Here is a 131883-nt window from a genome sequence, read left to right as displayed (position 1 = left end):
AGTGGAGGGACTGGTTTGAGTCGAGATAAAGATCTCCGACAACATTACAGAATTTTTTACTGTTAAGGATTTGACTATCTGGAGATCGTCTTCGTTTGTTCATTTTCCAAGAACTTGCTTAAAACCACAAATGTGACACAGCGCTTGCATTAGACACAGGCTTCCATTGTGTGAGCTGGTTATCAGCATGTGAATTAACATCCTAATGGAAATTTATATACTCTCGCAATTGCAACTTTACATAAGGCTCACTGCGCTTAATCGAAAGAAGGCTGATCCCAAAAGGATCAGCCATACCATTCATACAAAATAATGAACAAACTCAAAACATATCACAACTAACGGTTTATGACAAACAAGACAGTGCAGAGATCTAAATAATCTGCAGATGAAACATGCGCGGCAGATCGCAGAAAAAGGAAGGTGATAGGGAAGAGAGAAACGTGAGTTTGAGATGCGAGAGGAACCCGCAGAAACATGGGATGTCAGTCAGAGTGTCGGACGAATCAATGATCAGTGGTGTATGTCATCAATTATCATACACTCATTGATTCGATCATCGTTTGCTGGTCTATATATGGTCTCACGAGGGAGTAAGGGATGGGGTTATAAGTGAAGGTGAGGGGAATGTGGGATAGAAGCAGTGCAGAGGATAGTCATCACGACTGTCTTGACCGGCGTGAGCAAGTTGCATGGTAAATCCAGTGCGCTGAAGTTCGTCCAATCAGTTATGCATCGATCATTCTCCAAAGTGCCCAAAACTGGCTTTACAGATCGTGGTGGTCAGGCAGACAGTATTAATGTGCCAGAAGTAGTTTATGGTCCCTCTGACGTGCATGTAAGATAAGTGATTCTCAAAAAGAGAGAAAATATTTTCTCTGTGTTTATCCCTGCCTCTCTGAGTTTTGATATCCGGACGTGAGCAAAGATTTATCCCATACAAAATTTTTCATATACTTGGTAGTCCTATAAGACACATAACCTAAATACTTGATAGTAAACAATACACAATCAAAACAGGTAGAAGCATACACAATAGACTAATACTTATGGTAATTCCAGTTGTGACACATTATGTGGAATTTAATTTCTTACAAGAATGATGTTTGGAGTCACAAGGATTACGTTAGCAGCCTTTTGTGTTGAGTTCCGAATATTTTTTGTTCATATTTTAAGCGTTCGGTGGGGAATATTAACGCCTTTTGTCTATAGAGTTTTGATATCTGGGAGCTTTTGGGCGCGGAGCGCAGAGGGACACCTCTGTCTCCCAAAGAGGAACTCGAAATTAGCTGCATTATTGCGTGTATGAGATGTCTGCAAAGCGAAATAATAACAAATACCTAGGAAGCTTGTCAACACCTGGTATATTTTGCGGTGGGTCTCATGCCTGCAGACAACTTAGCAGCAGTCCTAAGACATGCAGGGAGTAACTGGGATTCTCAAAGTGAATACCTTCTTCGCAAACTCCAGAATGTAATAAAACTCTGCTGGATTCGTCTGGTGTTTTAGAGCTAGGAAACGGACCATGTCACTCCTCTCCTTCATTGTTGTACTGACTACCCATCGGTTCTCGCATCCAGTACAAACTGTCGTGCTGTGTTTTTAATTTCTTTGCTGGCCCATGCCCTGATTCTCTGAACTTTTCGTCCCTACATCCCAGCCAGACAACTACATCGTCGTCTGGTGACCGTATCCTAATATTTCCTGTCACTAGAACAACAACATACAGTCACAGAATTTTTAGCTACTGTGCAGCAAAAAGTGGAGCTCTCTTCCCTTCCATAATCCGCCATTGAATCATTAATGTACACTGAAGACACACCTCTACGCTTTTGTTTATTGCTACTTCCTGCTGTGCTGGAATGACAGCACTCTTATAGGTCCTTGTTCCTCATTCCTCTTTGCGTTTCCTTTTATTGGTCCATTAGTAGTTTTCATCCTTCCCTTCCTTCGTATATTGCTCATGTCTCGTTCTTGTCTCAAGCGTGCTCCTTACAAGTGTAAGTATGGTTATACAATTATTTTATTATTTTGGCTCTGACCTATGGAAATAGATAAATTGTCGTTGTCATCTTCTCCCTCTCAATCCCTCTATATCTTTTTTTATACCTCTCAAGGGAGACAAACACGAGGTGGGGAGTGAACTCGACAGTTCAACAGAAGGTGTCACATGTCTGTTGGCAGACACTTGTGAGTTTATTATATGGGGTCATGGTTTTTCGAGCTGACACCGCTTTTTACATAAGATACATTCACATTCCCCGTGTAATTTGTAGCACATCGGAGAATAAACTGGGTCAGCAACGTTTATGAAACATCATCCAGTCTCCTTATTTTCCCTGAGCAGCCTGTACTCTCTTGTCCCTTATCGTCAGAGAAGGAAAGAGGGACGCTTGCGTTTAAAACGAAATTGAACGTTGAAACGACGGAAGCCTTTAGGAGGAGGGAGCGATCCCATCATGCCCCACGGTTCAGCGGCTAAGGAGTCGGGTCAAGAGAAGGGGGCGGGAGAACGGGGTAGGCTGATAAATTTAAAATGTCGAAGGGATTTACTCTTTCATCCTGCGCCGGTGGACTGACGGTGCTGTTTACTGTTTCGGCTACCAGACTTTTAGGACTTTTGTGTGTATTACAGGTGTGTGAATGTGTGGCTGACATTAAGGCTCGGGGGAGACTTTACCTGCAGCCTTCTCCCCATTCCCACCCCACCAACTGGTCCCAACTACATAATGCGTACCCGACACATACCTGCTACACTCTTGAAGGTGGGTGGGGATTAGGTATTAGGGAAAACAAGTTGCAGAGAGGGTAGGTGAAACTGATTGTGGGTGAATGTGGGTGTGTGTTACCTCAGATAAAGTGCAGAATCACACTTTGACAGACCCACTTAGTCGCAGCAGGAATCAAGGTTTGGAACAGCACGTGTGAGATGGCAATGTTATGTCACGTAGTGCATATATCCGTCACACACGTCACAATCAGATGTAAGTTATTACTGGCAGCCTGGTGTCCTTACCACAACAGAGTTTAATCATAACTGCATTGCAGATTGTTTTTTGGTCTCTCTGTCCTCTTAAAAGAAAGGAAGAAAGAGACAGATGCAAGATTTATGAATACTTCTGAAGGACGAATTTAACATACTTAACACTCTAGGAAACAAGACCACGAAAATAAAGAAGAAAATAATAAATCTTTTCGCCCAAGGAATTCGTCACTCTAAGAAACATGTGTTATCTACATTCACGAAGACCTGAGCAGTTTCCTTGACTCCGTCTGGGGCGTAGAAGTGCCCTGGTCTACCGCTCAGTGTGCACAAAACACTAGAATGAAGCAGTTGGCATCGCGGGTATAGGCGGGTCTGCCGCGCAGCATGCGTGAAGCACGAAAATGAAACGGGTGGCCTGACAGATATAGGCGGGTGGCCTACTGCTGAGACAGGAAAGAGGCAGCGACGACCCATGAAACCAACAGCCGAGGACGAAGACAAGTGTAATGAAACCGAGTCGGGGTAGAACATAAATCACAGGCTTTACGGAAACACATGGCGGTGTCACGTGACTGCAACATTCAGAAAAACACTTCAAAAGGCCTTTTCTTCTCGGAAGCCAAATGAAGACCCACGCTGTGTCACTCGCTTTATCTTGCGTGAAAGGGACGCTGTTAGCAATCATTGCTGCGAGGTAAGGGGAGCGTGCTTCAGTACAGTTTTCCTCCCACAGTTTTGTAAGACGAATGAATGTTACAGGCCGTTCTTAACCAGGCAAAGAAGCATCGAAGCTCCGAAGTGTCCTGAAGTCAAACTCTACTGGTAAATTACTGGAAATGTTTGGCAAACAAGTTTGGACTTAGCATATTGACCAAAGCTTCAATATCCTGGGTACTTGTTCCAAATCCATTTGTTTCCCATGGCCTTCTCATAACACTTTGTCAAACTTGGTCAAACGTACGACATTTGCCCTGTGAAGACAGGTTTTATGCGTTCTTTTTCTGTTTGCAGTTCATTTCTTTATTTCTTCTTCGTTTCTGTATTTTTTCTTTTTCATTTCTTTCTTTTTTCTTTCTCTGTCCTTTTGTGTCGTGTGTGCGGTGTGGTATGATTAGTGGTGTTAATATGTGTACGCGTGTTTTGCGTTTGTATTGTGTGTGTGTGCGCGCGCGTGCGCGTCTAATGCTGACAGACGAAGTCCTTCTCGAAGTATCTGCAACACGGTGTTTTGTCCTCTCCTCCAGCTAGAAATCTGGTAGGAGGATGTTCGATTCACTCAGGGGGCAATTCCCTGTCCTCCCTCACCTGATTTCTTACCCGGCAGTAAGCTACAAAGGTTGGTCGAGTTCCGTGAGTTTAACCTCGCCCTCCCCCAAATCTTAAAAGAAAAAAAAAATCCACGGACGAAGGGCAGAAAATGAACGCAGCAGGGGAGGAATTGGTGGGGAACCCATCTCCGAATGAACTGCTCTTGCTCAATCAACAGACAACTGTGCGGGAGGCGTACAGGGTTAGTTTGAATGTCGGGTGTCTACGTGAGATAGAAGGACCTTATTTAATAAGCGCAGTGATGTGCAGTGCAATGCTGTGGTAGTTGCTCATAGCCCTGTAATAATACGCATTTATCATCTAACTTTTCTGGACGATCAGATGCCACTTCCGGAAAAATGGCTGCTGCCTTCTACTCCACGAATCGAAGCCATCAGCTAAAAATCCATTCGCGCAGACTCACTCTTCTAGCACGATATCGTCGTTTTTAGCCCGCACACAAACTCATCTCTCTTACGGTCCAGTTCTATGACTTATCATGTTCCCGACTTTTATAGTGCTGAATAGTGATAAAACTTAAAGGCCTGCTATGGAGAACATTTTTGTATCGATCAACCAGGAGCTACAGGGTGGACCAAAAGTTTCGCAAACATTTCAGAATGCAATAAATGTTTTTATTTATTTTTTTATTTGGAAAGAGAGTTTCTGTAAATAACAATATTGATTTTTGTTTAGTTTTATTAGGAAAGATAGTCACGATAAATTAGACACATAATTGCCGATTCCTTACTCGATAATGGCGCATATATGCTCTTTATGTGCACACAATAGACCGTCCATTTTAAAATAAAGTTCTTCAATATTTGTTCGCTAGACCGTGCTATTTTTCTCCAAAAATAAATATCAAAGGGTTGCAGTGTTAATGTCTGGTGGGGAGGGTGTAAGAGGAGGGGATTTGATTAGCGGTTTATGAAACAATATGGTCCTTTTTTAACCACTGTATATCATAAAAATTATTGAGATAAAGATATAGAAAAATTCTGCATAATTGCCATCCGGGCTATCTATTTCTGACTCAACAGTCAACAAGAAATGCATGTCAAAGCATCTTTATCATAACTGTCTTTTTTAGAATTTGCTTGCGTTCCTAACTCAAGTACGGATAATGAACAAGAAACCTTAAATTGTTAAACTGTGGTCTGTGTTGTAATGGGAATTGAAAAAACAAAAAAGAAAAGAGGGATATTGCTGTTTTACTCCTATCCAGCAACTATTGCTAGCAGTCGGACTTGTAAACAAATGCTAAGCGAAAAGAAAAAAAAAGCGTAGTAGGGAATCTGAACCAAGAGCAGAACATCACTTTAGGGGTGACAAGCACGTCCTTGTATAGCTATCAGACCGTGCAAAACAGGACTTGAAAATGTGAATGAATAAATAAAACAGGCAACTGAGGACATAACCTGTGACCTAACGACCTGACAACCCCAGAGAAACGTTAGTGTTTTCAGGTTCGACAATTGAAGAAGAGTTTTAGCAGTTCGCGACTTCACCAAGTTGACGGTTACAGTGGCAAGTTTGAAAGGCAACCTTCTGGCGGCTACTACACCGAGAAGTAGTTTATATGCCACGCAAGGCAAACATGGCGAACCAGGAGACGCGGCACGCTGCGTTGTGCAGGTGGCAGGCCGCACGACAACGGTGACTGCCGGTGATAAATTGATCCCCTTCCCCCCCTGTAGGTCGATGTTTGATCAACCCTGTTTGATTCCTATCCCGGCAGGATCAGAAGTCTCATAAAGAAAGTTTAGTCAGCCTTTGCTGAAGGACGAAGCACCGTCAGCATAAACAGACGAAACGATGACTTTAAAATCTTTGTGTTGGACCATAAGTTGTTTTTTATTTTTTTTTTTTACAATGTAGACCACGACCAGTAGGAACAAAAAGTTCAAAGGAAAGAAGGACAAAAACCGCCTTTTTAAGGCTGAGCCAAACATTGCGCTTTAATTTGTTTGAGGAGTGGACCAAGAGATGATAAAAAACTAGAGAGAGTGATAGAAAGTAAAACGTTGTGATTAATTATTTTTTTTTATCGAAAACTCAAGAGGCGAAGAACAGCATTCTGTCATTTGCACAGATGTGTTGTTCCCATCGTCTTGGGTAGAAGAACAATTTATTCACCCAGAAACAAAGAAATAACAGAGAAAAAAATGAATTAAACATATCCAGAGAACAAAAGAACTGAAGTCATTGAATAGGTGGAAGGAATAATGAAGGGAGGGTAGGGAGGCAAAGAAAACAGCGGACAATATTATGGGTATTGCTTATAGCATAGACAGTGTAACACTAGTGGACACTAACATAGTCTCAAGATTTTAGCCATTGCAGGTGTGCATCAACACACACACTCCGTGTGTCTCACCTTTTCCTAACCTCTGCGTCACCGAGGCTGAGGAAAGTCGTTCAGAAAGAATCAAGTCAACGATCTTTTACTTAGGAGCTTGTAGCTGTGCCTCACCACTTTATTCTTCCCCCCTTCTCTACACCCGTTACCTGCCCCATCCCCCATCCCGCCTTCCCTATCAAGTGCCCACCCTGAACTCGCAAACAGCTCGCATGGTAGCACAGCAGAGTGAGGTATTACACCAATCTGGTAAATGATAAAACTATTCGGCCGCACAGCTTGCAGTAACACGATGTAGGAAGAAAGGGAAAGAGGGATTTCAATGTTATTTGGATGGGTATACGATAGCTTAATGCGAGACATCACGGAAATCGACCACAGGCTCTTTCCCCTAGCTTCCTTGCTAGAGAGATTTGTTGTTGTGAGCAAAGCAAGCTACCAATCCTGTGGTCACCATCCGTTAAGAGATTTCTTGATTTAGTACAAGACAAATTAAAGAAAAATTTAAAGTACAACAACTATAATTGCTGTTTGTTGTTTTGAAAACTTTAAGTTACAAAATACTCACATGTCAAAGAAAACAAATGTTTTAGTTAACATCTTATTAATACTAATAAATTCCTTACAAAATATGAGGCGCCATTCCCATGCGACTTCTGCAGTATTCGCTCACCCGTGCCCGCCCTCCACCCATTAGTATGCCAGCGTTGGTGTACGGGTATCAAACAAGTCGTGTGAAGATGTTGATTTAATGATCACCAACATTATAAGGGGCTCCTCAAGAGGTCAGGCGACCTCACTTACAGGAGAAATAAAGTAGTGAATGACTGACTATAGGACAGACAGCAAGACTTCCCCATGCAGGCAGGTGAGCTAGGTTCACTTGGGTTTTCGTGAGAAACGAGATTGGTTTCAACATGCAGACAGGAAAGCTAGTTCTACTTCAGCAATGGGACTAACAAACTATAAATCCTGTTCAGTTGGTATAACAGCAAAGCTCAGTCTACTTCAGACTGTAGACTAACAAGTTAATATACTTCAGTAGGCAGAAAGGCAAGGTCTGTATACTTCAGCTTGGGGGTTCACAAGATACACAGAAATAAAACTTTTACACGCAAGCAGATCTATAGCTCATTAGGGCAGGTGGGAAAGGTATACTGTACCTCAGCATGCAAGGTTGGGATGGGTGGGAGTGGAGAGAAGGAAACTGTATTGTCATCAGTGTGCAAGCTTCACAGCTGCGCAGTAATTCCTTCTGTCGATAGTCAATACTGCGTCTTCCATCAAGGTATGCAGTTGAGAAACAATCTCTGATCCGCGGAAAGGCTGGCGATTTCAAGGATCAGAGGAGTAGGGAGATGAAAAATACGCAGCAATAATGATGATGATGAAGACGACGACGACGACGACGACGATGATGTGTCTGGTTAATGGAGACCTTAAAACCAAGCTTTTAACGTTGTTAAACACAATTCAAGACAACAAACTTGTCTAAGCAGTGAACGATGACATCATCATCACCATTATTGTCGCGCACCACCACCACCACTACCAGCACCAACACCAGCAGCAACAGCAGCGGTAAACATGGGTACACAACAGTTGGAGCCAAATGTCTTTTGTTGATTTTTGAGGAGGGAGGCGGGATGAAAGAGGAGAAAAAAACCCTTGAGTGATTCCGCATTTGATGGAAAGAAATCGAGCAGCTAAATCATTATTCTGCCATCATTACTGCAGAGACTAGGTCAAAGATCAAAGCAGTTGCTTGCTGATTGCTCCAGGGTTTGAGCGTTGTTGTTTTTTTTTATTTAATACGAAAAAAAATTCATTACGCATGTGTGTGTGAGACAGAGAGAGATAAGAATCAGTTGTTACGGTAGAAATGTGCGTATTGGCATTGGCAGATATATGTGTGTACATTACACAACAAATAATTTACAACGTTTCCTTCTTGAACCACCCATCCTCCGAGTCCTCCCTCATGTTTGTTGGTTCTGGGGGTCTGTGAACACACTCTCCGCCACTGAAATGAATAATAGATGAGCAAGCTCTGTTGACACAAGCACCATAAAACACGTCCTCGACACCATTAAAACCCCATCAACCGACGGAGGACACGAGTCTCAAGCGCCTGCACCTCCACGATAAGGAAGGAACCAGCGCCGAGCTGTGCTTCGATCACACGACAAAAGATCCCGAAGTTCAAACCCTAAGCTACCCGTGATTTCTTTTCGTTAGCTCTCCTTGGTCCCTCGCACTTTCCTTTCCACGATAATCTTCTACTGCTTTGGGGAAGGTTTGCGTTGGCTTGTGAACACCGACGGACCACGGACGTGTATAGGAGTTGGTGGACGGACGCATGGCTAGTCAACGGGCTTCGTCAAATATGTGGCTATATAGAAAGTCTATTTATATTTTCCTGATGTAAAATTTCTCCACAGTTACATTGAATATGTGCCTTCGGGTCAGGCTAAGTTACTTTTTGTTTTGTCCTCATGCTTTGTCAAATCCAGAATGTTTTTGCGCGTACTTTGGTACAGGACTGATGACTGGTTACTAAATCGAGCAACTTACAGTGTTACAGGTGTAGCAGTATAGTAGGTTATGAGGAGAGTTCACTATTCTGAGTTTATCACAAAAGAATAAGGTCATCTTGCATTGTCGTTACAAAAAAGAAAAAAAAAATACCCATGGAGCTTTATAACGAGCAGCAGACGATATGCCGGTAGTATATATGTATATCCAAACTGAATCAAAGGATAGCTTACATAGGGAAGTCCGTCTTCATTTGAGCAACCGTTATGGCTAAGCTACAGAGCATTGATCTAGATGTAAAAATACACAATATTTTTCAAGATAAATGATTTTCTCTGAAATACGTGTTGCAAACAAAACTATAGAATTTGGTTTGTACTAGTAATTAACATTCGCTATATTTCACAAACGGATGTACCTCTGGCCTCGCATCAAGCACTTGACCTGCTTGAGACTGCTGAACAAAGAACGAGGGGAGGAACAGCTATTCACCTATATAATCCAAATTTCTCCGTCAGCTATACATAAACATCTGCTAGCTGCTTCCAGCACTGATCCGAAACTAACGGATAGACCCTGGCTGGCTCTGCTTGACGCCGACTGGGCGCCATATTGATACTCAGAAAGCGATACTAAGCCACGCCATTGAATATTTGTATTTTTTTATACACTGATAACCTTGCAGTTCTTTTATTATCTTGTTTGGTAGTTTATATGAATTTGCGAGTAGTAATCATTTGGCTGCGTGTGGTGGCTTCAGCCAGTTTTTTTTTTTTAACAGCGAGCTGGCAGTAGTTTGAAGTGAGTTACGGTCATGGCAGGTCGATGCACGACGACTTTCATTTCAGGTTGTGATTAACACGCGTTTTGTGTTACGACTATTTCGGCCCTCGGTAGTGTTATAGTCGTGATGGTCGCACAAGGGTTTGTGTCTCCGAAGTGTCTTTGTTTACGCTGGCTGACAAGAACATTCGTTTCACATCAGTGCAATTCGCTGACGCAAACTCTTGGCAGTGTCGTGGCACACGGCTTCCTTGTCATGTCAGTGCACTTGACACGGCATGTTGAAGGAGGGAGTGTGTGTGTGTGTGGGGGGGGGGGAAGGGAAGGCACTAGGGAGTATTGTACCAGACTTGATTTTAATTTTCATACACGTTCGCCATTCATTCCTTTTCTCTTTCGTCTGAATCTCAGCTTTCGGTACTACCTTCTTTCCTCTCTTCGATCTTCCTTTCATTCTTTCGTTCGTCTCGCAATGCTAATCTCCCGTTATTTCGCCCATAAGGACTTCAAAGACTTGCCCAACCCCATTCCGTTCCTAATAAACGAGCTACTTTTTGTTGTCCACAGCTCATGCGCTAAAAAGCTATCTCCGTTTAGTCAGCAGACGCGCGGTCGTTAAGTGCGTTTAACCAGTCTGTTTCGACCCTCGCCAGGAGCGCGGACACGCAGTGCACGGACCATAATGAGACCCGTCACGCTTTGATGCGCAGCCGGCCTTTCACTGTGAGAGGCAGCTGTGAGCCTCTGAAAGGGTTAACGGTGGTATTTTTTTTTTTCTCTCTGTGTAAGCTGTTAAGGCTGGGTCAGCATGACAACAAAAACTACTTCTGTAAATAAATGACGAGTGCTTTAGTGAAAAGTAAATTTTCTTTGTCAAAGTTTTACTGGAGAAAATTGACAGCAGTACATTAAAAAGCATTTTCCTCATTCAGGGCAGACAATCCCATACCGGACCTGAATGCCGCTCTACAACAAAGACCACATTAAAGATCTTTATCAGATGTGTGCGTCCAGTTCCCTCTTCTTCGAACAGGACAAGCAACTGTAAAAAACAAGAAATAATTCTGCTCCAGGACAGGAAACAGCAACACAACAAATCATTCCGCAAACGTCAACGTGTCAGTAATAACATGTAAACTATCTTCATGAATATTTACATGTAAGTGTGTAAATGTATGTATTTATGTATGTTTATCAAGTTCTCTCTCACAAACACACCCACCAATGTCATAGTGGAGGCGATTATTTGTCTTACTTCACCGCTGGAGTCAACAGGTTTCTATCGGTCCAAGTCATCTTATAAATGTTGCCCGCGTGTGTTCATGTATGTCGGTGTAGCTCGTTCGTGTTTTGTTTGTTTATTTGTTTGTTTGTTTGTTTGTATTTCTTTTTAGAAATTGACCAAGAAGCTTCGCTTGCACACCCCTGCTTTGGCAACGAAGACAATACGTATAGCTATCACTATTTCCAAACAGAGATGTATAGCGAAATCTCTAGACAAACTGAAATCTTTGCTCCTAGTCAGTGCAGACTACAAATGTCTTGTCTTCGATTCATTTTTTTAAAATATAAAAATGATGTAAATTTGTAGTCAGTTAAAACCATGACTTTGATTTTAACCTGTTATCAGTCATGTACGTACACTGATACTGATCCAATATGTCTTTAGTGTCGTGTTAAACAAACACATTATCTCAACAAGTTCAGCGCCAGACAGGTCAATGACCCTGACATATGGGGCAGGAAGCTATTTTCTGCAAGCTATAAAGTTCACCACAAAAGGCCACTGTTCAATGTGATCACGAAGCAGATGGTTGTAACCAAGAGTTCCGTATCGACCTTCTGTCACAATTTAGTCTTGATGTGTATTTGGGCAATTCAGCTGATATACTACTGTTTGTGCCGCTAATGACCGACCACTCTTGTTTCAGGAACGGGTTGTCTTCGCTTACTTTTAGTCGCCAAGGAGACGAAATGGCCACCCTTTCGACGGTTGCAAAAACCTCGCCAGAAAAATCAATAACAATACTTCATATTTTCCCTCCACCTGGGGATTAGTTTTTCTTCTTTGACAAGAACTGCAAGATGATTATATTTTCACAGGCCTCTCGAGCACAAAATCTGATTTCTGCTTGTGGCTGGGCTGTCATCGAGGTTTCATCTTTTGGTGATGAATATTGAAACGCGGCCTTACATGATAGTATTAAGGTGACGGATTGCGATTTTTTTTTTTTTTTTTTTTGAACCATCACACGTTTTGTTTATGCGTTGAGCTGACAGTAACTTATTCTAATTTTAAGTACAGTGGATATTCACCAGCAACAAGTGACAGCACTTGGTATTGAACCTATGTCATAGAGAAGTCTCTAGAAGTATTTAGGCTGGATTGATTGATTGATTCTGTCGGGAGACACAATATCAAAGTGAGTGAGTACCGTTTGCCGATGCTTGTGCTTTTGACGACATCTCCAGCACAGAGCTATTAAAAAAAAAAAATACTTAGCTGAGAGATAATTACTGTTTAGCATGGTGGCTCGTCTATGTCCTTTGAGTGGACGTGATGAGATGAGTCAGCAATACCAACCAATGGCATAACAATAAATCAGGAATGTGTGGATGATTTGTTGAGGTCTGGTGCACGTAGTTAGTATAAAATGCCAGACAAACAAAACGAGACTCCATGATTTATCCTAGGCAAAGACATATAGAAATTATTCCATTTTAGCTTCTCATACTCGCGAACATTCGGTCCGCTGTGTTGACCTCGCCCAAAAGAGATCCTCTATCATGAAAGATTCCGATCGCTGACTCCAGCTTCAGGGCCTGTGTGCACAGAGCTAGCTGGATATGCTAACTGCCGACAAGCGATACATCCAACCGACCGAGTTTGTACCCGACCCCATCACGTATTTATGACGCTTGATTGTTGCAGCAGGTCAATTATGTTTCATGCATACCTCCATACTTGTCAATTTTTTATGAGCTTCAGAGGTGTTACTTTATTTTGCATGAGGTTATTACAATCAATAACAAACCCAGTGGTTGGCGTGGTATTGTGTGTGCATTGTTGTTGCAGAAGTAGTGAAGGTCAGGTATGGGCGTGGTCATTGTTGTGATGGTTTGTAATGGTGTGGTAGTGTATAGTTGTAGCACGGACTTGTATTTATACACGTTTTTGGTTGTAGTATTCACTTTTGTCGCCTCTTTTGTTTGTTTTGAATCGTCGTTGCGATCGTTGTTGCTCTTATATAAAGCGTTGTTGTCTTTATAAATCTTTCTGTTACTATCGCTCGCTGTTGCATCAGTCGTTGGCGCAGTGACCTCACTGTAAATATAGGTCACATCGGCGGTGCGGACGCGGCCCTATGCTCCTCGAGGAGTAACAAGGACTCAACTAACGGCGCTGGGAACATTTACTTTTCCTTTGCCGACTTTCTCGCCTCCTGCGCCTGCTCACAACCTTTACCTACCGAGCGTTGAGCGAGCGTATCTCTTGTTTGCGGAGAGAGCAAACGCCTGTATTTGTCATGACCAGTTGCTTAGGCTTCCGGTGCAGCAGACAGTAAGTCAAGGTCTGTGCACCCCTGTCAATTTTTCTGAGTTCAGAAAGCACCCACCAAAAAAACCCACGAGGATGTTGGACACACGAAATACACAAAGAACCCTTTTCTCTTTATGCCAAGGGGCAAGGACGGCGTCGGTGTGAGGTACCTGGAACTGAGCTCGGGTATAAAATGAGCACCTGCAGCGGGTGTTAAACTGTCAACTAACACGAGATCTTCCGGTTGCTTTCAGTTTGAGGGTAGCAGTTGCAGTAACAGTTACCGCGATAGACGCCAGAGCGTGCTGTTTGATAAACAGATGTAACTTAATACGTGACGAAGACGACCACCATGTTGAGTTTTTAGAGAGCTCCGATCGATCCTCCCTTCACTAGAGAAAATAAAGAGATGCCGATAAAGGCCTATGTTTGGTTTGTTTTTAAACCCTTTGTCAAATCTTTGTCTTAAGGTTTTTCGCTTTTTTTTTCTAGCAAACTCAATGATCCACTCTGTTAAATAACAAACTTTTTCAAATTCTTCCTAATCTTTCTCTTCTTTTACGGAAGACTCTCTCCTGTAATAAGGAAACAAAATCTTGCCTCGACTACATTGAACGTACTTAGCTTTGTCATGCAGAAAAATATCATCACGGTGTATTCCATGCAACAGTACTGTTTAACTGTCCAGTACGACGTGCTGCAGACCTGTCGAATTTGAAATAATTTATACTAAACTACTTAATTACTACCTCATTACACAACATATCTCTAAATGATCTGCAATATGCCATTCTAAGATTTTTTTAAAATAAGATAAATTTTTTGAAAAAACATCTTCGCGATCCAGTCCAAGCGTCTTATGACCCATCGCGGTCGACTTGACCCTCAGTTATCCACCATTATGACATCGAAAACAAAGAGGGTGGGGATTGGTGTTTTACGCCGTGCAAGCAACTAATGCTATATTACGGCAAGGCAGCCAGCCCTGTAAACAGAGGCCACGTGCAGAGAAAGAGCAGCGTGCCCGAGACGAGAAATGAACTCTGGGCAGCCAGCCTTCACTGTATTGGTGAGAGGCGCTAACCGTTGCGCCACCGGACCGCTCAAAAACAAAGACATACACGAACTTTACTCACATTTTTTATAGAAAATAAAACAATAACTCTAATAAATAATTAATGAGTGACACATCCTCTTTTCCACAGGCATCACTAACAATCTTTCCTATCTTTTCCAAGGAAGAGAGCTTACAACATATATATATATAAATATTCTTACTATTCACAGAACTTCTAGAAAGAAAATATTCTAGAAAATATGAGGAAGGGCTGTAACTGTCTCTCTAGCTGCATAAAAGAAAACTGAGAAAAAATTAGACGACAGGCATATTCTCTCTCTGATCTCTCTCTCTCACACATACACATTCGCCGCACGCGTGCACTCGAGCATAATCAAAGCGCCTTTAATTATTTGGATATCTATTCACATTAGTGTACGATGAAAAAGAAGCCTTATCCTGTCATTGGTATGCAGAGACTCATAGCTGTATAAAGAAACAGGTTCATGCTGGAAGGCCTTTCTAATTGGCTCGTGCAAGAAAAAGCCTTAGCACAGTTAAAAATGTTACGCCGGCCTCTTTTTGTAATAGCGTTTCCTTGCACGAGCGGATTAACGAGGTCTTAGATCTTTCATGCAGAAATCTGTTTTTTAAATGAAAAGATGGCGACAAACCATCTAAATTTTAGATTTTTATAAACAATATTGAATACAGAAGTGAACAAAAATAAACTTATACCCCTCCCCAAGAAAAATCTAAATCATAACGCATCAAAGAAAACAAAATGGCAAGGTCTCAAAGACAACTAGTAAACTTTAAAAATAAAAAAAGTATAGTATCAACATCTAAATGACAGTCTATTAAACAGGAACAGACAAACAGTGCAACAACAGACGTGTAAAATACCATTCCGTGGTGTAACATTTAAGGATCTGACAAATCAGTACAGCGCGCCACCACTGCAAACTTGACTAAGAGCAAGAAATAACTTTGGTAGGCACTGGTATCACACAAGCGGTATACCGATGTCTCCACATCCTACACTTACTCTAACCCCTTCTTGCCCCTTTCTGGCCTCTGGCCTCACATTATATCCCAGGTTCCCATCCATCCACATTTCGAATTCGTATAGTTTGGTGGGAACACTTCTTCCTCTCAAACTCGACCACAGGGAAAGTAATTCAGGGGAGGTAATCAACGCAAATGATTTCTTGGTCAATTCCTTCGAGTAGCGTCCCATTACCGGAAATTCTTGACACCGGAAGAGGAACCTGCCACGTTAGCTTTTGCTGCTGTAGCGGAGCAGACGTCACCTTTCATTACACTCCGCTAACTGGAACCAATAAATTGATCATTGTTTACATCTTTAGTCGTCAGCTACTTTTGTTCTGCACAGGGAATCACAATGGTATTATATAAATAACTATTATGTTTGTTATTTTGTTGCTGTCCACTATTTGTCAAGCTTTTATCATTGGTATACTACTCGCGTGGAAGTACTAGAACTGCTGTTGACAGTTTGATGTTGGCAAATACAAATTTTTTAAAAATTGTTTTACTCTATACTTTTTTTTAGGTGTCTCTCGCCAACTCTGTAGACACAGGACACGAGGATATGATTGTGAGTAAAAGTTTTAATTGACCACTAATGACTATTGTATTAACTCTAGGATAGGGGCTGTTTTGGTATCATTCGAAGTATACCTTTGAGTTAAAGTTAAACGGCGGGGCGCGTCTGCTGATGCTTTGCGACTGGGACGCTGTAGCCTTCTTGTTGTATCAAAGTTATATCGGTTACAATTTTACAGTTTTTCTTTGCTTGCATAACAGTATTCGCAGTCAAAATGCCACTATCAAACTATGGACCCTCAGTCGCAGTGCTGACACAACGCCAATCACGCTCAACCTTCTGCTGTTTTACAGTTGCACAAAGAAACAAATATTTTACATAAGGACTGCCATAATGTGAAGCCATGAGGAGCAAAGAGTTAGCTACGAATTCACACAGCAATGAAGTTTAAGAGCCATAATGTGATGTGATAATTGATGACATATATTGCTGAAGACCTCACTATGAAACTCTTGAAGAAAGGAACTTCAGCCAATAGAAGCTTATGGTAAAACAGGAAAAAAATATCCAAGTCCCCAGTTATGTCAGCATAATCATTATTTTACACTAGTGGCTATCTGAAATTTGTAAAATATCAAGCCAAGTAATATAAATCTGCAGCACTGTTGTCAACTCTGTGTAAAGGTGCTGTTTGCCAAATGGTAAGCAAGAAGAAACATAACATGTCCTTAGTATATGGCTGTATTTTGCACCATTATTTATTTGCTGTGTTGACACTTCCCACCATTCTAGGTATATGATTTGCATCTTACAGACACCAAATCTCAATCTAGTTTTGCTTGTATTTTTTAACTTTGCAGGTGAAATAAGTAATAGGCTTTTTCCGGATTTTTTTCTCTAAATTCTTAATAAGTTAGCAGGCTTTAAATACTCATTCAGTACAGGTGTATTGACACACTTAAGCTATAGAGCTATAAAGACATTCATGTTCATTGGTGGGAACTATAAGGGAAGAGTTAACATTGTCATTTGTATGAGTTAATGCACATCACTATTCTAGTGTTAATCTAGTATTAATGCTAATAGTAAATTTGGTATCTCTTAGAAGACTTATTAGACTGTTACTATTGATTTTTATTGAATAAGTACCTAATCAATAAAGGGGTGACATCAGGCATAGCTATAACATTGGGAGTATAAAGTGGGTGAGCATTTTTTTTTTCTAGTGTCATCATTCACTTGTTGCCTTTTCTTTTTTGTTTTCAATCTGCAGCACGATGCACAGCTTGATTACTATGGTACCAAACTAGCAACCTGCTCATCTGATCGTTCTATTAAGCTCTTTGACGTTAGCAATGGCCAGCAAGTGCCCATTGCAGATCTTAGAGGGTATGTGTAAATTTTATTTTTTTATGTTCTGCTCAGAATGTGTATACCTCTTGTAAAAGCTTAATGGGAGAAGCATGTCAAATGGTAAGTTGAGCTTAAATTAAATTTTGGGTAGCAAAATGATTGCTTGCTTACAATCACATCTGAAACACAGATCTGAGGCAGTTCAAGTAGGCTGTCATGTTATGTTGCTTAACTCATTCAGTACAGACAAAAAGCGATGCAGATGAACATTTAGAACAGTAATGGTCGCATGAAGTACAATATGTTTCAATATCTACACCTATTAACCTACAAGCAGAAATTTATTTCACATTGTTGGGAAATGTCATGTAAACCTTTCACATTCATCATTGCAGCTTAAAGAATTACTTTGTAAACCAACTGTAATCAGTGATTCTAGAGCTGACGTTAAAAGTAGTCAATTTATGAAGTCAGTGAACAGTGCAGAGTTAAGGATTAATTAGATGGAAGCTCTTTGTCAGGCAAAGGGTAGACATGACAATGTCTGCCTCCTTTTTCACATAGAGCTATAGCATCATGGCATCCCTACTTCCGACTCCAGTGCGCTTCCTTTTCTGGACGTGCAATTTATCGGAATAGGGTACATTGGCAGCAGACCCACATTGTGTCATCAACATTTTTTTATGTTGAACGAAAATTAAGATGGGTAATTTGCATGTTTCTCTCAGCTGCTAATGTGGAAAGTGACATTTTTTCCCTTTCTTCAGTCACGAGGGACCTGTCTGGCAGATTGCATGGGCACACCCCATGTACGGCAGCATCTTGGCATCCTGTGGTTATGATCGTAAAGTCATCATTTGGAAAGAAAACGGTGGATCGTGGGAAAAACTGCATGAATATGCAAACCATGATTCTTCAGGTATTGTTACTTCTCCTACATGCCATTAGCTTGATAAACTTCACTTTCAAACATTGTTGCTTCGTGGGAAAAACTGCATGAATATGCAAACCATGATTCTTCAGGTATTGTTACTTCTCCTACATGCCATTAGCTTGATAAACTTCACTTTCAAACATTGTTGCTTATGGTGGTAAAGAATAGTCTGACCTGAAAGAGGGAGATAAAGAGCTTGGGCAGGGCTGACAACCCTAGTAATCATACTTTGTTAATTGCTTTCATGTGGCCTGACTAGTACCCTCAACACCCTCCACCAGATTGAATCCATTCTTGTTGGACAGTGAAATTTCAGCCTTAAATCTCTTTCCAAACTCTGAGAGCTGCAATTCATAAAGGCTTTTAGCTCACAGTTTATTGTGTAGAGTTTTCAAGAAAATTTAAACATTTGAAAATAATTTTAAATTGGTGTTTATTTAAACTTAAAGCTAGGAAGTTTGGTTTATGTTTATGTTCTATTTCCTTATTCTTTTTCGGTCTTGAAATAACTTTCAGTCATTAGTGTATGTACATTATGAGGATAATGTTTTTTTTATATCACACCTTCCACTGTAATTTAAAATAAATCTGAACAAGGAGGTTGTCCCTTTTTGTGTGACAGTAAACTCCGTCTGCTTTGCACCATATCAGCTGGGACTTATTCTGGCTTGTGGTAGTTCTGATGGTGCTATCTCCATTCTCTCCACAACAGGTTAGTGAGGAACTTTATTTCTTTTGACGTATTGTCAACTGTTTTAGTATTAGCACATCCATAAGAGATTGGTGTCTATAGGCTGTGACAGCTTGGTCAAAATTTTTTTATGTGATTATTTTAGTTGGTCTTTTCTACATAAGTAATCTTTCTTTAAGTAACAATTCCTGTGAAGCTGTCAGTCCTGGTCTCCTATCTATTCTTGTGATTTTCAAATTGTGTGGAGGAAAAAAACTGATATTTATGACTTGACAAGGAAAGGCAAAGTATCACTTTCTAATCAGATTTTCATTAAACAAATTTTGTTTTAAATTTCAGGCGATGGTACTTGGGATGCCAAAAAAATCAATAATGCACATACTGTAAGTAATCATTATGCAAAAAGTTTATAAAGCTTGTATAATTCATTTTATGGTCAGCATTATTGCCAGTGATGTGGTATGGTTGCATGAGGATGGTGGTACTTTCTATTGTGTACCTAATAGTTAAATTCTTCCTTTTATTCACCTGCTTCCTGACATGGGCTTCTGTCCATCTACACTCGTTACTCTTACTGCTCTTCATCTGATATGAAGCATCTGTTTATGGACATCATCTTTAGAATTCTCTTCCTTTTGCAGCAGGTGTTCTCCATCAATATTTTCAACTCATTGCTTAAAACACTCTTCTTTCTTATTTCATTCACTCAGAAAATCAGGTGTCTTGAGAGCTAGTGATGTAGGGGATACAAAACAACAAAGCAGCTTGTTGTTCAGTCAGATCTGTTTACCTTTAGGATGACAAACTTGTAATACTTACAGAAAAAACATACCATGGTAAAGCCCTCAGGAAGAGAAAATTTTAAGATGTTTTTCTTTTTGTCAGATGCCTATAATTTTGTTATTGTTGGCTAGATTGGTTGTAATGCTGTCAGTTGGGCCCCTGCCACAGCTCCTAATGCCCTCTTTGACCAGACAAGTAGGCAGCAGACTGTGAAAAGATTTGTGTCTGGTGGTTGTGACAACTTGGTCAAAATATGGAGGTAAGAGAAAACATCTTACAGAATGTCTTTGCAAAATTAATGTTTGAGTGTTTCACATTTTCATTATTACTAATTTTTTGTTTTATTGTGAATTGGACTTTTGTGCACAAGTGAAAAGAGCCTGAGCATGGTTAGTCTTTGAAAGTAGAGCCTAGATGGTGATGATGATGATGCTAATATGATGCTGAGCAGGGAGGAAGAAGGACAGTGGGTGGAGGATCAGAAGTTGGAAGGTCATAGTGACTGGGTTCGAGATGTAGCATGGGCTCCATCCATTGGCCTGCCCCGCAACATCATAGCTTCTTGCTCACAGGTACTAAATGGTCTTTCAGTATTCTGCTTTAAGATGAAAAGTTGTTAAGAGCAGTTTATTTTGCACGGTTCGTAGGGACCTTGCACGTTCTTACATGTTCTTAACGTTAATTTTTGTCCAGGCCTTACAAGTCGTAAATTTGTCCTGTGCTTCTTACATGTCATTATATGTCATACACTTTATACAGAATTTAGAGAGATTGAAGATTCGCTAGGACTGCCCTCCATGGATCTTTTCAGTTGCATTGCTAGTTCACAATTTCTTACTATTATACAGGCTGTGGGTTTTGGAGGCTGAAATTTACAGCTTAGTTTTATATCGCCTATATCTACTGATATCTGAAAAAAATGCAAACTATTTAGGTTGGTCTTTAAGCAGCAACAACCTAGCAATCAACCAACCCCTTAGAGACTGTTAATTTGAAACATCGAGGCATTATTACTGTCATTCATGCTCTTACGATTGTGTAAAATGTGCCTGCAAGGTTCTTATTTGGCATCAGCTCTAGTCCCTGAGACCCATGAAATGCGATCAAAAACATTTTTGGGGATTTTCTATTTTTGAGGAGGAATGAGACTACCAAAATGCAGATAATATGTAGAGACCTTTTAAAAACAAGAAGCAAAGAATGATAAAATGTGCTGCCTAATTTAACAGACATGTAAAGAGGTTTCCTGCTAAAAACAGGAAGCAAAGAATGATAAAATGTGCTGCCTAATTTAACAGACATGTAAAGAGGTTTCCTGCTAAAAACAGGAAGCAAAGAATGATAAAATGTGCTGCCTAATTTAACAGACATATAAAGAGGTTTTGCTTGTGTTCCAACAGGACTGTCGTGTCATCATATGGACAAATGATGGGACAAGTAATCAATGGGTGTCGCATGTCCTGAACAAATTCAATGATGTGGTTTGGCATGTCTCCTGGTCTATCACAGGGAACATCTTAGCAGTCTCTGGTGGAGATAACAAGGTGCACAATACTGGAAGAAAATCAATTATAGATTGCTTGTATCTCTTGGAACAATGAGCAATGACATCTTGAAGAAATCTGTTATTTGCAGTAAATTGCAGTTTGGGATTTATGCTTTTTATTTTGTGATGGATTTATGCAAGGATGAGTCAGTAATTGTCTGCAGTACAGCTATAAACATTTTAATGTAGTCCCCTTGCTTTTCATCAATGCACTTCTTCGATTGATGCACAAGCTTCTTTATGCTCTCAGAAAAAGTTTTTCTGGCTGAGCATTGAACTAAATATACACCACTTCCTTTAGCTCTTGGTCCAAGGTGAATTGAATGCTATGAGAGTTAGCTGTTCTGGGTTCAGATCTCATCTCAGGTGTGCAGTTCTTATTCTGCTTGTGGCACTTGTGTAGTGGCCCAACTACTTTGCTGTGATATAGCCTTAGCTGCAGGTTTGATGTAAAGCACCAGTTTCCATATATTCTCCTTCCCAAGGTGAATCGATGACCCATTATTGTCTTCTTGAGTGGACCAAACAGTTGATAGTCTGAATGGGTAAAGTTGGGAATATACAGAGGGTAAGATACAAATTTCTGGAAGGTTTCAACAATACAGCAGCAACATGCTGTATGATGGATCTATGTCATGTCACTAGTGATGATAATGTCCAAGGTGTCGCCTTCATTATAATATAGTGATTAGACTGTTACTAGGTTGTGGCCAAACATTGTTCCTGTATTGTGCTGAAAGTCTTCAGTGATACACATTCAGACCACAAAAAAGAAAAAAAAATCAGTGATTACTGCTATTCTTTGGTGCTGATGGAAACCATTTCTAACAATGCATATGAAAACGACAGTAATGTCAACAAAAACACAAATGCAGCTGCATTGTGGATAATTATTGACTCATTTCTTTCTCTAATTTTTATTTTTTGCATGTTTGTAAGATAGATGGTTCATGCTTCACTAATTCTTACCTGCTTCTTTCAGGTCACGTTATGGAAGGAATCAGTTGAGGGACAATGGACATGCATTAGTGATGTAAACAAAGGTCAAGGCCAAGTTCAAATCATGGAAGGCCAACGATCTTCCTCTGGTTAGATATGCTGTTCTGTGTGAAACATTATGGTATAATAGTCATTCAGCAGGGTAGGCTTTTTTAGGGGGGTGTGTGTAATCACGAGTCATATTTGGCTGTGAAAAGGTATGCTTTGTTTTTCTTCCCCTCTAAATCCTGCTGCAAGGAACGATTTGGAGCTATTGTTTTTATAAAGAAATTAGAAATTATTGTCAATATTTTGGTCATCACTAACAGTATTTTTTTCTGTTTTAGTTTGGTGAATCTTAATGGGTATTGTCTTATGCTTTTTTGATAGCTTTTTTTTTAATTTTCAAAAGTTGAGTGTGAGAGGCTGATTGCATGCAACAATATATAATTCTGAGCTCTGACCATGTTCTTCTACTTGAGCTATGACCTGATAAAGAAATACTAGATTTGGAAATATGCAAAAGTTGTGATCTGTACATTGTAATGTACATTTGCATAATCCACTTAGATGATGTCTTCAGCATGGCTGCTTAATCACCCCTTAAAGCAGTCATTGCTGGCATTTGTATTAAACTGTCTTTATTTCCTTTTGTTCTGTTCTTGGTTGCATTTAACAGTTCTTTAAAATTTCATTAACGCATCTTGGGAGCATAAAGAAACATTTAACATGGATTTTCTTAAAAATCTCAGAATATCCAAGTTAATGTAGAGGACAATTTAAATTTTGCAGTACACAAGTGAGCTGTTCAATATTTTTTGGGGAAAAATGGCATTTTTAAAAAATTGGAGCAGTATGATTCTCTGGACATCAGCAAGTAACTGTCGTATGTAATCATTTATGTTTACAGCAGAAGGATCCTTTGCAAGTCGAAGAAGACTAGATCTTTAGCCACATGTTGCAAGATGAAAGGTGAATTTTTTTTAAAAGATGAACATTGCTTGACCTATCCAGGTGGGGCCATGTTAAGATGTGAAACTGCAGTGCAGGGTGTTAAAGGGCCTTGTAACAAACGGTAACCTAAGTGCTTTGGTTCTCGTTTTGAAGTTGGCCTAAATCTTGGCACAGTGCTGTATAGCAGTTACGGGGAATAAAGGATACTTCGTATTAAAAATCACCCAGATTTCTTTATTCTTCTGCTAGGTACTGTGTGCATAAGTGCATTCATGCATGATACTTTTGGGTGCATCAGAAGTTTGTTGGTTCACTTCTGTTTTCTTTCAGTTATAGGAAGTGTTCATGTTATTGCTTTAATGTTAATAAAATTTTGATTTTCCTGATCTCAGCAAGTATTGCAGATGAGAAAAACAAGGTGTTTAAAATTACAGAATTTTTTTTTTTAAAGAAACATCTGTGTAAGAGCAACCTGATGACTGCCCATGACCGTATTGTCTAATGCTGAGATTAATTGAAAGCATTTTTTAACATTTAAGGAGACAGTTTCAGAAAAATGGAATTATGTGTACATCTTCTATTGAAGTTGTGAGCATGAATTGGTATTGTTACGTCTGTATCATAGTGTCATATTTAGCTATATGTTTTGTAGTTAATATGAAATTAGACTTTTGTTCATGTCAAAATCAAAGCTTAAGGAAAATGACCAATGATTAAATACTTGTTGAAATCTCATATTTGTGCATAATGTTTTCCAGATGTATGGTTAACACATCGTTAAAATAAATCACGCACACCTGTGTGGTTGTTTAAAATCTGCAGCTTAGTGAAAATGCTTTTGCGATGTTTGTTGGTTTCCTTGTTCTGACTGGCCTTGTTGCTGGATACTTTTTAGAATTTTACCATATACTGATGTTTGTGCAGCATGCTGATTTCTTAAAAGTTCAAGGACGAGTTGCTAAAAAATACATCTTCTGCATTTAAATTTAAGCTGCTTCTTGCATCTATCGAAAGAAACAGCCGGGTGGATGGGCGAGGGGAAAATATCCTAAGCTCTGGACCAATGTAGGTGAAGCTTTGCTGGCTAGCAGAGTTTGGTGCAGGGAATTAGGGAAGCCAAAGGGTATAAGATGCTGAACAAAGTATGCAGGATGAAGTCCGGATGGTGAAGCAGGAAGAAAGTTAATCGGGGCATTTAACCAATATTCAATTTAGGGATGCTCACGGTGATAGAGTCTGTCTCGGTTATCAACGAAACGTGACCACGAAGACGTTTTGGAAATCATGTTAGAGGCTGTAACATGTCTTCTGGCCGGTCAAGATGATAAATTGTATACTGCAGTTTCCCAGCCAAGAGGCAAGCTCACCGTGCCATAAACACAACAGTATTTACAGTCAATAATGTGAATAATAACTCAGAACCGTTAGTAAACCACCATAGGTCAATAACTGGTAGTCGAGGGTCACATTCTGTGAACCACTTGCATATCTTTGCCACTCGATTAAAGAACCTTTCATCTGAGAAGTCGATTGTAGGCTAGTCATGTGTTTCATTCTTCTGTGCACAGGGTACATTTCCGGCATGCAGCTGTCACATTCTTCAACTTTCATTAATTTTGCTTTCGTTGTTCTCTTTTTGACGACCCACTATTATCGTGCCTCTAACGGGAGAAAAGAGTTATCTCGCAGAATTGGCGGCCTTCGTAAGTAAAGTCCGTAACCAGTAATGCCACGTGTGGTGTGATGACACAAGATTTGTTAGTTCATTTTCCCTCGGCTGTATTGCGACTGACTGATCGACCGTGACGACCAGGCTTGTGAGCAGGGTCTGAAACCGGGATGATGTACTGAGACGGCCTTTCCGCTCGAACGGAATTCTTATTAACGGGGCTGGACATAAATATCTTGTGTTTCATCATGGACCAACGATGGTGACACGCACTCGATCACAATCAGTCGCCAGTCTAGAGGTGGTTCAAAGACAAACGATTGTGGTGTCTTGCAAGTTCAATTTGTTCGCCGAAAATGGACATCATGCATTTTGGGAACCACAATTTGAAACACAACGTACCCTAAAAGAAAGCCCACCATGATCGACAGAAAGAAATTAGGTCAGTTAATTCCTCAAGTGTTTGTAGCTGTCTAGAAATATATATATACACTCACTGGGTTTTGTGTAATAAGTTCTGGTGCATTTCTCCAGGACAAAGAATAAAGCTTTTGGCGTCAAAGTGATCAATAGTGTTTAAGGCCGAGGAAAGTTCTAGAAAGTCTGGAAGGGATGAGAGCATGGGTCAAGGAGAAAAGAAGGAGAATTAATAATTATTCTTAGAAGTGGAGCTCACAAGGCGACAGTCTTGAAGGCGGTATAAGGGAGTATCGACAGCAGGGCCACTTGGAAGGAATTTCCTTTGAATTTGTGTGTGTGTGTGTGGACCAAAGAAATAAAAACGGTAGTTTCTCATTTCAGCCGTGATAAAGAGAACAAAGAGATCATATGCGGTGATTGGCGAGTATTTTTTTGAATTATTCTGCATGGGTTGGCGGATTTGGCCATTACAAGGCATCGAACTGTCACGGAGTAGGATACCTCGTGATATTAGGTAAAGCCTGCCCCATCGCTAGAGCTAGTTCGAAGAAAACAACAAAACAAAAGCATGAAAAAGATTTCAGGTGGCTTAAGGTCTGAACAATTTGCAAGTCTTGTCTATGTAAGATACTTAAGGTTGTCTTTTAACTCGGAATCCGAAGATCTCGCTCAAGTTCGATAGATCAGACAGCAGATGGTCGGCGAGAAAATGGCTGAACCGTTGCAGACGTAATCTCGTTGGTGTCGATACTTCGATCTGCTGATCGAACTCGGTACAAAATTGGAGTTCGTAGCAGATAGGTAAGGTTCATAAGACAGGCGAGAGATGAGCTAGAAAAAAAAAAAGACTAGAGAGAGGAGGGAAGAACCCGTACGTAGATTATGACGCGTAAAAAAAAAAAAAAAATTGGCGGTACAAGAGTGCTCTCCTCTTTCTCTGCTTCCTTCCCCTTTTGTCAACATAATCGTGACTACAAACTTCGTCATCTTGTTTGTTGTAGTCAACAGATTTATAAATGATTACTTGACGCAGAGTAGGAGAAGTTGTTTTGTCGTGTGTTCCTCGGACAATGACCTCGGGGTAGGTTCACAGCACAGCTAGGCATTGGAGAAGGTTCCCGCACACCGACGACCGGTGGCAAGGTGACAAATGTCTCTCGCCTGAGCACATCGTCCTCATCATCTGACGCTGGTTCCAACAGCAGACGACTGCATCGATCTCCAGGCGTTGTGATCTTGCACCGTGAGCGGTACTGCCGCGATCACCGCTGGTCCGAGAACGACCGCTCGACAGGAAAACCTGTCTGCACACCCGCCTGAAGATGAATCAGGCGTGTGGTGGTGGTTTGCTCCTGCTTCTTACCATGTCTCATAACCGGTTCTAGTTAAAGAAAAGGCTGTTTCTCTGGTCTAGCTGAAACTATCATCTCGAAATAGGTAAAAAAAAAAAAAGCATCGTGTTTCTGCATAATAGTCTATTCGTGAGATACCAGCTAGACTACGACATACCAGGAGATACCAGGATTTTAGAGCTGCCATTTCTAGCTTAATAAAAACGTTGACGATTCTAATGATGAAACTTTTGAAATGATTACCTCACCTCCCCACTCAAGGAAAAACTCATGAAACCAGAATCAGTTATATTATATTCTTGTAAAGAGAATAAATAAAAGGTGCCAGAAAAAACAAATTCTGGTGAAGCAGGCGTGGAGATTAAGAACTTCACTTGCCACAATGAAAGTTTGTGAGGCTATTAGCGCGCACACGCACATGAATCCATAATTTTTATTAAAAATCCCAGCTAATGAAAGTCAAAAACTAACAAAGGTTTAAGTATTTGAAGAAGACATACCGTTTTCTCGTATGTTGGAAAATATTTCCATCTCTCCCTCTCGCTCTCAAATGGGCCCATCGAGTTTTTCCTGGCTGGCATTCAGTTTTTGAGGATGTCAGTAAAACAGTTAATAATGTATTAGCTATCGACTCCTTCCACCTAACGGTAAGAGTCAGCAAGTCCGACAACTGTGTTGCGGAATGCTGACCCCTCTTCTTAAAATGGTTTTTATTTGCAGTCTCAACTGGGAGATACAAGAATCAATATGTATAGCAGGAGAGGTTACAAAACCCTCACACAGCTACAGATTTTATCCATTTGCGTAAAGGTCGCTGTATAGGAGGGTAGGGCGGATATTGAAATGACTAGGTTAATGTTATCGGGCAGCGGGTGCAGGGAAAGTTGGTGTGTGTGTGTGGGAATGATAATGGGGATGAAAATATGTCACTTCCGACGATATTGGACTCTGACCTAATGTGTGTGAGAGAGTTGTCCCCCTTCACTCTGTAGGCGTGGAAATGATGATCAAAGATGCCAACATCTGGAGCGTCTACACCGTGTGATCCCAGTTCAGCTGAGAGTTGCCTCGTTTTGGCTCTGCACTACAATGCAGAAGAGAAGGGAAGGTGGAATAGGAGAGAGGGGTGGGTTTGGGTGGAGGAGCGCCTGGTTTGACAGTCTCAGTTGGGGCTGAGATCCCTCTTGTGCACCATCCTGACGTTAATTGGTGAAGTGTTTCTAATCTCTGTTCGTTTAAGCATCCGTCTATCTAAACACCGAGACACAGACAAGAGCGCATTTGCACGAAAAAAGGGTTTTAAGGAGGTTGCAATCGAAATCACGTGTTGACCGAGTGGATATGACATCAAATAAATTAAAGAGAGCACCGTCTCCATCGTGGAAGGGATTTTCCATTAATGCGATCAGGCCGCATTCTTTCAGGAGGACAGTGCCATGTTTTTGCCCTTCGATAAGCCGAAACAAGTGGCCAATGATGTCATTGGGAAACATCATCGACTGAAATTTCAAAGCATGCTGCCATCTATGGCTGTTATAAACATCCTTCTGGAACAACCCACGTATTGTGACTGATCCAAGGGTAAAATTAAAGCACTGGTCTCAAAGAGTCTCCTTTCAGAGCACACAGGTTTAGTCATCCTCTTCATAGCTTCTTGCTGCAGCCACCTGTGGTTCAGCTGATGAGCACGATGATGGTGTGTGTCATCACGAAATCTATAATTATTTTCATGAGAGTTTCTGCCAGATTGTCATAACCACACTGTCTGACATACATGCTCTTTCACAACACCAAAACACACTGAACGGATTTTGCTTTCACGCCTGGTGCATCTCACTAAAGGATGAATTGTATTAGAAAGGGAATTGATTTCATTCTTTTACTTTTGTAGTATTCACCGAAACTCTTGCTTTATAAACTACGAAGGCCAAGCAATATTATTTGGTAATGCAGTTACATTCTCCTCCAGACTGCCACCTCCTCACACACACTTTGGTGTTTGGTACAACAGGTATACCGAGGGAAGTATCGTTCCCCTTGTGTGCATCTTTCCTACGCATGGCGGACCTCACGCTTCAGACTTCCTGTTGACGACGCTTTGAAAGGAAGAGGGTGGGTTACGGGTGTAGAGTGATAGGGGGGTGGATAGGTATGGAGAAGAGGAGAGGAAATCGAGAAAGTTTCAGATGAGGAAGATGATGATGATGGTGATGATATGAAAACGCACACGCTAACCCCTCCCCTCCAAAACACACACTGCACACGCAGTCAGAAGAGAGGGAGAGAGTCGGGCGACAGATAGGGGGAGTGGGAGGAGAGATCCGGAAGCCAGAGGTCAGTCCTACAGAAAAAGCTACCGCCGATCTCTTCAGCAAAAGTAATGAAGCGTTATCTCGCCTTTTCCGCCTACACGAGCAACCCGGGCAAATCGCCTCGAATGAAGGGAGACAATCAGAGGTGGTCTGGCCGCCAAAGACGCGAAATTTGCAAGGCTGCTGCAACTGTGTAGACATTCTCCTGATTACTTCCATGCATTTCAGTCAGCTTTCGCTTAATTTATAATCTTTAGGGTAGGATGAGTTCCCCCCACTACCCCCTTTCTCGCCTTCTTCTCTTTTTTTTTCTTTTTTGAAAGAGTGGCGAGTGGCGTGACAAAGTAGCTTGGTAGTCGTGACAGATGTCTCCGCCATCGGTCTGTTTCTTTTCCTGTTGATCAGATACGCAAAGTGAACAGTCGCGTAGTGAATTATAGTTTCTTCTTTCAACCCCGAGCCCTGAACATTTGTTTATTTATTTGAAGATGTCTGCTTGTCGTAGCGGCTGCTTTTAGTTTATTTTAAACCATTTAAGGGCACTGACCCGTCTGTTTCTAACAGAAAAGATTTTACTTCCAAGAACTCTGCTGCTCACTTTTTAATTTTAAAAGTCTTTCTCCATGGACTTTCATTATATTTGTCAACAGTGTCATATGTTTGCTGATGCTTGGGTTTCTTCGTTGTACGGTTAACAGTCGGTTCGTCTGTAGTCTTTTTTTCATCAATCATCCATCCACCATTACTCATCCATCATCCACCATCCATCATCTATCATCCATCATTCTCACCCTCCTCACCCTCATCCTCATCCTGATCCTCATCACCTTCCTCCTCTCCTCCTCCTCCTCCTCCTCATCATCATCATCAGTCAGAATAGCAATGATGGTGGCATGGCTTGAACTGAGCAACACAGGTTAGTTTGCTCGCATCAGTGGTTAAAATTGACTTAAAGATAATTGTAGTCACAGATGGAATATACAACAGCCGCAATGTACAGAAACATATTGAAGTAAGAACACCGGAAGGATAAAAGTGAACAAAGACGCAAAGACAAAGGACATGAACATCACAGCCATGGGCGACCCACAACAAGAGCACTAAAGTACATAGAGGTGGGGAAGGAACTGGTGTTTCACGCCCAGTCAGCAGTTAAGGCTATATCATTACATTATTACAAAGCCGTCATCCCTGTAAACAGACGCCACGAGCAGAGAAAGAACAGAGTCCCCGAGACGAGATCTGAACCCAGGACAGTCAATCATCACTGTCTTGGTGACAGGCGATAACAGTTGCGCCACCGGACCTCCCCAGGGACCCACAGAGCAGCACTGCAGTGCAGTTAGACACGAACATCATGCTGTCACCAGACCAGAAGCATGAACAACACAAAACCCTGAAACCCACGATAATCGCAATGCACTGTGACTCACGACAGGAATACCAGAATTCCTTGTTTTGCGCCATGCGAGCACAATAGTACTGAGGTGTACAGGACACCGTAGTATCCTGTTGTCGAGGGGGACATTGTTTACCCTGTTGTCCGTAATGTGAACATTATTGTATTCTCTTTTTGTAGATACGAACGCAGCTGTATCTTCTTTGTCCATGAGGATCCGTGACTCACGTAACACAAGTTCGTAGATTGCAATGATTGAAACCGAGGGTTCGCTTAGCGTGGACGGTCAAAGTCATGACGTCACGATCCGAACCTCGTCCAAAAAAATCTCACGAGAGTTTCGCTTGATTGCAGAAAATGAGCTGTGAAGATGGCGGCTCTCTCTTTCCAACCCTAAACGCACGGCTTAATCGGTTGGATTATAAGCCATTTCGAACGTGTCTCCAGTTATCATAGTCTCTAAATTTATTGTTCCTACGCGGGAAAAAAAAATCCGTCAAAGGGCGCAGCAAGAAAAGTAAACCCATTAGAGGTCCGGGCTTCGTAATATGACCCAAGAAGATCGCTTTTGGCCAGACAGCCTCCCTTACATGACAGGATCTTTGACGCGAAATGGCGATGCCTGCGGCTCCCATTGATTCTCGTCTGCTCAGAATAAAGACCACCCCTTTCTTTTTTAATTCTCACCCTTTCTACCCTTCACCCCGACCCACGATCATCTCCTGCAGGGAAAATTTGAGCCTTAAAAAGCTCCCTTCATATCCTTCGTCTTCATCTTGCGCTTTTCGCATCATAGCCCATGGCTACGACTGTCAGGCAGCTTCTGTAATGTCTTCCGTAGCTGATCATCTCGCAAGGGTCCCCTTAATTTTTTTAATAACAGCTAAGGTTAGGAGCAAACGATTGAAGGAGTGATGACGATGTTCTTGGGTTCGAGCAGACTTGAACGCTAGAGGGCTTCCGAAAGTCTGGAGATAATAAGAGAGAGAGAGAAGATGAGAAAGAGAGAGTCCGAGAAAGAGAGAAGAAAGAGAAGGATAAAAAAAAAAAAAGAAAAAAGTTTTTCCCAAAAGCATTATAAAGAAGGGAAAGAAGAGAGACATAAGTTTATAAGTACAAACGAAAATAGGAACTACACATCGAATATTTATCGGAATACACTTTTTTTGATCCGGTGTCCATCACGTACTCTATTTGGCTGCTTACATACTTCATGAAATAAACACCATTGAAGTTCTTGCAAAAAACCTCCACATACTTTTCAATCTATTTTTTCTGTGTCCAACACTTGCCATTTTTCATATAAAAAATATTTTCTTGTGCCGTACAGCTTTTTTATCTTTTATGTCACACTCTTTATCCTATCAGATATTGCTTGTCATAAAGCTTTCAAGGAAGAGCCAGGGTGCATGAATATTCCTGTCTCCTGACCACAAATAAAACAAGTCAAGACATTCAGAGGTTGAGACGAACCTTTCGAGGGGACAACTTTGCGGATGGACAGTACATAGGAACGCTCATGAACCGAGCTCTGGATGGTGGCCAACCCTTATTGACCTGATGCGACAGACATGTTCCGCTTAGAGAATATTTTTCCAGATTTCTCCCTTCCGCTCTCTTTCTCTCTCACCATTCTCCATCCCCCTTCTTCTGAGCTTCTGTTTGTTCTAGACTCGTTGTATCTTCCTCCGGTCACTTTCTATTTCTCTCTCTGTCTCTCCGGGGAAACTTTGTCCGCATCCTGAATGATGAACACGAGATGGAAAATCTAAGGTTGGTGGGTTGGTGAGTAGGAGGAGTTGGGAGGGACATAGAGAATCGATGTTTGTAGCTGTTGAGGATTTGAATGTTCCTCGAATGCCGTCTTTTTTCGCTAATGGTTATCGTCGGTTAGCAAGATAATGCGTTCCTTGGACATTCCTTTTGATGTCGTCGGAAGCCCAAATATGGGTCTGGCCATGAAAGGTGGCAATAGATGGAGCTAGCGTCAACTGGTCTCCACGACATCTGAGTTTTCTAGAAAATGGTCCTTTTGTCCCACAATGCACCGCGTGTTTGCACACGCTGCGCATTTCGTGCGATCGTTTGCATTTGTGGAGGTGAGGAGGGTGAGAAAAAAGAGAGAAAAAGGGAGAAAACAACGGAGAAAAAAAAGAGAAACGTTGAGAAAAGTAAAGGAAGAGAGATGGGGGGAGCTTGGAGAGAAAGCGAGAGAAAGACAAGGGAGAGGGGTTGAAAAAGGAAAAAAAGGGGAAAAGACAGAAAGAACGAGAATAAAACAAGGAAGATTGAGATGGATGATGAAGAAGAGTAAGGATTAAAGAGAGAAGGCCGAGTAAGAGAGAAGCGGAGAATATAAAAACCTCGGGAACGCAGCTTCCGAGACAAGCAGGATTAAAATATACGGTCAGACGTTCGTAGTTCGCTCTTGCCGAGTGTTAAATTGAACAAAACGATGTGGCCCCGCGTCGACGACACGGGCAAAGAAAAAAAAAGCGAATCTCCTAAATCTGCAGACAGACGTCCGGCCAGGCGACTGCTCCGCAGCTGGTGGTCGGAAGCTGGCAAAAAAAAAAAAAAATGGCCGGGATCTTCTTCTCTTGAAAAATGGATCCTGCAGATGCCTTCGATCGAACGACCGTGAGAGAAGTCATGCGCATTTTCCAACAGAGCTCTCCGACCCGTCACTCCAGCTTCCAACGGAGATTAGGTCCTAATACTTTTGCATCACCGCCTGTTTTTTTTTTTTTGTTCCTTATGTCGAAATCTTCGACTTCAGAGGATGATGGCGTCTGAAGGACAGACATTTTCAAGCTCTTCAATAATCTGACGTTGCTATTTCGGGAACGATTGAACAGTGTAGGAGTGAGTGAGTGAGTCAGTGAGTGAAGGAGGGAGGGAGGGGGGAGTGAGTCAGTGAGTGCGAATCGATATTTACTGAGTTAATGAGCACATTTATGTATTTTGTGCCACGTCAGGTTCCTCTCCTTAACATTAGTTTCTGTAAGATACATTACAAATTTTACATCACTGGAATATTCGTATCTCTTCGTAAAGGTGAGCGTCTGTTTTTGCTTTAAAGTCAATATTTTTCACTTGTAAACATTGGCAAGGAAGTTGTGAAGCAGTCCGCTCGACGACGGTGCGGGGATAACAACGCCAAAGCATCTGTCGCCAAAACCACGAGTTTCATTGGTTGTGGGTTCGGATCTCGCCTCTAGCACATCTTTTTCTTCTCTGGATGCACCACCTGTTTACAGACCTGTAATTACTTCGTCGAGCCGTGGTGGTCTTACTACTGCAATTATCAACTAGTTAACTTCCGACGACTAGAAATTGATTTCTGTCCATCCAGTATCTGATCTTTAAGAGAATGAAAGGATAGGGGAACAAATATTGAGATCCATCTTCCATACCCTTTTCGTAGACATCTCTGGGTACCAAAAGGAAGGCAATCCTTACCTTCTATTTGTTATAAGATGCTTACATACACACCTAGTACCTGTTAATAACTTCCAGTGATCGTTCCGCTCCCTGAACGCGACTCATGCGTGATGTCCTCTGGAAACATCCTCTTTCAAACATCGCCACTCGGTTCTGTCCACACAGTATTCTTCCAACTGTACGTTCAGCCATGGTTTTACAAGACTATTGTCATAATTAGTCTTGTCGCTCGTAAAAGTCTCTGTAATTTCACGAACAATGGCGAAACCTTGTTTGGTTCAGAAGTTGAAATTAGGTTTCCCGTGGCGCAGTTGATAATCTCGCTTGTCGTTGATGCTTACGATAAGAAGAGCCCCCACCCCCCACCCCCATCCAGCCTGTGGAGCTGAATGGAAAAAAATATTTGGGTCGATAAAGATGGAGGAGAACCAGGCAGCTTTACTTTGTCGTCTGCCGAGCGGGAGACACTAGAGGGCGAAATTACCGACGCGTGAGCCAACACTTTGCACACCTGTCGGTAGGTTTCCACAACTCTCGTCGCAATGTCTTTGCTCTCAGACCGCGGCTTGCCTTGTCGCCTTGGTGACGCCTTGCAGCACTGAACTCCTGAGATACACTTCAGCTGCTTCCTACCAACTGCAGTACGATGCACAGATAATGATGATAATGATGATGATGATGAAGATGATGATGAAGATGATGAAGATGATAATAATGAAGATGATTTATTGTCCATAAAAATACCATGTTATAATAGATATTGAAGAGAATCAATATGTGTGAAAGTCTAAAATAATTAACCGGGAAAGATAATTATGTATGTGAATGATAATTATACACAAGAAAGATAACTCTACATGAAAAAAATGGAAAAGTGTATGGTAAAAATTATTGTGCATAGAAAAATCATACCCGTGGGAACAGAATTAGTATTCATAGTTTTTTGGGGGGAGGGGTACCCGTAGCTTTATTTACAAAATAATGAGCGGTATATGAGGAAAACCTGTTTGTTTGAACCCTGGAATAATTCTCGTGCACTCACCTACCCATCGATACCCGGCTGTTACAATATTTTATTATAACTTTCAAGATTATAATTTTGTAAGTAATCAGTAAAGAACTGCCAATAAAATTACATTTATGGTCACTATTACACCATCCCTATCATGTTTCTGAAATTACCAGTTACAGAAACAAGAAGGAAAAGAACGATTTTGTTTAAAAAGTGAAGGATTACAATAACTTATGTCTAAGACCAAGAAGACTACAAAAAGATAATCACATCTAAGACCTACAGCAGGCTTAATGAGGACAAAAAGGTCACAATGTACAGTATTTTCTTTTAATTGATGAAAGGGTTTATATAAAGGTTTCAATCGAAAAAATCCTGATGTCGTTAAGATAAAAGCCAAGAGCTCTCTGGTGTCTTTGTCGTGTAATGAGATCGTGGTATCCAGTCAACTGAAAAACCTCGCACGAAGGTCTTAGAACCCGAGCTTAAGACAAAAAAAAGGAAAGAGCTAAATGCTTTGAAATGAAATTTTTTTTAAATATGTTGCAAGTTTTCCACACGAAAACAGATGCAGCAGTAGAACAAAAGAGGAGGCAGCTTCAACTCGATGTAAAATAAACTTTAAGAGGAAACAGGAAACTCCGCGATGTGTCCTGAGTTTCTTGACCAGGATCTGATAGAAGTTTGTGAGCAGATTGTGATGCTGAGAGACCCAAGGAACAAGATGTGTTCTCAAATAATGCAGATAGACAGGAAAGGTGCTTGAAATATTCTTTTGAGGGGGCAGGGGGGATATATAGTTTGAAGAGATCATTGTATTAGAAACATATAAACATGAAGTGTAAATATTTTTCATCTTTATCATAGTGGGAATTTCAGAGAAATATCTGTGGTACTTTAGTAAAAATATTCACTGCTTGTGAATCTCTCATAGTATCATGTTTCAGGTCTACATGATATTTACTCAAAATTAAAGGAGATTTCAAAGAATTATAAAACAAATCTCTTGTTACTGACTATTGTCCCCTCCAATCTGGCGCAAAAAGTCAACAAGTTATAATTAAAACACTCGCTAAAAGCATGTAATAATACCAACACCCAGACCTTCTCAAATAGGACCAAAACCACAATTATTGATAAAGTGTTCGCATAATATAATAGACACATGTCATTTTAAAGATTTACCAACATGCTGAAAGCTTTCTTTGATGATGGATCCTGTGATGAATTAATTAACTTCAGCCAATTTGCAATATTTACTTGTGCATTAACAAACAATGGATAGAGACCACCATCAGACATAATATTGCTGGAGTTCTGGCTGTGACATTCACGAAAAGGTTCAGTGCAGACATCTAGACTTTTATATATTAAAAAACAATATTACCATCATTGCATAAAAGCACTGTACAGAGGCAGAGAAATTTGTTGTATTTGTTGTCCATCTTTACAGCCCTCGACTTTTTAGCGTTTGTTTGTGTTTTTATTGTCTTTTTTTTTATTTCAAAAGAGTGTTCAGTGCGCGAGTAATAAATCGAAAGTCCACAGTTAAATCAGTTACTAAAACTTGGAGGGAAAACAATCTGGGCAACGTCGTTTGCCATAAAATAGATAAATTATGAAGTTTGCTCAGAAAGGACATAATTGAAGACGTTCTTTTTGAAACTCTCCCGACTTCTTAAAATTTCTGTTTTATTTTTAGCTCTGATTATTTCTTTTTTTGCTACCATTCAGGTGTGCATAGTGGAGAAAGACTAGTTCATCAATGTCGGGACCCTCATAACGAGGCTAATTCTATATCACTTTTCTCATAGGTCTGAGGAATTCACCATCTCTGGTGTTGGCCGCAGAAGGTGAGTTCCATAAGAACGTAAGCCATAGCGGCCATTACCCAGAAACATTACACCCAGGCGCTGGAGTGCACCGGAGTGTAGCACTCCTAGGACGCGCCCATCAACACGTCTGTGAAGGAAATACGCCAAGCATCGATTTTTTTTTTCCTTTTTCTCTCCTGTCGTCCCGTCGGAACATGGCCAGGAATTTGCTAAGCGATTCCGAGGCTGGTCGTTACCCTACCCTGGCTTGCACTTGAGGCGGCCACTTGGGTTCCACATTGACCACAGACGCGGGGGTGGAAATGGGAGGATGCTCGGTCGTGTCCTCTGTGCGTCACTGTCGGAATTGGCGCGCAGTGAAAATACGTCATTCACGCGGAAAAAAAACGTCACCGATGTAAATTCGATTGAATGACACGAGACAGACGTGAAACGCGTGACTGAAGTGAATTACGTTAAGGTCAAGATAATGGGTGACTGATCTGAATGACGTGACATAAAATACACGAGGATTACGTGACAGACGTGACTGAATGGAATCATGTGACTTTGGTGTCCAATGGGGTTTATGATGTAAATGATGAACGAAGTCGTGGCTGACGTAGGTGATTGCAGCCAAAAAGAGAAAAGGTAAGAGGAGGAGTGTTTATGGTGGACGGCACCACCCGCCTCCTAATTCTGTACTTATCTGTTGCTGCAAAAAAAAAAAAAAAAAAAAAAAAAAGAAAATAAAAAAAAAAGACGAAAATCTTTTGGTGTTTGCCAACAGTTAGTCTCAGTTAATTATTTACAACTACATTTCATATTTTTTACTTGGGTGGAAATGGATTCCATCGGACGACTTGCAGACTGGAAATTACGACAAACACGCAAGCACAGACAAAAAATACATCAACACACATACATATATTCTATCACGCACGCTCGCACGCACACACAGTATCAAGAGAGAAAGATTGAGATTCTCACATCCACACGCATGTGTGTATCTGTGTATAATATGTGACAACTATCTTTCAATGTTGAAATGTTCACCAGAACCTGGGCTGGTTTTCTTTCCTTTTTTGGGGCTGTCTGGCGAGTCTAGTCTCCTCCATTTTTTCAACGACAGGTAAATCCGCCTTGGATCTCGGGTTCTGAAGGTGTCTAGTCACTGGTCTGTGAAAAATGACTTTCGAGGACGCACCTTTCTCGTCCAGAACAGTAGGAACATTTTCCTCTCGGTCAGCTCTGGGAACATTTGAATGTAAATGGTGTCATAAAAGTCTCCAGAATCAGGATTGTGTCCTCCCCGTAGTTCAACAATCACCACTGTGAACTGTTGTATGTGGACCGAGCGCTCGGGGCAAAGGTCAAAAGTGGCTTCGGCGGCCACCTCGTCTCGGACGAGACTGAATGAGATCGGGCGTCCTCCTGACTTACAGTCCACTTCGGTGTCTGCGGCTTTGCTTCTGCGGTCCACGTCTTATGTCTGTCAGACAGATGAAGAGCGAGTGTGTCTGCTGAAGGAAGTTTTCGCCCTCACGGACAATGGAGTGGTTACCAAGGAAACCTTAGCAGAGGTAACAAAGGAGGACAGGTGTACAGTCAGAACCACAGGAACCTTTGCCCTTCCACCAGCCGACTCTAACTGACTCTTGATGTCCTCGTCGAGCTGGTCGTTTGCTTCATCCTCTCCAGCCTGGACTACTGCAACTCCCTCTGATGGTCTTCCGGTTACCAGGCTCAACAATCTTCAATGTGTCCAGAATGCTGCTACTCCGGAAAAATAATACCAGTCGTGTCACCCATCTCTCCTACTTTGCTTACTTTAATCAGAGTCGATCACTGACTGTATAACTTACAAACTGAACCGTCTTTACAACAAACGTCTCAATCACCCTGCTCCCGATTTCCTTTCTTCCTGCCTCACTATCCAGACGATTAACAAAACTGGGCTTATACAGAGTTCAATGAGTGAATGTCCAAAATTATTTACACCCTTGTAATTAGAGCGCCTCAATTTACTAATACCAAATGTATGCATTAAATCAGTGATGGTTACTGTAAATAAATAAGGGGAAACAAGCCGATTGGTTGGATGTTTCGGATGGAACTCCTCTACCTCCTCTCCAACCAACCATTTAAAGCCGAAATAAATTAAAATAAACTGAGAAATAAATTTTGTTCGCTTCTGACAATGATTCCATACAAATTTATCCAATTAATATGCAATGACCGTGGAGCACTTAATTAACTATCTTCCAATCCTCTGAAAATGGAGGAAGAAATTGCGAGAATAAGTCTGAGAGTAAGAAAAAGCTTTAAAAATAAAAAAACTTCTGACCCTAATCTCATCAAGTAAATTGAAGCTCCACGGCCGAGGTAAGTATTTTTTAAACTCTTTATCGAAGTTTACAAAATAACTGCATGCATGCGGAATGCAAGAAACAAATTGTGTTTCGGGTACATAGGACTTGGGTGGGCAGCCTTCAAGACAACCCAGTCTCGGATTAAAGCACAACATTCAATAAAAGCCTGAGACTCCAGCATCCATGGCCCACGTTGTTGTCGTGGTCATCCAGCAACACGAAATTCGGAATCGAAGCGTATTTCAACCGGAGACGTGTCGGAGGCAATAATGAAATGCAACGTTTTTCTAAAAAGGAAGAGAAAACATAACTCTACTCATCTCCCCTTACTGTACAAGCTGACGCACCGTGGCGCTCATCTCCGGTCTGACGTTTAAAGCGTCAGCTAGCAAAACACTCGAATATTACAGTCCGGTCGAGAGGCTTCCTTGATGGGATCCGACGTTGACTGGAGAAAAATGTCATGGCGAGGCGCCACAAGCTTGAGTGAAAATTACTTTGCAGCTGACCTCAAGCTTCGCAGTTCTCCGAGATGTCGGCCCCTTTGCAAATCACAACTTACACTTTGGCAGGAGTCGCAGGATGTTGGGGGCGAGGGACGGGCAGACTGTTTATATATCAAGCCACGAGATCGTAAACTTCGAATATTTAGCCATCGATATTGAAAGATCCGAGCATCCTTCGTGGCCGACTGTATATACAAATATTTACATTATTAATATAATTTGAATGTGTAACATATATTATTAATATAATTTAGACGTGTAACATATATTTACTGTATTTTGCATTTGGATTTACTCCGATACTATATGTGACTGTCCATACGAATGATCCCAGGATTGCTCTTCGGGAGAGGTTTTAGTTCTTCACACGTGATAACTATCGGTTTTGTTTTTTGAAATATATTTAAGATCTTTTTTTATTTATAGCGTAGTTTTCTTTAATTTATACTCACATCAGACAGAGAAGCAAAGAGAAAAAAGATATCTGTAATTACTCAAAGAAAAAGAAACACAAAAATTCAAATAGACTTAGGTTAGAAAGAAAGAGTAAAATGGTAACACTTTGTAGAAAGGGATGTAAGAGGGAAGTGGCGATATGCGGAGGGAATTGGTAAGGCGAAGGAAGGAAGGAGAGGGAAATAGAGAGATGATGTCACTATGAGAGAAATGACGACCTTAACACAAATGGCGAGAGTGAAAGAGTGAAATGGAAAGAGAGAGAGGGAAATGGTGAATTTAAGAGAGAAACGGTGAACATAAGAGAGAAAAGGTTAACCTAAAAGGGAAACAGTGAACCTAAGAAAGGAAAGGTCAACCTAAGACACAAGAGGCGGCGGGACGAGCAGCGGGACGGAGTTGGTGGGAAGACAACAGCTGCAATCATTATCTGGGAAGGGACTCTGAGAATATCCTCTGCATCCGTTGCCCCGTTTCTCGCTTTTAGCGAACTGTTCGAGGTCTGCCATCATCGGACACTGCCACCTGCGAGCTTTATTTTTGGAGGGGAGGGGAGAGATGTATTTTTTTCCCCGCCGTATCGATGCCTCATCTTCCGTGCTTCAATGGCTGGCAGGTAGTTGGTGTCGAGCTCCGGGTGGACAAGGCCAAACCATGGGAGGTACTCGTTCCATAAATGTTACCTCTGTTACTACTTCGGATAATTTCGCTCACTGTTTCTCTATGTGTTTGTGGGTGTGTCCGTTATCTCACATCAGCGTGCGTGTATAGAAATGTATACCACTGTACATACATGTGTGTATATACATGCATACTGCTATGAATACACGTGTATATTTAGAACATTTAGACAGCAAACGTGTTCACATGTCCCGTGTCATGTATACTAAGGGCAATACCGGTCAACAGGTGATCCCGCTTAGCTTAGCAGGCACGCTATGTCATTCAAGAGATAGCATCACTGAATTAGAGTGATTGTTTCTGGAAAAATTTTTGCTTGTTACTGATAGAGGTTATATATGGCTCCACAATAAATCTTGATTTCAGGAAAGGAATAAACTTTTTCACTTCAAGAATGGCCTTTGAAAAATCTTCATTTATCAGCGAAAACTTTTGCTCGAAGAAAAATGAAGCTGGATACATAACTGACAGCAAGCAAGAGACTGCCATGGTTAGATTTACTGATTTTGAGTGTCGCTGTAAAATAAATAAGATTCAACATTTAGTCTTCCCTCATGACATAATTTACAACCCAACAATTCTTTTAATTCTTGCAAGCTTCCCATTCCGAACGAAAAAGTAATTCCTGTTCAGTTCTTTGTATCGGGTCCAAGTGATCGGTGTCAGGTAGAATAATTAGTTGTTGACGTGAAATCAAGTTGTTTCCCCAAAGCAAAGTGAGGACTTGAGGAAAATCGTCTTGTTTTCATAGTAACTCGACACCTAGGCCCTAGGGACACTTCTTCATGTTTGTTTAACGCAGGACATCTTTGCCACAGCTTTATAACTACGGCCCTTGATGAGCTATCTGAAGAGAATTCATTGCTATTATTTTCCCAAGTGGTGTTAAATGTCTCGTTTTCCTACTTTCCCTTTTTGATTTCTTGTATTTTGCTTTAAAGTTGAGTTAACGATTTCTATCATACTACGTGAAAGTTTAATACCAAGAATTTTAAAAATTCCCGGGTCCAACTGGGAATTCCTGTCTCTCATATATCGAATAACGAATTTTCACGATACCTATTTAGATATTTAGAATAACTTCATTAAAATATTTTTCAATATTATCTAGAAAACATTAGGTATCGTCTGTAAAACGTCACAACAAAATCTCTTTCACTTTTATTCTCTTTATATTCCTATTGCTTTCTTTTCGTTAGTGATTGTACCTCGGCACAGATAAATTATAAATATGGCGAAAGTGGATCACCTTGTCTACACACTGGTGTTTAAATTAAACCAACCTGAGTATCACTCACTGAAGTAGGTACACGAAGATGCGTTATTGACAAACCATTTTATAATCCACTCCGGAAAACCAAGCAGCTTGAGACATCTTTGAATGAATGACGGGGCCACAGAATCGAAAGCTTTCTTAAAATATACAGGAAGCAATAGTGCAGGCATATCGTCGATACGTGCAGACTACAGGACATCGCCAGCCATTGTAATGTTTGCCCCCAGAAATCAAAAATTGACGCAGGAAAATGCACGTCAACGCTAGCTTTGACGTCACTTAATACTGACGACAATCGGCGTCAGTGTTTACGTCAAATGTTTCGACTGGAATGTGACGTGGACTCAATTTGTGTGGCACGACAGGGACTATAATTAGGTGCTAGATGGAACTGGAACTCGTGCCGTAACTCGCTGGAAGTTGACACAGTTACCTCCTCTCTCCATCCTCCCCCGAGCCAACTCTCCCACCCGCTTTCCCCACTTTGTTGGGGGCTGCAGGCCGACATGACAGTTTGGCAATTGACAGTCTGCAGCGGATTCTGTGACTGACAATTTGCAGTCAGCGGGAGTGCCTGACTCTCAATTTGCTGTTAACAATGGCTGACAATGGGAAATGGCGTCAAGTTTAAAAAAGTAACCTTTCTTGCTCCCACGGACATGTATGGGTGGACCGCTGTCTGTCTCCCGAGACCAGTGCTTAGTCTCTTGTATAGTTCTCCGCTGTTAGTCTCGGCGAGCATAAACAATAAAATGTAACTAAACTGGAAGCTTTATATATATATACCAACCTCGTTCTGGTAGTTCATTAGTAAGAATCGTCTGCAAGCAATACAAGATCGTGTTGCTACTGTGTAATCTCACTTCCAAGATTGCTTCTTTTCATTATTCCATCATCATCATCCATCATCTATCATCCATACATCACCCATCCATCCATCCATCATCAACCATCATCAACTATCATCAACCATCATTATTATTATTAACTGCACCTTTGCTCGAGTCTGCCTCCTAAGTTAGAGGGGACAGAGCTACTAGAGTCGTGCATCCTTCACGCCCAGCGCTGACATTTCACCTTCCAATGATCTCCAATTTTGTAATCAGCTACTGTCAGGTCAACCGTGATGGGACGTGAAGGTTTCTTTTTTTTTTCAAAAAGCATTTATCGATCTTTTGCTGATTATAAAGTAGCGACAGTTTTATTCCACTGTTGGTAGCTGTCGGTGAACTCAGTGATCGCTTATTGGTGAACTATTTACGGGTCTTGCATGAGGACTTTAACTAATACATTTGCAGATTTGTTTTATAAGTAGAAATGCCTTTAAAAAACGATATAAAGGCAAAATGTGAGCTTATGAGTAAACTTTTGGATGAAAGATACATATACACATATATATATAAATATATCCAACAGGTAAAAGACATGGGTCTCTTATGATCACGTCACACAATGTCCGGAACTTCTTGATTTATAGTGGGTGTGGTTTTTTTTTTTAATGAGATAGGTATGTGAATGAATGTTTGATTAATTACCGACCTTTTCTACCTTCAGGTAAGAGCGTGTGATGCGTGTCTCTGTTGCAGACCCGGCATCAAGCGACACACATCCTACCTGCCAATGCATGCACCTGTTCATGACAAGTGGAATCAAAGTGTGTGTCTATGGACACTCGCGTGCACCCAGGAATGTGTTATCCTGCACATGTTCATAGACTGTCCCAGCGCCTGCAGCCGCAGCTAACATGGCGGCACATCCTCGGGGTGGGAGGAAACGGAGCATCCAGAGGTCACAGGTCACAGGAGGAAACAGCGCGGAGGAGACCAGGTGTAGGCTACCTGCCGTTTTCTATTTCCATGCACTTGATGCAGGTGTTAATTAATATCAACGACAGATGCACTGACAGATCACGAATAAAGAATGAGCAAACAGGTTTATCGGTTCAAATGCTTACATCATTAAGACTTTTTTTTAAATACCATATACTCTGAAAGTTATGACTGATCGAACGAGACCTCTCTCTCTTTATATGCAACAGAGGAAAGAGCGTGAGAAAACGGAGAAAAAACAAAGAAAGAGAGAAAAAAACCAAAGCAAAAGGTTGACAGAGAGAGAAGAAATAACTAGTGGGAGAGAAAGAAAAGAAATGAAAACGAAATAAAGATAGAAAGAAAGCTACAGGAGGAAAAAGCGATTGGGAACACGCTGCGATCTTACACAAAAGAAGCAAGAACTGGTGCAACAAAGCAAGTCTCCGTGTTCCAATCCATACCGGGCTCTCGTCGGCATGTTTACTGACATGCGCAGTGCATGCTGGTAATTTCTCCCCTTGTCAATAGTTTGTACCCGGCATCTCTGTTTGAAATGTGTGTCCCCGGTGTAATGGAAGGCGAGAAAAGATCTTTCATCGCTCTTTCCAACAAAGCGCGGTAGGGGACTGTTAGTTTTGCCCGATCGAGCCATGTGTGAACTGAAACTGACAATTACTTTCTTGTTATCGATCTGCAGAAATCGATGATTAATATGATGTAAGAACCTCCAGTATGTTACTTCAGGAGCAGCCTTGCTGGGTATAGTCGATACTCTCGTGACACCCACGCTGGTTTTGTTAAGTCCCGATCCGAAGACTGGGGATCGGGTCCCAGTTCACGAAGAAATATTTTCTAACAACTGACTTTAATTGTTCTCTCCTTACATTGATCTGATTTTGTTTCCCAGAATCAGCTATCTGAAGTTGCTGCACCATTAGTACTGAGGTAACCATCCGGAAGACGAAAATAAGTGAAGGGACATCTGTCGACAACATGGTATTCCACAAGAATTTGCTGCGACAAAACCAGAGTGTGTGGTGAGAGATAGAGAAGCAGAGAGAGAGATAGAGAGATAGAGATATATATATATAGAGAGACAGACAGAGAGAGAGAAGTCGGCTGATGGCAGGAACTCTCAAAGCCTGGCCTGAGGCCAGTGAGAGACACGCCAGCCTGTGAGGATCAATTCCACGGATCTCACGAACTTTGCGTGAAAGTACGAGACTGAAAATCGAGAGGTTTTTGTTCCTTTTTTGATTTTTACGATTCGTTAGCCGATGTAGCCTTACCTGCTGACACTACCTACAACACCATCACCCAACCAACAACAGTCTTCTTTCTGCAAACCAAAGTCATTCACTTTGTTCAAGTTTGGCCATTCGTCCACAATCGCACACAGGGTAGAAATACTAATTATACCGTCTCGTCAGAGAAACTTTGACTTCATTGAAGTTGTTACAACATTTTGGGGGTAGCTATCGACTGTAGTTTGTGTGTTTATTGGTAACTACTGTCAACTTTTCGATTTCCACTTCAATAGTTACTCGATCCACCCGTGGTCATTGCCTGTCAACGTACAAGAGGTCGCAATTACACAATGACTAGCCCGGGTCCAGTGGGGTACAGGCAACAGACTTCAGTTCCACTCCCGATATGTCAAAATATTGTAAATTCTACTTAAAATATTTCTCTTAGCATTTGTAACAGGTCGTGATACCATGGATGTGTACAGGTGGACTGCTGTCTGTCTGCCAAGACCAACGCTTAGCCTCTTGCGAAGTTCTCCGCTGTTAGTCTCGGCGAGTTTAAACAAAGAATGTGACTAAAAGGGAAGCTTTGTAGTCTCATGCCTTGTTTTAGCAGTTAACTGGAAAAAATCATCTGCCATCATACAAGTTCATGGTGATACAGAAACTGCTTAGCTAAAGTTAGGATTGTGTAGGATGCTCCAACCATCAATGCCAGCACGAACTCCAAATGTGTCAAAAGAAAAAAAAAAATCCAACTTTGTAAATGTAAAACATGTAAAAGGCTGTTTTTTAAAAAAGTTTTCAGCTAAAATCAACAGATAGTTTTAATAGAACACACACATTTTACTTGTTCCGTAATGGAAAGAACCAGAAAAAAAGACTTGTTATCGCTGAGAACTGATTTTTCCACTCCACCCCCGGAAACTCTTTTCTCTTTTATTTTGCAAAACATAGATATTTTGTATTTTCTTCTTCTCTAAATCCATGATATATATATACACACACACAGTGTTGTACGTTCGTTTACAGACAGAAAAAAGAGAGAATATGTTTGTAGTGTGTGAGAGAGAGAGAGAGAGAGAGAGAAAAAGAGAAGGAGAGCTAATGTTATAAAAATAAGCATCCCTCATCTTCTCCTCCAGAGACAGCAAGTGTCTATCATACTCACAAGCTGCAAGCCATCCTTACCAAGTCTTTATCACCTCCATCCCCTAGTCCCTTTCCCCCCACCAACATTCCCTGTCACATCCCTCCCTTCACAGCTCTTCACAGAAAATCCCGACGTTCCCATGACATTCACATCCGCGAGACTCTCTGCAGGCCGATAATCGATGCATGTGCACCCGAGTCTGCACGCATTTTTCTCCGGAAATGCAATGTTGTCTTTTTTTGCACCTTGCGCTTCGCCCACGCTGTGTAAACTGTAATTAGAGGAAGCCACGGGCACAACACAGGATGCCTGAGTCACGGAGAGCCGCCCTACATCAAGGGTTTGGCCACGTGACCAGGGGTAACGGGTCTGGGATTAGAAGAAAGAGAAAATCATGCGAAAAGCTGCCGAGGGTGTGGCAGGGTTGAGGGGAAGGCTCCGGTAGGGTTTGAGTGATGCTTTTTCGTGCCCTCGGTCAGCAGTGAGAAATGCAAGCAACGAAAGATTACAGATAATTAAAAAAAAAAAAAAAAAGGATAGAAGGTAGTGTTACAGGACCAGTTAAAAAAATTGTCAGGAGGCTGAGAGATTCTTAAAGCAAACACCCAAGCAGTAAATCGAACACGGGGAATGCAGAGCTGAACAGTATTATCTCTGACAGAAAATAAAGAAATATTTATACAGCCCACCTTTGCATCATTTTAAATGAAAATCTTTACAACATTAACAAAAACTTCATTTCTTTGTGTGCTCATCTTTTCTTTACCGTAGAACCCTTGATCCTCCTCCTCCTCTTCCTCATCTGCTTCCGACTTTACTTTTATTTGTGATATCAGTGAGCGACAACTCGAGCACAGAGCGCAGCGCAGTCGTTCTCTGAAGGTGCTTTCCCTTACTAGTCGACGTCAAGAATTATGGCCGTTGCCCCGGTAACCACCAGAGTATAAGTATCGGGACAAGTGACTGTTAATGACAGGTCAAGAGCAGTGGATGTAATCACTTAAGTTAGCTGTGATGATAACTTCCACGAAGACACCGAATAGTACTTAGCAATTTTTGTTTTTATTGCTTACTTCATCCGCCTACAATTTTTTTTCATTTTGATAAAACTAAGAAATAGTACTTTCCCCTGCTTTTACACATCCAGATCTGTCCCTCTTACACAAAAACAAACAAATGTCATTCTGTCGATCGAAAGGACAAAATTTGTTCCAAGAACACAAAACTGAAAGTGTCAGAAATATATTGAGGTCTAATTTGCTTTTTCTTGAAATATTAACGGAAGTAAACAAACTTTCTCGCTCAGGCTGACTTCATCCAAGACCTTGACAAAAATTTCCGATGGCTATATTAAAGTAGAGATTCATTTGCTTCGATCTCTTATTTACTGTCAGAATAACGATTCTCAGCTCTCACTCATTGGACAAAAAATGTGAGATATATTTTACTTCCATGGCAGTACGCCAGCTGCAGTCTACACACCTCCATGGCTGTCTCTGAAGAAGATTGTAGACTTTCATCACTGGGTACAAAATTCATAGTGTTGCCGTCTCGGATGCTGGAAGTAAGTGATCATCCTGGTCTTGGGGGTGAAACTTCCACAGTCCAATGTCCCAGACTGTCTCTTGTCGATAAGTGTATATAAATGTATATAAGTGTACAATGGAGCTGGGGAAAGTAAGCGAGGGACAGAAGTACTGAAAAAAAGAGTAGGGGATGACCTTTCTCAAGTGTAACGAACTTTCCTTCTGAGAAGTGTTAAAATAACTCATTAAAATGATTTATTAATATTTCAATAATTTTATAAATTTCAAATTTTATTAATAATGAGTAGTAATTTTGCATGAAGTGTACAATAACATCGATCATAACATGAAAAACAGTGAAGTATGAAGATAGCAGAAGGATGGAGACTACACCTGAACATCTAGAAACATTTCACGCGAACTTGACTAAAATAAAATAAAATAAAATAAAATAAAATAAAATAAAATAAAATAAAATAAAATAAAAACACATAAAGTCATTGAAGAGTAACTAGAAAGATGTATTTCTTGATTATTTATTAATTTAATCAAATTTTGGAGGAAGTTGGCAAACGTTCATACTTCATACATGATGACGATGACGACGACGACGACGACGACGACGACGACGACGACGACGACGACGATAGTTGAAAGGGTTGTAAGTATGCTCGCAGTCTCCTAACGAGTTCTGTGTTGTTAGCCGGGATGTTCTGAAAGTGAAACCTACTCATACATTATTTTTTTTTATGTTTCACTGCACAAAAGTTTTGTGAAAAGTCTTTGCCAGACCGCGTCCCAATGCTACTCAACATCCGGTTGACGAGAAGATGTTTGATGACTTCTTGTCGCTTTCTCCTCTGTCACGCATCTCTCCACCGATGACCTGCTCTTCCAATGAGAAGCCAGCACGCAAGATCTTCTGACAACAAATACTCAGGAGACAAAGATTTAAAAAAAAGGAGTTCGGGAACACCACCATCATCACCACCTCCTCAACCACCACCGCCATCATCACCACCTCCTCAACCACCACCACCATCATCACCACCTCCTCAACCACCACCATCATCATCACCACCTCCTCAACCACCACCATCACCACCACCTCCTCAACCACCACCATCATCATCATCACCTCCTCAACCACCACCATCATCATCGCCACCTCCTCAACCACCACCAAAGCCCCAGCAGCTCTCAAAGCAGAAACGTAATTAAAGCACAACAACTCAATACTTAAAATATTTTTAGCCGAGTTCTAAACAAGTCAACAATGGACATTTTCCACATTTGAAAACCTCCGCATGCAGGCATAGTACGTGTGGAACATTATCGAGCAAAGCAATTTAATTAGACGGAAGTCCACTGCTTCTATAGCATTCATTTGCGATGTGTAGCCACACGGTGCAGACTCAAAGCCCAGAGAGAGGGAGAGGGAGGACGTCAGGTTTTGTACAGACTTCTCCACGCATGCGCAAACCGTCTTTTCATTTGTCCTTCCATGGCGGCCACTGAAAATTCAGTATTTCAAATAGTTTAACTGACTGATGACTGATGTCGGCAAGACTACAACCCCGCAGTGGATATAAAGAGAGTGGATTTCAATGCGAATAGGTTCGTGACTTGATGGATCCTTTCTTTTTGTATTTTTTTTTTCGTTGGAATACACGCTGGACAGCTTGTGTGTCTGCGTGTTTTAAGATGCTATCTCGACATCTGTAATTAAAATAGCTTTGAGGCTTTGAAGTAGGTTTTTATTTTGAACAGAACGACTGGGCAAACAAAACGATCGAGATCAAGGTTTGTGAAGCTGGCAACCACGTTCGGCTGTTGACGCATGCGTAGAATACAGGAAGGAAGGACACTAGTATGACGTCACACACATTTGCTTCGTATCCACTTACCCAAACATCATCCATGTAAAAGGAAGATCGGCGTACAGCCAATAGAGGAAAGAAGATCGCGATTTTGAACCGGAAGTTATTTCTTCTTATTGCATGTCAACACGAAAGGCGTTGTGGGTGTGTTTCAGGAAGTTTGTTGAACGGACTGAAGGATGCTTGACAGATGTACGTCACAGTCCCTGGTTTACTAAACGTCACACGAGGTATGCAAATATTAGTGTGACATCTGCGCGTGTTTTTCCAGACAGTTGTGACAGTGTGTGCAAATAAATGTCCAGTGGAATCCAGCTCGCCACTCCCCATCCTAGTCATCCCATTCCCCATCCCCATCCTAGTCAGCAACACAAAGCAGACACAGCAGCGAGAACAATGCGAGCGACAAGAATAAAGGCGGAGTGTAAGAAATGAAATAAAACTCTACTTTCAAAAATAAATAAATAAGATTAAAGGAAATATTTGAAAATTATGCCACAATGCATTAATAAGGTATCTAGAGTTTTGTTTTATCGTTGTATCAGAACCGACACACCCAGTGTCCTGCACGTCAGGGTGAGTGCAGTGTAATGTGTGTATGTGAAAGAGATAAATGGATGAATACTTAATGAATAGCGGGATTAAATCGTAATTTTGTGACAATGGCATACAGAGACCTTTCCTGACTGTCAATAAACCGAGAACACCCGATGACAGCATGATCATCAAAGTGAAGAGCTTGCACGTGGTGTAAACACGTGAGACATGGAAATAAACAACAACCCCAAAATGACAGAAATCGGGGTAAAAGTTAGTGAGGTTATTAAAATGCCCCGTTACCCGATCGCACTCGCGCACACACTCACGTACAGAAAACGCACACACACAAACTCATAGACGCATCCACATGCATACACCCAAAACTTGCGTGCGAATGAAAGTGTGAAAATTCCCCCGGTCCTTTGTTGGAACTGTTACTCCCTTCGCATCATATTTCAACATACACGTGATGTTCGAACCCTCCTTCCTCGCTGCTCCTGCCTCCCGTGCGCTCGGAGAACAAGAAATATCGCGAGAAGATGGATACTCCGCACGCGCGCGTGTCTGCATCTCTATCTGTGTGTTTGTGTGTGTGTGTGGTGTATGTGTGTGTGGTGATGTGTGTGTACGGTCACCTGCTCGCTTGACGTCGTCCCTCCACCGACCGACCTCCACCGACCCACCCGCGCGCGCCACCACGCATCGCCGGAGTCATGCGTTCACACACACGCACGCGCGCGACACACACATCGAACGTGCGACGAGGTCCAACGACGGCGGCGGAAGGAGAAAACAGAACCGAAGTCACGTGTGGGAGGCACAACCCACCCTCCATCTCCTCCATCTCTCTTCCTCCTCCCTCCGACAACCAGCAGCAGATTCGCCCGATGCATGTGACGCGCTGTGCGACCGCCGCGCGGCAAAGCTTGCGAAGTTAGTTCTCGTCTCGGGCGCATCCAGTATTTATGCCCACCTCCACACCTGTCCTATCGATTAACTTCGTGTGGTGATTGGATCCGATAGCGTCGGAAAGGTGATTTCGCAGGTAACTCAGGTTAAGGGGAGAAAATTCAGCAGCGGCGCCAACAGCATTCGCTCCGACAGAGCGGGACGACAGGTAAACTCCGCGCTGATCAGTCGATGCGCTTGACTTGGCACAGTCTTGTCCTTCTGTCTGAAGACGGGGACGTCTGCTGGGCTGTCAGTCTCTTTTGATTTTTGTTCTGTCGAGGAAAGTTGATTCTGGTGTCATTTTAAAACATTTTGTTGGTTGAGGACCGTCATCCGCTGACCTGCAGATCTTTGTGGACGTCTTCATGACAACTTCTTCACACTTCAGTGACTCTGGAATTGCTTCAGTGAACACAGCCTTGTTCTGGTTGTAATACCGTAAGGAACCAGGAAGGATTTTCTGTTTATGTTTCTACTGTCTCACAGGCAGTGTCATTGATCACATGATAGTGTTCCTGACAACGAGGTGGACATTTTGGGCAACCATGGTTTCAGGTGTGCTCCGTTGACAGCAAGGTGTGTTTGTGTGTGTAGCAATGGCCTGGAAGTATGTGAGGTCACTTTTCTCACACCCTGTTGTTACCTGCAGCGTGTTTACACAACAGTTTCTTAAGTGCAACCACCAGTGCAAACTGTGAGAGTACGACGAGAAATGCGAAGCATGCGACAGAAAGTATGGACTGGCATCGTCAGGAGCGACGACCTCGCAGTTTCGTAGGAGGAGTGCTACGCACGTGAGCTTGCCATCTCTTGCCAGTGGATTGAAAGTAAGCCACCCTGTATACAGTCTGTACTATAAATAGATTGAAAGTAAGCCACCCTGTATACAGTCTGTACTATACGTGGATTGAAAGTAAGCCACCCTGTATACAGTCTATATCATGTTTCTCGAACCAGGCAGAGATGTGGTCGGCTCAACGCATCAAGTCTCCGTTTGTCAAACGCTAAAACTTTTCCACTAGATGACACCACCATCGCATCTTGTGATCACTTCCTGACTCAAGACAGCTTATTGCGGCCTGAATGTGACCCGGATGCACTCTTCATTTTCATTAGAAACAGGATACAGAGGACAGACAAGATTGAGATCGTGGATAGACGTTGAATATTTAATTATTTTTTTCGATGGAAGTGCTGTCAGTCTGCTTCCTTTCCATGTAATGTTGGCGATTGAGAAACATGAAGACTTAAGACCTGGCACTGATGTAATTTAAGAACATTACAAGGATGTCTGTAATAAAAACGCAGCTTTCCGAGGAAGGATAGTTCATGCAGTGAATCAAAACATGAGATAATTTCTCTAAAAAATATCTCAAATGACTGGATAAAAATTAATGAAGTAAAAAAATTAATGAAGTCAACAAGGTGAGCCAGGAAGTCCTTTTTAAAACGTGGTGAAAAGTGTTCAGTCTATTCAACAGGTATTTCAGGGTTTGGACACCATGACGGCGCAGACTGTGTTTTCCTATGTGGTCGTCATCGCAGTCAATCTGGGATTCGCACTCGGAGGACGGAAACCTCAGAGAGGGGGATCCCTACCCTCATACCTTCACACCCGGGAGTGGCCTTCACCTTTCAGCTTCCCGGATCCCTTCTCACCATCCTCCCTCTCGGGTGCCCACGCCATTCCATTGCGGGTACGGTCTTCAGGCCCCGGGCCTGGGAACCCCGGAGGTACTGAGCCCGGCGGACACCTGAAAGTGGACGTTGGAGGTGATGTCATCTTCGGTGGTTTGTTTCCGATGCACGAGAAGGGTCCAGAGGGAGAGAACTGCGGCAAGATCAAGAAGGAGAAGGGTATCCAGCGACTGGAGGCCATGCTCTTCGCCGTCGATCTCATCAACCGGAACCCGAATCTGCTTCCGGGACTAACCGTGGGCATGCACATTCTGGACACGTGCAGTTACGACACCTTCGCTCTGGAGCAGTCCATGGACTTCATCAAAGCGCATCTGTCCACCATCGACCTGGAGGACTACAGGTGTGACGACGACCAGTCGCCGTCCTACCACCGCCTCAACCCTGTGGCCGGCGTCATAGGCGCGGCGTCCAGTACGGTATCCATCATGGTCGCCAACATCCTGCGACTGTTCAAGGTTAGTCTGACCTGATGTTTTTCTTTAGGGGAGGACGATACGAACGCGTACACACACACAAACACAAACAACACACACACACAAACACAAACACACACACACACACAAAGAAGTAGGCACAAGGACATTCAGCACACATCACAGGTCGCACATATACAGATGTATACACATGCAAGCGAGGATTTGACATCTGAGAGTTGTACATGTTTGGCAACTTCAGCAATTAAAATGTTAAAAAAATTAATTTTTTTTATTGACTCTGGATTTCATGTTCTCTGTTTACCGCCTTGCGGTCTGCTTAACTGGTTAATCAGAAATCGCTTAAGAAAACTCGGAACTCGCCACAAGACTTTATTGTACCATTGTTGTATGCAAGAAATCTTGTACAGCTTTCGCTAATTTCCAGTTTTGTATCTATCCAACTGATTAATCATTTTACTTGACAAGTGTCACATATTGTCACAAAATAAGGAGAGTGTGTGTGCGTCCGTCCTCTGCTTTCTGTCGTAATGATCAAGTGATGACAATTCTGGACTGACTCGATGAATACATACATTTCGTTTCGGGATGCTAATGATGTGTACAGATTGGCTGAATGGAGGACAAATGAAGTTCCTCAAACGAATTTTCATGCTTATGTTGCTGTACCGTATGTGTGAGGGCTTGCGCGCCACGTGCAGTGTTCCTTGATTGGGAAGGGAAATTTTCCGAAGTAAAGTTCAATTAACTGTAATTCTTTTATTTACAATCTACGACTATACATAGGAATCCTTGGAGGCAAAATAAGCACTTATAAATAACAGGAAGACAAAATAAGCCTGACAAGCACAGGAACGACATGACAAACTTGAGGTTTCTAGTATTGTCGGTGTATTCACTCTCAAAGATACCCGTCGCCAAAATATGAAGACATGTCCAGGTACACACAAAGTGTTTCAAAGGCGACACACCCAATTATACATACATGCTCACTCAGGCACGCACAGAGGACGATATAAAAAGATAAAAAGAAAATATCATCTATCAAAGGAAGAAAATCCTATAGGAACAGTCTGGACTCTCTCATCAAGTGTCACGAGAACGAGCGATGACGAGGCGCTTATTTGCCGTCCCACGTGCACCCTGTAAAAGTCAGGTCTCTGTCTGCTGATCGGTAAACTTCGACGAAAGCAGCTGGGTGTTCTCCCAGTATCGATACCCGAATACGACGCCCGCCATTTTTCTTTTAATGAACACCAGTCTGCGTCTCTCCCTTGTTTTTCTTTTTTTTAAACCCAGGAATATCTATTTTTTTGTTGTTGCTGTCTATAGAATCTTCGACAATCGAAGTCACCATGTCTGATACTGATGTATGGGGGCGCGCGACATCAGGGAGGGTAGGGAGGTTGTGGACATTCTCAGTCTATCTCTCCCTTTTATCCTCCTGTCTCCTCCAGTTGTTCATCCAGCTTTGTTCGCAAGAGACAAACACTGAAATACAAGTTCGTGGTTACAGCTATTGTTTTTTTTTTCATTTATTCTCTCTGACAAACAACTTCCTAATTGATTAATAAGAAATTTTAGCTTTGTTCATCAAATACACAGCTGCTGCTGCTGCTGCTGATGATGATGATACAAGGTTAGAGGTAGAAGCTACTCACCTCACACACACACACACCTATCTAATCTCACACACATACACACTACGTGGATGAAGAAAGCTGCGTGTTCGTGTGAAGTAAATCTTTCTCTCTAGCGGCCAGACTGTCGGACAGATTTATCTCGTTGTCATGTCGTGCGGTTCGAGATTTTGAATGGCAGGACGGAACGGACTCTCCAAGTCTTCCTGAGATTCCGTGAAAGCCGAGATAAAATGGCGGAAACATTGTAAGGACATTTGAAGGATGAAAGTCTGTGACCTGTACAATGAACTTTACAATCCTACAATAAACAATGGAAACGGAGGACAGTTGTTTTCCTCCACCCCCATGAACGCTGATTGTACACTAATTCAGATAATTATCGGTGCCCACCCTAGCTTCGAATGAGAAAATGTCATGTTCTCACCGTAACCTCCAGCTGTAATGATTATGATTTATTTTTATTATTATTTCTGCACGAATTATGCAGGTCTTCAATAAAAGTTGACTCGTTCTGCATGTGAGACTGTGAGAACCATGTCTTCATCATCTAGGGACCCAGACTTGATGTCTGTTGGGTAATTGAGAACGACACACCTGTCAGTGAGTGAACAATGCTCAGTTTACCTGTCTGCTAGGTGTTAGCCATCAAGCTAGTGCTTAGCAGCGAACTTTGCATCTGGACCCCGGTGAAACCACTCATTGAAACGAACGGACCTAACTTGTGAGAAAAATTTGACAAACTGCAAAATTAATATTGAATACGAAACAACGATCATGAAGAAGGGTTGCTGACCCCGTTTCTCGAAAGACTTCGAAGGAATCCAGTGTGAAAAATGAAAAATTTGAAGTGAGAGATTTTGTTCCGTGTAAACTTATGATGGAACTGGAGAGCATGGTCTCCTCGTTTGTCAAAATCAACAGTCCGGCAAGGGATCAGTGAATGATCGACTTGTTTATATTTTACAAAAACTAGAAGTTATGTGCTTCAAATCGTTTGTCTCTTTGTTCCCTTCACGCTCGTCCTCCTTTAAATTTTTTATTTATTTAATATTTTTTGCAATAAGGCCTAAAACTTCCTTCACGCCATATTCACATTGAAAATTTATTATAATGGGTTAAATAATATGTAATAGTTGCTTAAACAGCAGTTTTGTTCACATTTTAAATATCTCTTTATATACGATTAAAACAGTTATGGCAGGCCGGAGGCATTCATTCATTCTATCATTCTGTAAGTCATTCCGCAGGAAGAATTGAAGAAACTGAAGTGTATGAATGAAATGCTAGACATACAGCCTAATAAGTCATTTTTGATCAGTCAACGTGTATCTGTTAAGCAAATTGACAAATTATTTCAGAAATCGCGACAATCCAAACTTTTTATTGTCGCAGCTTTGAGCTGGATTGTTATGAGGCTGTTATCGTGACATCCTGCAGACGGACGTGCTTACCGAATGACTAAGATGTGGCCTTTGAAGTACCCCTGTATTGTACCCATCTTTTTCTCTTTCAAAACATACACACACATGCACATGCGCGAACGTATTATTCCAAATCACGTGACAACATTCTCAGTCACCCCAATGCGCATGTGCAAGCGTGTTGTGTGTGTGTGTGTGTTCGCGCGTGTGTACGTGCGTACCAAAGGATTTATCGAAACGAAAAATCATCCTTTAGTCTTGGACTAACTGTTGACCAACCATCCGCACGGTGGACGCGCGTGAAGACCTTCTGCTGATGCCCCAGTGCTCCTGTGTCCCCGCAGCTCTTGCCCCAATGCCCTGTGCCCCCCTTGCCCTGTCCTGGTGAGGTCAATAGGCTTTGTACGTGCTGCTGCAGCAGCGCCCTCTCGTCACGCGACCTCTCGTGCAGGTAAGTGCGCGGTGGTGGTGTGTCGGCAGGCCCCGCCTTGACTTCAAGCGACCATCTGCACACCGTGTCGCCATCCAGAAGCTCCTCTTTGATCGTGTCCTCACCTGTAAGCGGGTTACAACACACGATCCTGGCGCTATCTTTAGCCCCGGCCAGAGCCTGGATCCCCCTGGCGGCAAACACAGGCGGTGGCGTTACCTGTGACGTCATGGGCGTGGTGTTTACCCAAAAAGGTGACGTATCGACGCTGGTTTCCAAACGCGCCACACCTGTGTTAGGTGACAAAACAGTTAACGGAAGGCTACGACCGTTAAACAGTACAAGTATACTTTACCGACACTTTGATGTTGTTGTTGTTGTTTTTTTTTTGTTTTTTTTTAAAAAGAAGTGTTACTAAAATAATTACCTTTATTTATTAACCTTACGATTGAGGTCAATCCTTTGTCTCATTATTTTTTTTCATGGTCAATTTCTAATTATGACTGGATTTAATTTTACACTGTCTGTGGAAATTAAGTCTTATGGATCTGTCTCTCCTGGGTCTCTTCTTGAATAACATTTTTATATTAGTGTTAAATGGAAGAATAATTTTTGTCTTTATTAAATTTAAAAAATATTAACTACAACCTGATTCATGTGTTTGGACCTATACTTCACGAATATCCATGTTCAACTTTTCAATTAATAAAATAAATGGAGCTTTGCCTTCTTTTGGTGTCAGAGCAGCCACGTGACTATATCGCATTGTCACGCCTCATTTTTGCATGACAAAGAAAAAAAAAAGCCCCACAGACACGAAACGATCTGTATACACACCAGGTGTGGAGAGCTACTATTCAGATTTCTGCACGGCAGGTACCTGAAGCATTCGATCACTCGACATTTCGATCAAAGCACAAGTTTTCAGAAGCGTCTCTTCCATTGACTTGGAGAACGAGCGCCGCCAGGTACGCAGGGATGAAAAGCAGATTTTTCACAGAAATTTCGCCAGATGCGACTCACACCTGTGTTCCGCGAAGCATCGTGTCGTCACTCACGTGACAACCTTTTTTACGCTTCGCCAAAATAAACTAAACTAAAATAAAAAAAGAACACAAAACACTGACAGGAAGATTGAAACAAAATGTTATTTCTTCTCCTGCTGGTTGCTGTTCAATCACAGTTAACCCACCTTACTGTAGTGCTGGAGCTATTTCTTTCTCCCCTTCCTGCCAGTTCTTCTCTCACCTTCACCCCTTCAACCACAATTTTTTTTCTTTTCGCCCAATGAGGGTATTTCGTCAATTATTCAGCGCATGCGCAGTACGCGCTAATTGGCGGTTAAAACGGAAGCAGGGGTTCAGTCTGTTAGACACATCAAAGAGATGGGAGGATGGAGAGATCACTGTGGGGGTACATACTGTCGCAACGATAAATTAAAAAAAAAGTCAGCATAATAGTATTATCTCGTGTTTCGATGGTAAATGACTAAAACCTGATAAGAAGAAAATTGTGGTTGTAAGCGGCAAGAAGAGAAAAGTTTGTGGGGACAAAAAAAAAAAAAAAAAAAAATTCATCGGCATACGATCGACACGTATCAGCATTTTCAGACCAGTCACCTGTGTTTTATCGCCTACATCCCAATATTAAATGGTAGGAATAAAAGTCAGTGAAAACATAAAGTGTCACTGTGATAAAACAGTTACTTACAGTGCAAGCTCCAGCATCTGCCAGGTTGGGAGAAAAGCATCTACAAGAGGCGTGTTGCAACATCACCCATTGATTAGCAAACAGCGGTTGGCGGAGAGAACATTAAAAGTGTAAAAATTAGCACTGTTGTAAATTATCACTTAATAAAGAGCTACAAAGCTGTCACAAAATATTTTTTTAATTACAGGAACGAATCCTCGCAAAAACAGAAAAATGCAGGGTAATGTTTTAATTTACTATTCATATTTTTAAAGCGCCTTTTCCCAGCACCAGCTGAACTCCAGAATGATTTACATACATTCAGGTGCACGAGTGCGGGCGCACACACACACAAACACACACGGAAGAGGGGAATAATAATTTTCATAGCATTAAGAGGAGTCTCCGTATATCATTTGAGTACATTTAAATACATCATACGTTGTGCAATAAGTCAACCGTGAAAGTGACTTTTTCAGACTCAAAATTTCAGAATTTTTTGTGTGGTTCAAATCGCTATTTGTCTATGTCATAAAGGTGAAAATTTAATGGTATAGCTCGAAGTGAACGAATGTAAGCCACGCAATGCCCTCGACCCATTTTTCCAGTTTGCGGACTGCACCAAGAAAACTGTTAAATGCTGACAGGATGTTGCCATAGGACACCGAACTAAACAAAAGACTCTAGTTTTTTTCATAACAGGGTTTTCTACTCATTTGCCAGATGACAAAACAAGCGCAAAACAGCTTAGCATCGTATTTGATGAAAGTAAAGAAAGGTTAACAAGGATGTCGGCCTCAGGTATTTCAAGGTGGTTCATTGTCGTGAAACTTGTGACAGAAGGGAAGGGTGAGTAGTGTTCAGAGAAGCAGTAAATCACCGTAACTTAAGATGTGCCTACTAGGTCTGAAAACTTCACGAACAAGTTTGGTTAAAACAGAGGAGAAATTTATTTTTATTTATTTTATTTATTTATTTATTTTTGGTCTTTTGATGTTGTTGTTGCCCAGTCGGAGCGAGTAACAAGTTACTCGACAACATTTTTAACAAATAGCCAGAATATTGAGAGATACCATTTCCCAGCAAGCAACAAGAAAGAGAAGCCATTAAACTTTCATGACGCTGCGTCAAACTGCCGCTGACGCATGGTGCGCACGGAGCGAGCGTCAGCACGCAGCATGATCACGTGACGTCCTCCCCGGGCATCACACGCAAGCAATGTACATACAGTCATCTTACTGGGGGGCTGTCCTCGGCGCTGACGTCAGAGCAGTTTTAGGACGGTGTATATCGGGCTGATAATGTTGTTGTTGTTGTTGTTGTTGTTGTTGTTGTTATTATTAATCTTGAAGCTGCTCGAGAAACGAGGCAGACTCTACACATAGCACTCCGCCATAGATGTTCGTCCTAAGAAAATACAACCAGCAATGCATGTGCATGTGTGTGTTTGTGTTTGTGTGTGTGTGTGTTTAAAGCCAGACCCGTTCTCATTGTAGTCTTGTGTTGTCCACCATTGAGAGCAGCATTCCTTATTCATGATCTGGTATTGTGAAGAGCGAAAAACTTCACCACCCACGGATTCCGCACCATCATCATTCATGGCGTACGATATTTCGATTTTATTTTTTTTTTACTTTTCTCTCCACCACAATATTAAAAAATATTCAGTTTGATTCCATCTTTATTAAATTTACAAATCCTTGCTTCCTACATCAGGCTTTGTAAGATCAAAACTAATCGGGTTGACCACAACAGAAATTATAAAGCCTTCTCTGGTTTTTCGATGTGATTCATCAGAATTGTCCTGGTTTGTTTACGGCGTCAGGAATGTGCAGATGACTAGGTGAATAATAAGTTTGGAATAAAATTCTCAAACCTTTTTCCTCTCCACCTCCATGCCACTCCCCCCTCACACAACGTGCTACTTCTTTTTTTCTTGTTTGTTTTTTTCTTGTCTGTCTCTCGCGCCTCCATCTTCTCCATTGCAGTCATCCGATGCAGGATCGGTTGCTAATCGCGCTCGTTGCCAAAGTTCCTGCTATCGGGCCTTCGGACTTCGCCAAGAGTTTTCTGCCTTGAATTATGGAGTAATGGAGGTAAACACCACTCGGGTCGAGGTTGGCTGACGTCATCAGTAGAAGTCGGGTGGCTGCGGGTGGGGAAAAAAGAAAAAAGTGTAGCGCCGGTACCGATAAAGCGCGATTGATCTGCCGTGCACTTAGAAAGCCACGTGATCGTTTTCAAGGCGGTGAATTCGCTTTACGCCGTAGGCGTGGGAGAAGTAGATTTGTGTACAGATGGAGATGGTAATGCCTGACTGACAACGCATTAGGGAGTGAGAGAGGGAGAGAGAGAAAGATCTAATCGAGCGAGACAGAGATGAAGCGAGACAAAAGGATAGCAAGTGTTTACTACTGGAATAGAACAAGAGGCAGCTCGGTCACAAAACAGCGGATGGAGAGAAAAAAGAATCGAGGAGTAGCGTTCTGTAGAGGTGTCCAGCGGTTGGAATGAATCCAGTTGCAAGTTCGGCTACCCGGGGTAGACAAAGCATTTCCCAGAGAGGGTTGGTCGATTTGACCGTTTGCCAATTCGACCAGCAGTCATTTCGACCACGGCCACAGTCCTAAGTGGATTCGACCATACAGTCAGCATCTATGGGATAATTCAGCTATGATACATGTGACTACTGATGTCATCTTCTTTATCGTCTTTGACTGACCTTAGCACGTCGGTCTTTTTTTTTTTTTTTTTTTTTTTTATTGACTCGTGTGTAGTCGAGTGGACCGATGATCGGGGTCACATAAGCAGGCGGAACTTGAGAGCAAAACTGACCAGGTCATGTGACATGAAGAGGATTTCTAACTAATTATAACTGATGTTCAGCTTTCGCCAGTTAGTTACCGACGGTGATCAGCATGTACAACACTAGTAAACAATTAATTATTAAAATTTTAAAATCTCCTTCCCGTTCTGCACATTGTTTATTCCCCATTACCGCCTACACTCTCCTCCCAGCAGTCCCAAAACCACTTTCACATAAAGTGTGGTCAACCATGACCAGCATTTTTACCATTATTTTTATAACAAGAATTTATTGGTTTACCCAGGTTTCCATTAGCAGCCCACACCCGTGCAACGTTTCCCTCGCTGTATAATTGAAAACTCTCTCCATGTAAGGTAGCAGTCTGACCGGGTCGTCTTCATGCAACAGTAATCACGAGGAGGATCCCAGGGCAGTCGACTGCACTCTTTGCTGCTGAGGGAGGAGGATGCACTGTGTGTTTGTGTGTTTGTGCGCGTGCGTTCGTGTCTGTGCTTCATTCAGCGCTGGCTGTTTTATTGTCAGTAAATTAACTTCATTTTTTTCTTCTTGTGCTCTTGTTTGAGAATCATTTGCGGATCGGCGTTGCTGAGTAGGCGAGGTACAGGAAAAAAATTGGAGAAAATAAATCAGGTAGAGGGCCGTGTGCACAACATGTCGCTAGGCGATAAACAACTGAATGACATTTTTGTGTGTGTGTGTGCATGGAATCACTGCCAGAGGACGAACAATGATTTTACCATTCTTATTGACACAAACGTACTTCACAACTTTTGTCCTCTCTCTAGCTGTTAGCTTTTAGGTGAAATTCTACCTTGTTTGTTTGTTTGCTTTTGAGAAAAATCAGACTCCTGGGCTCTTGTTACCAGATCATCGAGAGAAATTGAATGCTCTATAGACTTGTATCCATTTCAGTTAGCACAGAGCTAGTACAGACTTAGCACCACGCTCACATTTACTCAGTCGCGCACACAAAACCCAGATAGAAAGAATGTCAGAGAATTTTATTGGTGATTGAAATCACGTGATAAGCGATTATTTTTTTTTTACCTCACCGAGGAATTAATTTCTTAATTATTTGTGTTTATTTTTGTGGATACAAATGTTTTATCAGAGCACACGCTTGACAAGGAATTAGGTACCTGAACAAAGATATCGGGTAGATGCCCATGAGAAGAGGGAAATGGAACTGAGCTGAATAAGAAGAGAGTTAGGGAGAGGAGGGATGGACTGCTTTTAATAAACTGACGTTAATAAACCGGGTGCTAGTGTTTATTTTGCATAATTACAATTAAAGTTCAATATCACGTGCTTTAAGCGACCAATGAGACGAATAAGCCTGACACCCCATTCGCGCTTGTATCGGTGATAAAGTGAAACACGAAATGTATTTCGTCCTTTCGACAGATGGGTAGTGAGGTAGCGAGGGACACACACAGAGGATAGGAATGAAAGAAGAAAGGAGACAGGGAGAGTGACAGCTGGAGGAGTCGCTTGTAACTCACTCTGATCTTACGCACTGACAGGGGCTGGCCTGAGCCAGACTTAGCACGGAAATGGCTGGCACAGCAATGGGGTCTACTGCGCATGCGCCGTGTGCACGCCATCCTAGACACAGCTAACACCTCACACCGTAATACGTCACCTCGCATTCCCGACAGCGACTCCGCAGCCTCCGCTGAGAGTTCTCGCAAGATTGTATCTTTTGCCTGCAAATCTCGCGACTTCCATCACCTCCATCCTCCGAGGACAGAAAATCCTTGTCAAGGCTTAGCATGTGTCTGGTCGTCCCTCGCAAACAAAGCAGACGGCGGGCATAGGGTTGGTCGGTTTAGCAAACAAACGGTCTTTCAAATTCACCACTTAGGTAATCCGAATAAATGAAAATCGATGAATTCTCACTTTCTGTCTGTGTGTGTGTTCATCCGTGCATGCGTGTGAGTATTTGAACGAAAGAGAGAGAGTAGGATCTGGTTCCTGTCGTGACGACCAAGTGAACACAAATGGCGCCCGCCTGTAAAAAAAATAAAAAACTCGGTAAATACGAATTTTTCATTTCGGGATGCCGATGATCTGTACAGGTTGACTGAACGGAGATGAAGGACAAACAAAGTTTCCCAAGTAAATCTCCCATGCGGCTTTCCATGAGGAGATTGTCAGGTTCCTTGAAAGAATCTTTCGTTTTTCTTTCCCATCACGAAGAAATGTAATCATTCTCCCTTGAAACGATCTGTGCAGAGGGAAATGCACATGTTCCGTTATGTATCATTCTGTCTTCTGTGCTATATATATATTTATTGTGTCTGTCTCAATATTATTTCGGTAACATATACAGCTGGCTTCCTTTTGATTATGACAGATTATTACTACATCGATGAGCACTTCTCTGAACCAGCTAAGGAATTTAAAAAAAAACCTTTACCTCCAAAAATAAACTCGATAAAATCAATCAATTTTTTTTCTTTCCCATACACCTTCACCCTCCTCCTATCCTTACAAACGTTAAAGGAAGAAACATCACTAAACCACAGATATTGAAAGGAAACAATAAAATCTGTGAAAAATGACGATATTGAAGGAAAACGGAAGCCAACTATGAAATCAAAATTTCATATCGGTCTCCAAGCATCATCAGCACCACACCCTCTGCTCATCACCCTCACAAAACGAGGAAATATAATTACATCAGACACATTCTCTTTCTAGATCACTCTTTATGTTTCCCCCCTTTTGAAACGGGTGTGAAATGGGCTTTAAAGACATAAAAAGTTGGAACTGTGGCTGCTGATGAAATGAGAAGAGATTGTTTAACACCTGAACAGCTTCCAAGTCCCTTCTCTCACATCCTGTCAGCCCCTGTCAGCCCCTGTCAGTAGAAGAAGCAAGGTACTGTTGTTGCTCATCTCCTTCATCGCTGCTCAGTGAAGCGTGGTCGGATAACTGCTTTCCAAGAAAATAGTCCTTCATCTCCCAAGATACTGTCGTGAGCAAACAATGCCTGTAAATTTAATAAATCTACTGACAAAATATAATAAGTAGTTATGACCTCATCATGGTAGACTTTTCTCCTGATCGTTTCCATCCCAGCTTCGATAATGCGACTGATGAAGAAATATTATATTTTTTTCTCTCTCTCTATCTCGGTCTCACACACGTCTTTCATCTCCATCCAATTTCTTTCTTTCTTTCATCTATTTCTTCCCACAACATCTTTTATCGCTTCCCAGACGATGTAAAAACATCTTTATTCTGTTAGTTCATGAAACTCCACACCTTTTAATCTTCGGTTCAACACAATCAAGAAAAAGTTAATAGCGTTGGGAGAGACACAAACTCATTCGATTATTTCTGTTTCATTGTTTTCCCGAAAAGTGTAGAGCTAAACTTAGTAACAATTCGACTCAAACACTGGAAGCAAACGTTGGTATCATTTTTATTTTTGCACCGAGATGAAAAGCGAATCGTTATTAACGTATGTCGTTTTGCGGAAAGGTCTTCGGTGCACGGAGGTTCTGGGAGAAAAAAGAGAAATACTGAAATTCTTCCGAGTCTGATTGATAGAATGCTTTAGTTTGCTCTTTTTTTCCTCCCGATGGAGGTTATCTCTGTAAATGTCTGCCTTTCTGTCCTTCCGACCGTTACGATTTGCTGGTGACGTCACGTAGAGACTGCCGGAGGATCTGAATGCCATGACATACTCTGAGGCGTTTGTATATCAAAGACTTCTTCGATAACTTGGCAGAGTGTAAACTCTCGCATTTGCTGGGGTATCGCAGTGTTATTCAGACAATTGATATTTCTGGAACGTAAGACACAGGCAGTATCGACGGTAAAGATATATTTTGGCAAAGGTAACCGGGGTGGAGAATGGTTGCACTCGAGTCCAACCCGCCTTCCAACCTGTTTTCGTCTGAAAGTTGAGGATGCGAGGGGGCAAGAATAAAAGAAAGAACAGTGGGGACAAACGGGAAGACGTGGACTAACCTCATGACACACACACAACACACACATATATTTTGAATGAGACCTGTTGCATCCATCCTGTCCAGCAAAGCGACTGGTTTGTCTATCAAGACCGTTCAAGTAGAGCGCCTTTCATGTGAGTGGTTCAGCGTCTAGACAAATCGATTCCACCTATCACGTGGTTCGTCATCAAACTTCTCCGAAAACTTCTGGCTGCTCTGAATCATCAAGTCCACAGAACAGTTTGTTTGTTGTTGTTAAAAACAGAGAGCACAAAGGGAGCTTAAGTACATTCGACAAGTGTGTACCTAAAGTCCGGGGTCATTATTACGTGGCTATAAATGTTTGCCTGGACTGGATTTACGGCGTACGTGACGAAAACGTAACTGTGAACGCGCCCAACGATCTGTTAAAGCACGTGGCAACCCACCTGGCGCTCTTTGCTCACTTGATACCGCACACGCAGGTGTGTTAGTGTGTGAGAAACGAGTAAGAAAAAAGAAAAAAAGAATAAACCATAATAGAAGAGAGGGAAGGACGTAAAAGGGGGGAAACAGGGGAGGAAACAAGAAGATATTTACGAAATGGTAGGGGGAGAGAGAGAGAAACCACGCAAGTACATTTTTCTCTTTTGCACTGTGATGTTGTTGGATTGGCTGGAAGCAAGGGTTTCTGGCAGGGAATAGGGGAGGTGCTCACATAACCTCGGCGGTCATGTCGTCTTTATAACTTTCTTATTGTGCCACCGCGGCCTGGCGTTCCGCATTTATTCCCCCTTGGCAGGCTCTCGGCGTTTTATATTTATTTACTTGCTTTCATGCGCCGCGGCATCCAACGACCTTGCTTAATCCCTTTTTGTGCGTCGGAGAAAAGGACCGGAGGAACATGGCTCGCTTGGCTATTGAGCAGGCTTTCCACCTTAATAGGAAAGTCTCCTCCTTGACGCAATGCCGCCTGGCCCGGTCCAATAAAGGGCCGTGGCCCGGCAAGACCAGGCTACCTTCAGGCTTTTTTTTTGAGTCCGGTCCTCGTGAATCACAAGGTGATAAAGTCATTGAATCCAGGGGCCAGGTGTACGGGCTTGTCGGGAAGACCGTGGACCGTGAATAAACTGGATTACTGGCCAACGTTTAGCTTCCGGTAAGATGGTAAGCTGTCAGGTTTCGGCTAGCCAAGGTCCTAAACCACAGCAAGTCGACAATGGATCTTAATGTCAACAGTAAACTTTATTTTTTGGTCAAAAGTCGTAGTATTCCCCAACCTGACCCTTACAGCTAATTAACTTAAAACATAGCAAATCAACCTTCGTCGACATGAAAACTTGAATCATTTGCTCTTCTTGTTTCTGTCGATAGCGAAGCAAGACTCTCGTTTACTATGGTCTTCTTTTATCACTTAGCGATGAAAATTTGTCTGTAATCAGTCCACCCTGTAGACATTAGCTTGGTGGTCAAAGAAAGCAGAGCTATTTCAAAATCAAGTCCCGAGGCACGAACGGTGACAGATCATTGAAGGTAGCAGCAAGTATTTCCAGTCACCCACCTTAATAAAAGGTTATTTGACCGGTAACGATGACACAGAAGACGAAAACCTTTCAACATATAGAGAAAATAAAGGGACGAGAACCTATGTACCACGGGGATTTATGGATAAATATCTATTTTCATTCTCTCTCTTCCCCACACCGTCCCTATCCGGAAGTCCCAAGCAGGCCACGTGCTTGGCAAGGGGCCACACGCACGCATGTGCAGTGACAAATTTATCTTGTAACGAAATTCACATTGTCATGAATTCAATAGAATTTTGAAAAATCAAATTCGGACAAAATGTGCGTATTTACAGCTCCCATTCCATCTCCCCCGAGCAGCGAGAGACAAGTCTCAGGACATGCTGCGTAAACAACACAGACGTGGCTGGTCCCTGGCATCACAAACCTAAGTCATTCCTAAGCCCGGAGCCCGGATGTAAATTAGGATTCAGGGCCCGTGTGCACAGCCGAGCAGCTAAGGCGATGATATGAGCCCCTTATCGCTCACCTAAACTATTCATATTTGAGAAGGAATTTAGCTTTAGCAGCCTGCTGGTATGACTGTACTCACAGCTCCTGAGTTTTACTTCTCATGATGCAAGTGTGTGATAAGTGTGAAAACCATCAGCAGCAACAAGGTGTTCAAAGGGAAATGCGGCCGTAAACTATAATAATAATAATAATAATAATAATAATAATAATAATAATAATAATATAATAATAATAATAATAATAATAATAATAATAATAATAATAATAATAATGGCTGTGAATGGAATTCTTTTTGAGAATGTTACTGCCATTCAAGGTATGACTTAAAGCTGAACTTAAAGTTCTTAAAGACTTAAAGTTTTCGGTTCCACCAGCCCTACAGAAAGCAGATGAAAAGCTTATTTAACTCCATTTTAGGATTTAACATGATCAAGTATACACACCTGCAGGAAGGACGTTTGAAACTGAAAATCTTCAGGAAATATTATTTGTTACAGAATTACAGGATGAACAGCGCTCACGAACATTTGTTTTTGTTATTTTAGACAAGGAAGCAATTCAAGATATGTCATCTGCTAAACTTAATGAGTTTCTTTTTTTTTTCTTTCTTTATTGTCCTGAAATAAACTTGTATTGTTGGAACATGGGCGGCAGGCGCACCGGTTAACCCACGTTTAGACCACAATCATGGACCTTATAAAATCTGTGGTTGCTATAGTTATGGAGATAGGTGAAGTAGTAACTTGTCACTACAATGAAAGTTTTGTGGAGGTTTTTGTAGTTCGGGGGAGGACCAGAGTGCTTGGCGAGCAGCTGCTTGGTGTAAGGACTATAAACCAATGTTTATTCGCTAGCGGTCCGCACGGGCTCTTATAGACGATACCTTCAATTAAGCCGCCATGGCATGTCGGGTATTTTTTTTATCACGATGTATTTCTGGGAATCATACTAAATGACCTGACGGCTCATTTTTATGACTAGCCATTGCGACCTGTGCCTAACTGCAGCAAAGTTGTTTAACAAAAATCTCTCACCTACTTGGAGTGGCAGTATCAGAGTTCTTCGCTTCTTCCTGCCTGAAGCTTGCTTTGCGAAATTTCAGGATCTGGAGTATAATTTATAGAGTACAATTTTTTCTATTTGTTTCAGAAAACATTTTTGTAGCTGTCGAGTGCATCTGTAAACAAACATCAGTATTTGTGATTGAGTTCTTCTTTGAGTTTGATTTTTGCTGTATCATGAAACAGCAGGGCGCCTTCTTCAGCAATTTTTGGTAAGATGGCGGATCTGACTCAAAACATTTCGTTTTCCAAGGCTTCTTTATAAAAGCTGGAAAAAAAGAAGGTATATATTGTACAAAAAAAATTTTATACGATTTTTAATGGTTTATATTCTTTTGTGTTGTATTGCCTTAGCTTTGTTGATATTTTAGTGAAAACTGTTGTCTCATCGAAGCGTTTCTGGCAAAAAGTATTGTTTTCCTAAACTAGTTTACTTGTATTACTAAAACTTATAATATAATTAAAGACATCTTAAATTTGTTTGACCATTTAATGGCCACTAGATAAATAAAAATACTTTAGCTCAATTATTAATATTTATTAATTAAAGAAAAAAAAGTAAATTATCTTGACAATGCATCTCAAGGTTGACAGAAACCTACGGTTAGAGAGTAAGTAGTCAACATCAACCACGAGTGTTAAACATCAACACAAAGATAGACAGAAAACGAAACCTAACAGCAGCAATCAACTGAAAAAAAAGGCAAAAAAAAAAAAAATGGGATTGATTTTCATTTTTACATGATTGGCTTTCTAGACACATGATTCATTATACATACGGGTCATTAACTGTTATTTCTATTACCCTGAAAACAAAAACGCAAGACCACCAGTCACACGCCACTGGATTTTTTCTCGTTAGAAGTCACCTCGACCTTAAAAAAAAACCAAAAAAAAAACAACAAAAAAATAATGCGAAAGGATTATGTGAGAATTATGTTCAAAGTAATTACTTCCATGTAAATGTCACACATGCATCGCGTGCACTCCACGGTGCAGCAAGAACTCGTGGTGCGCATGCAGCAAGCACTGGCAGACTCTCAGGTTAGAAGTGCACTGTTCACAAGGATGATGGACCCTGTCTCTGTCCTGACATGCGGCATCACACGTGCAAGCCGCCGCGTGCGGTCTGCTGACGTCATCACTGGGCTTTGCACGGCGAATGGAAGCAGCTTCCCTCCTCTCCATCCTCTCCCTCCTCTCTCTCTCTTCTCCCCTTGCGTCCTCCCCCACAACACCCACCCAGTCCAGTTACCCGGTCTCTGAGGTCAACCCCTCTTCAAAAAAAAAAGTAGCGGCCATTTTTTTATACACTCTTAATCATTCACCAGCATATCCCTCGGCTATCTTTAAGGACTAATGGGATGCAACTTTTTTTTTTTTTTGTAATGACCGAAAAAGTTGAGCGCCAGATACTATTTCCCTACCGCTGGGTGAATACTCGTCTTACTTTCTCAAGATATCCGTTGCAAAAAAATCACCAGACTCAGAGAGAGGCTAAAAGCGTGACGATGTGCGTGATTAAGATATATTTTCAGCTCTTCTAGTAGATGAATGGTTCACGAACTTAGAGCATGCATGCACCCTTGGGGTATGTTTTGTTGACCTCTTTATACTTGTGAGGATGTTTGTCTCTAGAACAGAAATGGGGGAGAGGGTATAGTGATTTCACCGAGCTTTACACAGTCATTAGGAAAAAAATGTGCACCCATTAGTCCTTTTATAACAGAGTGAAACTAATTCTGACACAGCATTAGTCATACTTTGAATATGTGTGTGTGGGAGAGAGAGAAGACTTGTTTCTGAATCGTTTAAATGGTTCACTGATGTCTGTAATGAGGTTTAAATCTTGTATAAGTGCAGTGACGTCACATAAATATTTATACGAAGAGTTTATCACATTTTGACACGTGCACTCTTTTTAATTCATATTTTCCTAAATCATAAATGACTGAAAACAAAGTTATGTCCGCAGTGTTCCGCCATGTTCAGGATATACAATCTCACTCACGTCTCCTACGCCAAGAAAGTTGAGACTTACTGAAAGATACTAAATTTGAAAAAAGTTCAGATGTCACGAATGGTTGCTCCCCAAACCATTTGTTTCCTATGATCTTTGCACAAAAATTTCCCAAAACTTAGTTAAACATTTGTTGACATTTTCTCTTCACTGACTCTTCCATCAAGTTACTATGCACTAGATTTTTTGAAATCTCGGTCTGTGAAAAAATAACTTTCGTTTAGTTTTCAACGGAATTCAGAAAGTGACCGGAACCTGCTCAGATGTTACCGACATCTCATTTATTTCTCCAGCAAGAAAAACTACGACCGTTTTCCTTCTTCTACCCGAAACTTTGTTTACGCCATACCGTTACGTCATTTTGAGGCTCATCAGCTGCGCTGATTGGATGACTTGCCTAGAAAGGCTTTTCGTGTTCTTCACGCCAGAGAGTGACAAAGCTCGTATAGCCGGCTTGCTAGTTGGCCAAAGGGAAGGGTGTAGGGGTTCTTTTCCCTTGATTTACTCTAACACAAGTAGTTAGTCCATGAAGTTATCCCGATTCCTGCTTCTGCGGCATTCAGGAACAGGTTACACAGGCTGACAAGCCACAATATCACGAGTAGCCTCCCCTCCAGTGACCACAAGGACGCCATTCCAGTTTCAGTTTCTGCTTCAAATTTTACAGGCTGCTGTGTTGGGAGGAATAAAATGATGGAATTCCTGATTGCGTCAACAAGAGCAGTGAAAAGGATATTAAAGCAGGAGGCACGACAGATGAATAGGCGTCACGTGGGTTAAAAAAGACGCCATGGCCCCTAGTTTGCCGCCAGGAGGAGTTAACTTGATAAACAGAAATTGGTCTTTAGAGGCAAAGATTGTCTCCTGCCAAGAAAAGGACAAAATTTAACAAGTAATTTCTTACAATATAATTAGCAAAGTGTCACCCTTCGAACGAACTGTTTTTTAAGGATGAATAAAAGAGCAATATAAATTAGCTTCCTATAATGCAATCATACTCGTCAAGCGCGCTGGACCTTATTACTACAAAAATTGGACTTGAATTAATATATTGTCCTTTTTGTCACCACCATTTTGCAATAAACGTTTGGTGGTGCACAGTTTCCTTCTTAGTTTTCTTCTTTTTTTTTGCTGGATGTTATTTATCATTTGTGACTGATTGATGCCAACGAGTCTTCGTCGTTGCTTCCCTGTTCGAGGATGAAGTTGTGCTGAAAATATTGATTTTGAAATATATTGATCATTATTCTAATGAGGCTAAGATTTGTTCCTTCGCATGAACGGATTGATAGGAAAACTTTTATGTCTAGTCGCGAGGCACCTGATTGATGCGTGGAAAGCCGGTGAGTAATTAGGCATCTGATGTAGGGAAGGTCTGAGACTGTTGATGAATGTAAACATGACTTTTGTGTTGATGCCCCACCCCCCAAAATTGAGAAGGCAAGCAAGCAAACAAATAAACAAACAGACACAAACAAAAACAAAAAACCCAATCATTTTACCAACATAAAAAGCAAACAAAAAAACCCAACAACAAATAAACAAACTAACAGACACACAAACAAAAACAAAAAACCCAATCACTTTACCATCATAAAAAATTAAAAACCAAATAAAAGCAACAGCAAAACAAAAGTACCAAAAGCAACAATAAAACAAAGATAACAAAAGCAAACCAATAAAAAAAAAAAAAAAAAGCCTGAAGACGTTATGCCACATACAGACATGGACTTATTTCCCTTTATTATCATTATCGGAACCCCTTTCCTCTTTCTATTAAACTGTTTGCAATTCACTAAAGCATCTTAGCTTGGGGTGCACTTGAAAAATGTCTTTCGTTCATATAACCCCAGACTCTAATGTCTGATGTTCGAATGGCATTTCTCGGTTGCCTAACTATTCTAATCTGCTGAAGTCGATTCTGGACATCTATTTTATAATACAACCTTTTATATTCATGTTTACGACATGCTGCTATACTGTCACATGGGCAGTGAGGGAGCTTCCATAAAAATGTGAGCAGCGCTTGGTTACATAGATAAATTATTTAATTATGATTTAACCTTTCTAGGAGACTTGGACTTGACGTTCAATGCAACAAATGTGTCAAGGAAAAAGCGAGTGTTTAAGTGCTTCATGGTTTGTATTTTCCCAACAACCTACCAGTGAAGGACAAGAATAGTTTGAACCTGGAATGGACGGCCCACAGGGATCTTCAGATTCTCTGTAACTGGCAAGCATTGTCAGAAGTCGCCAAGTTCTAGGGGATGTTAGGCATGTCCTCTCGAGAGAGCTCCTTCACCTACCATTAGGCCACCAATTCTATGTGCCTGCTTGCATGATCAGCTTCTATGTGCCTGCTTGCATGACCAGCAGTTTGAGACTGTCCTTTGTTGTGTAGCTGCATGACTTCTGAACGCTGGCTTGTGTCAATGAATTGTGATTATATCCTGGTCTTGTGGTGGTCATGAATCTGTGATGGTATTGTTGACATTGTTCTGTTTGGTTCTTGGCTGTTTCTTAATAAAGTTGCTTCCTACATGCTTTCTACGATAGATAAAGGTCTATCGTATTGTAAATTAAATACTCATGCCTACCGTTTGGCTGAACCTATTCAATTAAACAGTTATCAAATTATTACATAATACTTCATTAAATTTCGCCAACGGGTGAATATAAAATTGTATCAAAACTGTTTATTCTGCACATTCTCGATATCACAACTTTCCAAGACTATATTTATGCTAAAAACTCGTTTAGAGGAATGGTATAAGTTTGAGTTGATAATGCTGCTTTCCTCTTTCCTCAAGTACAATATTGTTTTAGTATTCTTCCATTACAAAGTGCGTTGGTCTCCCCAGTCTTACAGTAGCAGTAAACACAACTTACCGCCTTACTGTAGGCTACAGCTGTCCCACAGCAGGTCAAGGAAGGGTCGATGCCTGTCAGTTCCCGCTGCACAGCTGCCTGATCACAGCTCATACCGGGTGTCCATCAAGGGATTGTACGCAGACAGATGTGGGTAGGTTACAGTAGACAAGTCCGCGACGTCCTCTTGGGGAAGAAGAGAGGGAGTGGATTGTGGGGGATCAGAGCAGGACACTCGTCTGGGGGACCTAAATCTTCCTCGTGCGAGCTAGCATGCACTCCGAGTAGAGTTGCCTCTCCTGAGAAGAAGGTAAAATAATTGTGTTGACGCAATATCACGAGAAGACATGCGGAATACTTGCGGCAAGGGTAGTGGATAAAAGCTCTGCAATTAAAACTTATGGCAGAGTTCTCGGGAGTTCCTCCATCTGGTACTGGTGACCTGACGCATGCGCAAATGCACTCGGAAATCAAAGTCTGATTGGCTTGAAACACTGATATACACTGGAGACTTTCAAGCAAGAAGAGGAAGAAGAAAGAAGCCAAGAATAGGAGAGAGAGATATGGGCGACAACCGAAAGGTCATTCATTTTTTATTTACATGTCCATATAACGAAGATTTTTGTTGTTTTGTTGGTTTTTTGTTATTCAAGTGTACATAAACACCAATGTTCACATACTTGTACATATGTACACTTACTAAACTTTATGAACACAATTTGTAGAAAAGTCTGTTGACACCAAGAGTCACACTTCAAAGGATGATGATTTACTACACGACCAAAAAAAAAAAAAAAAGCTAAGCTGAAAGAAAACGAAAAGAAAAAGAAAGAAAATGCCCAACTTTGTGATGTGTCCTGAAGAAAAAAAAATGTGACCGGTAAATGGAAAGGACCAGTTCAGCTATTAATTCTCGCTTATTCGTTTTTATAATCTCTAGAGTCTTTTGAACAAGTTTCTCTTGATAATTCATTTTTCAAATGATGAATTTGACAGAGCGAGGAACCCTGTCATTTGAAGTTTTTCGTTATCTCAATGAGAAATAAATATTAAAATTACGCAGAGTTATCGAAGGATCTTAAGAAGTAGACATTGTCCAAACTTGTTCTTCTTCCATCGATAGATGGATGATGGAACAGCAAAGCAGATAAGAAGACTTTTGAAGAAATTGAATAAAAAAAAAAGAAAATCAGATCGGAATGCAAGATGGAAACTGTGTTTTATCATGTTACCTTGTGTGCTGGGCGTGAAATAGGATTTCACTGGCTCCTAAAATGACTTCCTCACACGCCATGCTGTTTTAAGGCGTCACGTGGAATGAAAAGTCGGGGAGTCGGCCATCCAAGGAATTCCTACTCTTTCCTTCCAGATGTACTGATAGGCTGGAAGAATGGTTCCTAATAGCTTCCAGGCTTGTTTTCCACCCATGGTGCACTCACATGTGTCTGTAATACGCACGCAAGCACGAGCTTACACGCACACTCTCTGCACATCGCCAGCAGTCGTCGATGTCTTATCATTAGCAGAGTTAACAATATGGCCGCTGAAATCTTCTTTATAAGATGATAACTTCGGAGGTAAGTATTGCTATTTTTGGGGCTATATAGAGAAAAGTTGCCTCGGGGCAGCTAACCCTGTTCGAAGTAGTATGGCGCACGAGTTTGTTTTAAAATATTCAGTTTTAATAGTGTTGGAAGCGGCCACAAATGGGAAACAGGTCGGAGAAAATCCGCTCTTTACCACTCCTCTACCTTTCCTCTGCGAGACAGACATCACAGCAGAGATAAAGAACACAAGTCAGGCAAAACAAATACCGGAAGTAGTATGACGCGAAAACGATGCGCATGCGCAAACTCGTTTGTTCTGGGATCTTCCTGAATCAGACCACACTGGGCCTGTAGGCCGGAACTGCTGCCACGCGCATGTGTCGTAACGTATCCAACTAGTTAAAAAAAGTGCTGCGGATCAATACTCACGAGGCAACTGGCGGGGTTCCACTTCCGGGTCATCTTGACCGCCATTATTCTTCCGACACGAAACAAACCATCAGCTTATGCAGTCCGGTAATTTGATGAGTTTTTTTTTTTTAAAGAGAGCGAAAACAAATAAAATTATGTCGCGTGCATGCCTGGCTAGAAAATGTACGCAAAGGTCAGAGGTGAAGGCAAGTTAGCGCGAGGAGACGCCAGTCTCAAGAGAAGGAGATTAGCTGTCAGTTAGGAAGGACAATGCTCCTCTAACTAACAGGATAATGTCAACCATCAAAGAAAGCTGGTCAGACGACAGCAGATTCCACTCATTCCATCCGCGCCATGTTTAAGTGAAAAATATGCAAAAGTATTTACATACGAATCGTACAAGCCGGGGTTGGAGTACGAGGTAGAATACAAAGAGGAAGGAAAACAGCGATTGGTGTGAAAAAGGAAATAATGTAAAAGAATAGGACTCCGCAATGTCTGGCAAGAAATCTCTTGTTTGCATATTGCGGGTGATACAATCTACCCAACCAATTCTTTGATACCCGTCGGTGGTCCTCAGTGGGCTTTCTGGCCCCGGCCCTGATCTGTGGGAAAGAAAGATGAGGATGGGTGGTTGAGAGGGATCGTGCCTACTTCCTGTTTGTTTCGCAGTTGCCGACATTTTTTCCCTTGAGATTTCAAAGGAAATTTCTTGGTTAACTGAAGTAGTGAGTTTTCATTAGCACAGATTCAGCTGGCTAGGTCAGCTATCTGCGGGAATAAAACAGGCAGAGGACTCACTTTTAATGTCTCATGAAAATGCAGGAACTGGTGGCAAGAACCTTTTGCTCGCTGAGCAGGTTAACAGGACTTTACCTGGTATTCGTCCGCAAACAGATTTGAGAATCCCTGGCCGCCATCCGCCATCTGCCATCTACGAAAGCTGATCTTAAAGGTCTGATGCGATGCAGGTTTTGTTTTGTTGAAAGGACAAGGGGTGGTTCGCTACAAAATACTGTTTCGACGAAATCTGAGGGAATAATAATTTATCTCCTTTGTTCTCAAATACATGCCCACAAACATCAAAAAGCAGTCAAAGATGTTCAAAATGTCCAGACACCAGAAATGTACATGGATGTGTCTACGTTGTCAAGGATACAACCAATGGAAGAGCTTCTGCAATATAAATACGCTTGTTCTTGAACGTTTATGACATCACAGGCTTGATTTATTTCTTGTAATGTTATCTCGAGAACTGAGGAGATGCTTTTCACCCAGATTGTACAAAGTAGTTTTTTTGTACCAGGCTGAGTCCAGCGGAAAAAAAAGATTGCGCCCCATCTAAACCTTTAACCCGTTGCCGGAAAATCCAATTTTCGCTGCGATTGTCTGTCATCGTGAAAAGGTTTTTCTTTTCCGATGCCACGACACCTCGCAATTGTGGTGATCACCACCGTGTCTAAGAGGTGTCTGACAGAAGCGAAACTCCGGCTTCTTGCTGGAGAGGGAAGCTTTGGAGTGGTCCGTCTGTGTCCGCCATCGCCGTTGACCAGATGCTGACCGGAAGTCGACCTACCGACCGACCGACCGACCAGTCTGTTGTTAGTGTCATCCTTGAGTTTACCCAAGCCCGTGACGAAGGGTGTGTGGATGAGTTGTTCGATGTGTGTGCAAGCTGGGGTTGACTAACAGGTGTTAACAATGTTTGCTGGAGGTTGAACGATGCTTGCTAGAAAAAGAGAAAGAAAGAAATAAAAACTAGATAATTTGATGTGTGTGGGAAGGGGAAGGTAAGAAGCTTTGAAATGAACTTCTCAGACCTTTCACGACAAGAAAGTCGCTTATTAATATTTTATCCAACGTGATTAGCCTGCTAGAACATTCTGCACAAAACTTTCTGTTTTCTTCCTCTCAGCTTAGCTTCCTCTCAGTTGGTTATCGGTCTACACTGCATCCTCCGTTACCATAGCAGCATTGTTCAAGACGCTGCTAAAGACTTCGCAAATCTTTTAAGTGAAATAGGGGAAGATTTGTTGCCTGGTAACGAAATACATCAGGGAAGGAGAGAAAAAAGGATGTGGGAGGTGAGGAGAGAGAGACAGAGAGAGAGATGGGTTCAGGGGGACAGACAAAGAATTTGTTCTCAGGCGAAACCGCCCAGTGGACCCAACTGTACAGATTTAGGTGACGCATTTCAAACAGCCAGGCACTCTGGGGACTGCGATGCTCCGTGACTGGCAGAAAGAAAGAAGAAGTTTTCCAAGACAAGAGACCATAAAATCCCACGATTCACTAACTCCAGCCACAAGACGTGTTTGAACGTAATCAGATCGGTGCGGTCCCGTTATCCAGTCGTCACATTGCGCAGATCCTCCCTCCCCTCCCTACCCTCCCATAGGACTGGTCTCGACTGGACGTCCCCCCTCTCCTCTCTCCCTCCTTCCCTAGAGAAGCCTGCTTCCTCCTGTGATGCTGACAAGGGGGTGCGTGCACAGGAGTAAAACATTCTCGAGCTGACATCTTTCCGCCACCCTGTAGACAGTTCAGTTACGAGTTGCGAGGAGAACGCGGTTCGCTCTCCTTGGGGCGAAGTACTTCATCCTTTTCTTCGTCCTCTCCGTCGTGGGTCCGTTACTTAAAATAGTGTTCTTCTGTAACACTCCAGAGACGTGGACGTAACGATTTTTGTTAGACAGATCGGTTGCTAAGGGGTAAAGTATATCCACGAACTTGTATTACTGGACCGCTGACAGACGATTTTTTTCCAGTTAACTACTAAAACGAGGCATGAGACTACAAAGCTTCCGGTTTAGTTACATTCATTGTTTAGGCTCGCCGAGACTAACAGCGGAGAACTTCGCAAGAGGCTAAGCCTTGGTCTTGGCAGATCCACCTACACATCCATGATAAATCAAAACTGTATTTTCAATGACAAAATATTTAATCTCTTTTATAAGCATCCCAAAGACAATGCAGTATTTTGAACACTACTTCAAAGACAAAAGATCAGGAAAAAGTTACATTTTTTGTTGGATGAGAAGTTATGGATAAAAATTTCTTGTTGAAAAACTCTTAATGTTAAAATTGCAAGGAACATAGTGTTAAGCAGTTTAATAGCTAAATGAAAAAACGAATTAATAACGAAAAATGAAAACAGGCCAAAAAAAAGTATTGAGAACGAAGGGAAGTATGTAAAATGTTTCGGCTTACATGAAAAAAAAAACCTAAGCGGATAAAGAAGGTGACTGGGCCTGTAAAATGTGGCATGAAATATTTTGTTTTAAACGCAGAGTGAACAGAGCAAGAAGCATAAGATCCTTGAGAAATAAAGACATGAAGAAGAAGGGAATTAAAATACAAACTGAAGAGTAGGAAAGACACCCGAAAATCTGCAGAATTCAACAGATTTCAGAAATGAGAGAAAGCGGCACTGAACGGGCGTAGAAAGAAGCGCGACAAAGGTTTAGGATAAAAAGAAAGTTCTGTGCAAAACTAGAGACAGATCTCAGATCGAAGACGGCTGACAAGAGAGGGGAAAAAATTGGAAGAAGATGAAGCAGCAGGCGGACGAGAAGAAAGAAAGAAAGAAAGAAAGAAAGAAAGAAAGAAAGAAAGAAAGAAGTGTTATTGACACAAGCGCATGCACGCGCGCTTACATGCACCCAGTGACCTCCATCCCCCCGACACAAGTGTACGAACATGCATGAAAGGTTTTTTTTTATTTGTGTAGAAAGGAGTGGAAGAGAATGAGAAGAAAGGAAGAAGTGATTGGTTGGAGAGGTCAGGAGGCAGCTGCTAAAATATTAAAACACGGCTTGGAGGTCAAGCGTCCTCTCGCAGGTTGAGCGATCACGTGACCTGGTGCTGACATCACGATTGTACTTTTCAGGCGAGGAGAGTGGGTGCTGGCATGGAGTCTGTAGGACAAGTGTCTGCTGGTTAGGGGGATGGAGTCGGGTGGAATTGTCTTCCTGGAATTGCTACTGGGTGGACGGACAACAGGTGTTTAAAGCTCGGGTATGGAGTGTAGGACAGTCGGTGTCTGTTGCTAAGAAGTAATGTAATCTGTGAGAAATTTGAGTTGGGAGTGGAAGCTTTGGCGAAAAGAAACACGAATTCATATCAGACAGGGTTCTGGAACTTTTGACCAGTCGGGGTTATTAATGTCGTAGCGGCTTAGAACTTCTGACAAAATTTCATTTCTTTTGAAAGATTGTCAGTATTCTACTCTAACTCTATTCTCTGTTCAATATTTATCACATTTCTGCATTTTGTCTGTCATTGAAATTTTTATTTTGATAATGGATAATGGGGGGAATGTCCATCCTGACTCCCCTTAGGAATCACTCCTAGACCTCTGACTAGAAAGGTTCGTGAGCGCACACACACACACACAAACACACTTTCTACCCCAATTACCATTTTCTCATCTATTTTTGCTCCCCAAGTCTCTTTTCTGTTCTCGCTATCCAGATCACATTCACTCAGGTGATGGAATGCATGCTGTTACGATGGAGGTAAACAAGGCAATGGTGAGATGAACCCTCTTCATGCATTGTTTCTACACACCAAAAATAGACTGGCACAGGTTTTATTGTATCAAAGTGTCCAGTCTACACTGAACGGCTGATATACACCATCCATACCTATAGAAAATTCAATTTTAATCACTCTCCAAATGAAACTACTCGGCTTTTCTCACAATGAGAACCAAGAATGTTCTAAAATAGTTGCCAGTAACAGCTTTTCTTTTTTTCAAAAAAAAAAAAAAAAAAAAAAAAAAAAAAGATTAGTTGAGGATAATTAGTAGCATGTCTCGACCTCTTTTTCGTGAACTGAAATAACGATATTCTACATTATAGACCGAATCAGTCATTCTTAATGGAGTATTGAGGGAACTAAAGAACTATTCCAACTGGAGCAGCCCCAGAATAAATTCAGCAGGTTGTAGAGGAGGGCGACTATTTCAGTGCTGGTTTGATGGTGGGAGGAGGAAGGTAAGGATGGATGGTGGGAATAGATGGCAGCAGACGACGAGTCATAATCTAGATGTCGCCATGTCAAAGGTTCGGTGGAAACGAATGGAATCAGACCCGGAACAGACAGTCCATGAAAGACGCGGAACGCCGGTCTTTTTATGGCGATCGAACCCAAGCGCAGACAGAAAGAACAAATTGGTTTTCATGATCACGTGACCTCTCTTAGACAGCCAGATGCCAGAGAGAATCAGATTATCAGCCGAGCAGTGCTGACCGCATGAAGTGAGACATAAACAATCGGTTTTGTATGGGTGACGAGAAAGCAAAAAAGGACACAGCTCCGCACCCGGTTAGCAGTTTTTTTTTATCAGTGGAGTGCTTGCCCTTTGGTCTCGGTCTTCGTGCTTGTGGATCGCCATTAATCATTCATGCGCAGCGGGATATCCACTTTATTTCTTTTTATTTATTTCGTCTTATTTTATTTTTTTTGGTCTTGTGCGCGACGGGTGGCGACGGGGGAAAGTGGGGAAGGTGTGGGGCAAAGAATGGCGCGACAGGGAGCACACACGATATTGCCACACTAGGTGGCGCCAGCATTCATAGAGATGGCGTCCGTGGCACAGATCATCTACAACAGCAACAGCATTCTTGTACCGCTGTCCATGGGAACATTATTCACGAACCGTTATTGATCCAACTAAACCAACCAATCAATCCAATCCAACCAATCAACCAATCAACTAATCCAACCCAAACAAATCTAACCAATCAACCAACCCACACCAACCAAACCAAACCAAACCAAACCAAACCAAACCAACCAACCAAACCAAACTAAACAACAAAACCAAACCAAACCAACCAACCAACCAACCAACCAACCAACCCAAACCAAACCAACCTATTTCTCTAAAATGCGGCTGACATAAAGGACATGTCTTTAGAGATGTTACATTATTGATGTCTCACACTTACAATAGAAGAAGAAAAAGTATATTTACTACTCCTCCATACTATTTTACTGTATCTACAGCTTTGTTGCTAGTTACAGTTGCCTCCGATGTGGCGGTTAGAGGTCCAGCAAGCCCTACTGCTGATGCTCTTGCTTGTGGAAACACTTTCTCCAAACCTAATTTCCGTTAGTTCCGGCTACAAGTAGTTAGCTGCCACAACCCTCGTCTCTTGTCCGCATCCACAAATCTTATGAATAATTATTGCGTGTTCTTGCTGGGTTAGCGCTGTGCTGCGGACAGGAAGAGGATCTGTGCCATGCTTGTGCGTGTTTGCGCATGCGCCAAACGACAGTCTTGCTTTCAGAAGCACGGTTTGCATTTGATATAACGTCGAGTCCAGTGCTGTGACATGTGCTCATGAATGTTTAATGAGGTCATTTTCTCATTGTCTTCGTCCCTTTTGTTTTTGGTTTTTATTTATTTGTTTTTGTCTGGAGTGTGAGCTGATATCAACTTTTTATCATAGGTATCAATGTATTTTTGCTTTGATTGTTTTCCTAACCTTCTCTGTGTTACCGTTTACGAAAAAAAAAATTACATGTCAATCGGTGTGTGTGTGTGTGGAAAAAGTGAATTAGTGGTATTTCATTATCAGGGAAACGTGCGTTTGTAATTATAACAGATACAATTCAAACAAAAGCGCCTTTTGAATTATACCTTTCACAATATTTGAATCAAACTTATCACTAGATAGAATTGCGACAAAATTCCAGACACAATTTTTGAAACTATAAACACATAATCCGTTGTTTGAAATATTTTAAAATTAATATGATATCTGTTTTAGAAACTTTGAATGACCATAATTATTTAAAAAAACAAACCGTGGCAGTTTCAATTGAAACAGTTACTGTATTATATAAGAATTTAACTTGAAAACTCTCTTTTAGAAATAACTTAAAACTGATAAAATTCATTTATTTTGTTTCACAAACACTATTGGTTTCCATGACACTATTACATCAAATGCAGCATCAAAAAGAGCACATTAAGTCGAAACATAGTTTTCAGACAGTGTTTTTCATCCACCAAATGCTAATGGCATCGACATTCAATATGAATTACTGGAGGTATCCAGACTTTCGCTAAAAAAAAAAAACAACAGTTCGAGAAACAGGTCCACATCATGTACATGTGTTACCACTTGATTCCTAATGTCAGTAAACTATTTTATTAGTTTTTTTTGTATTTAATCATGCTAGTTCGTGTCACTAACATTTGGTAACCAGTAATAACGAAATATCAACTTTCATGTCCACTTTATCACAAAATGTCTTTGCAATGTGATATCAGACCTCAAATCTTTAAGTTGAAGACGGATCTTGCAGACGCTGGTCTAAACTTTGAATGTGACCAATGAAAGATCAGTAAACATATATTGCCAAACAGGTTTCAATAGAAAGTAAACAAAGCAAAGAAAACAATGGAGCGCATGACACTCGATCGTGCGAGTTAAAAGTTCAAAGGTAAAAAAAGATGTAAGAGATGTCTGTCGAGGAAAAGGTCAAGCAAAACACAGACCAATTTCTGTCCTCACTTTTGCAGTCGGCTGAAGAGGAGACATCGCTGTGTTTGACTTCTCTTTTGCTTTTCAATTACAGATCTCCAAAAATTTCAGACAGACTGGACATTGGAATCGTGAGAAAGCAAGCACGAGTTTGATTTTGCCAATTTCCTTGTCTTGTGGTTAACGTCAAGTGGTAGAAAAGAGCTCCAATTTATTAATTCTTTCACTGAAAAAACCTGCAGCAGACGCTGTTGGTCAATGCAAATGAACACGTGATCCGGCATTCATTTCTCGAGCTTAAAGATAGAAAGAAAATAACTCAATACTGACTGGTCGATGTGATGACCTCAGGTCACATGTGTCACCTCGTGCATGACAACAGATTTTTTTTGTGTTTTGCTTCGAGGGTCAAATAATTCTAAATGGCAGTCCAGGACACTGCTCATGTACTTTCACGAAAGGAAGTTCAGAAGTAAGTTGGCTCCATCTTGCGACAGTTTTTTTGGAACATCTGCTCGCAAGATGGACACAAGATCACAAGGAAGCAATTTCTTTGATGCATCTATCTTTTCCGTTTTCCTAATCCAAGCCGCCTTGCTTGGCTAAGTTTGAAGCAGGAGACAAAAGTTAAATTGAAATTGTACCGGACTGAGAAGAGTGGGTTTTCATGGATCACGGTGTTTTCGTAAAAACTCATTTTTGCGGTGCGAGGCTAGACTGATCATGGATGTGTATAGGTGGACTGCTGTCTGTCTGCCAAGACCAACGCTTGGCCTCTTGCGAAAGTTTTCTGATGTTAGTCTCGGCGAGCGTGAACAAAGAATGTGAAAAAGCCGGAAGCTTTGTAGTCTCTTGCCTCGTTTTAATAATTAACTAGAAAAAAATCGTCTGCCAGCAGTCCAGTAATACAAGTTCGTGGACTGATGGTCCGAGGATGTCGGCCATTGTGTGTTTGTGTGTGAAACTGCAAAGTCCGCACAGACGTCTTTAGAAGAGTGCGGTCTTTCAAGTTACATCAGCCAAGTGATTGCCCCAGACAGCAAATTTCTCTGAGGATCATTGTCATTATTCTTGGGTGTAGGAAGATCAAATAAAATAGGCCGATGCTTACCATTGCGTACAAGTACAAGAACGTGTTTCATTTCCCGTCTTCGCCAACTTCTACGGCGATTTGACACAGAAAAAAAAGAGGGAAAGGCGAGAAAAAAAGCGACTTTCCCCCCCACTTCCTGTTTAATATCTTCTTATATGATACAGACTTCAATGAAATTCTAAACACGTGACACTCGTGCGTATGTGTGTGTCTGTGTGATCGTCTGTCTGTCTTTAACCCTCTTAACATATCACAGGGACCCCCGCAGATTTTTTCCCATGAAAAGACACAATTCCAAACCTCTCCCATGATCAACGGGATGGCATCCAAGTTTTATGATGCCAAGCATTTATCTTCACTGGACACGTCAGCACCAAACACAAAGCTGTCCATTTTTTCGGCCAAATTACTTCCGCACTTTTTCCCTCCGCTTCTTTGGTTTCCTTCTGGAATATTCGTCCCTCTCAGGCAGGTGTCCTTTGTTTCATTTAGACCGAACGCTCCTCGTGGTTGTAAATAAACTCCAAGCCGGACTTCGTATGCTCGACCTGGCGTGGATTACCTCCCCGTGTAGGAATAACCGCCATCAATCACGCAGCTGCTGACGTGCAGTTTAAGACTAATGGCGCTAAGACGGCGTAAGGTCTGGCACGCGTGTCATGCATACCGTCTCCACTGCCATCGACCATTCAGAAGGTATTGCGCATGACCGGAAGGTGGAGCTGCAGCTAAGTCTTGCTTCCGCGAAAGTCTTTTGAAAAGACACGAAATAAGTATGTTTGGCTGGCATGTGTGTTTGTCGGCGCGCATGTTTTCCTAGTTTAAATGTTTTGTTTACCTGTTTTTCTACGAACTTTCATCATCTCGATGTTGTCACAGAATGAGTGAAGAACAGAAAGATTACGAGCGACAAAGACAGACCGGAAGTGAGAGAGTGATGAAAACGAGAGAAAGAGAGGGTGCCAGAGCGAGGCCGTATCTGTTGTTTAATCACTCTTTTTATTATTTTGTTGATTTGTTTTCGGTGAGTACTGATTGCTCAGTTTGCAGTGTAACTTGTAGTGGATGGTCACGTGGTCTTCCCCATAATTCAACGCTGGCAGGGCGCCCTGCGACAAGGGTCCTTGCAACATGCCGTAAATATTTTCAGTCTGATGAACGATTCTTTTCTGGGGGAAACAAAACAGAACTACAGACTTCGATTTTCTGAATCTTTTGTGTGGTAATGATGTTGTTTGTGATATATTAATGCCATTTTCTTGGTAGCAAGATGGGCAGATGCAGAGGAATAGAGGGTGAGTGGGTTAGATCGATGAGAAAAAATTATTAGAACGAAGTGGTAAACATGGAACTGCTTTTGTCTGTAATATGTAGTTTGGTTAGATAGAGGATCAACACCGACGAAATCGGATTTGTTTTCTTTTTCTCTTTAATTTGTTGTTGTTAGGCCTGGTATCATGTTTTGGTTCCCTGTTAGAAGGACTAACGTTGAATGACTTTTACACCTTCGAAAGGAGACAACAACAACAACAACAACAAACAACAACAACAACTGTTCAGACCGTTGAGCCAGCCAAGTTTAGAGTTCAACCAGAAAATCTTTCATGAATCGGTAAACAGAACAAAGGACAAGCAGGCAATGGTCTGACAACCGTTATCTCAACATGGACACCGCTTTGCCGGGTGCTGGGGTAGTCTGGCAGCTTTAATAACACTTCTTGTGGAGGAAGCCAGGGGGGGAAATCTGCCTGTAATCCGTTTTCCAGCTGCTGAGGCGTGACTTTGGGAGCAGGACCACGCCGGAGACCGCCATCGACTCTTCGGGGAGGGCAAACAGACCGACTGGAGAGGTCGGCGATGAAAGGGCAGAACTCTGCGTGTTTGCACAAACGTGCCCAGGGAGTTCTCTCCCCTTTCGGTGTGGCCCCTGGTCAGCCATAGATCACATGGGCAAACAGTTACGGAGGAAGAAAGAAGTTTTTGTGGGGAGGCGCCCTGCAGCTGCTTGCTAAACTGTGTGTTGTGGATGGTGTTCGCTGGCGGCTTTGGTCATCTTTGGGTAGACGACAGACAGACAGACATTGTGTCAGGTGCCCGGCTGATATGAAGCAACGTCTGTGCTTGTGTTCGTGTGATCGTGTGTTTGTGAGAGAGAGAGAGGAGAGAGAGAGATTAAATGGTAATCGAAGACAATGTTATTTATATATATATATCTTTCTTGGAGATGATTACCAACATCTTGCTTCTTACTTTCTTTGTAACTGAACCATTATCCCAGAAAAAATGAGGTTTCTGGAAGGCCAATATTTTGTTTCTTTACTCCAATTTTTTAAAAATTTATCTTCTTTTGGCTGTCGTTAATTTTAGGAATTTTTGCTAATTATTTCAGGCCCGGACTATCAAAAGAAGGCATGATTTATTACAAAACAAAGTGCCTGATGCCCAAAATGTCGATGCAAAACTTCTTTTAAACGAAGTTGCTGCTGTGGCCACGTGCACAAACAAATCGCTTCAGCAGCTTTTTGATTGGCATGATGATGGCAGCACCTGCCCCTCAGATGGCGGCTACGGGTACTCGCAAGGTTTCAAAATCGTAGACCAGGCGAGTTTTTCTGTTGTCAGGGTACCGCATCCCTTGCCCCCCGGTGTCATTTTTCGCCACCCTGTTAGAAGACTTCTGGATTCTTCATCGAGTTTAATGGCAACAAGTAGTGAGAACTACTCACTGCAATTAGTACATGTGCCAAAGGTTTTAAAAAAAAACAACAAAAAAAACAAAACAAAAAACAACTTTCCTGTTGGTCTAATTTTCTGGTGGACAAGACACTTTGTCGAATAGATTTTTTTTACTGCCTTGAAAAAAATGTGATCTCCTTTGTGAACGAATTCACATCTGTCACGTGGTCAAAGTGATGCTGTAAGTTCCGTTGCACATGGCAAAGGGAAAGGAGAGGTCATAGTAACTGTCGCTGAGCCCAGAAGCACAACCCAAGTCTCAAAGATCCACGATCATCTCTCCTGGACCTAGGGTCACGTGATGTCTCACGCACCTTGGACGCCCACGTGTCTAGCAGCCGCACCAAGGCCCCCAACACGTCCTCCGTTTCCTTCTTCCGCCATCGTTAAATTTATAATTGTCGGTATTTCTACGGCCCGAAGGTCGGCTACAGAGGCCAAACATTGTTTCTAACACAGTGTGTCTGGAGCAGCTGTGAAGATCAGTCGGTTAGCTGGGTGCAGGAGATTCACTTCATGCATAAAACACTAGACCGGAAATTGCCCAGCTCTTCCGTCATGCGGCGCTACGTCACGGCAAAGGGGAGAGCAGTCTATGGCGGACTGTCTGCGATTACGGAAACTTGTAGCGGATAAACTGAAAACCAGTTGATGTCCTGTGTGATTTAAACATCGGATCCTCGGATATTGACCGTGGTTGACGTAGTACACTTGCATCAAACCGGTCATCACGAACTCGAGATATTTTTTAAACAAACATTACTTCTCAGAAAATCTTCAGCGAAGGTGGGTGAAAAAATATCTGTAGTAGTGATGGGAACTCGTCGAACAACGTATTGCAGTTGTTTGTCTATTTGTCGGCGTGTCCGAGCTGTGGGAGTAAAATGGCGAAGATTGGGTGGTCCGGACCGAGTGGGAGGGGAAAGGAGAGACTAGTGTTGACTCTTCTCACACCCGCTGTTCACCCGATACACACCCGCTTATCTGTGCATGTTAGCACGCTTTCAAACCAAAACAATAGGATCATCAATCATGTGCGTAGTCAACAGACAAAAGCAGACAGATATTAAGAACTCAAACATGATGATGATGATGATGATGTGACAATCATTAACCTCAGAATATGTAAGTAAACACGATTGTGGCATTCGGGCTGGTGAGCGACATTTTGTTTGTCTGTTCCACTCATTCATCTTTCATTGAGAGGTAACATTGCTCCCGAGGAAAGATGAATACGATGTCAACCTGCAAAATGACGTTTCAATCGATGACGTATCGCTCGTGTATGACGGCAGCTTCTTACGATGATGATGATAATAATAGACTGCTATACCCCGCTAGTGACGTCAAATTCGCAATAACGTCATAAGCAACGTATTGGTCACGTGTCTGTGAAACACGAAGCAGACCAAAAAAAAAAAATCATGTACGCAAGAATTGAGATTACCAGACCAACCAATCAACGCTGAGCTCTTTCCTTTCGGTCGTTAGCTAATGAAATGAATGTCGTGTCATGTGTTCATTGGCGTTGACCAATAACGACTGCTGCAGTATTTTTAGTTGTGGAAGTGATAAATGGCTGTTCTCGTCCATCATTGGAAGTTAACCACAAGGCAAGGGAATTGGCGTAATCAAATTCTTGCTTGTTTTCTCGTGCTTCCGGTGTCGAGTGTGCCCGATCTTTCAGTTTTAAAAGTTGTGATAAAAAGTAGAAAAGAATAAAACTTGCCTGGATGTGTATAAGTGGACTGCTGTCTGTCTGTCTGCCAAGACCAACGCTTAGACTCTTACGAAGTTAATCTGAAATTTGAATAAACCAGAAGCTTTGTACACACCTGCCTCGTTTTAGTAGTTCACTGAAAAAATCGTCTGTCATGAGTCCAGTAATACAAGTTCGTGGTCTCATAGAGATCTTCTAGCTCCTTCCATCATTACACAAGTTCTAACTATGACTCGTCTGCTGTGATCTGAAGCTTGAGGACTTTGATAATGTCATTTTGTTTTTGTTTGTTGTAAACACAAGCTTTGCGTACAGTTTTGGGGAGCGTGGGTGTGTTCAGAGATGTTGACGGTTGTTCTTGGATCTCCAAGCTCAGTCATCGACAATGCAGGGTACACGTTCTTTGAGAACTTATAGAACCCATTACATTTTATATTTTAAGTTAGATGTATTCAAGAAAATGTTGAAAAGGAGTGCATGCGCTGATCAGGGCTTCTCGTGCACTCAGTGTCTGGCCAAGGGGGGTAGGCGGGTACGTCCTCTGCGATGAAGACCACCACCTTCCACCAGTAGCAGTCGAACGACTTGACGTGGGGGTGTAGGTTGCTGGTGGTGTGACGTGCCGGTGGTGTGAGGTGTTGGTGGTGGGACGTGCCAGGGTGTGACTTGCTAGGTGTGATGCACGCGCGAAGTGACGTGCGCACGGCGCAGGACTAAAAGAGAAGGTAGGCGGAGGCGCTAGTCCCTCCACAGCCAGTTGCCACCCTTTTCTCACAGACGCCGTAGTTGTAGAGCAGCGCACGGTTAATGGCGGGTTGTCACGAGGCTGTCGTGCTGTTGTGACTGTGCCTGCCAGTGATGTCCTCTCTGTCTCTACCTCCTGGGTTCAGTCTGCTTGCATATCACGCGCGCGCGCTCACACACAAACACACACACTCGCATGACTTCACACAGATGAGCTCACCCTCTTCGCCACCTTCATCCACACACACACACACAATCGCAAGCATAGCTTGAAACTTTAAGCGTGCAGGCATGCAATTATCCTGGTACACGGAGGTTGGTGGTGACTTTTAAAGGCAAAGGTATTGAAATGTTCGATTAGCGGATCTGTACAGTGAATGTTGAGGGAAACACTTACAACTTAATTAAGCAGGAACTGTCGCCATGGAATCGTTTCCTAACCTAAACGATTACCATTCGAGTCGATGGTTCGCGTCAGCCATCTTTTTCTGTGAAATGTGAGATAAGGCAAAGAATTTTATTTTTATTTATATAAATATGCCCACTAGGAAACATCCATTGCTGGCAATGTTAGTCGCAAGTCATTGTCGTTGTGCTGTACACACAGAGGGATGCTGGCTCGTATGATGTTGGGACTGTCGAGATTGTCGGCTATGTCTTGCTGACTCCGTTATCTGCAGTTTCGCAAACATTTTCTTATCTCTTGAATATCCTGTTCTTCCTCAACCACAACCTCGACTGTGATAATGACAAGGCATGAGGAGATGAGGCACTGGTCTTGCAGAGGGGAGGGTCCAACATCCTTCATGAAGCTGGGAATTAGTAGTGAAAGCTATTAACTTGTTAGAAACAGCTCAACGAATAAGAAGAAATAAAGAAAGAAAAAGCGAAAGATCAAAGTTAAATGTCAACAGCATACATTTTAATCCACTCATCTGTCTCGATGTGGTGACTGGTTCCTGGTTTCTGGCTGATTTTCTACCGACGCCAGCAGCTGGTTTTGGCCGCATCCCCATCTGACAGGGTACACAACGCAGATGGCAGAATTCAGGCTTGTTATTGGCGGAGGGAATTTTTTTTTGGAGGGGGGAGAGGTGATCTCATTCTGCGACAAGCGAGAGAATTTGCACAGTTGTTTAAGAGACATCTGATTCACGTCCCTTGACGCCAACAGGTGGAACTCTTCAAAATTGAGATTTGCATCAAATGATTTTGTTTACTTGCTTTCTTGTTTGATACCGATGGGAGGGCCTTTGTTCTGATCTGGACTTGCCTGCCGTGTTGACTTGAGTTTTAATTTTAGATAAAGGCACTAGTTTTTGTTTAAATAAAGTATTAAAAGATCTGTACTTATCGTCACATCAAATCTGCTTCAGGAAATTCCATAGAAGATGCAGAGGACAAGTCTAAAAATAAATAATTGATTAAAATGTAAAATAATGATATTTTGATATTTAATTATAATATTTTGGCCTGGACTAGCTTGAAAAAATAAGCTCGACCGGACTTTGATTTGCTTTCATCGTCATATAGATAACAATGAATGTCTTTAAAGCTAAATCCATCAGTAACGACTCCACATTCCGTTAAACAGCTAATGAAGCAGCTTGGCAACCTTACTAAAATAAAAAAGGATGCTGCTAGTTAAAAAACAAGTCCTGGTATAGAGTCGTGGTCCTTCAAGCTCGCTGGCACCAAGCGACGAGTAGGTGTTGAACCCTAAAGGGAAACAGGGAGAAGCAGACGACAGATGTTGGTAAGTGGACAGTTCTCACTTGTGACCCCTTCTCCTCCAGGATGGGAGGAAGGCGTACACACATACTGGGGGAGCATGAAATCGATGAAAAGGAAAACCACGAAGCAGAAAATCGATGATAAAGAGATTTTGGTCCAAAGATGAAAAATCAGACTGAATTTTGGAGGGGTGGGGTGTGTGGGGAGGGCGGTAGCTGTGAACAATGGCAACGGTTGGCAACGTCCAGACGAGGTTCGGGTGTCACGTGATCTGAAGATGAGGACAAGGAATTTAGTTTTGAAAAATAAGTTTGGAATCTAGGGTGGTGGCTAGTTGCTAGATGTTTACTGTTATGTTGTCGACCAAAAAAATCCAGAATCCCAGAATACTTAGCGAGCTTCACTTGTAGCCGAGGGTGAGCTGAACTCATCGCGAGCTTTACTTACCTCGTGTCTAGCGCGCTCTCTGGCGTCCGTCTCCTTGACTCCAGTCTGTCTACTCTCGACTCTTGCTCTCATCCAGAACAAATGCCACGTACATCGATCTCTATTTTACAAAGCCACAGCCGACCTCATTTCCTCGACATAAAAAAGATGCAGAACCCGAGTCTTTAATTTAGCCTGGCTTCAAAGAACCTTCGTCTTCAGTCCTAAAAATTACCAAAAAATTATCTCTTCATTAATTAATACGCTGCTAGAGGTTTTCCGTTGCTTATTTGCAAGAACAAGCCACCAGCCCACAAAAAGTAAGTTACCAGATATCACGCCATGATAAACGGGAAAGGGAAGAGTCTTGGATCCTCTTCTTTCTCACCTTTTTACTAGCATTTCTGCTGTCTGTATTTATTTTTCAAGAGGAGAATCTTGCATATAAACTACAAGTATGCTGTAAGATTAGAAAATTTTCACTTTATGTGAAACATTAGTGAACACAACAGTCGTCTAGTGATCTATGTGGAGAAGGATGCATGATGGCACCCAACAGATGTGTCCTCAAAAGTTCGGGCGACATCGTTCTGAAGTCTAACCCTGCAAAAAATTTGACAAGAAAGCTCATGGTTTTTAAATGAGCAAAAAAAAGAAAAGATTCCGGAAACCCGAAAAACAAAAAAGTTAAATTTGCATTAACGGGGAGACAATGCATCTGCAAAGAGATAACCTCCCTCTCTCACTCACAACGCATAAATAAACACACTAAAATTCAAGTATACATCATCATTATCGTCGTCGTCGTCGTCGTCGTCGTCGTCCTCCTCCTCCTCCTCCTCATCCAGTCACATCTCACGCTCATACGCCCACGAAAGCGCTCACACACACACACACACACACAAACTTTTTCTATTTCTGCTTCCCTTTGAGACTAACCAGAGCGGACAAGGATATTTTCATATTTATGTAACGTGTCTATTAGATTGCCGGACGCAGTCTACATCCTCCACGGAGGACAATATGCTCATTTCACATTTCCTCTCAAAAGTCCACATCATTGCATTACTGAAGCCATACCCTAGTCCGTACATCCCTGTTCTCATCGGGAAAATTCCACTTCAGCATGCTGCTCTCTTCGATTTTGTAATTCATCCCCAAGCAATGTCGGCACACTAATGCATCCTAATATAAAAATCGGTCAATATATTGTTTCATCATAAAAGGTGGAAAAAACATCGCATGTATCGTCTCCCACCAAAAAGAAAAGTTGTGAACGCAACGGAAAGAAAAAAAAACCCCAAACATTGAATTTGAAAGAAAAAAACAACCGATGCCAGAATTTATTGTCCTAAGGTAGAACGTATACAAGAGACAGGACCAACAAGTGTCGAGGCCGTCAGCAAACTCTCACGAACAGCTTTTCACTGGAAAGACGCGATGCCAGACTTGCAGGCCCTCGGGTCGTCTGCTCGTAACGATGGAATAATTTCTGGAAGATGGCCGACCATTATTTCAGCTTGGCTCTGGCTGTGTATTTTGGTAAGTGCACGAGTTAGTGAGTTAATGCTGTGTCGTCTGCCGCCACGGATTTTGTTAAGAAAAATAAATCAGTGTTGTTCGAAAAACGAGGCTGTAGGTTTTACTCGCCCTCATACTAGGTGAGCAGACGAGAGATGAAAAACTGCTGCTGATGCTGGAATAGTTTGTTAATGACACTAGCAAGCTGACAGAGAAGTGCACTTAGTTCCACATCATCTGGTTTCTTTTTTGTTTTTACCTGGGTGTGCCATTCTCAATAAAGGGGCGAGAGGATATTTTCTGGCTCTCAATATTAGAGACTTAACGAGGGGAGTAGTAAGTCTTGTCTGAGCCTGTCGATGAAGTAGTCACCGTGACTTGACTGTAGCTGCAGAAATAATCTTGAACTAAGCATCTACTCTCTTCCGATTAAATAGTCTCTCCGTGGAATGTTTATTCTTCACCCGTCAAGTCAAATATTTCATCCAAACTCCATGATTCCTTCCCCTCCTCTTTCCTGACTCCCGTTTAACTCTCTTACTTTATTTCTCGACATTTTAGGTACTTTTCCTTTTTTTTTAAAAAAAAAAATGACGTTCGTTGATGCAGGATGGAACCTTTATAAAGCAGCTCTTATGACCATCATATTTTCTTTTCCGGAGACAGCTAAAGAGTGTGGGCGAATTTGCACCTGACAAGTCTGGAAAACCAGAGATTGTACCCACTCGAGGTCCAGAAGTCGGTTGAGAGGACCAACTCATCCGAATGCGCCTTCTTGCGTCCATGAAAGAAATGATGGTAGAGAGGATGGATGAAAGCGGGAGAGAAGCGATGACAAACGTCCAAAACTGTCTAGTGGGGACATTTTTACGGGGCACTCCTATGTACATAACTGAAGGACCGAGAGAAGAGAAGGAACGGGATGTTTCCACTCTCCAGACCGTCTTGTGGAAACACTGCACCTTCAAACTGTCGATTCGAGACCCCTCTCTCTCTCCTCCTCCCCCACCGGCAATAAAATGGGTCTGGAGAGGCAAAGAGACTGCTGGAGGATGGGCTGTCCACTCTCTCTTTCCAAGTCCAGTCTTGATTTCCAGTCCAGCTTCTTCCAGTCTTACTCGAAATGCAACGTAGTGACAGTTCGACACATTTCCCTCTTTGTATTCTCTTCCTTAAGGAATGAATTTCATAAAAGCTTCTGAACCCTAGTCGACCAAATGCACCCTTTGGAACCTGCGTATATATGTGTGTGTGCAATAGTAAACAAATAAACAAGTAGTTGGACATGATTGCACTTCTAGACTGATGGATCGAATGATGGATGCTTGTCCTGATCGAATATATTTCTTCTTCCTCTTATTTACAGTAAAAGGCTTTAATTCTCTTAATAAATCAAAACAGAGGATCAGGGCCTGACAGTCCAGTTATCCCTGTTTAATGCTTTTACTGCATTTGTCGCTGCGATCGCCCTCATGGGTTTGCAAAAATGTTGTTATTCTGACACAAATCTTTTACACTTAGAGCTGCACTGTCGTCTGATCATCGTAAATTTTATCTCTACACATACGGATGCAGCTTTTTTAAGTCCTCTTCCCTTCAAAAATTATTTCCTAATGCGTGCGTGAGTGGGTTCGTGAGTGCGTATGCATGTGCGTGCGTGTGTGTGTGTGTGTGTGTGTGTGTGTGTGTGTGTGTGTGTGTGTGTGTGTGTGTGTGTGTGTGTGTGCTAGGGGAGGTAATTCCGTGGGTTAACTAGACAGCCTATGTGTGCATACAGATGCCAGTCCTACATCTCAAACGCAAATACCATAAAAATAGGAATTTTTCCAGCCATTCAGCGCAATGCTAGAGAGTTTATGATGTTTACCAGGAATGCAAAGTTTCTTTAGAAATTCCTCCTGGATTTGTGGATCAAATATTGGCGTTACCTTAAGAAAAACTTTAAAAAATTATCCTGTAATTTAAAGTACATGACACACTACAGAAACTGCTCTCTGATGTGTGTGTCTTGCACATGGAGGAGTTTCTTGGCAACTGAAAGCAAGGCTAAGGTATCCTGCAGCTAGTTAGATGTAGTACATTTATAGCTGATGTTCAATACAGTTTAATACAGTTTAATACAGTTTAATACAAGTATCAGTTCCCCTTAGATAGAAAAAAAAACCACATCTCAACGCTTCACTGGCTCACTGCATCTGTAATTACATCGAACGTGAGGTTCACGTTCAGTCAGGCAAGTCTGCTTCTGTCGCTAATTAAAGTATGTGTCCTTCTTCTTTATCTATTTTTTTTCTTTGCAAGCTTCACGAAAGTACATAAATTATCATCTTCTCGTCTTCACAGTTGAAGCTCGAAGCGTTGACGACATTATCTCTGTTGTTACCTGAACATTTGCTCATTTCTTTTGAATATTTCCAAAGACATATATATATATAGCAATGACTTTTACAACATACTAACAGTAACCTGCTGGTTAAAACTCCATCTGTCACCTCTTTTGTAATTTTATTTTCTTCTACTTCCTTCTTCATTCTTTATTCAATTCAATTTTTGTTTTGCTTTCTCAAGAGAGTACAGACTCTGCGAAAGCCAGAATATTACAAGAAAAAAAAAAAGACTTTATTTTTTACACTGAGAATATTAAATAAAGAGGAACTAAATTGTAAAATATTTAGTTTGGGGATGGTAAATAAAATACGATAATATAACTGGCTAGCTAAGTCCTGACAGGCGAGAGACAAAGCCAGAAAGATGAGATTGTAGGAAGGGGCACCGAGGTACTTGGAGATTAAAGTACAAGTCTGTGTAGCAAGATGCTGCTGACATCGGCATACAAGGCAGAAGATAAGGAAGGTGCTTTGTTGTCTTCAGAGAGGAATTACCATACATTTCAGACTCTAGGCCAGCGGTTCTCAACCTTTTACATGTGGCGACCCCCCTGACGAACACCGGTACGTCCGCGACCCCCCTTAGCCGGCTAGGTCGGTGGAAGAGCGTGGGGGGGGGGGGAGCTTTAGCTAACCTAGAACGCCGCGTCGAGGAAATCAATGCAATTCAACAACGGAAGAGCAAAGTTCGTATCTGCAAGAAGTATAACTGTTAATGAAATTTTACTAAAGCTAATAAATATTATTTTATTGGACACTCACTTTGATTAATGAGAAGGTTGAGCCTGCTTGCTGTTGCATAAAGAAGCGAACCTGGGTGCGATGTTCGTACCCACTGCTATTCGCAGCTCAGCCTCTGCATCCACACGATTTCTGTATTTCGACTTCAGTGCTGCCAATGCTGAAAATCCTTGCTCACACATATACGAAGTTGAAAATGGCAGCAGAACTTTCATTGCTTTCTCAGAAAGGAGAGGATATTCACCGTTGATGCTAATCCAGAATGTTGTCACTGGTGTTGTTTGGAAGACCATTTTCAGGGATTGGTCACTCGAAAGGTCGATGAGCTGCTCTTCTTCTTGCGTGGACAACCCGCTTGTGCTAGGATCAGCCAGAAATGGATTACGAATCCAATCGTATTTAGTCACATCAATTTCAGCGAAATAATGCTGAAACCTTTCTTGCAGTCCGTTTAGATGGGCAATAATTACATTCTTCACCTGATCAAGATTCAAGTTGTCAGCCTTGCACTTACACAAGCACGGAAACATATCAAAAATATTTTCTTGGCGTATCTTTTGCGTCCACAACGAAATTTTTCGGACGAAAGCATTCATCTTGTCAGTTGTTTGTAATATGGTGGTGTAATATAGGGGAGTCAGCGATGAGAGATTGGGGGAGAAAGAGGGCAAAAGGCGAGAGGAGGGAGATTGGAGGCTTAATTGTTGAGAGGGAGATTGTGTTTTGAGTTTTGGAAGTGAGAAGTCACTGCATGCCGAGACAGTGTACTTGAATAGGAAGAAGAGATTTGGAGTTTGAGCCCCCGCACCACTCGGTTACACAATGTAAACTAATTCCACTAATACCAGTATAAGAAACTTTTTTAAAAAAATGACCACCTTCGCGACCCCCTTGTAGGCACGTCGCGACCCCCCAGGGGGTCGCGACCCACAGGTTGAGAACCGCTGCTCTAGGCTGTCGCGAAACATTTCGATAATTACGGTGGATAATTAAAAATGTATTAGCTGTAGGCTTCTCTGAGCCCCTTGGATCCACTGTGCTTTGGATTTTATAACTGATAGACAACTATTAACTCTGAAATGGGAATCCGATTATGTTCTCATAAGTCTCAAAGGGGGAGAGATAGAAGGGGAGAGTGTGTGTTTGTGTTGTGTGTGTGTGAGAGAGAGAGAAAGAGCTTTGCTTGTCCCTTGACCAAGGAAAGGGTGTCCTTCTAACCAAGAATCATCAGCAAAGTATCTCTTGTTTCTTCATCCTTTCTGTCGGTCACAGTCTGTGTCTTTACAAGTCTAGGCAATCGGAGTGTCTCTTGTTCTGTCTGGAGTATAAAAAAACCCGACACGCGTTCAAGAAATGTCTAGAAAAGTTGTTGCCTCCATAATGAATTAGGCTTGTTGTATCCGCCATGCTGGAGGCAGTAAACCACTCACACTCACAACTGTATTGAAGATTGTAACCACTCACGCTCACTACTATGCTAAAGAAACTGCGAACAAGTGAGTCTGTGTACAAATGAAACTGCAAAACTCTTTACTAAAAGTAAAGCCCGTCTGTTCATATTTCAGGACAAAATATGGAGAGTTTTCGTTCTGGGTAGACATCAAGGGGAGTTGGGGAGAAGCTAGGGACACACAGGCCAATGCCCAGACCTGTGGGGCATAAGAAAGATTTTTCACCCTTGTATATTAATTTCGATTCCAAAGAGCTTGGCTGCTACTTGTTAATGTTTCACTTTCTATATTGTTCAACATTTCTTCTCAAACTGATCCATCATAGCTATCTATTTTGATGCTAATTGTTTAAAATCACCCTTCTAAATTTTTTGTTTCTTGCTAGGTAATTAGTTTTATGTTTGCTAAGTATAAAATAAAAAACATAAATATACTTTTACTTCTTCTCCAAGTCGCTTTTGTTATTGAATTATTCAAGATTAACCAATTACCTTTACCTGAATGGTTTGGGGTTGTTTTTTTTTTAAGATATCGGTAGATACAGGCGATATAACCTGTAAATTTCAGCTTCCAAAACTCATGTGTGCACAAACTCTTTAAAATATGTATTGAACTTGTTGATTGAATATCTGATTTTTAAGTGTGCCAGATTTCTTTCATTAAAGTCATTAACAATCTTAGTGTAAAGGACAGCAAATTCTGTCTCAGATAGTGTGGGTGGGTGTGCTACACACAATACTTGATAGTCTCGACAGGCAAACACTAACAAGAAACCCTTTTTAAAACAACACTAGCTTCATGGGGATGGACAGGGCCATCACCATCATCAACATAAGTAAAGCAATAAACGTCTTTGCCGCATAACGAGTACGCATACGCGGAAGAGTTTTTGAACATCAGTAGGTGAAGACACGTACTACGTTTTTTTAACGTGATGATAGCGGATAGTTTTTTCCTCCATCATGATCTACAGTTTTATTACCGCCATTGAGACTACTTGTGCTGGATAACTATATGAAAATTGCTTTTTTGAAATGCAAAACGGGGGACCTTCTAGGGTAATAATACATAGTCTATTGTTCCTCCCTTTGCTGACTGTGGAGATGTAGTGGAATCTGTTAGGGAGGTAACATAAGACGGGTGTCCTCCGTCCAGCAACAAAGTTTTTGTCGTTGATGTCTGCTTATTAGCACCGTGCTGTGAGAGATTATTGAATTTGAAGAAGACATTGAGAGGAGGAATTGTCTGAGCGAAGTTCACTCCGCTTTGCAGTTTTTTGAACTAATGAGTGGGGTAGGTGCCAGGAATAGGCACAATTTACTGGCAGATCACTACAGAACGAGGCTGGAAAATGGTCTGACCAGAGTTCATTTCAGTCACGTGATACATCATGGCACAGACAAAAGTCTTATTAGCGCGATGTGACAAACACAGAGGCTAGCACGTGTGTGTAGATGTTAGAATAACGAGACTAATTCACTCAGGCACGCTCTTGACCACACACAGTGAGAGAGAGAGAGGGATAGAGATGGAGAGAGAGAGGGAGAGAGAGAGACGAACATACATACATACATTAAATACATGCAGACAAACGCGCGCACGAACACTCATACACGCAATCACATATTCAGTATTTTCTTTCTTTCTCCGTCTTTCACATACACTCTTCTCTTCTGTATTTCCCTCTGAATGCAACGTGATTTGTCTTTTTATTCCATCCTGAAAAATAATCCTTACCAGTCAGTAAAAATTACACACAAGCCAACATTTTTGGAGGCACAAGTGGCTACCGTCTACTCGACTTCTTACAAGGTAGTTTGGTGATACCCAGCTTTGAAGAAAATGGACGTTGAAATGGATTTCCGCAAAAACACACACACACACACTTTAGATGTCCCTGAAAATCAATAACATCGATCTTAAAAACACTCAATCATCCAAGGAATTCGATCTCTGTCGCTTGAGCATTAGAGACGTTAATGGAGTCTTACAACTGCCTGCGACGTCCGTTCGTCTGGATTTCTTCCTGAAATCTGTTTGGTGGCAGTTTGAGGTACACATGAAATGATTGTTGTACCCCGAGATGCTAAAAAAAGAGTTTGGTGATTTGAAATGGAGATAGAGTGGGGGAGGAGAGAGAGAGAGAAGTAGCAGACGTCCTCTCCAGTCTCTTCCCGCTGGAGTGATGTTCCTTTGCTCTACTCTGTCCTTCTTTGTCTCGGTCCTGGACCGCCATCTACTTTGGCGTCTGCTTTAGTTTGTGATTGTAGCTGCGCCGTTACAGTTGTGTTTACTTGTTTGTACCACTGAGTTATTTCCACCTGTAGACCACTTCTTCCCCTAATGGACTACATAGCCTGTTGTTTGTCTCTTGTCTGCAGTTTTTTGTTTGATGGGATTACAGTTCTCCATTTCTCTGCGTTTGTTTCTTATCTAAGGACTTTTCAATCTTCACATTTTTTCCCCAGTCTTATACTTTGTCGTTATATTTTCTTAGATGTTTGATGTGTTGGTGGGCAGGACATAAACTTCCCTACAGACGAGAAGAATGTTTATTTTTCTCTTGCTCCATGGGTTTTTCTGGCTACTTAGTGGTTAATCATACTTCTTTAGTCCCAGAACCAATGACTTTGAGTAATAGTTACTGTTGTTGTTGTTGTTGTTGTGTGTTGCTTTTGAAAAGTTATTTACCTCCGCCTGATGCAGAAGACAAGATGTCAGGTGTAGTTGTTGTGTAAACAATCGCCGAGACCAGCCAGGTTAGGGTTAGGGTTAGACAAACTGTCAGGTAGAGCCCAGGGTTTGTTGTGTTGCTAGCGTGTCCAGGCACACACTCCTGTCACAACGCCAGCCATTGATCACATCGGTTGGAGGATCTTGCCGAGGCACGAGCTGCAGTCTCGTCAACCAGCTGAACTGACTGAGATGACAGGAAAACACCTCATTGTCTGTTTACTCCACTCTCATTCGAAGATGGTTAAAAATAATTCCCTTTGGGTTCAAATTATGATCGTTAAAGCAACATTAAGACACCACCACCACCACCACCACCACCACCACCATCACCACCACCACCACCACCACCACCACCACCACCACCACACCACCACCACCACCACTTGTCTGTTGGCCTTTTTATTTGCCTGCTTGTCATTTAGTCTGTCCATCGGTATGCTTGTTTGCTTGTTTGACTGACTCACCCCTCATCCCCAGCTTTTTTTTTTTAAAGTCCATGTGTCTCTTTTTTTGCTCGACTACTCAATGCGTGCCTCTGCCCCTCGATCTCACTCCTACAGCCGAAGTAAAATTCTCGATTCATCCTTTTTTGTAATTACCATTTCACACAAGTACAAGAGGTGCGGTCCGAGGGTGAGGAAAGATGCAATTAGTGGCTGCAAGTCTCCGAAAATGGCGCTCTTTCTTCACAAGAAAAAAAAAACCCCGAGTCTCCTAAAAAGTTTCCAGTCCTCCCTTTCATCCAAATAATGAAAACGGATTTAAAAAAAAAAAAAATTCGACGGAGAGTGGAAATCTCCAGAACTCCAATGCAGGGAAAAGTGTTGTTTATGATAAGTAGTAGCACCTTCTCCTTTCTATTCTGGCATCGCTCTCAGGACTGGTCTTCATCTGGCGGGGATATTTTTATTTACTAGTTTGTCAGAGGAATTGTTGATGTTGTTAGTACCTCTGTAATGTGTATGAGTTGAGTTAAGATTTCAAGAACATTCTCATTCACTCTCTCATATCCTAATGCTTCATAGAACATTTCTAGTTTGAGGAATCCATTTTATTCCCTCTCCTATCAGTTTATTTATTTACTATATGTATTGTGTTTTTTATGTGCTTGGAGAATGCAGCAAAAATTAAAGATTTATTTTTTTGTTGTGGATTATCACTATTACTGTTGATAAGTAGAGGAGGAAAAGAAAGAAAAGAAAGTTTTACCGGGTTATTTTATCTGCACAGCGTATTTAGAAGACAGAAAAGTTTGGTTAAGTGTTCTGTACTTTTATGTTCGAATCCCCGAAATAGCTAACAGGAAAGTTTCTTGAGAAAAAAAAAATCAGGAATCAAAATAGTTCCAGAACTCTTGGTGCAGAAAACGTGACAGAGTAGAAGATGTTGTCACAATTTTCGGACACAAAGTACGGAAAGCAAGTAGAAGAGGTGGAAGCCTTGAATTCTTTGGCCATCTGGAAAGTTCAACGCGTGCCACTCGAACAAAAAAAACGTTTTTCTTTTCACATTTTTTGAAGAGATAATCAGCGGTTCACGAAAAAGAAAAAGAAGAAGAAAAAGAAAAAGCTGATAAAAATGTTCATCACGACGACGGGATTTCCGATCAGTCATTATAAACATAAATACACAAACACACACACACTCCATTGAATACTACTCACGCCGTAACACGAGTCAGCAAAATAAGACAAAATTGTACAAAATACTGAAGTAAAGACGATCATAATAAATCATATAAACACATTTATAGATGCATGAACAATATATGTAGTTACTAGTGAGGGTAGGTGAACGCCCAATAAACACTCGACACGAGCTCGTGCGGTCACGTGCAGCGAGAGAGAGACAGGGAGGGCGAGCTGGGGGCAAGATAATGACTTAAGGCTATTACACCAAGAGAACTTCTTACAAAAAAAGCCTTTATAAACCTAATGACACTCGAAACCGTGGGACTCTTTGAAAACCAAGTCTTAAGTTTCCCAGAAAATTGGTTCTTTTGCTTTGTGAAGTCAAATTGAAGAATGATTAACTCCATTTTGCGTGCGACCATCGGCATTTTCCCGCTAAATTTTGGAGCCAAAAATAGAAATGGAAATTCTTTTTGAACGCACACACTCAAAAATGTTCATGCATCCATAAATATCTGTATTTATATAGTATGTTGCTGATTATAATTGTATATTTATATAATGTGTTGGAGCTGGAAAGTAATTTCAAGCAAGGTTCGTGCAGTGAGTACGAGGAGCCAAGGAAGAAAAATACTTTACAAAAAAGTCTAACGACATACGAAGCCACTGATTTGAAAAAGAAAGAAAAAAAGAAACCCCATCTTAAAAACAGTTTTGACTTAACCGACTTTCCCTTGATCTTTGGTGAGTTCCATTTCAGATTTCTTTATCCTTTGTTTCTTCTCATGCCAGACCAGTCTTTTACTGATGCTTAATTAATGTCCTTTGCAAACTCGAGAATTTAAATGTGCTTGCAAAACTTACATTTTAGTCAGGGATGGCCGAGATGATAAAAATTTGTAAGTCTGTGCGCTTGACTGCTTTTTAATTACCAAAGAATGACTTTTCCTGAGGTGAAAAAAGGATAACTCGATATTAACATCCATGAAAACGTGTATAAAAAGTTCAGAAATATTTTTACATTATTTCGTCTCTCGATCCATATTTCTTTCTGTCCGATTACTTTTTCTTTAACTACCCTCCCCTCTCTCTCTCTTTCTCTCTTTCTCTCTCTATGTGTGTGCTTAAGACAGAGAGAAGGAGAGTAACTTTTCACTGTCTAGTGACTTGCTGGGGTACCTTCGTGGGAACATTTCCTAACAACCACTGACACAAGCAACCTTTTACCCTGAAGTTAAGCACACTAAACATCCTCTCTCCTGCCTCTCTTTCCCGACTGTGTGTAAAGATTTCAGGTCCTCAGATGTGAAGGCGAGTTGTGACAAGGCTGCCATGTTTCTGGACTATTTGCACGCGCCTGTACGAAGGGTCTTCTGTGGATGCTCGGGTCTGAAACATGGCCAACCGTCACCACCACCATATTAACTCCTTCCTTTCGTTTTTCCCCGCTTCGTCAAGAGTAGGTGGCAGCTCTCGAATTTCTTGCTGGAAGAGTTCTTGAAAAGTTTTAAAAACAAATTCTCCTTTTCCCTTTTATCGGAGACATCATTCATCACTGTCATAGTGACTCTGTGAAGAGCTTGTAAAGGACTTTGAGAACGACCAACATAAAAATCGCTCAACAACAATTGACTAACCCTGACACTAACTTTTCTTCTAAAAATCTCTTGAAGAGGGGTCTCTTGGATGAAAAGTAAATAATGTTTATTTATGATTGAAAAAATTTTATACCGTTAACCAACTGAAAATATTTCTGGCGCAAACCTCATTTCCTCCGACATTCACTGAGTCTGCTTCTATCCGAGTATTTGCAAACTATGCAATAAATATAAATGCAAATTTTACCATCGGGACCGACAGCTCTTATCCTTGTTATCATCATCTGAGAATATAAACCTTCTTGCTTTAAATAATTTTGGAGTGACGAGGTTATTTATAGATTCTTTTTATTTTGTTGCAAATTTGTCCATCGGGATGACTAGTGGCCTGGCGTGCAATAATTGTGTTCCATGCTGATTGAAACACTTTTATGATCTCGACATGTTTTAAATAGTCATCTGCTCAGCCACCCGATGATGACCAACAGATAAACAAGTGAGAGACTGAGCTGGCGTACTGTCTCACCCCCTAAACACCCGTATTTTCATCTGTTCATTGCAAGTGAGGACAGATGTCAGTTTGCTGACCAGGTCGTTGGCAGATAATCGAACTGATCAGCCTGGCAGTTCATTCGGGGAAAGTGCATTCAGACGAACTGATGGCGGTGAGACCGTTCACGCTTTAATTGTAATCTCTCTCGCCGGCTTCTCTGAGGACAGAAGAGTACAGATGAGGACAGATGGCTGCGAGGTGTTGGTTGATCTTCAGGTTGATGTTGAGGGCCACCGCCGAGAAAGACGGGAAAGGCAGGGAAACTTTATTTCGGGTAGACGAATACTCTCAGTGACTACTACGGGTGGCATATCACTTTGGACTCGTTTTAGTTTGAGAATCTTGTTCACGGGTGCTGGGTGTCTGGGTTGTCTCCAGGCAGTCGTGCTTCCTAACTCCTCATCACTTTTTCTCGTCTTTCCATCCTTTCAGATTTTTGAAAATTTATATTGTAACTGATCCTCATTTACTTTTGTGTTTCATAGTCTGACTCGGGATTCAAGGTATCCTTCAGCTACTGTCTTATTGTTTTTAAATGTTGTACAGCTTACTCATATCGGTTTATATTATCTAAATTTAACATTAATTAACCACAAATAATATAAAAAATCCCTCGTAAACAGATGTAATCAAAACTATTAGTTTTATCAGTTCTGTCATGAATATATTAATCTACTCTTCTCATAATTTCAGTCTTTATCAAGGGCCAAAAAAGACAAAACTGGAAACATATCAATAATAATAGAGGAAAGATAATAATAATAATAATAATAATAATAATAATAATAATAATAATAATAATAATAATAATAATAATAATAATAATAATAATAATAATAATAATAAAAAAACAGCAACAACAACAGTTCATGTAAAGCGCAGTGTGTTCAGTTTAATTAACTCATTGCGATATTCATCCTAGATAACACCTCTTCACTCCTTTCAGAAAAACTGAGTTTTACCCAGCAGACGTCAGAAGGAAATGAAGGAGAAAAATAAATCAGCAAGACTCATCAGAAGCCGCTGAGCGCTAATCAGCCTCGTAACGGCTTGATGCCGCAACGGCACCCGGGTTCGCAAAATCTCGCGAGATGTAGCAGCTGGGTGGAAGGAAACACACAAGTAAACGTAGCGTCTTCCAGCAACAGGTTCCACCACTCGCCTCCCCTTTCCTCAAATCTCGTCAAATTATCGCCCCTCACGCTTTTTTTTTTCCTTTCCACCAGGGACGCAAACATCACCACATCCCTTCTCCAGAGCCTCTGATGCAAACACTGAAGCAAGATTAAATCTGTGAGTTCGACGGGAATTGTTAATCCAGCGAATAATGGCGAGAACCGGTGGAGGGGACTTGTAATTGCGCTTTGCGTTTGAAGTCTTACGAAGACTTGTTCCCTTCCTGACTGTAATCCCAGAAAATGAGCTTCAGTGACAAAGCTTTCTGTAAAGATTTCCGCTTTTGTTGATTTTGGTCCGCTGGAACACTAAGGCTGGCTTTACACGGTGCGACTTAGGTCGAGCTGTCAAGAACCGTGGGTTGATTAAATGTCGGGGGTGAAATTTAATTAGTTCTTCGATCGTTTGGGACAATCTTGACCCACTGATCGTGTTTAGGAGACGCTAAGCGTTGTCAAGATCTTCGTCAACTGTTTTATTTAACTTCGATGTTCTGTGCATGAAGTGGGTTGTAACATTTAATCTTATTCACGGTTTGAGGTCCAGAACATTGTATAGTTAACTGATCTTAGTAACGAGAATATGAACTCAAGGGAGTTTTTAGATGATGACTGAAACTTCTAAACTGACTGTTGTTATTGGAAACATATAGAATTCTTAAAAAAATAATCACACAAAAGATTTACTGTAACATATGTTGCCAGATATCCGATCTGGTTACACTGCGGTGTCGGGAAAAATAATATTTTAAACCCACAAAGAATTTTTTTCTAACACAATAGCGGTACTTTAGTTTTTGTTTTAAACAGGATTTGTTTAAAAAATATTTAATACAACTAGTGAAGCTTATGACATTTTCTGATAGTAAAACATAAAAATAAATTCAATGCATTTCAACGCAAGTTTAAAATGCAAGAAAACTCTCAGCTACACATAACATTATTTGGTTCTTGCTAGTGCTGAAGAATAATAAAAAGAAGTAATAGGAGAGAAAAACAGGAGTGGGGCTTGAACCTTTTGATGGCGTCAACATTCTCACTCCACCAGTTTCCGATCGGACCATTAAAAAATGCTGAAGCTTCTTATTTTTAATTTTTTTGAATGAAAAGGACTTCCTTATTTTCAAGATCCTTCGATTTTTCGTATCCATTTCTCTTTCTTTTTTTTTTTTCTCTCTCTCTCTATCTCATTCACACACACAACATATGTGTGTGTGGGATTAGAGTGATCTCCACCTGTTTAAGGGAAATATATCCGAAAGACGAAGCTTTGCTTTGTTTCCACTCTCTGGGTTTGGGAGGCCAGAGCTAGCAGTCACGTGATCCGCTCCTCCAGTCCACCCGAGTGGACACCGCGGTGATCCCCACGCTGCACGTGGTCCAATCACTGCCCGAAGGGGACAGGACTTCTCGCCCAATCTCGCACCACGCCTGTGTTGGCACAGACCAGGGGCAAGCCACTCGCCCGTACTTCACCACGCCATCTAGGGCTGCTTCTTTCCGTCTAAATTATTAGGGATGCACGCGCAGCACGGAAGGCATCGTGGTCCTTGACCTTCTACTGCAAACTGCATGAAGTGGCAAAAGAGAAGAAGAAGGAGAAGGGAAGGACTCTAGGTCCTCAATAAAGCATCGTTTTCCCATCCTCACCTCTCCTCCCTCAACCCTGTAGGAGACCTCCACGCAACGTCCTCACAAGCGAGCCTTGACCATATTTGGTCATCCTGGCACTTCCGGCAATATCCCATGTCATATAAGAGAAGACGGCTGGCTGACAACCATACTAACCCCCTGTTTCCCAATACACCCCAACAACAACTCTAAATGGGTCCTCGTACGACATTTGATAGCGGATCAGTGTGTTTTAGAGACATTATTTCTGTCCTCCGACACACTCCCTTCCTCCTCTTCTTCAAGTCGCTTCCCTCAGGGGGACTTCTGGTGACGGAGTAAGTCTGGTAAGCACTATCACCATGACGACGCTGGGCTCTAGATGGACGCCCTTCCGTTGGCCTCTTCCTCCGGTGTTCCTTGCCTCTCCTCCACAAACCTGCGTCGATGAAGGCCCTGGAGAGGCCTTGGGCACCAACGATTACCAGCCCAGGGTAACTGGTAGCAAAGAGAGAGAGAGACGATGACAGGTTGCCCTCTCCAACTTGAGACACAAGATCCGCAGTCGTTCTTCCGGCTGTTGAGTAGACATTACGCCTGGAATAATGGCGGGCAGACTGATTTTGTGGACCGCGAAAACACAGCCTGTGGGCAAGGGAAACGGGTATACACTGGCTTTGGTTGCAATAAATGTTATTCACCGCCAACACAGCTGTGGACATAATCTAGTAACACTTTATTGAAGCTATTTATTTATTTACATCTGAAATGTATGGTCCATTCATGAACCAAGTTTTTAAATTTTAACCTAGTCTTTTATGAGGAAATAGCTCAATAAAGTAAGAAAATTTTTTAAAAAGAAGAAAGGATGGGCGAGTATAAAAAACAAGGTAATGTAAGAATGTGTTGGCATGCTATTTATCATGTCTGACTGCTTCATGACAGCACTTTCAATATCTACCCCCATCTCCACCTTCCCCCACCCCTTTACACTCGATGTCATTATTTTCTTTTTTTACTCAACATCATGCGCTGACGAGGAATAGAAGCTTCTTCGAATCAAACTGACAAAAACAGGAAGATCGCAAGTAAAATAATGAACGATAAAGAAAAACAAGACAACAAATAATTGACGAAAGCTCTCCAGAACCTCGGAGGCACACCCCGACTTCCCCTACCCTCCCAACTACCCTCCACCTCCAGCCTTACCTCCCCTTTCTCTCGTCAAGAGGCAAAGCGTGATTATCGGACTTGCACTCTGTCGGTGAACCAGTCTCATCACCGCCAGACCACAGGAGCTTCCGTTGGTAGATTACACCGGGTGTTAAGGAAGTTTCGGGGCGTAGCTCGGCCAGATGGGTCCGGTAATGAGCCCCCGACAAGGTTAGTGCTGACCACCACGGCGACTCGAGGGTCATCACTCCGGACCCGCCCATCTCCTGTCCAGTGGCCCACAGACCTTTTTTTTTTTTTAAAGGTAGGGGAGGGTCAGTTTGAAGAGGGATGTGAGGACGGGTGGCCGTTGATAGCTGGTACAAGAGGGTGCGTCCTGCTTGTTTGACGAAAGTTTGGATGACGGGAGTAGTTTTTAACCCCACGATTCGTCACTCGTGTCGACAGATAAGGCTGGAATCGCAGGATTCGAAAAGAAGAGCTCCCCAAGGGGAAAGAACTGAAAAAAGGTCGGTCATGTGACTGTTTTCGGAGGTCGTTAATAAGATTCTTACACGCAACGCTGTGTTGAATAAAATAAAGAAAGGGATATATTACGAATGTCATAGTTTGACAGAATATCACTAAAAAAGAACGGAAATTATAAGAATAAAATTACAGTATTGAAAGCTTAATAAACAGAGTTCTATGTTTCTTAAAATGAGGAAGGATCAGACTGTCAACAGTAAAAGTTCAGAAGCAAAACTTCCGCGCTGCTTTAAGATATTATATTACTCTTAAACTTCGAATTCTAAGATAAAATCTTAATTAAATCTGACAGATTACTTGTAATCAGCATTGATAAATTTCTTTAATGGTTTAGGGATTTTTTTCTCAGAGTACAACTTCAGCTGACTTGCAAGGTAAGAGATTTCTCAAACCAATCACAGATGTCATGTTCAAGAAATATTTTCTGTACATTTAATTATTTTTCTCTTAATATTTCACCACCGATGTATCAGTTATCTGTTAGTCTCTCATTTCATCGGTCTAACCATCAAATAATCAAATCGCTCGTTTGTTGATCAACAAAATTTGTTTTGACTGGTCGCAAGTGTGAAATCCGTGTAGAGAACAATAATTGGTGCTGCGTTACCGAAACAACAGCAGCAGCACTTGCAAAAATAGTCTCATTAAAGTTTAAACCCGAACACGAGAATGGAACCTGGCTGGTGGTGAAAGAAGACTAAAGGACGAGTAACTCTGAGATGACATATTACCTCCTCTAAATTGGTTTCCGCGCGCTGTCGCGGGTGGTCGTGCCGACATCAAAGGGCCGCAGACCGCATCAGCGATGACCACAACCTCTCATTTTCTTGGAGTCAAAGGTCAGTTTTATGAAGTCCTGCTACTGTAGGCTCGTTAACTCCCCATCCTCCCACCAACAACCAACCCACCCCGATTCCCCCTTTCCCCGTGTCTTGCATGTTCTTTGCTGTAGGCGTTCCCCGTGCTAACGTCTTCTCGAGGACCCTGCGAGGGACAGGTCAGAAGGCAGACTTCAGGAACAAATGGATCTTGTGGAAGTCTGGGGCTGGCACTGAAGGTTTTGAGGGGACACGTATGGCAGTCAGTGGATCAGAGACTTGACAAACTTGATTTTCTGCGACTCTTGGGTGATCTTCACAGGAAGAAAACATGTCAGTGGACAAGCGTGGGCACAGGTCAACGACCACTCACTTCTACGAAACAAATTCATCTAACTTAATGAGAAAAAGACGACAGAACAAAATAAAATAGAAATAGGAAAAGTTTTTCTTTTTAAAGAACATGGCGCCGCTGTCGTGGAATGTGAAATTTGAAATTCGAAGCAAGGAGAAAGCGCTTCCTGTCTATAGGGATAGAGACAGGAACAAGTGCACTTCACAGAAGATAGGGTCATCGTACGTTGAATACCTCGTTCTTTCCAGCAGTCAATCACTCCAGTTTTTCAAACTACAGATTTCAAAAATGGAGTAAACAAAAACATTTTGTCATAGACTTGTTGGATGTTAAGAGCCACTAAGGATAAAAATGGAAGAAAACATTTAACCTTTGACCTTCTGACTTTGAACTTTCCTTCTAAGAAAGAGAAAATATTAAACAGTCAAAAACATTTTTATTGTCTATTTTTGTGCAACAAAGATAGAATTTTTCTTTGTTGGGAGCTCACATAAACAATGAACTAAACAACATGCAATCGCATCCCCCTAACAGATACATCCTTTACTGCATCAAAATCTCTTCAATTACCGGTAGTCTCAATTGTTTACAAAACTAATTATAAAGTGAAAAATAAAAATATCACCAACAACATCAACAACAGCGCTCATTTTCAGTTTCTTTCCTCTCAGGACGTAAATAGCCACAATAAATAAATAAATAAAAAAATATAAAAAAAACTTTAATGAAGCAGATGTTTAGTCTTGGCTAACCACTAGACTTCCAGGGTCAGCAGTGGCGACAACCTTTCCAGCCTCAGCAGCGAAGGAGTCAATAGAGAGGAGGCGACACTGTGCACCAGCTAGTCGGGGGGCCGATAATTTGGACGGTTCACTTTGAACGAGGACGGATTGAAGACCAGGTCGATGGCGGCGGTAAATTACGGGTTTGGGAAGAGAGCCGGGTATGTGTTTGAGCTCGGCGGTAATTTTCCATGGGGTAGAAAGGAAACTCGCCATGCACACAGGCGGAGTCCATGGACCTCGGTAAGTCTGGGTCTGTCACGAAGGACGTGCTCACATCCAGCCAGCCTCTTAAATGCATTTCCTGAAGAAGTTGGGTCAAGGATGGACAGAAGCGCCTGGCGTCCCCTGTGCGACACAGATTCCTGGAAAGCTTTTAATTATTTATTTTTTCTTTTTATTCTTTTCTGTTCGTTATATCCCTCTCTTTTGATTACTATTCGCCTGCTGACTGCTGTCCAATACCGTCTCCTATTTTTCAGTTAACCTCTTTATCTTTTATATCTCTAAATGTACCGCATTTTTCAACATTTAAAAACGCGCAGCGACAGGATGTAGTCGAGAAGGATGCAACAACATGAACGATGTTCACCAGAGAAGAGCACCATAAAATGTGGATATACCTACATATAAACAAATAACAAAGAGACTATTTATTTCGCTGCTTTATTTTTGGACAGCTTCTTTACCCGTTTAGTTCTATCCTTCATTCCTCTTTCCGTCCGTCTATCTATTTATTGAACCATCCGGGCATCTCGCGATCTTCAGACAATTATTCTCGCCATCTGATTATGACAAGGCAACTTGCCCGTGAAAATCTGTATGACATATTGAAAAAAAAAACTTTGATCGGTGTTGTCCAACAATGATGAAGTAGGCATCACCGTGGCATGGAGCCCTAAGGCAGAAATATTCTCCCTGAATAACACGCACCAGGCAAAGATTGTGCGAACAAAAAGTCCCTCGCTCATCCACATGACCACTCCAGTAAAGCAGAGTGTTCGGAACTGGCAGACCTTCTTCACTTGAGCCCGAATAAATCAACGACAAGCTGCTATTTTTTCCCTTCACCACCTCCAGGCAAGATTTCTCTCCGACACCAAGGCCCCTGGATGTTCTCTAAGGGCTCAGAGATCTTATTGGCGGGTGGGTAGGGAAGCCCTCCTTCACACGGGTGTCACTTGAGGTGAAAAAACATTTTGATCATCCTCCACATTTCAGCCAAACATTAAGAAACTTTTTCTATTTTTAGTTGAGGTTAGGTTAGCCACACAAAGACCTGTTTGTGTTTATCTGTTGTCGATTCTATCCCTGCCCTTAAAACACATGTTTCTGAAAGCAGGGGAAGAGCTTGAGCAGACATTCGATCATTTCCAGCGCCCTCGTCTTTGCACTAAGGCCTGTGGTCCGCCTCCTCATGACAAGCACACCCTGGCCTTCTCCACCTGCTTTTCCCAAACATCTTTTGAGACATGTGTACTATCACTCTCCTCCTTTTCTTTTTTTGTGCCAAAAAAAAAGAAGAAAAAAAGAAAAAAAAAAGAAAACATATATTGGCTAAACTTTCTGAGAGGCTGATGAAGTGGAAACTAATTGCTTCTCCTCTATTTCGGTTTTGTGAGTGATTGCCCCCCAGTTCTTGATTGCTATTCTACTAGACAGCTGGTTGTGGGTTTTCCCCCTGTACTCCAGATCGTGTATATTTATTTCTCTTTCGTGTTTCATTGTTTGCGCCAGTGTTGTCTGTAGAGCAGATCATTTGTGATCCTTTTGTCACCTGGTGATATTCAGGATTAAAATTACAATGAGATGAAACCATATTCAAGCATAAGTGAAAAATATTTGATCTTTATATTTCAAGACACAAAATTAATGTAATCATCAAGAGGGGGCGACATAATTTCCGAGGAGTGAGCTGAGATGGAGGGTCGGCTTCCACCGGTCTTTAGGTGCGGTCATGTGAGATGACAGAACGATGCCCTGGAGGCAGACGCACGGGAGCACAAGGAAAGAGCATCTGGCAACCCTGTGCTTGTTTTTTTGCGGCCACATTTTTTTTTTCGATAAAAATCAATTCCATTTTACTGTCTAATTTTAGACACGTGATTGGATGGACTGAAGCGAGCTTGCTGTTCGAACTGCGCTCAACGGAATGCTAATCTTGTCTTTGTTCTTCTCTTCTTTTTTTTTTTTGTCTTCTTACCTCCCAGACTATGTGTCTACCTGTCTACCTGCTCGCTTACTTGTCTATCTCTCTCTTTGCCTTCCTACCTCCCAAACTATGTGTCTACCTGTCTACGCTTACCTATTTACCTACATACGTTCATGTCTATCAACCTGTCTACTTGTCTGTCTGATTGTCTGCCTTGCTGTCTATGCAGGTGTCTATTTGTAAGTCTACCTGTCTATATGACTACCTGCCTATATTATAGACAGGTGATGGAGACTACAGGGATGTAGACACCAGCTGACCAGGTATTACTGACGATGACTGTAATGATAGAGAATACAACAGTCGAAGGTGGAGGACGATGAAGCCCTGTTGATCCGGTCCCAGACCAGTCCTCCACCACGATGTCAGCGCATGATCCCTTCGGAGGTCAACAGCAGGGAATCGATGAATGTTCTGAATGCTCCCCGTGAAACGGAACGAAGAAATTAAAAAAAAAATGTCCGGCATTCAAAGATCAAACGCGTGTTTAAAGGTGCCGCGATGTGTGAGCCGCATAGGAATTATTCATTTCATACTTTGTCTGTGTATGTGTGTGTGTGTGTTTCATTCTACCTATCCATCAAATTTTCACACATAAAAATCCACACATACATAAAGGCGCGTGCACACACACAAAGTCACTTCTGCGACAAATGAGAACAAAATCGTGAGAGGAAGAAAAAGAAAAAAAAATTAAGACGACGAGAGACACACTACTCCTTCAATTCGAAATGTTTTTTCTTGCACACTGAGAACAGTTAAGAAGTTTCTGCGGTGTAAAATCTGACTCTATCATTTTCTTTTCTTGTTTTCCTTTCTTTGCCTCCGCAGCGAGAGGAAGAAGCCCAGCATGTGAACTTTCCTTTGTATGAAGCATTCTCTACACCAGTTTTCACATTGCACTGGCTTCAACACCGAGGGATTTCAATTCTTGTCTTACACCCAGAACTGCTTTTTCCCTCCAGTCCAGCCATCGAGAGGCAAAATTGCGGAGGAACTTGTGAGGGTTGCATCACACTCTGTGTCCGACATTTTGTGGGCGTCGCAGCACGTGACATACACCGGCTAATCAACTTATTTCACATTAAACAATCATGAGCGGGAACTGGCTTTGATTTTTAAATTATTGCACAGCAATTAAAGGAAAAAGTTACAAGTGTTTTCTTGTGTTTTGAAACATAACATCCTTTGGCAGCTTGCTGTCACGCGAAAGGTCAGTGACCTTTGCATTGTTATCGTTTTGATGATCACGTGGTTTGACAAGCTTCTTGTAGGGCCTTCTGGGTGAGTGTTAACCATGTTTTATATTACCGTTGTGTAAAATCTTTCTTAATGAGGTCACATTTCACCAAGGGTAACTGGTTAACCCTTACCGGGGATGGAAAGACAGAAGAAGACGTTCGTCGGTTCCTACGTTAGAAAAAAAACATTGTCAGAGAAAACATTCAATCTCCTTTAATAGGGAACATATATTACCCCCAAGAGAAGAATCTAGACCATGTTCAGTGCACTGTAAGAGAGGAGCAGCCGAACAAATCTCCGAAACTAGAGAGCAGCGGGTGGCAGACCCCAGCCCGGTATTTTATTGTATCAGTGAGTCATGCTCACTCCGCACGGAAACACGTGACCGCAGGTCAGACCGATGGCGAGGATACGATGTTGTTTGGAGAGTTTCCTTTTCTTTTCGACTCAAACAGAAGAATTTCTTGCCAGGTCTGAGAAAGAAAGACAGACAGGCAACCAAATGGATAAACAAGACTAGAAGGCCGAGCTGTAATCGGAGACAAATGGGATGGACTGTCCAAGAGGAAGGTGAAAGCAGTTACATAAATACTAGTTTAGAGTGGAACGAACAGCCAGCCATAATTCGATCATGTCAGCCGATCTGTGAAAATGGAATTCATTGCAGCATCACTGTTCAGTTCTCGCAATAAAAGCGAAGTCGAGGTACGAGAAAACTTTAAAGAACAAACCCATCTTCTGCTTCTTCGCTTGTCTCGAGTCCTCTCAAACTTTCTCTCTCTTTCACTTTTTCTCTCCTTCTCTCTTCTCACTTTCTCGGTGCAGCTTTCGAATCCGAGCAAGGCAGTTTGACAGCTGAGGGTGTTGTTGAGGGCAGAAAAGGCAAAGGAAGAGTAAATCTCTTTTGAAACGCGGCTGACGGGTGGACAGGAGTGAGAGAGAGACTGAATGATGAGAAAACAGACCGGCGGGCTGACGGGGTGGATGAACGGCTCGTGCATTGTCGGGTGCTGCCTTACAGATGAGAAAGATGTAAACACAGAATATGGCATTCTGTCAATCAGGGAAAAATAGACAGATAGATGGCGCGGCCGATGGATGCATGTTAGAAAGGATGTGACGTGGCTGTGCAATCTCGCACGCATGCGCACACAGAGACAAATCATTCACGTTTGCAAGAAGAGAGAGAGAGAAATAAAGACAAAACGGTAAAGAAACAAGAAGAAGAAAATGATTGGAGAAGAAGTGGAAAAGTAAAAATAAACAAAAAACAATCAAAAAAGCAAAGAAAAAACAGGCAGCCATGGAGGGGAAGCTGTACCTTCTGTTAAATAAACAGAGGCCATAGAATCTTCCACTCGTCCCCCTGTATGTTCATTGTATATTCCACAGGTCAGCTGGTCATAGGTCACAGTACTCATCGCCATCTCCTCGTTTCAGATCCCACAGATCAGCTACGCCTCCACCAGCGTCGACCTCAGCGACAAAACTCGCTTCGAGTATTTTTCCCGGGTGCTTCCACCCGACACGTACCAGGCGCAGGCCATGGTGGACATCGCCAAGGAGCTGCAGTGGAACTACGTCAACACCATCGCGGAGGCGGGTACCTATGGAGAGAAGGGGATCGAAGCTTTCAAAGAAGCCGCCAAAAATTCCGGTGAGTGGTGTCCCGGGGTGGGGACATCTACACAGTGTATGATGGGATAGCGACTGGGATTACTTAGCTTTCATTTATCTTTGTAACATTCTGTGTGTGTGTGGATATGTAGGTACGTGTGCATTGTTTTGACAAGATATATATATAAAGGTAGGTGTTTGAAACTATATGTATGTGTAGATTTGTGTTCAACCCATGTGCAGGTGTCTGTTTGGCCAAATCCAGAATAATTCCTCGCAACGCAGACGGAAAGGCGTATGAAGACATTATTAATGACCTCCTGGAGAGCACCAACTCGGCCAAGGTAGGTCACAGATTGCTTGGTTCCCTGTTTGGGTCACGACGGCGACAACGATGAATAATGATGACAATGATGTATGACAATGACGATGCTAAAAATACTTGATAATGAAGACGACGACAGCGATGACGATAATGACAAAAGTGTTTTTGGTGATGCTTCTCTCTCGTGACCGTGTTTCAGGTGGGTGTGATGTTTGCTGACGAGGACAACTCCCGTCGCTTGCTGAAGGCGCTGATCCGACTGAACAGGACGCAGGAGCTGACCCTGGTGGCCAGCGACAGTTGGGGGGCCAAAGTTCACCCCGTCACCGGCCTGGAGGCGGCGGCCGTGGGCACCATCACCATCCTGTCCAAGCGTAAAGACATCAAAGGTGCGAGCACTCCCGCCCCCGCGAGGTGACGAATGTCTGTGACCGGTGGTCGCTTCCGGCGATGGTTCCAATCCATTGCTTGCCATGATTTCCTGATGATTGATTGTAATGATTGCTTCTTGCGGGTGCACAAGGGAGGGAATTTATCCTAACTCTGTGTGTTCCTTATCACGTGTCGGGTTTATTTAACAGCTTTGTACTCACCTCTATTATTATTATTGAGGTATCCGCGCCATGAGTCGGTCTATGGCCTGCATCCCAGTGTTTACAGGACCTGCTTCTAGAGATCCAGTCGCTGAGTGCCTCTTTCTGGACCTTAATGATCCCCAGCTACGGGTACGCGATTATCGATAGTTACTTCCCCTAAGCTGCTCTTTGTCTCCAGAAATTACCATTATGGCTTTGTCTGAATAGCGGGCATTGATCAATGGAGGCAGGCCAGTGAAACGCACCAAGAAATAGCTAGGTCATCCCCACACTGGACGCCGGCAGAAGGTAGGAGGATACAGCAGAAAGGAAACAGTACTTCAAGAACAGACACCTTCTCATGGAGTATTTGGGAGAAGAATACAGAAATTTAATAATTAAAAAGGGTACAGCACTCTCCCTCTCCCTCTCTATCTCTCACACAGAATCCACAAGTTCCAGGAAACAACTCACTCTAAGGAGGCCATCCTTCCATTCCTTCCTTTTCCACTTCCTCTCTATCCTTTTCGTCCTCTCCTACTTGTCCGGTGGGGAAACAGGTTAGCATGTACCACCAGGTAAGTAAAGAAGGTATGAATGAATACAGGAAGGAATAAATCAAGGAACGAACAATGAAGGAAGGAAGAATGGAATATCCGAGGTTTCGATCTCGTCTGAGACAATATTTTTCTTTGCAGTTGGCGTCTGCATTGCCGTGATATAGTTTAATCTGCGGGAGGGAACGACGCAGTAACAATTGTCACTCCCCTCCTCCCACTTCTCCTTGCAATTCTTCTTGCCTTTCTTCCTTCCACTATTAGGGAGCAGTCATTATCGCAAGGGTGTACTTGGGTCACGTCCCCGTCATTAAGCAGCATTGGCACATTTGACAGCGAACAGGTTAACCTCCATCTAAAGTCGCCCATTGCGCATGATTGCACCCAGTGGAAAGAAGCCATCTTGCTATTGGTATTCAGCAAGGATGATAATCATGACATCAGAAATATCAATTTTTTATCCGAGGGAAAGGAAGGAGAGAAAGAGAGAGAGAGAAGGGAGGGCGGGTGACCGTTGAACGAGGAAGACGAAGGTTAAGTGCTTATTAGCCTCGCTTTCAGACATTGCGTGCGAGACTCTGTGGTGCCATTGGAAGCAGATTCTGTCTAGAATTATTTAGAACTGTCTAGAACTTCCCGGTTCAAGCCTCACTGCCTTTACGGGTCTTTTTAGCGTAATTCCCCTTGGACCGTTACTTCTTCAAACCTCCGGCTTGGCGCTGAAAGCGTGCGATTTAAAAATTTATTGTAAAATACCGATTTCTTCCTTTCAGCATAATTCCATAAACTTAAAAAAAGCTTCTTGGATGTTAAGGAGCAGTAAATCTTGCAGCACGCGTTTACAGAATCTTGACTTATTACAGCCCGCGTATCGAGGGCGAATCAACGAAAGCTAAATTCAAGTACTGAGCAAATCCATCATAGGCTCACGAAAAGAAAAACGAAGAAAACAAAAATAAATTCAACAAAAGCAGCAACAAAACTAGTCCTGAATTTAAATTAAACAATTTCAACTCCCAAGATATACCTAAATTATTATTGTTAAACAAAATTTATTTTGAATGAATTTCCCCGGGAATTGATTCATGTATCATTATGATCAAAAACAAAACAACCGACCAATCAGATCGATCATAAGATGGCGGTTTGATCAGATGGACGAGAGTTATATCTTTTTGTCCTCGACATAGGTCCTATCTAGCTGTTGATGAAAGACTTGAATGAGTTGAATGAATCATGGTTAAACAATCTTCCATAGCTTGATACTGGCATTACTCCACAGAATCGAGGACCACACCGGTTCTTGGAGAGATATGGTGGGTTACTTTAACAATATCATTTCGTAATAAATAAAATTAAAATTGTAAAAATAAAATTGTAAAAATAAAATTGAGAGGAGGGTAAACTTTATTTCATGATATGGACAAAATATGTCCCAGTGTTCATAGAAAAATATTTTCTAATAGCTTACTATCAAGTTTCTAGAAAATACGCCTTTAAAACTCGATCTCATTTGCAAGTAGAGATGGGTGAGTAAACGGATCATGCCTACCTCTGTCGAAAATCGACTTACCTATCTCTTGTCTACTTGTCTGTGTGCTCAAAGCATACGCGCATGCAAACACACAAGAAAATAATTTCCTGTATAACCCAGCATGTGACCCAGCGAGGCAGCTCAGGGCCGTTGATGAGGTCCAGCACACCTCACAGACATAAATGATTCATTAGCTCTTGCATAACTAGTTCCTTGTATTGTGTAAGGTCTTTTATTCCTTCCTCCATTCACCGGCTGTCGTACAGGTTCACCTGCCTTTCCTTGCCGTTATGCAACTTTCTTCTAGTCCCGCAATGTTGTAGTAGTCTTGACATTGTACGACAGTGTTGTTGACCTGCTTGGTGATGTCCCTGGAGAACGGAGGATGGTTGTTCACCAGATTTATGGAAATAGTACGAGCTTGACCCAGTCATTAAAAACTTGCACCCCACTAGGCCCTTAATAATAATAATAATAATAATAATAATAATAATAATAATAATAATAATAATAATAATAATAATAATAATAATAATAATAAAAAATTGAGTTCCTGACATGATTTAATTTGATATTTTTTGAGCTTTTTACCGTTCTTCAGACTCAAAACGCAAATACTGTCATAGTCATGCACCACACCGCGAATGTCTTATAAGGCTAACAACATATTGAGGTCCCATCAGGACCAGAGTTGTGAAGCGAGAGTAAGTCGTTGCCCAGGGGAACCCAAGAAAAAAACGTCTTATTACTTTCGTAGTAAAAAATGACTTCCTGACCCCGCGGGCACTACTTGATGTCTGTGTTGCCCCCAGGGTAGCTTTGTCGCCAAATTTTAACTTCGGGTTTAGACGTAAAACACCTGCGGGGTCTGGACACCACTTTAGAACTTTGAAAACAAGACACTTGTCCTCGAGCAACGACTTACCCTCGTTTCATAACTGCCGTTCCCGATGATAATGAAGTTGAACAATTTTGTCGTAGCGTCGTCATGTCGTTGTGTGTTTGTAGTGATGGTGGTGTTAGCATAACTACTGAGCTGCCAATCGGATAAAAGTATAGCATATATATAATTCCTAATTATGCACTATACATACTTGACAGTGATAATAAACATAAAGATGCTTGTACAACGACAAAACATCCTCCAGAGCGACGTAGACGTTAACGTGACGTAGAACTGTAGGGAAAGTCACGAGGTGCGAAGAGAAGCCATTGTCTTTTCTCAGTTACCGATATCGCGAGATTTGACGAGTGCAGTCACGGTTCTTTTGCATGTGTGTATGTGTGTGTGTCTTTCAGAGTTTGACGATTATTTCTTAAACCTCACCTTGGACAACAATAAAAGGAATCCCTGGTTTCCAGAATACTGGGAGGAGACATTCAACTGCAGCATCCGCGGCAACGGCAAACGAAAGAAATGCACAGGTGTGTCGTTAGTGCTGAATATTTTGTGCTGATCGTTTTACCTATCACAGTTACTTACAACAAAGACGATGACGACGATGATGACGATGATGAGGGTTGGAAAGTGAGGGAATTTTATCACTAATTTCAAACTACATCCCAATCACAGCAGTTCGGAACCTGACATTACACACCTTGTAACGTTTGTTCAAACCGGTGACGTCTGTGCCCTCCCCCAGGTCAGGAAAGTCTGCGTGACGTGCCAGGGTACAAGCAGGAGGGTCTGGTGCAGTTTGTCATCGACTCGGTCTTCGCCCTGGCGCATGCTGTTCAGGACATGTTGTCTGTTCACTGCAAGAATGGCTTCCCGAGATGCCCCTACCTGCGGCGGTTGTCTGGAGAAGATTTCCTAGGATTCATCCGAAATGTCTCCTTCACAGGTATTCAGTCTGTGGGATCTGGGGTCTCGTTCCTGATGTTTCACTTACTCTGATTTAGTTGTGGGGTCCTTTGTCTTGAGTTGTCAACAAGACAGGTCGCTTTGCCAATTAATGCTTTCATCAAAACTATTTGATAAATATTCTACAAAAATTTTGGTTTGGAGGATACTGAGGTTAGTAACAGGTAAGAAGTATAGCTGCATGACCAGCCTTTCAGAACGGATTGTGGTTAGGTTTCGAAGTACCACCGCTGTATTACTAACTGAAAGGCAGCTCCTACACCTTCCAAAGGACCAGATCTTGTAGTTTTGGATGTTGATACCATACTTTATCTAAGCAACAATAAACGATACAACTGCCCAGAGTATGAAATGATCTCACTTTCTGTTTGTCTTGTTTCAGGTATAAGCGGAGATGCCGTGCAGTTTAATGCCAACGGCGATGGTCTGGGCAGGTATGACATCTATCAGTTCCAGCAGATGCCAGACAAGTCCTTTGACTACACCTTGGTGGGAGAATGGACGGACAGGTGAGAATTTTCCCTACCAACAGTTGGTTCTCTGTTTAATCACCGAACGCAATTTTTCAAAGTTTTTTTTTCCACAAAATTGATTTTTATTCCAAATATGCAGAATTCCTAAAATAACAATCTACGCAATTTATGTGACATTTTTAAAAGACATATTTTCCTACAATTCTATATTGTAGCAAGCTCACTGAGAGTTCTAAATTATATTATCAAATTAATTCACACCAAAGAATTATTATTAACAAATAGTCCAAGCAAGACAGATGCAGAATAGTTTAATTTTCACAAAACTTGTTAATCAAAGGACATGAGTATAGATAATCAACATTTTTAACCCGCACTGTGTTGCTAGATATTATGCAGTAACACTTGATATCCTTGGGTTCCAGGCTGAAACTAAATCTCAGTTTTCTTCAGTGGAAAAACGGGTCGTCTGGTCGGCCACCCGTGTCAATATGCAGCCACCCGTGTAAGTTTGGAGAGAGCAAACGGCGGAACAGTCAGTGTTGCTGGATGTGTGTGCCGTGCAAAGACAACGAGTACCTCAAGGTAAGGTGTGATGAACAGGATTACACTATGAGTAGGTAAAGATACTGTCTGTACGACAAGTTACAACATACATATTTCAAGGTAATGTCTAGGATGCGTTACAGCATGATTACCTCAAGATTACACTATATAGGGCAATGTAGTAACTCATGGTTATGTCCATAGGACATGTTACAGAAGAACTATATCGTGGTAATGGCTGTCAGACTCCGTTACAGTTCCAGTACCTCGAGGTAATGTGTGTAGGATGTATTACATCATGAGTAAGTACATCAAGGTGTTTCTGCAGACAGGCAATAGTTACAATATAAATATGGTAATGACTGTAGAAGATGTCACATCATTAGTACCTCAATGTAACATCCATAGGACACTGCTAAAATATATAATCGCTAGGTGTAGGTCATTGTAAATCTCAAAGTAATGCCTGTAATGCATTTTATCACCTTTAGATACTACTTTTTCTCGCTGTTTTCACCTGCTGCTCTCACTCACTGTTCTTGCTCCTCACCAGCTAGTGTCGCCCTATCAGGACGAGGAGACGTGCCAGTCGTGTGACGACAAGTCCAAGCCCAACCCCAACCGTACAGGGTGCGTGCGGCTGCCGGAGGTCTACATCGAGTTCAGCAGCCCGTGGTTCCTGCTACCAGCTGCCTTCTGCATCTTCGGCATGATCACCACCATCTTCGTCTTGGTCGTCTTCATCCGCTACAACCGCACTCCAGTCATCATGGCCTCGGGTCGCGAGCTGTGCTACCTGCTGTTGCTCGGCATCTTCATGTCCTACGCCACGGCCTTCGTCATGCTCGTCCGACCCTCGCCGGTCCTGTGCGCCATCCGGCGCCTCGGCATCGGCGTCTCGCTCTGCTTCATCTACGCGGCGCTGCTGACCAAGACCAACCGCATCTACCGCATCTTCAACGTCGGCATCAAAGCCATGGTCAAGCGGCCCAGCTACACGTCCCCGCGCTCGCAGATCCTCATCTGCACCTGCCTCGTGTCCGTGCAGGTGGTCGGGGGGCTGACGTGGCTGGGCTTCGAGAAGCCGGCCACCGAGTACCGCTTGCACGAGAAGGATTACTTGGCCATGGAGTGTCGGTCCAGTCAAGTGGCCACCATGATGTCGCTCTTCTACAACATGTTTCTCATCGTCCTGTGCACGGTGTACGCTTTCAAGACGCGCAAGATTCCGCAGAACTTTAACGAGGCCAAGTACATCGCTTTCACAATGTACAGCACGTGCATCGTGTGGTCGGCTTTCATCCCCATCTACTTCGGGGCCAACCACGACTTTCGGGTGAGTTCGCCGTGGTTAGAGAGCAGCGGTCATTGTTTTAAAATGTGCTTTTAGTATGTATCTGTGTGTGTGTGTGTGAGAGAGAGAGAGAGAGAAAGAGAGAGAAAGAGAGAGAAAGAGAGCGAGCGAGCTATAAACTATAGCTGGATAGCCAAAATCTAGCACCCGCTGAATATCATGAGTCACCATGATAGTCATGAGGTGGCACAAGCTTGCCTTTTTAAGGGATTTCCTAATTTTTGTAAACGTTATTGCATTATTTATATCCAGTTCCTGTGGATATTAGGATGTTTTAGTTTTTCCGGAGCTGAGATACTTAAAGTCTTGTTCCTCTTCAAGCTGATTCATTCCCTATTTTTAGTGAATATCAAAGGACATAGACCTCAAAAGATATCTTAAAATACTTGGATTTTGTAATATGTGCGTATAATTCCTCAGGATATTTTTCGGCGTTGATATTCCCACACCACAAAAACATATGTGGCGATACTTGAAAAAGTCATTAATTTCTTTAAAGACATAGCTCCCAAGAATCTAGCGACGTATGAACCTACAAAAAGTGGTCAAAGGGACAGAACTCGCCTTTACAGAGCACCCTAGCGGCCCAAGGGAGTTAATTCAGGACTACGCGTTGTGGGCCCGGTGTTCGTTACTTAGAAGTTGAATGACCGGTGGTGTAGAACGGCTTATTGTACCCTCTGACGTCACCCTAACCTGTGATACGAGGTGACGTCAGCTGATTTAAGTGCACAACTCTTTTTTTTCTTTTTTTTTTTTTTAGTCACTTGAACGTGAACTCTGTGCATATATTAACCCCTGGGGACAAATATGTAGACCGTTATTTATTTGCTCTGATAGATGAGACACCATATACTATCTGCAAAGAAGCATCTGTCATTGTTACCATAAAGCATTGTTCTCGTATTACTCTCGCTCAATCGCTTAAGCTTTCCTCCATCATGCACAGACCGTTATCCCTTTATTTCACCTCCCTCCTTCGCACCCCCTCCCTAAGCCTCTCTTCCGAACTGAAAGAGGTAGAGAGAAGTATTAGAAGACATCCACCAACGCTTAGGTAACGTCTGTCAGGGGAGAGGGGGGCCCTAGCTTTAATTTTCTTAGTTCTCTTCGTCTATTAACTCGTTATCGGGAATCTGTTGGAAAGTATACAGCACGCACCAGTCACGTGATATAGTCACGTGTACATGCACGTACGACAATATATCTTTTCCCTTCTTGTTTTTGTGTGTTTTTTTTTTCTTTTTATCCTTCCATGTTTATGTCTGATATGATCTCTAATTCTAAAATTTGAAGTATGTTAAAGCAGAAGGATGAATGAACAACACAACTGTGACAAAAATCTGAAGATTGTTTCGTCTGCTATGTTTTGTCACCAGATCGAAGTGACCTCCCTTTGCATGTGCGTGGCCATCAGCTCCACAGTTTCCTTGTTCTGCCTGTTCGCGCCCAAGGTCTACATCGTCCTCTTCCAGCCCCACAAGAATGTCCGTCAGGCCGCTAGTGCGTCACTGCCCAGCACGGCCTGCAAGACGTCACGCACCTACTACGGTGGTTCGGCGGGAGTGACGTACCCCGCGCAGAATGGCAGCGCTCTCAGACAGTCCTTGGAGTCCGAGTGCTGCCACGAAGAGGGCAGAGACCGTGTGGAGGTGGTGAATGCCTTTCCGGACAGTCTCGACGAGTTCTCGTGTGATGAGGGCGGTGAGATTGCGGACCCACCCCCGCCCTCAGCCGTCGACACTTGATCTGAGGGCTCGCTTTTAGTGCCAGGTACTCCCGCGCCTGAAACTCTGGACTAAAGGCTCGCTTTTAGTGTCAGGTGCTGTACGCCAGGAGGCGACTAAACGTTCGCTTTTAGTGCCGGGTACTCCACATACTCCACATAACTCCACATACTTCCCATACTCCACACCCGGAAATAAAGACTGACAACGCTGACGTTCGTATTTTCACAACTGGAAGTTTTTTGATGCTATAGAGGTCGTTCTTCACGTTCACCAGTCTTTATTTGTAATATAAATGAAAGAATGGAAAAAAGAAAGAAAGATGAAACTCATGACAAGTCCTTTGCTGATACATTTTGGCGCCAGGGCGGTGTGGTTCGGCACAGCATCTAGTTCATTGTCGTGTCAGTGCAGACGTGCAACCAATGTGTTCATTGTGTTTTGATGTGCTTGATTTGCTTCATCAAGCCACCTTGGTGCTTCTAGTAAGTAAACTAGTAGACCATTGTCTCCATTTGTTTGGTCTTGAACCTGCACCCCTAGAACAATTTACCTAGAGAATATAGGTGCACATGCGACAAATCATTGCTGTGATCACATTACTGTTGAAGGATGCAGTTTGAATGATTAAATAAGTTTTTATCGGTATTTAAAACTTTTCAAATGATGTCTTACTAGAAGTACATTAACAAAGACTTTCTGGCTAAAGTGAAGTGAAATATGTGATTGATGGTGAGAAAAATACAAAACTTTTATAGCATGTTTAATTGTTAAACATGAATACACAAATCTTAAATTGTTAATGTTTCAACTACAATTTAAAAAATCATTCTCTTTTAGCACATCCATGGAGAAGGAAATTAGGAAATAACAAAGGAAATTTAAAAAACCCACAAATGTTCGGTTCAGCTGAACATTTCTTTCACTGGTCGCAGGATCCAATGTTATTCACTGATAAAGCGGCTGCAGATAAAGGGAAAGAACACTGTTGACGTCGGCAACGTGCAGTAGCGATAGTTAGCTCCCTTCACCGCTCCTCAGCTTCACACGGCAGTTTCTTGGATTTTTGCGTCTCCTTTTGATAATTATGGGTGCTCGAGGTTATTTGATTTTCGATGAATCTCTGTTTTTAGTTTCTATGTATTTGGGATCGGGTTGGGAGGGGTTGCCTCTCACTGCTTTCACAAAAGTATTAATAGTCCACGAGACATTTTTTAGCGTGTGTATATATAACTGGGGTGTGTGCGTGTGCGTGCGTTCGTCTTTGTATGCTTATCGTACCCCAGAAAAAAAGTGAAACCATTTATGGGGGGAGCTCAACGCAGATCCTTAGTGCCTATCCGCCCCCGATCGATGGTCTTTCATGTGCGCTTTCACAGCTAACCACTCCCTCCCCCTCGTCCTGCCCTCCACTCACGCATTCCACGTCCCTCCACAGCCTCGATCTGCACCGCGTCACCATTTGATCCTTATAATGGATGACAATCATCGCAGTTATTAGCCGGCTTTTGGGTGTAAACCCGTTTTATAATTTTTTATTTATTTATTTATTTATTTTTAACCACCGACACTCCTGAAAACGTGCATTCAGCCGCGGAGACAAACGCTTATCATCAACTTTCGGTAGTTGCCGATGATAAATGTTTGTTTCGTGTTGCATAATGGCTCGTTTTTGGCTCAGTGTGATGTCCTCAGGGATGGAGGTCATGACCTCCAGTGTGTGTTCACATCCTCCCACTCTAGAGAGGAGTCCGTTTCCGATCCTTTCTTGCCATCGCTTGTGAAATTATAACGCATAGACTTGTTGATCATTCCTCCACTGACTCAAACCCTCAGGACTGGCTTTGTGGTGGCAAGAGAACCCTGGTCTCATGCGGAGGGATTTGAATAACAGTGGAATGCTCCTGTACAAAGACTGCTAACTTTTGAACTAAATATTATGGCATCCGAAGGGGAGAAAGACAATGAGTCTTGTATAAGACGATGAAAAACCATTTAACACTGAAATAGGGGGAGAGGGGCCATGAGTGAAGGCGAGGGTCTTTAAAGGGTTTGTAAATTAATGCCAGATAATGTGTACACCAGTTTGACTGCAGTTTGTCAGCTGGTCACATAGGTATGTCGTTACACACAACTCTTTGAATGTCAAGCCTGTCATGGTTCAAAAGGAATCAAAGCTGCAGAGTTAGAGAAATATTTTGTTTCCATGCAATATATATATATATCTTTTTCTGTACACTAACGAAATTTTGCATGTCTTTCCTGCATTTTATCTGCTTGTCTGTTCTTGTGTTTGTCAGTCTCTCTATGTATATATATCTTGACACAGTGTACCAAAAAAGTAGGTATAAAATACTAATTGGGCCATGTTGAAACAGGCTTGATCTGACAATAATAATTTTGTCATATGAATCTATGTACTCTGTGTGTGTGTGTGAGAGAGAAAGAGAGAGATAGAGAGAGAGATACATCATCAACATCTCGGAATCTGCTACTGTGTCCAGAGTCAAGTACTATGCTGTACATATAAAACTTAAACTGTTACCAATACATGTTATGTATATCACAATGTAGATAAAAAAAAACCCAGTCCATCAAAGAACTGTGCACCTGTACTATATTTCTTGGGGGAGTATAGAAGTAGGAGAATTACATTATTGTTGGAGGCGCAGAGTTTGATCTCATAAATTAAAATATTTATATTCGCTGTCCTTTAATATGACTTTAAAAGTTGAGTGTGTACATTTTTTATTCATTCATGACTTTAGGTTAACAGTATTTATTATAACTATTTACATGTGTAATACGTCTTTATGAATACAAGTGTTGTTTCCTAAACTGAAACAAGACTTTTTTTGCTCAAGTCCTAGTCTTCATCTTGCTGACCGGCCAGGGCAGGTCCTTCAGAACTGTTCCCTGCACGCCGCCAATGTGTAGTTACTTGTTCCTACAGTAGGGAGACAGTGTGTGTGTGTGCCCGCTTGTGTGTGTCTATGTGCTTGATGAAGGCAATGATGAGAAGAACATGAGTGCGTCTGTGTGGGTCAGTCTGTGTTACCTGTCCCAACTGAACCTTCTTAACCAGACACACTACAGAACATGAGACTGTATTTATGGTCGTCATTTCAAAAGATGTCCCAAATATAGTCCCATTTTCGACACTTTATTCTGTCTTGTAAAGAAGATTCTTATAAGGACGAGTGGGAAACTGGCAATTTTTTCTGACTGGGTAAAAGCGCATGATACTATTTTCCTAAAGCTAAGTAAATAGCATCCTTTCGTCTTCGAGATACCCGCCTACAAAATCTTCATGCTCAGAAAAAAGCACAAAATCTTGATAGCAAGTTTCTACACAGATATGCCTAATCATATGTTCCAAGCTCTCCTATTGTCTGAACCCTTGACAAAGTAAACATATTTATGCATTGTCCTGACGACTGTGATGCTGATCTCTTTCTGCGCTCAGTATTTTTTTTAAGGACGCGTATCTCGAGAACGAAATAGCACGATTCTCCTAGTTTTGCGAAAGTAGTATCTTGCCTTTATCTTTACCCAATCTTTAAAAAGACAACTTGCACCCCACTAGGCCTTTAAACAATGCACCCATTCTGTTGGCTGTTTGGTGTCATGTTTAGTGATAGTGCTCTGATTTGGTGTAATAACTCATCTCTGTCTGTCTCGCAGTATTTGCAGAGTAGACTGCAAGTCAGCCCAAAAGCTGTACAGCACATTTTTGGGTCGCTCCGGAAGAAAACGGGTCATCTCAGATAGTCTTTCTGCTCGCCAGACCGCAAACTGATCTCACGCACGTGACGCTAGCCTCACAGCAGCTCAGAAAATCTCTTTTGTGACAGAGGAACTAACAGTTCATTCTGCAAGATCATTTATTCTGATATCTATGAGCTTGCTTTGTCGCAGGTCCTATTATTATTATTATTATTATTATTATTATTATTATTATTATTATTATTATTATTATTATTCACGCTAGAGCTATATTAACACTGTCTTCGTGGTAAAAGGTTGGTCCACACGTTAGAGTTTCTACTCTGTCTACACGCTACAACTATTTTAAGACTGTCTACATCATAGAACTACTAACACTGTTTACACTAGAATTGCATTTTCTACACTCGTAGTCGAGCTGGCCTACATGACTATCTTGCTGCAAGATTCACCCACAAGGACGGTAGAAAACAAAATTAATTTTTTTTTTTTTGTTTCATTCCGTAAAAGGGAGATAATGTTTGTAGGTAGTGCAGGAAGAGTTACTAGTCTTGTCTGTCGCTTTCTTTGTGTTGTGTTTTGTAACAGTTGCCTAGTTTTTACCACATCGTGTGCTCAAAATACCGTAAAGGCTTTCTTAGTGCTACTTTTATAGAGCAGAACATAATGCATTTTTTAAAAAGTATTTAAAGTGGTTACTGGAACAACTTTCGCACGAAGTTCAAGTTCTGTTGACTGAGTAATAAAAAATGTATCAGTTTAGTGAATCCCTGTTTTGTATACATTTTAATGAAACCATTGAATACTTATGGGATAAAAATATAAAGATGAATAATTTTATTTTCTTTTGAATGCATATATAAGAAAGCTAGTCATATCCCCTAGACATTTTCTCGATTGTTACCACACCCCGTGAATCTGTACACATATAGCTGAACACCTTAATACTTTACAAATTCTGCCATAAACATAGTTTTTTTTTCACATGTTGAAATTATGCAGACTTAACATTTAAAGATTAAGCTTCAAGTGATTAGTTTTGTTTTCATATTGGATTTTTTTATTACTTTATAATGTACTTTTGTGTATTTATACCTAACCTTAGTATTTCTTAAGCACGTATATTCTTTAGCAATTAATTCTCATTATTTTAAAGCAAAACTACCGTCAATTTTATTGATTATGTTCCATAACAATTTTTCTAGACATTAACTTTATTCATAAATCCCTTGAGGGATCTACAGATATCGACATTACATACATAATAGCAGTTCACCACTCCAATTTCCTCATAAACAGCACGCATAAAAGTTAGTTTTGTGTATATAGAAATAATACTGACATTAAAGCTAATGGTAGCAATCTTGTTAATAATACTAGTCTAGCATTAACATGACTAAAACCAGATAAATTTCACCAAAAGCACTCTTAGAAAATCCGTGTGACCGCCGATGTACATCGGTGATATGGACAGAAAATAGAAACATGAAATCGGATGATAGATCGTGAACTTTACATAAAAATCTTATAGGATGTCATGGTAAAACATTTTGGAGGTGTAGGCAAAAAGCAAAGATAACACTACCCCATAGTTTTAGACCAGAGATGCTAAGGGGTCCTTTACACATGCGCAAACGGCTGGACTGGGCGGATAGCAAACCCGGAGGTAGGCTGCAGAAAGAGAAGTCGCTAGTTAGTGTTAACAGGTAATGATAACCACAGGTGTCCATCCGAATTATTATCACAAGCTCCACAATCTCAAAAGCTTCAGAATTCTAACTCCGAAATCGTTTTCTCTACTTTTGTTCTTCTGTCTCTTTTTTTCTAACCCAGATTGTCTTCTTATGTTTTCATTCCTTATTTGTATTACTTCCAATTCTAGCACCGTACCTCTAGACTAAGTCGACAGCCCTTAACATCCGTCCACTAGTCCTGTCAATGTGAATGACAGTCTGACGGCCACGATTCCCTGCGTGTCATCAGTTTGCTGGTCGCTGTAACACTGATTAGTGTGTTGTTTGTACTTCACAAACTCCTCAGTTCCTGTTTTATCATATAACTATATTATGCTGCGGACACAGGTTGCTTATTTTAAGTCTCTTCTGTTACATTAATCTTCCACAGTCCTGGCCAAGATTCATAATTTAAGTAAGACACGATTGATGGTTTAAACGCTACATAGAGACAAACAATTCCCAATATGTTTATGTTCCAGTCTGTAAATAAAGCGAGATGAAAAGACTGTTATAATAATTACATACACACAAGCTTGTGACAAAGTGATATGTGAGGCTATGAATACAGTATTTTTAATATACCTGTAAGTTGTGTGACATAGTATAGTGTAGTCTGATCTCTTTAAGCTTTTCTTGTGGTAAAAATTTTGAAAAAATTTCTGTTACGATTCTTTATCTTCTGTAATGTTTTTCGTGATGCAAGAATGATTACCGGGCAGGGGGACGGATGTTCAAAAAGATGTTTGCTATGTTTTTCCTAAGTGTAAATTGCGGTGAAACAGCTTATGATTTCGTGGAAAATATTTGCGCTGAGCGGCAATCTGTGAAACTTTTGCTGATTATTCACCTAAAACCTCATCCTCTTCAACCTTCATCATCACCATCCTAAAGACCTTTCTGATCATCGGATGCTTTTGATAAAGTGAAGTTAAACTTAATGTTCTTGCTATTGCTTTGAGTGGTAGTTCTTTAGCTGTTTGATTTTCCAAAGTAAAGGGCAGGTAAATGTTTTATTCCCAACGGCATAGTAATGATCATCGTGTGGTTGAGGCCTAGGCTACCTCTACAACCCGTCTATACCCTCCCCGTGCTGCAAAAAACAAAAAGTCCCCACAGGAATGTGTTAATGTTTATCATCTTAATGATCTCAAACCGTGTTTTATCAAATACCGATGTTTATTATTTATACTTGCTGGTTTTTGGTGCGAAAGCGCATCATGACTGTTCTCTTCCAAGATAAGATTGTGTATTCATATTCACTGTCCAGTGTCTGAGAAGTGGCAACGAACGTCCTCTCACTGGAACTGGACAATATGGAAAGAGATGATATTATGGAAAAAGAAACTGAATGTCGTTTGACGAGGGCCTTAAAGAAGCTTTCGTCGCAGACTCGTGAATTCCTATTACAAACTCTTGCTAACTCTCGCCACAGATTCTCGTGGATTCTCGTCACAGACAATCAAGGAACATCACTTCGTGCTTGCCTCTAGCTCGTGTTGCGAGTTTTCTGCGCATGCGTAAGGACATGGCAGACATCCTGCACGTACCTACCTACAGTGTGTCCTCTGTGTGTGTGTGTGTGTTTACACGTATATTGTCAGTGTGTATGTCAATCATCTAGTTTTATGCTTGTGCGTAGGCTCATCCGTGTGCATAATTCCTCTGTGCGTGAGTGCGTCGTACGTAAGGTTGTGTTTTCAAGAGTCGTGAATGTCTGATGATGAATCGTCAGGAATTATTTCACATCCTGACGCATTTGCTTAGAGAATAAAAACAAGAAACACCATTGAGTCTGTATTCATTGTGTCTGTCAGTGACTTTTAAAAGGACCACAATCAAGAAAGAACACACATACACAAAACCCGCCAACCCCGCAATTAAAGTTTTGTCTGGAGTAAAATAATAAAGGATGCCAAAGTAAAATGTCTCCAGTCAAAGAATATAATAAAGGACTCTAAAACAACTTTTACGTAGTCAAAGAAAGTAGCAAACACAGCACTACAGTAAAATGTATCAAGTGAAAGAACTTATTAAAACTAAAGTAAAATGTATCCACTTAAAAAATATATTAAAGAACACTAAAGCAAAAAGTATCAACTTTAAGAACATAACGCAGCACGCTAAACTAAAATATATCACGTTCAAGAAT

General features: G+C 41.8%; 2 protein-coding genes and 1 long non-coding RNA gene across 3 annotated transcripts; all 3 read left to right on the top strand.

The window, feature by feature from the left end:
• The first annotated feature begins 9596 nt into the window (after nt 1-9596).
• On the top strand, nt 9597-12470 carry LOC112572333. The gene is made up of 3 exons (XR_003100973.1): nt 9597-10039; nt 10542-11133; nt 11906-12470. It is a non-coding gene; the product is annotated as an uncharacterized LOC112572333 (long non-coding RNA).
• Nucleotides 12471-15819: 3349 nt separating this feature from the next.
• Nucleotides 15820-24198, top strand: LOC112572336 (protein SEC13 homolog). Its single transcript, XM_025251962.1, has 11 exons — nt 15820-15980; nt 16149-16193; nt 17416-17531; nt 18263-18414; nt 19052-19141; nt 19460-19503; nt 20035-20162; nt 20355-20475; nt 21304-21447; nt 22432-22537; nt 23338-24198. Exons 1-11 carry the CDS (start codon nt 15978-15980, stop codon nt 23376-23378), a joined length of 990 nt encoding a protein of 329 aa, XP_025107747.1. The 5' UTR covers nt 15820-15977; the 3' UTR covers nt 23379-24198.
• Nucleotides 24199-50771: 26573 nt separating this feature from the next.
• LOC112572347 (metabotropic glutamate receptor 8-like) lies at nt 50772-131520 on the top strand. The gene is made up of 11 exons (XM_025251974.1): nt 50772-52029; nt 52684-53358; nt 115141-115357; nt 115561-115661; nt 115842-116031; nt 119608-119733; nt 119952-120152; nt 120555-120681; nt 121071-121230; nt 121745-122527; nt 123925-131520. The coding sequence occupies exons 2-11, from the start codon at nt 52705-52707 to the stop codon at nt 124291-124293; spliced, it is 2928 nt and encodes a 975-aa protein (XP_025107759.1). The 5' UTR covers nt 50772-52029; nt 52684-52704; the 3' UTR covers nt 124294-131520.
• The last annotated feature ends 363 nt before the right edge of the window (nt 131521-131883 follow it).

This window comes from Pomacea canaliculata, linkage group LG9 (assembly GCF_003073045.1).
Source record: "Pomacea canaliculata isolate SZHN2017 linkage group LG9, ASM307304v1, whole genome shotgun sequence".
Lineage (NCBI taxonomy): Eukaryota > Metazoa > Mollusca > Gastropoda > Architaenioglossa > Ampullariidae > Pomacea > Pomacea canaliculata.
This window is presented reverse-complemented; position numbering and strand designations above follow the sequence as displayed.

Coding starts and splice junctions, on each gene's coding strand:
- LOC112572336 (XM_025251962.1), top strand. Junction 19,504..20,034: donor AAATCAATAATGCACATACT/GTAAGTAATCAT, acceptor ATTGTTGGCTAG/ATTGGTTGTAATGCTGTCAG. Junction 22,538..23,337: donor AGGCCAACGATCTTCCTCTG/GTTAGATATGCT, acceptor TTATGTTTACAG/CAGAAGGATCCTTTGCAAGT.
- LOC112572347 (XM_025251974.1), top strand. CDS start 52,705: ATGACGGCGCAGACTGTGTTTTCCTATGTGGTCGTCATCGCAGTCAAT. Junction 115,358..115,560: donor AGAAGCCGCCAAAAATTCCG/GTGAGTGGTGTC, acceptor ACCCATGTGCAG/GTGTCTGTTTGGCCAAATCC. Junction 120,682..121,070: donor GTGGGAGAATGGACGGACAG/GTGAGAATTTTC, acceptor CTTGGGTTCCAG/GCTGAAACTAAATCTCAGTT.